Raw genomic sequence first — 144,179 nt, 5'->3', positions numbered from 1 at the left:
GCCCTCGTAGTCACCTGCTGAAAGGCTGAAGCTTGGTAGATACTTGAATGATTCTAGCCACATGTTCTTTTCTCTTCCAAATGACAGAGACAGGAAGCCCCTGCAGGTAGCTGGGTGGCTCAGTTTATTATAGATCTTGGAGCAGAGAATGTCAGTTCAGGAGAGTGACAACGTGGTGACATTTAGAGCAGTGTGTGTAATCTGAAGTTGAAGGTTGATTTAGCCTCTGAAAGCACTATAGGTGCCCCGGGTCTCAAGTCTTAGGTTTTAATGCCACACTGTCTTTTTCACTTGGTTTTGTTTGCTTGTTTTTATTAAACTGCATTTTCAAATATATCTAAAATAACATGCAATAATAGGACACACGATGATGCTATCAACCCCCCCCCACACACACACTGGGCAGCTATCTGCCAATTGTGTTCAGTCAGTCCACGTGCAGTTTCACTAATCCCTCATCTGTGAATAGTTCAGTACGGAACTACAAACACGGGCTTCAAAACGACCCACTTGGAATATTATTGCCATACCCAATAACATTCTTATTTTAAACATGGCAGTTGTCTATGTTTAGATTTCTTGATCTTATTAAACACAGCACATTCATTCCAGTTAAGACCTCCAAAAGTTGCTAATTAAGTTTGATTTATAGACCCTTTACTTTTAAAAGTATTTATTTTTACAATTAATTAAAAAAAAAAGAAAGGTTGAGTCTTGATGGTGACCTGTCTCAGGGTCTTACGAAGTCTTAGCAGTTTCTCCTCTCTCTCTCTCTTCCATTTGTCTTGGTTACTTCTGCATTGCCTCGACAGATCACCATGACTCAGGGAATTTATAATAGAAAGCATTTAGTTTGGGGCTCAAAGGTCCAGAGGGCTAGAGAGGCTGTGACTATCATGGTGGGGAGCTTGGCAGCAGCTCCATGAGGAACCCATGACCAGCATGGTGACGGAGCAGAAGCTGAGGGCTCCCATCTGATCCACAACACCAGGGGTGCTGGAAATGTGGAAACCCACAAACCATGACACACCCTCTCCAACAAGGCCACACCTCCTAATCCTTCTCAAAACATCTCCCATCAACAGTGGACTGAGCACTCAACCCCATGAGAGCCATTCTCACTCAAACCACAACACCATTTATCTGTTTGATATGATGTTTTTTCTTCTTTAATTTCCTACATCCTGAACCTGGTTTTATCCGGTGGTGTTATTTGTCTTGTTTGTATTTATAGCTTTGTGTGTGTGCGTGTGTGTGCGCGCGTGTGTGTGTGTGTGTATACATGTGTATGAGACAGGGTCTTGCTATATATTACAGCTTGGTCTTGAACTCACCATCCTCTTGCCTCAGTCTCTTCTGTGCCGGGATTATGGGAGTGCACTAACACATCCTCCCAACTTATGCTTTCTAGTTCTTATATACTGGTACTGAGTCTAGAAGCTTTATTAAATTTTGGTTTATTTTTCATAAGGGTCAAAAATATTTCACAGTCAGTATTGCATATTCAATATTGTATCATGCCATTAGGCATGATTTTTATGTATTCCCACTCTTAAAATGGCTGTTGGGTCTGATGTGATCGGGATTGTCTATTTATTTTAAGATTTGCCAGTTATGATCACTGTTAACTATTGCCATTCTTTCACGGGGAGTGGCAAGATTTTTTTTTTAAGTCAACACTTTTTCTGAATTGATTGGAATTCTTGTATAGGGAAAAATGTTCTTCACGTCTGTTTGTTTAACTTGAAGCATGACTCAAAGGAGAGAAGATAAATGCAGGATTCTAAACTATACTTACTGAATTTCAGAATGAGTCCAGAAATATCTAATTATGACCGACATGACTTTAATTTTTCAAAACACAGTTTGAATATAAAGTTTTTATATTTATTCTCTATTTTGTTCATTAAACTGTTAAATATATCCATATTTCAAGACATTTGAATATTTAATATATTTTAGTCAGTGGTTTTAAACAGAGCAATCCATTAAATTGGGTGTTCAATTTTACTCTCTCAATTTTAACTTGATTTAAGTATATGGCTGCTTTCCTTTTATACTAGATACTGTTAAAATATAATCATACTTAGAAATGAAATATGCCTATCATAGAAAATGTACGGTGTAAATGTAACACATAGTGATAAAATGGAAATCCGTTGTGCTCTTTGACCTCAGCAAATCTTATTACGTTTTCTTTCACCTCTTGCTCGTGTGTACGATACTAAGTGCTTCCTACCATGTTCTTATTGGCCGCCCCTCACGTGCTTTCCAGGGTTCTTCTCCCTCATCTCCCGCATACAAGTCTGGTGAAATTCGAGTCTCTGTTTCCTTTGTACCTACATGTCGATATGAATAGTTGGCTATACCAGAGAATAATTGAATCATTGGATGCCCTAAAGCCTTATATAGACACCCACTATGACCAGGAAACTCTTCAAAGAACACTTTCAACTGAAACATGAACGCATGCAAGTTGTGCGTGGTGGGGAAGTCCCGGGAGAGCCTTCACTCAGAGGATGGGCTCCGCCCCTTAACCTTGCTTCCTATTGGTGTTTTGGTTGCCACTGTCATTACTCCAACCAATCACAACGCAACAAGCACAGTCATCTTTTTCCATTCCATGTCTGCCTTAAGTTCCTACATAGGGTTCTGTTATTCTCGGTTCCAGATTTCTCAAAGGTTGCTAGCTATATCATTTCTACATCTTTAATGAGATTTTTCTCTAACCCACTTCCTTTTGGCCCCCCTACCCCCACCCCAGTCTCTCTGAGTGGCACGTACATTCTAGGGATCCCCAGCAGTTCACAGAGCCTTAGCAGAGTTTGCATTTCTTTCATCCTCTTCCCCGTTTAGCAGGGTTTGGTAGGGCTGCCCTTCACTTCTTGAACCTCTTGGCTGATAATTATCAGGCCACTGATCCTTAGCTCGCTGCTTTGTTTCCATTTCTCCTGAGCTCCCAGTCTTCCCCATAAGAGTTAGCATCCCTTCGCGTCCAGCATCATCTTCTATTCTCTTTATGCCTTTTTTACTCGTTATCACTGTGACTGAAGACTCCGGCACTGACCTCTAACTCAGGCAATTGTTCTGAACGACATTGTCGATTGACAGATCTGCCTCAACAAATCACTCACATCCTCATGTGATTCGTCTAAATAGGCAGCGCTATTTGTTGAAGTTGTTCAACCCAGAACCTAAGAGTCAGTCTTCATTTTCCCCTTTTTCATAAAACCTTTCTCTCTGGCCTCCAGCAACTGTGTTAGACTCTGTATCCTGACCCCACTTCTTTCTCTGCCTCTTCTGCCTGCTTATCCTGATCATAGCCCTTCCCTCACCTGGGCGGTGACAGAACCTCATGGATGTCTCCCAGTTCTCTGCTTATTGGTCAAGGTTCCACTTTCTACCCAGTGCTTATAAGCGGTCATAGTCTCTACACCATTAAGGACATCACACTTTTAAGGTGTTGGTGGCTTTTTGTTATACTTCCAATAAATCTAAATTCACAAAGGCTGGTGTGCACCTCTGCATAGCTCTCCAACCTAAGGCTATACTGATCTCCCATTGCACCAGGATCATTTTTGAAAATGCAATCAGTCAAGCCTTTCTTGAATCAAGATGTTTGTACAGCTGTTCCTGGACTTAGGATGCTTCTCTCCAGCACTGTTGTCTATGACTTCTTTGAAATCAGCTCCAAGGTTGCCATGGTGGTGTATTTTCTGACCAATATAACAAAAGGAGACCTCTGCCAGTAATTTTCTGTTTTGTCTTCCTGAGATTATGTGCACTGCCATTTCAGACTTTACAGTTATTTGTGTGCTTTTTCCTTCCTGTCTTTTTCATGACAGCAGAGGATAGCTTGTTCACCTTTGAGCCCAATGCCAGTTTTGGCACTCAGTAGTTACTGCAGTAGAGAAGGATTTCTACACTGTTCTTGACGGAATACACACGCACACGCACACACACACACACACACACACACACCACACACACACACACACGCACACACACACACACACACACACACACACACACACACACACACACACACACACACACACACACACACACACACACACACACACACACACACACACACACACACACACACACACACACACACACACTTTACCACTTTACTAGCGGCAGTTCCTAAGTTCTCAGCAAGGCTCTGGAGAGTCCACTATGGAACAGAATATCGTGTTCCTCCTTACAAGGCAGTTCCATCTATCAGAGGGCACCAGTGTGCATGTAGAACAACGTAATTTGATCTATGCTTTTGCATATATAATACAGTATGCTTAATGTTACAGAAGAAGTATAAAGACGCACCGTTGGATAAAGAGAAAGACAATTTGGAGGTTGGCAGTTATTTCTGTAAGCCTCCCGTTTGCCTGGCAGGCTGCTTCCAGTTTTCTCTCATTTTTGTACCTTCTTGTAGCTGTTCTGTGGGTGTGACATACATATGTCCAAGAGTGGGTTCTTGGAAGGGGCTTGGCTGGGCCAAGGAGCGGGTGTACTTTTAAATTTTATTGCGGAATTGCTCTTATGGAGTGGACATTCCTATTGCAGAGTGTCTTTGCGATTTCTTAGTACTATGAGATCTGAAGATTTTATAATTTGGTGTTAGAAAAAAGCGTCTCATCATTTTAATTTCGTTCATTCTTACTCAAATACATTTTTTTCCTGAATCTGTGCTTACCAGTTTTCCCTTCAAGTCCTTAACCCGCCTTTATATGGAAGTACCATGTCTTTCTTTTTTATTTATAATATTTTATATACTATTGAAATGAAGTTTCCATATACCTTTATATATTATGGGAATGAAGTTAACCTTATATATAAAATCAAAGTTTAATTTCCCAGATTATCTTTCTGATTAATCTTAGTTATCTTAATGGTTTTCATGTTTAAGTCATAAATTTAATCCTTTAAACATCAAATTAATTAAAAATTTCTTACATGTACTCATTAGGTCAAAATTATAAAATATAATCCATATTTTACTTATAGTATTTATTTTTATTTGTCTCAGTAAAATAGACTTCAGTGTGAGAAATGGAAGTGGAAATGCAGGGTAGTACGTTTCAATAGTTTATGTGGCCACAGGTTGCCAAATTAAAAGCCCAGTGTGAGGTGTGGGTACCTTGCTTCTAGGAAGACATGATGCTTTGAGCTGTGACACCCACAGTGGACAGGGCCACCATTCCTGCAGGGTGGGGCAGGGGCGGGGCTGGGGCGGGGCCTGGCACCCATTTCACGGTCACACTTCTGATTCTGAGCTATTCTCTATGGTCACATTTTCTTAGGTTCTGGGACACCTCTCCTGCTGTCCCTGAAGCCACTACACTGAAGTGTGAAGATACCTTCATTAAGCTACCCTTCCGCGTAGTTATTGAGGAAGGAGAATCATAAACATAACCATTTGTTCTTGTCTTCTGTAAACGTTACACTTAGTACACACATCTGCTTCCGGTACACTAGACTCTGTTGTTATAAAACTACTGAAACGTCCACCAATCCTCCTACAGTGGGTCTGGATTCTTAATGATAATCGTTAAGACTAAATTCACCTGTGGTATGGTTTTATGTTCTTGTGTAGTATTTATTTTCTAAAACAATTTTCTTGGGATTGTGATCTAGTTTCGTCTGCCAAAATGACAGTTACCTTTAGGTTAGTTTTTTCCAGCGAGGGTTTCTATGAGAGATAAGACCTTTGGTTTTTTTTTCCCCTGCTGTTTGCATAATAATTTCTAGGCTCCTGTATTTTCTTTTTAGAAGTCTATACTATTCACCGGGGGTGGGGTGAATCTGGGGGTGGGGGCCTGGGGTGGTGGTGGTAGTGGTGGTGGTGGTGGTGGTAATTTGGTCACCTTGTCTTTGTCCCTTCATAGTAACTCATTTGAGGTAAAATCAAATCTGTATCTAAGTATCTCTAAGTCGTAAATATATAAAATATTCTGTTTACCGTTTTACTTATGTTTATTTACTTATTCTATGGTCCATACCGGAGTGAATCCTTCTGCTTACATGCCTTTGGGTTTCTGAGCTCTCAAACATTTAAATAATTACTTTGATATTGTTTTGCGCCCCGTGCTGTAGCCTAGGCTAGCCTGCTCCTGCCTCCATGGCCCAAATGCTGAGATTTACAGGTATGAGCTGGCACAGGAGCATGCCATTTTTAGGCAGTTTTCACCACCCGGTCTGGAGACTATGCCTATCTTGCCTCGTTTGCCTTCCCACCCACTTTAAGAGTTTCTGCGATTTCACCTTCATGAGACATATTGGGGTTGTCATGGTGACACCTGTTCCCTGCAGCTCTTCCTTCTTGCTATTAATCTGCGTCTCCTCCAGCCCTTGCCGGTGCCTATCGCCTGGCTCTACACAGCAGCCATACTATTTTAAACTTCAAGTTTGAATTTTCATTTGTTTTCTAATTTCGATCTCTTCTTTGGTTCCTTTCAGCCTGTCTACCTTGCTGTCTTTGTACGAGTCAGGCACCACTGTGATATTTTGAAAGCTACCCATTTCCTGAGTCTTTCCGTAGGTAGTTTTTAGAGGTGAGCTCTATCTCTGAGTCAGTTGTTGGTACTCTCCTTTCTTTCATCCTGATGTGTTTGAAAAACCCCCAGCTCCAGTTTTATTTCCCTCACTCATCAAGGAGAAAACCACTTAGATTTGATGTCTGCTGTAGACAAGAGGAGCAGGCACCTTGCGTCTTCTGTAATACATAACTGAAGGCTGGCCTTTGGTCACCCAATTCCCCTAACCCTTCAACTTGACTTGGTGGTCTTCTGAGAGTGGGAACTGTCCCCTCTACCATTTTCAGCTACTAGAATCCCCTGTCCTGCATTTCAGTGCTTTACACATGGACTCATGGTACCAGGAAAAAAAATGTTTTTTAAATTTCTCATTCGTATGATTTCCTCTTTGGGGAACAAATACATTTTGAAAACATCTAGGAAAATGGCAGCAGAGGAGAAACATTTTGATAACATCCAGCTGTGGTACCAACTTTGTAGAGAAGTAGTAGTTTTGGGATTTACTATCTGAAAACCTGATTTTTTTTCCTGTTGATGCTACTTTTCTGTTGCTGTGGTAAAACACCATGACCAGACAACTTACAGTAGGAAGAGTGTTTTGGGCCTACAGTGGTAGGGAAGCATGGTGGTAAGCGTCAGCCACGGCAGCAGGAACAGGACTTTGAGAGCTCACATCCTGAATGACAAGCGTGAAGCAGGAAGAGCAAACTACAAGCAGGCAGGCCTGTCCGCAGTGGCATACTTCTTCGAGCAAGCCTTTACCACCCAAGCCTCCCCAGGCAATGCCACCAACTGGGACCAAATGTTCAAATGTCTGAGACGATGGGGACATTTCTTATTCAAGCCACCACATCCTTCAGACAAGAAGCTCTCCCCATGACTTCATTTCTGAGCTTACACATATACATAGATAGTTAAGCTTGCTTTTTTTTCTTTTAATTTTCAAGGTTTGTCCTGGTACTGTGTTCACTGCTTGATATATATTATCTTATTTAATCTTAGTAACGACCCTATGAAGTCAGTGTTTCCCAATCTCCATTTATGAATGACATAGTTACACTGGGGACTTGGACAGCCTGCCTAAGGTCACTGAGCAAGGAGGCCACAAGTCAGGATTCTTAAGAAAGCCTCTGGGAAGCTAGCAAGGAATTTTTAATGACCCCTGGTTGTCATTAATTTTGGGTAAATGAGTCTTTTCCTTACTGTAATTTAAAAATATGCATTCTCGGGCAGATGTTTCACTTAGACTATGCCTTTTAAAGGAAAGAAGAAAAAACTTGCTTTTATTATAATATTATGGGATAGTTTTTTCCCTCTAGACTCTACTGTAGCCTTTGACCCAAGGGAAACCATCCAAGCATAAACATCCATCTTCCCCCACATCATTTCAATTCTGTCACCTGCACGTAAGATGGAGTGAGGCGTTCCAACTCCCTCTCGAAGGTGAACTGTTTCTTTCTAATCTTATCTCCTAGGAAAACAATTTCTTTCCCTATTATAAATTCTTGTGGTCTACTCTTAGAAAAATGAAACAAAAGAATACTGAATCTGATAACAGCGTCTTAGGAGTAGATTAGGATTCGAGTTTGAATCTTAGCGCTGTTGTCCTGAGTCAGAGTTACTTCTGTATTTGTTTATTAGGAGGGAGACGGTAAACCGGAGCAAACGTTATAAAGAGGAGAAGTCGGACAGCTCAGCCTTCCTTGAATATGGAGAAGTGGAACCATGAAGGAGAGGGAAAGATATCCCTTAACTACCGGCTCTCTGTCATGTACAAGTTGAACACATTTTACCGAAATGCTTGCGACGAGAAACAGTTCAGATTCCAGAGAGTTTAAATTTGCAAAGACTTATCTAGTTGCACATCCCTTGTTGGGAAAATCTGAAATCTAAAATGTTTCGTAATATCGTACCTTCTGAATATTAGCAAGCTTTAGCTTTTATTGTATATGAATCTGCCCCATCCACTGTCCCTCTATCTCTCCTTTACAGCCAGACTTTGATGAATCTCTTCCATCACGGGAAGCTGGCCATTGTTAAGGTGATTAAGCCAGCTTTATATTTACGTGTGACAATTCTGTGTCCAGAAGCCTGCTTCTCACTCATTTTTCCATAGCTGAAGAGCTTCCTTCTAGCTAAGGACTTCTTTAGGTATAAAGATGCTTGTATCATTACTGTGCACAAAATCTTTACCATCTCCATGTCTACAGGTATACATGCTTTAATGTATGTTTTACTCCACATAAAATCCATGGTTGGAAGGTATTAGTTTGAACCATCTGAAATTGTCATTGTAATAGGTCTAATGGCTGCATATCAAACTGATTTTACAGACGGGCAACACAGCCGTGAGAATGTTATAGGCTGCGTTCTGGTTCCTAAAGAGCAGCCTGACATCTTCACGTAAGCCCTCTCACCTCTAGAGAGAGCCTACTCTGCCATTGCCTGCTGCCTCCTTGAGACGTCCACGCTCAAAGAGTCAGCCCCTTTTGTGATGCAGTGAGGTGATGCAGAGAAGGCCAACTACCTTTCGTGATGCGGCATGACAAAGTGGGAAAGAAATCGTTCATAGGTTTGCTGAACGTCTTTTTCTCTTCCACTGTTTTTTTTAATGTGTATATCCGTAAGAAGGTTATTGAACTTGATACCCAATTACTGTTTAAAGTGGGGTCATTAATGTTTAACTTGCAGTTCTTGTGTGGTGATTAAGTGAATTAGCAATGATTATTGAGCCTTGTGCCTTCGGCTCCTGGCAGAGCACAATGTGTACTCTTAGTCTCTACGTCGTCTTTATAAGCTAACTTTGTTTCTTAAGGGTCAGTGATAGTAGTAATTTTTACATAAATTCTAGCTTTTTGTATGAATAAAACTGCTATCTATCTATCTATCTATCTATCTATCTATCTATCTATCTATCTATCTATCTATCTAAACATATATAGGGATTATGCTGGTTTAAGTAAAGTGGCAGTTGTAGGTTTTCCTCCGAGACTCATGACTTCGCTAGCTCCAGATACTAGAGTAGGTCTCTCTTATTGAGTGGCCCTTAAATCCCATCATGGCGCTGTTGATTACCACCAAGGTCTGTGTGTTGTTATTGCAGCCTTAGGGATATAATGCTACGCTGGTCATCGTTTCCATTCCTAGGCGCCATAGCTAGGTTGGTTCCCTCCCTTGGTAGCTTGCATAAAGCCTCCTGGTACCACAGGAGGCTTTCAGGTCTGATCCGGCTTGGGTCCGACAGGCTCTGTGTCTGAAGTGCATGGCCTCTTCAGCAACAGGGTCTAACCCTCCAACCTCCAGGGGCATCCGAGGGGGCAACAGTGGCATTCTACAGTGTTGAGGGCTATTTGTTGTTGTCGTCGTTTGTTTCTATTTTTGGTTGTTTTAAGATGATCTATGCCTCTTGCAGGGAGCATTGCCAGCAGAGATAAGGAAGTTTCATTTAAATTATGCATGCGTATGTATAAAGACTCGTATGCTATATGTAATTTTAAGCAGCTGGACAATAGTGTGATTCCTCCCGACGTCTTCAGTCATCATTACCTTCTTCTGTGTTCACCTCCCTCTTACTAATTTAAGTCCCCCACCATTTTTCTGGCTTACTCCTTCAAAGTATGGGTACTCTGTTAAACCCTGACCCCTGCACTCCCAATCTCAGGGTTGGTTTTTTTTTTTTTTAAACTTTTCTCATTTCTGCAGTTATTCCAGGTCATGTGCTTACATCTGGGGATTTAAAGTTAGGACACATGGATGAGAGAGAACAAGCAACATTTGGTTTTCTGGGTCTGATAACCTCACTCACTATGGTCTTTCCCAGGTTTACAGGTTTATCTGAAGAGCCCATGATTCCCTTTTTCTTTATATAGGAATAGTATTCCAAAGTGTGTATCTATGTATCTATTTCTATATCTCTATGTCTGTATCTAAATGCCATATGTTATTATCCATTCCTCAGTTGAAGGACAATCTAAGTTGTCTCCATTTCCTATGTGTTGCGAATAGAACCACAAGGAACAGGACTGAGCAGGTGTCTGTTAAGTGGGATATCAAGTCCTTTGGGCATTTATCAAGGCGAGCTGTACGTGGGTCATGTGATAGATTTATTGTAGCTTTTTGAGAATTCTCCACATTGATTTCCATAGTGCCTGCACCAGTTTGAAATCTCAGACAACAGTGTATGAAGGTTTCCTGACTTCCCCATCCTCTATAAAGTTTTTTTCTTTTTGGTCAGTTGTTTTGTTGACTTTTGCATTCTGACACCAGAAAGATGAAATCTCAAAGTTGTTTTGATTTGCATTTCCCTCATTGCCAGATGTGATGTGCAGCTTTTGAGATGTCCTGTAACTTCTTCAGGACCTCAGTTGTTGAAGGCGACTAAGCCATTTTGCATCCACCAGCCACTCATTACGTTTCCAGGTCCCTCACCTCCTTACCCATCTATAACCCTAACCACCTCCCACTCGATTGTATCTAACTTCCCATGCGTAAGCACATCCTCTTGCTCCAAAGTTCCAGATGTACCCAGTGCCTTGATCCTCATGATGTCTTTAGTTTCGTATATTGTATATTTTGATCGAAGTCACCCTCAAACATGTTTGGATTTTTAAAAATATCTTTCTGCTATTGTCTTTATTCTCATTCAATGTTTTCTCAACACAGGATTTGAAATAAACCCAAGCCCCCATCCCACATCAGATAAAACTCTGAGTTCCCCACAGTGTCATCTGGCCTTCTCAATGTGACCATGTGTCCGTTCTCCAGCCTTTCTCTCTCCTGCTTTCTATCCATTTCCCAGTTCCAACCACACCCCATGCCATTCTTTGATCACATTGAGCATGCTCCTGTCTGGGGTCTCTGTATAGACTTTCCAGTGGCTTCCTTCCTTCCCAGATGTACACACATGGCTTCAGAGATGTACTTCAGTTATACTTCATGAGGCTGTGCTTGGTTGTCTCATCTGAGATTGTGCCCCACCTTATATCCCTACTCCATTTTCCTACCTTGTTTCTCAAAGTCTAGCCAACATTTGGTCAAGTGCTTGCTTGTTGACTTTCTACCATGGCTGGATGACCTGTCCAGGTATTTAGGATGAAACTGAAATACCTACTATCATGAATTGACATGAATTTTGTCAATGTATCTTGCTTTTTGGTTGTTTCTCCTCTAGGAGAATAAAAGCATCACTGGTAATGGATTTTGTCTGTTTTGTCCAGGATAATACATGGATAAGGCCTTGAGGAGGAGTGTCTGGTAAGTAACAGGCTTGTAGCAAACAACTACTGTTCGGATTTTCCTTTCTTCTTCTTTCTTCTTCTTCTTCTTTCTTCTTCTTCTTCTTCTTCTTCTTCTTCTTCTTCTTCTTCTTCTTCTTCTTCTTCTTCTTCTTCTTCTTCTTCTTCTTCTCCTCTTCTTCTTCTCCTCCTCTTCCTCCTCCTCCTCCTCTTCCTCCTCCTCCTCCTCCTCCTCCTCCCCTTAAATAAAAAGGCAGCCTCTGCTTCCAAGCTTCATCACCACGGCTAGATTCCTGCAGTGCCCTCTGTTGGTCTTGAGGTGGGCATGCAGCTTATGGAAACCAAAGGTACAATTAAACTCTAATCAGCAATTGGAGTCCATTAAATTCTATAATGCTCTACAAAAAGCATTTTTAAATCATGAAGCAAAATTAATTTAACCTTTTAGGCATTTATCAAGCAGACTCTAGACCTCCATAAACATCTTCTTTCAAGACCTGTGGGTTTGTAAGCAGCTACCTGGGTGCCAAGGGTTGATGTTGGCAGCTCCACTAATTGCCCTTTCTTTAGGATGGACATTTAACACTCCTGTCTAGGCTAGGGTTTCCCAAAGCGTGGCCTTTGACTACCACAGTAGTGCCAATGCACCGAGTCAGTCTTACACCTTCATTCTTCAGACTCCCCTAAGGGGGACTGGTTAGTAGTTGAGGTTTATGGTAACCTGCTGTACAGGATATCCACATTAGAGCCACTGGCTGCAGGAGTATTGGAGCTACATAAAGGCAGTGTTCCAGCATTCGGTGAATAAGATGTTTGAGTGGAAATTAGAAATTGGATTAAAGCCCCAACATCTTGTCAAAGTTATATTTTCTACCCTCTGAAGTATCAAGTCCTAACTCACAAGAACTCAGACTGTGACCTGATTTGCAGACAGGGGCATTTATGTAATTGGTTAAGATGAAGTCATTCTGGAAGATAGTGGTGTCTACAAAACCATCTATGTTGGGACATAGAGAGGACACTGTGGGAAGATGGGGAATTGGGGCGATGCAGCTACAAGCCAAGGTCCAAAGATTGCCAGCAGATCACCAGTAGCTGGAAAGGTACCAGGTAGGGATTTTCTACAGATTTCAGAGGGAATGTGGCTCAGCTGACACCTTGCCTTTTGACTTTAAGGCTCCAGAACTATGAGAATAAGTCTCTGTCATTTGGAGGCACCTAATTCATGGCTTACTTCAGCAGTAAGAAGCCACCAGCATCACTCTCCTTTAGACTTCTCTAACAACCAGAGTGGTAGTGTCGAGGGGAATGTAGATGAAAGAAGAATCAAGATCAGCATCCTCACGGAGATGTATAGTGGGGCTTGAAGTTTCCTGGAGAATAAATGTGCCAATGGATGGAGAGAAACTGAGGACATCATCCACACCACCAAACTGGTGTATGACAGAGTGTATGATCAGCGAGGGAGAGGTGGGGTAGGATAGGTGACAGAGAGGAGTGGGAAGCTGACTACTCATGTGAGAAGCCCTGCCTCTTGTAACATGGTGGTGGTGACAATCACATCAGTGAAGTCAGTAGGTGTCCTAAGTACCTTTGGGTCTTCTGAGTAGGACTTGCTTCTTGGCTGTGTAGGTGTTAGTGTTATTGTACCCATTTTACAGATGATTGTAAAGATGGTGTATACTATAGTAGCAAGTGATATGTTGCTAATTAATTTGGCATAAAAGCAGCATGTCATAAGAACAAACACAGACAAAGCGTGCAATCAATAGAGGATTACTATCTATCCACTCTCCACTGTAACTCTACATACCAGTGAGGAAGGGGAAAAGCAAAGAGAGTGCAGCAGAAAGAAAGAGAGCGGAATATCACAGACAGCTGTTGGGAATTCAAAAGGATGCTCAATCCCACTGGAAGTTAGGAAATGAAACCAGGAGAGTTCATATCTACCTTATTGGCAGAAATGGTGAAATCTGACAGCGTTCACTGCTGACAAGGATGTAAAACTCTGGCTGCCACTGTGTGGGACACAGGTCTGTCTACTGGCACAGCCACTTGGAGATCCATTTGCCATACTTAGTGCTGTTCCCATTGAAGATTCATTGAGTGTGCCATTTCTTAGAACACCCGCTCCTCTAAACGCTACCTGGAAGCATTTCCCGTAAACACCAGACCCAAATGGCTCATGTAGCGAAGACTTAGGAAGAACCTCTGTGCCCATCAGTAGTGAAATGGAGTAACTTAAGCTAGCGTTTCACACTGTGGCATACTGTGCAGCTGACAGTGACAGCGAGTGAAATACATTAATGAAAGAACCACAAAGATATAATACTGTTTGAGAAGGCAGCTTGTAGGAGAATATGCAATAATCAGGAACACACAAAATATGTGTAAGGATGAAAATGAAAGAATTGTACATGGGGGCTGACCATCATACAATGCAGCCATAAAGATGTTTGGGGTACGTCTGCTGCTGTTGGCTTCTGTAGAGTAGAAGTGTATGGAAATCCTTAGGAGATTTTGAGATGGGGAAAGAGGCTGGAATGTGATTGGCTAGTAATTCTTTTCAAGCCAGATGACAGGGAATGAAGAACCAGCCTGCCTCCATTTTGGGCTTAAAAGCCATCTTACGGTAAAGACGGATTGGGCCCATTCCTGACTAAACCTCTGTTTTCCAACCATGTTCCATCTGCAACCCCGACTACAAATGGTTCTGCACCACACATCCCAGGAAGTGGCAACCATGTCTTTGTTTCAAAGGATCTTAAGACCATCTTGCAACCCTACCATTTTTTCAAAAGGTTCTATGACCTCCTCTGACTACCTTGCTTTGACTATCTATTGTTATGATTCTGTTCCTGTGACCTGCCTAATTTGCCCGCCAAATCCCCCAATTGGAAACCCTTTATCTTTGAGCTATAAAAGCCTTGTCTTCTTCACATCCAGAGCTGACTCCTGAATCCCTCTTTGAGGAGGAGGCAACCCGTATACATGAATAAAAAAGCTTGCTTTAATTAATTTGGTCATTCCATCCCACAGGTAGTCACCAAACCCATTCACTATTGTGGATGCCAAGAGGTGCATGCTGACAGGAGCCTTATATAACTGTCTCCTGAGAGGCTTTTCCAGAACCTGACAAATAGAGAGGTAAATGATTGCAGTCAACCATTGGACTGAGAACTGGGTCTCCAATGGAGGAGTTAGAGAAAGGATTGAAGGAGCTGAAGGGGTTTGCTACCCCATAGGAAGAACAACAATATCAACCAACCAGAGCTCCCAGAGCTCCCAGGGACTAAACCATGAACCAAAGAATACACATGGAGGGACCCATAGCTGCATATTTAGCAGAGGATGGCCTTGTTGGACATCAGTGGAAAAGAGGCCCTTGGTCCTATGAAAGCTCGATGCCCCGGTGTAGGAGAATGCCAGGGTTGGGAGGAAGGAGAGAGTGGGAGGGGGGAGCACCCTCATGGAGGTACGGGGTGGGAAGATGGGATGGGGGGTTTCTGGAGGGGAAACCAGGAAAGGGATAACATTTGAAATATAAATAAAGAAAATATCCAATAAAAGAAAAGAAAAAAATTAACTTGGCCATGATGATTTGGGCTGGTGGTGATCTTTCTCCTCCCATCTTTGGGATTGACAGGGCATAAAAACATATGTGGGTGGTACTATTTCCTTCCTCTTTTGTGTCTCCAATACTGCAAAGTATTTTTTTTTCTTTTAGAAAGAAAAGGGACTATCTATAAGCCACAGAGTTTTGCAGAGGGAGACACAGAGTTTTGCAGAGGGAGACACACAGAGTTTTGTAGAGGGAGACACACAGAGTTTTGTAGAGGGGACACACAGAGTTTTGTAGAGTTTTGAAAGTAGAGTATTGGGCTCCAGGTTAGCAGAGGTGGGAAGGGGCCATGGTCTTTGCACCCTGTCTTCCCTCCTCTCTCTCCCTTCACTGCTCTAGAATGAATGTGGGAAATAAAGCAGCATGGGACAGTCTCTGCTCTCTGCTGAGATCAAGGGTCTTCACACCCATGGCGTCCATTCCTCCCCTCAACTGGATTGGCTACAGCATAGTCAATCAAGTGCTTTTTTCTGAGTGATCCTTCTGGTAGTCATGACAGAGGGACTGAACGCTGGAGTCTTTTGTGTTTGTTAAGCTATCTATCATCTATCTATCTATCTATCTATCTATCTATCTATCTATCTATCTATCTATCTATCTATCTATCTATCTATCTATGGCAGGGTCTCATGCAGCTCAGGCTGGCCTTAAACTTTATACGTAGCCAAAGTCCACCTTGACCTGATTATCCTGTGCTCTGGGATTATGGGTATTTCTTACCACAGCTGTGTTAGGTCTCAAAGCTGGACAAAAGGCTAACGAAGGTGCCTGTTCAACATATCAGAGCAGACCTTGCTGCCAGTCTCCTGGCCTCCCCGAGTTCCCACCTATTACAGGGTGTGGCTGGCAAACCCCACCTCCTACGTTGAACTCTCTAGCCCAGCGGCTGGGATAGGCTTCTCTCTGGGGCTCTTCCTTATGTAATTCAGACATTTTGGTTATGCAGGTCCTTTTTCTAACCCTTTATCTTCCTGGCCTCTTGGTCTTCTTGCTCTCCTGTCTCCCCAACTCCTTCTCCTCACACAACCCAGCTCAGGGTCATGTTCACTCTGGACAATCCCAGATGTTTCTACCTCTGGCTATGTTCTCCTTCATGTCTGTAATAAACTCGTCCACCAAACCTAGGGGCAGTCATGTCCTCCCTTTTGATTTCTACTCTCGTTTCTTTTTTTCTCATTCAATCTGGTTATATGCCATGCTGGGGATTGAACCCAGGGCTCTGTGCATGCTAGGCAAGCCCTCTGCCAACTGAGCTCTATACCAACCCTGCCAGGTCAGTCTTTATTCAGTGTTTCTATTATCTATTAAAATTAAAAAAGTACATGTGTGTATGTATATTTTTTTGTGTGTGTATGTATGTGTATTGTGTGTGTGAGTTTTCTGTGTGTGTGTGTGTGTGTATGTGTGTGTGTGTATGTGTGTGTGTGTGTTTCATATGTGTCTGTGGCAGGGGGCAAGGGAGAAGACATGCATACGGCCCACCTCTGGAGGTCAGAGGACAACTTGTGAAAGTGTAGGTGCCAGGGATCCAACTCAAGGTGCCTTGCTATGTTCTTAGTGCACAAGATGTTCTCACAAATAAGAAGCAATTGACTTATGATTAAAACCCCCTTCTCTGAACCCCAGGATCTGCACGATAGTTGGTAAGTACAAATGAAGGAGTGTGGCGTCTCCCCTTGGCTTTCGGCCTACAGAGGTGATCTATTCAAAGAGAACAGCTGAAAAGGGGGAAGTGCTTTCCACTCTACGTAATGAACCATCTGGGAATTGCATAGGTTCTTGCATGCATCAGTGTCAACAGAAAGTATTATTTCCATTGTGGAACTTGTCACTTGATTATTATTTTTTTGCCACCGTAAGCTTTGCCCAATATCTTAGAATGGCAGACAGAATAAATCTGTGAGCAGAATATCACTTTTTTTCTTTTAAACTCCAATGATAACTGTCTTCTTGCCAATATCCTATGACTCAGATTCGTTCATTCTCGAAGAAGAAGGATCAATGGGAGGAATGAGAAGGAGCCTGCGTGCCTCGGTTTGCACATTTAGAAAGATCCGGCATAGAAAATACCATGAGAACAGCAGCAGCAAGCTTCTTGCCTCAGAAGACCTGCATTTTATAAAAACATTAATTTTGGCCCCAGTTGCGGACAGATGCTTTCTAGGCTATTGGCTAATTTTCCTTATTGTGGCCTTTTGGGTTGTGTGGTCAATTGCTCTACCTGAATTTGGATAGTGAAAATGAAGAAAACAAAGGTTCATGGCATTTCTAAAACAGATGCTTTACACGGTAGTACGGCCGGTGTTACCTGCATGTGGTCAGGGAATCGGGGTCATAGAAAGACCCCACCATGCCCCTTGTCTTCTCCAGGGACTCTTCTTTGTGTCTCCTGTAGCACAGGCAGAGCTGCTTGTCTCTAGAGTTCTGTTTGGATTCACGAGGGCTACCTTCCTGTGGGCAGCCTTTCTGTGGCTGCCCATGGCACTTGCGGCTAGGTGATGGCTGCACTCCTAGCTCCCAGTCTTTTAAAAGGGTGCAAAACTTGCCAGCTATGAAAAAGTCACATGGGTCAAGAGTTCATCCCTCACCATCTTCGAGGCAGGATAAAGTTCTGTGGCATTACTAACCCCATAAAAGCACATTTACTTTCCAGAGTGGCTTGTCTTGCCCAAGGAAGAGTAATAAAGTCCTTATTAGAATCTCAAATGGATGCTGTAAAGATAGATGTATCCACCTTGTTCGTGCCTTGTCTGACCATGGGAAACAGTAGGTGGTGGAGAAATAGATGCTCGTTAACCATGGGAAAAGAGTTAACAGGTGCAAGACCGACATGAAGAAGTTTCACACGATTGTGTCCTTCATTTCTGTAGCTCCTAAAGTTTCAGGACATGGTTTCTCTGTTCCTGAAGTTTCCAAGCAGCCGTGATTGCCTAGAAAGCAGGGAGGGAGAAAGCAGCTGGGAAGCAGGCAGGCCAGGACCCTTAATCATCATCTGTTTTGTACCTACGAGATTAGAGATGCCCTCTGAGTTTTGATTAAGGATGCCTGTTTACAAGATTAAACGCTGGTGAGTCAGATTAGAGAAGGTTTAACTCCAATCTCAGGATTCATCAGAACTCTGTCTGTTACCCCCTCTGTCCATTAAGCTGCCTTTACAACTCAGGATTAGAGAGAAACCACGGGAGGCTTCCTGTTCCCGGAACACTGGGCTCCCTTTTCTGCTCTGCTGGCCTCATTCAGATCACAGACAATTCTCTTGTCAAGAATCAAAGCTCATTTCCCCCTCGAAGTTCCTGCTTATATCCATGTCTGAATTCATTCCGGTGCCTCTACACTTATTTATTTGGTGACCCCAGATTTTCTCTATCAGGTGCAACGCACATTCGTGTCCTATGCATCGTCACGAAAACGTTTCGTGACTTAGGACATTCATCTGTTTCAGAAACACCGCCTTAATCATTCCAGGAATTACACAAAGTCTCCCGCAGGGCTGACTATAAACATGTACTTCTCTTCTCTGGAAGCTTCTCGAAGCCTTTCCTTGGAAGCCACACTGAAGAGATGTGGGCAGAATGTGCAATTAATAACTCCACTGAGAGAGGTTAATTTGGTCATCCTGCTTCTGAGACATAAAACTGTCGTTGCTTTATTGAGGTTGTAACTCAGGCACAAGCTTGCGGTATGACAATATGGCAATTTTTAAAACATTAAAAAAAAAAGAAAGGACCAGGGGGAGAAAAATACTTAATTTTAATTCTAGATTGAATCCTGGATTCTGGAAATGTATTTTCTTTATTTCTTTTTGTGGCGTGTGTGTGGTCTGAGGGATTGAGCCTAGAGTGTCTTGTATGCCAGGCTGGTACTTTGCCAGGAAGCTCTATCCTCATACCTTTTAGGAATGTATTTTGAGAGGGGGGGGGCGGGTCTTATAGTGTAGTCTAGGCTGGCTTCAAACTCTGTGGCCGAGGCCTCGAACTTGTGTGCCACTGACCAGGTCTGTCTTATGAATATATATTTTCTTGACTGTTAATTTTTGGTTTATGACCCTGGGACAAGGAACTGAGGTGCATATCTTATATACCCAAACAGACCTTGTCTCCATGCTCTCCCAGCATCCTTCAGTCCTTACCTGGCATACCCTGCCCCCAACCCTGAACTTTCCAGTCCAGGCGCTGGGCTGCCCTTCCCCCAGAGGCTCTTCCCGGTATAATCCAGGCGTTTCTTTCCTCCTTCCTCTGCTTCTTTCTCTCTCCTCTCTCTCTGCACCCACTCCCTTTCTCTTCCCCTTCTCCTCGCTCCCTTTCCATGGTGACTTCCCTGGCCTCCTTCCTTGACGGCAGTGAACTTGCCCTAGAGCAGCTTCCCAGTAAACCTGCAGCTAATATAACCTGATCTGGCTTGAGTGCCTGTTTCTCACCAGCGGAGAAATAACTTATCAGTTAAAAAAACGAGAAAAGACCAGACATGGTAGTAAGGGCCTTAACCCTTTAACCACACACACTCCTGCACTCAGGAGGCAGCAGCAGTTGGATCTCTGAGTTCTAGGCCAGCGGAAGCTACCCAGGGAGAACCATCTCAGAACAAACAACAAAAGCAAAACAGCAACAACAAAGTGTATGACTAGTATTGGCTGCCAAATAAATATTGAAAGCAACAACAACAACAACAACAATAACAGTAACAACAACAACAACACCGAATAACCAACAACAAAGAATGAGAAAGGCTAGAGATCAGAACTGAACTGAGTGAGGAAGCTCAGATTTGGATATGGCTGAATAAAATCTCCTCCTTTCCATCCAGCTCTGAGCTTCTGCTCGCAGATGAGGCCAGACCTCGGGTCCAGGAAGGAGCTGTGTGGTCTTTTTGAATGCTATTCTTTCATTTCTGAAGAGCTCAGAGTAACTCCAGGCACTGGGCCTGCTGTCCTCATCTTACTGCTTGTTCACTGTTGGCAGTTGCAGTAAAACCACCTGGCTGTGTGAGCACCACAAAGGGTGACTTAAACAGAGGCCTTCAGAGTGGCCTTGAGCCTGTACCAACATCCTGCTATCTGCTACACCACGGGCATGAGGGAGCTAACCCTCGATTTACGAATTCCTCTATTATCCCCTGAATATCTGCTCCTGGGTTCATGCTTCCAAAGGGCACTGCTCATGTCCTCCTCATGCCCTTCCAAGGTCCTTGTGTCAGCTCCTGAGACTGACCCTAACGGATTAGAAGCATTTTCCCCATGGAGAATAAAATTGCTTTTGGTTTATTTCTGACGTCGGTGGTCTGCCCCATGACCCCAATAATTTCGTCCTTCTGTCTCCAGCTACTGGCTTTCTAGGGTTAGGGCCAGGGTAAGCAGAGGCCAGGATGTAAGAGAAGAGGCACTTTTACTTGACTGGTGTTTGTTTCTCTTGGCTGTTGACCCATATTGCAAGCTTCCAGATGCTGGCTTCCTGCGTCCGTGAGTGGGTTCTTGTGAGCAGTGGTGTGGCAGGAGATGAGATACCAGGAGATGAATATACCATCAACCTCTCCTAACTCTTATGTGCCAGCACGGTGACTGAATAGTTCACCATGTTCCTGGAAGGTAGCTCACGCCTGGGTACCGAGAACACATGGGAAATAATCCTTGACCTTTCAAACCCCGGGCTGTTTCTACAGCTCCGTTTTTCTCCCACTGAACACCCATCTTCTATATCCTGCAGTGGCAGGCTGGCAGGCAGGCAGACATCAGGCTCTAATATTCATACACATTTCTCAACTGTAGTTGCGTTAGGTCAGGCTCAGACACTCATGCTTGCACAGTGAGGATGCTTAGCCACCGACCCAGCTGCCCAGCTTTGGCATGTTAGCTCTGGAACTTGACATTCTCCAGAGAACAGTTTCTCAGCTTGGCGAACCTTCATCTGAGGAGAGAAATACTGTTATGGGCTGAGCTGAGTCTACCCCTCGCCTCTGCAATTCATGTCCTTCTCACATGAAAGTGTTTCCGCCACTTTTTTTTTTTTTTTTTTTTTTGTCACAGCAATGAGAAAAGTAACGAAGACAGCGACCTTTGTGGAGGAATACAGATAACCATGTCTGTTTGGTTCCTGAACCTCGCTCCCACCAACTGAGAAGTGCCCAATGGTTTCTGGGTTGAACTCTCAGATATTTACTGTCCTCAGCTTTGCAGCTCTACCCTGGAGTCATAGACCACAGGAGACAGGAGTTAGAGAACGGCCTCAGACCTGCTAAGTCTAAGTGAGGCACGAGGCCTTGTCAGCCCACTTGATTTCACAACGGCTGCCCCGTGTATCGTCCACCAAGCCCACGTGGGAAGTCCCTCTGAAGCGCTTTCTTCCAAGTCACAGAACTCTGTTTCGCCTTGTTTATGCGGACCCAGACTTTCAGGGGAGTGAGCGCTCTCAGAAATAACCTCTAGCACAGGAATGCTGCATGGGGAGTAATGGCAGATAACCTGGACTTCCGTTTCCTGGCCATTCTGAGCAGCGCTTCGCACGGGAGCCCCAGCCTGTGCCCACCCAGTTCACTTGCTGGTGAGTGCCCTAGTTGCACTCCTGTGGCTGGGAGAAAATACCCTGTCACACGCAGCATTAAAACAGGAAAGAGTTTATTTTGCTTACAATTCCGTCAGTACAGGGATGTCGTGGAAGACACTTGAGAGAGCTAGCTAGCCACACCCACCTTGGGAACTCAGAGAATGGATGCGTGCATTCCTACAACTGGGTTTACTTACAATTCAGGACCCAAACCTGGGGCATGGTGCTACCCACTCATGGGCTGGGTCTCCCCGTATCAATTAATAGAGTCAAGAGAATCTCCCTGAGACATGATCGCAGGCGAACCTGCCCTAGACTGTCCCTTACTGAGATTCTCTTCCAGATGATTTTAGATGGTGGCAAGTTGACAAAACCCTCGCAGGTACCATCTTTTCTCCTCTTATCTTAATTTTTTCCTTATTACTGACCTTGGAGAGACATTCCTGGCATAACTGTTTGTACGCAGACTCGTCTTAGGGCTTCTTTCTTGGACAGCCCCAGACAGGCACATTGTGCTTTGACGGGGATAACTGCTTTAGGCTGAAGCGCTATGTTTCTAAGTTTCCTTTGGGTTTGGATGGATTGACTGCTGTGCTCTTTTTACCTTTCACTCATTAAAAGATTGTGTGTGTGTGTGTGTGTGTGTGTGTGTGTGTGTGTGTGTGTGTGTGTGTTACAAACCCAGGGTGGCACCCCTACTCTTGAAGAGTTTACATGTTGAGAGGTTTGCAACCCACAGACATTCATCGTCACAGACTTCACAGTGAAGTTCTTTAAAATTCTTTTGTAGTTCTTCATGTGTTAGGAGGAAGGGCACGGGCACTGGATGGTTTCCTGTATAGCCAGACTGTGGGTAATTTCACACTGCCCTCTCTCTAGTCTTAGGCTATTTTTGAATTCCAGCATGGATCTCTGAGGCAATGCCCTCACAGTTTACAGCCCTGGCTAGAACACATCTTTGTCTTGTTTTATTCTGAGAAGTTTTCCTTCTGTGAGAGCAGACCCAGGAGGAGCACAAAGCTATTATCTCATGGATGGAGGGCAGTGTGTGGTTAAGAGGAGAGAGTTCAAGTCCTGACCCTGCTGTTCTCTGTCTTTGTGATCGTGAGCTGGCATCTCCGGATGTGGGTTTACTTTATGACAGAAACTACGTTTCCATAACTGCCAGTGGAGGCTGCTAGGATCAGGTAAGGTAGTGCACTCAGAGTTCTTAGCAGAGTTTCTGGGACATGAATTAAAACTTAAGAAATATCAGTAGTTTTGAGTCATGGATAACAATGATGCAAAGGTGTTTGGACTTTCTGTGCAGATCGTGAGGTAGCTGATATTGGCGTGAGTGGGGAGATAGCAGAGAACAAAATACTACGTTTAAAATTTATCCTTTGAAAATTCCCTATGCCTACACAGTGTGTCATGATCATGCTTCCTGTTTTTATTCTCCCCTCTAAGTTCTCCCTAGGACCTCCTATCAAATCTCTTTCCCAACTTTGCCACCTTTCCAAATTTATGTTCCTCTTATTAATGAATTGATTAAACCCCTGAGTCTAGTTCGTGCTACCCATACGTGCAAAGGAGTTCTCATCAGGCAGATCCCAGAAGAATTCCCTGCTCACTCATCCAAACCGAGGCTGAGCTAGGATATTGGAAGAAATTACAAAAAGGTCCAAGGACAAAGGCCCCTTAAGTCTTTAAGGGTGGATTGCCAGGACAGATAGAAAGTGTCAAGAGACATCCACTGAGTCCTAAAGGGAAGAATGTAGCATTGCTCTGAAGGCATTTCTGTCTTGAACTCAGTAGTGCCAGCCAGTGAATGTCAGACCTAATCAGGGTGGCCATCTGATGTCCTGAGGTTTGGAGGTTTGGACCCCATGTTCTCTGGGGGCAGGCCCAGCTTTATGTTGGTTTGTATTTTCACTCTCCCCTGCCCTGTCTATCATGTCTATATTTGTTTTATCTTCCCAACTAAGACGCCTGAGTTTGTGGTTGTTTCTATCTCAGAAGCATAGTGGACAGGATCTTCCTAAGACTGTCAGGGAGTTAAGGAGAATTTCCTCTCTTTTCATTTATGTATTTTCTCTTTATTGCTCCTGTAATTCTAGCTTAAATGGATGCAAAGAAAGGGAAATGTCGATTTGAATTTCAGCTCACTGTAGCCTTCCTTTTGATGAGGAGCCTATCTTGAAATTGCAATTTGGATGGCATTTGTCTCATGACTTAAAATAATTTAGGATTATTTCAGCTGAAAATGTGAAATCAATGCCTTTTTGGTGAATAGAAGCATTACATCTGAATGATAAATAAGCCATTCTTTGTTTTCATAAATAGCTGGAGAAAAATCATAGACCGTTGTTATCTCTTGTTATTAAACTCATCCTGGAGATGTGCAGGGGCCTCTTTTAGAAATACTTAACAAAAAATAAGTTCATAGATGCAGATTACCCAAAGGGGAAAATGAGTACAAATATAGAAAATGAATAATTTATTTGTTATATAGAAGAGCAAGGAGGCTCATGGGAAGTAAAGAATGGAACAGAGAGAGATTCACAGCAATTACCAGATAGAAGATGCTTCAGTAAAGCCCTAACTCTTCCGCTTATCTCAGGGTAATTTTCCAGTGGGCGCATGGGTGGTCCATCTCCTAGTGCCATATGGATTGTTTACATTAAGTATGATTGACACATGCTTCCCGACGCTTACCTTGGGAAGGTAAACAAACACACCCCAAGGAAATCAATCATACAGCTTCAATCAATCTAAAAATAATGTGTGTGACTTAAATGTGATGGCTACAGTATTAAGTAGACTCGTTAATAATAGGCACACGTCACTGAAGTAGAAGCTCTTGTCGCCGAAGCTGGATTCGGCCCGGTTTTAATTTTCCTGTCTTCCCTGAAGAGAGGGGACACATTGATTGTCTTGGGGGATTAATTTCATCCCAGCGGCTTCTTTCTGGATCATTAATTCTGGCATAGCCCACTTAACTTGCCATCTTCCGGTAGAGTCCTTCTGGTGAGTTACAGGGGAGCAGAACCCTGCATGCCGATTATAGAATTTTCACGTTGACATGGTAGGAGCTAGGAAAAGCATGGGAGAGAAACAGAACTCAACTTTTGCTTCAGGTGTGGGCACAAGCACACCAATAGAGGCTTCTTTATTTTAGCCATTTCCTGTATGTAACTATTTATGTTTTTTTCTGTACGTACATTCAATATGTGTCTTACGCCATGACTATTGTATTACATCATTAGATATTATTTTAATTTTCTACTCTGAAGTAATTACTGATTTACAGAAAGTAGATAGAAGTCCCATGCACCCTTCATCATTCTTAACCCCAAGGTAACATCTGAACATAGCTATAGTGTCAAGTCAGACCCAGGAAGTTAACACCAGTGTATCAGATGTGGATACAGGAAGTCAGGCCTAGGTTTGTGAATGTTCACCACTTCCAAGATGAGTAACTTGTCCTCCATCGCCACAAAGACTTTCCGAGTGCTAGCCCTTCATGCTGACACTTTGCTAACATCCCTACCCGTCTTCTCTCACCCTGGAGAGCAGACTGTATTTTTGTTCAGTTGTTTTCACGCTCACACAACTGGCATCTCGGAAGGTTTCACACCTGAGGTCGGTTGTAGTGCTTGGACTCCGGCATTGACATTTGCACTCACGCTCCTGGAGTCGTCCATGCTGCCACTCGGATCTATTACTCAGCCCCTTTCACTGCCTAGTAGCATTTCTCTGAAGGTAAAGTTTAATAATCACTCGCCTGCCGGAGGATGTATGGGAGAGTTTGAGTCCTTTTTCACCACAAGTAAAGATACTGTGGACATTATATACAGTTTCAGAGGGCTGGTTCATATTCATTGTGAGATGAAATACCACAGCAGGCAGGCTGGCATGGTGCTGGAGCATTAGCCAAGAGAGGACTACAGAGAGACAGAGAGGACGCTAACCGGAAATGGCACAGGATTTTTAAAGCCTCAAAATCCACCCTAGGCACTCACACCTCCTTCCACAAGGCCATACTTTCTAATCCTTCCCAAACAGGTCCAGCAACTGAAGACCGACCAGTCCAACATATGAGCCCGTGGGTACCCCTCTCATTCGAACTAGCACAGTGGGCCAAATGGTAAATAAGTAATTTTTTTAAACTGACAAACTTAAATGCTCAGCTTTATGCCAGAACTGCTGGATTGTTTCGAATCCCATCAGCACATCTAAGTGTTCTACTCTGCACCGCCTAAGTGCTGGTTGCTGTCCCATTTTAAAATTTATTTTTTTGGTATGCTCGGATGTCTTTGTGGTGTACCCACATAAATGTAGGAGGTGGCATGAGAGCCAATGTGCATGCAGAGGTCAGAAAGGGATAGTGAGTGTCCTGGTCTGTCACATGGTACTGTATTGCCCTGAGAAATGGTCTCTTGGTGAATTGGGAGTGAGGCAGGTGAGTAGCAAGCCCCAGTGGTCTCCACAATGGTGGCTTACAGGCACACATGCAGCCACAGCTTGATGTTTGTGAGGGTGCTGGGGATTTGAACCCAGGTCTTAATGCTTGCACAGTGAACACTCTGATAGAGATGTATTAACATCTCGGGGTGGCCTCTTAAATATTTTTTCAATATGATTTTTATATTGGCTGTGTCCCCAGCCTTTCCTGGAGACCTACACAGATGAATTTCCTTCCACATCACCGTAAGCAATGACTGACTCAGTGATTGATCTGCTTTCAAGGCCTCTCTATTCCCTGGGCTCACTTACTGAGCTTTTGACTAGTTATGGAGAACAGGCTACACACAGTCTCCTTTAGTTAAAGCAGATCGTCTGTATTTTGCTTCTGCAAAGGGGGAGGGAGGGGAGGGATAAAGGTGTGGAGGGAGAAGAGGAGGGAGGGAGGGAGGGAGGAAGGGAGACAGAGACAGAGAGAGTGTGTTGAAAGCCAGGAATTGCATCCACAAATGCGTTTTTCACTGGTGCACATAACGCATTCTCGTCATCATTCAACAGACATGAGGACGTGAGTGAGCGAGGGGTCTGCCTTTGCCCTTCAGGATGCTACCTCAGCTCAGAGGGGAGTGTTCAGGGATGCTGAACCAGGCGGCTTCCTGTCAGTGATTAATCTAGGTACATGTAAAGGCTTTCTGTATGGGAACAAAGTGCGGCTTCACAGATAGAAGACAATTGAGGATGAGTACTCCGTGTGTTTATTAAGTGAAACCAGATCGATAGATGCCTTTGCAAAGCTCCCTTCCTAGGGCGAAGCAGCTTGAACAGAACTAATGGCATGGCATTCAATTTGAAAAAGGGACACCGGAGCTGAAGGAAATGCTATGGCTACTAAATTGTAGGGGTTGCAAAAGAAAGGCAAATAATTAGAGCATAAATCTGGCTGTGACGGCACCTGGTCCTGGGGAGATGGGCTCACTGGCCTGGGCTGAACTCAACCGTAGGGCAAATAGAACAGGGCACCTCCTCCTGCCTCTACAGATCATTCTCCTGATGTATGGGACCTGAAAGTGACTTTGCAAGGGGAGACTGGAGACTTAATGATGTCATAAATTCCCGGGAGCTGGTCTTTGTAATTGACGACTTACTTAGTAAGAACATTCATTGAAGATGAGCTGTGTTATTTAGAAGTCAATTGCTAATTAGTGAAACAGACAAGAAGATGATTGGATGGTGCTGAGCAACTGTAGGAAAAGGCGTGGACGAATAGGTTCAATGCTGCTGGATAAACGAACCAATGGGAAGGCAGGTATGTCTGAATGAAAAACTAGCCAGCTATAGAAAACCTGTTTAGGTCAGAACTAGGGGCCTGGAAGGTTGTTCTGCTATCAATGTGGACTGGGAGCCAGTCTAAAAGCCTTCTCCTTCTCCAAGTCCACTCTCCCTCTCCTTCCCTTCCCCTTGTCTCCTCCACGCCCAGGCTCTCTTCCCTGACCTTCTCCATGACTACTCTCCCTTGCCTCGACTTCTCTGTGTGCAGCCCAGAAGCCCCACCTTCTTCATGCTCCGTCTAGATCCCTGTAACCTCTCCACGTCCCCTTTCTTCCCCTCACATTTCCCAAATCAGCCCAGATTCCCACACCTTCTCAACGTCCGCTCTAGCTACCGTCAGCTTCATGCTAAAACTCTCTTAAACAGAACCAAGTAGCCGAGAGGCTGTGCCGATGGGCTGAGGTCATCCACCATTTTTGTTTTAGATCAGTTTTAGGCTCACAGAAAAGTGAACACATATAGCTTCCACAGCTCCCCCTTTTCTAACCCAGTTCCCCTTATTAAACCTTGCACTGCCATATCACATCTATTACAACCGATCACCTAGTATTGGTACAAGATATCTTGATTAGGTTTTTGTCAGCTTTACATAAGCTGGAGTCATTCCCAGTGGGGGAACCTCCACTGAGTAGGTGTCCCTTTCAGATTGGCGATGACCATGTCTGTGGGGGGCATTTTCTTGATTAATAAATGGGGGAGGGTTCATCTCAGCTCATGTGGGTTGTGCCACACCAGAGAGGTGGTCCTGAGCTGTATAAGAAAGCAGGCTGAGCAATCCATGGGCAGCAAGCCCCTGCTTCAGCTCCTGCCTCTTGGCTCTTGCTTTGAGTTCTTGCATGGTCTTTTCTTGAAGATGCACTGTAACCTGTAAGACAAAACAAACCTTTTCCTCCCCAAGTTGCTTTTGGCCATGGTTTTTTATCATAGTAACAGAAATCCTAGCTAAGACCGTTGGTGCTGTGTGTGTGTGTGTGTGTGTGTGTGTGTGTGTGTGTGTGTGTGTGTATGATATATGTGTGTGTGTGTGTATAAATATATATATAGTATATGTGTAATGTATATATGTATCAATCTATTTTATTGTGTTCATTTATCTCTACTTCCCCTCCAACAGTAATCCACCCTAATTCTTTCCAATCCCCAACCTTAGGTAGGAGAGAATGAAGGTTAGAGGGGAAACAGGGCATGGTCCACTGTTTGCTATTTCCTGCTGAGTAAGGACCTAGTTCCTTGGGGCTCTTCCAATCTTCTCCAGTAAACCAGTAATAATAAAGGCCACAGCAAGATGAGCCAGGCAGCAGCAGCAGGGGACAGCAACAGGGGAAGCAGCTGCCTCTCTTCTTCAGAGCGCTCCCACCATGCCCCTCTCAGGTCTCTGACATTTCTACCCTCTCGGGCATCCTCAGAATTAAACGATCTGCAGCTGGCTGAATCAAGCCCCTGCCAGAGCACGCACGAGGCTCATACTCTGCTGCCGTGGCTAATCTGAAGCAGCCTCATAGCCCACACCCAGGATTAAACGAAATCGTGTTTACTTCCCACGACTGGGCTTTTAAAGAAATTGAAATGCTCACTTACAGTTTCCTTAGGGTCACTTTTTGTGAATGGTTTGAACGCTTTGTCCAACCCAGCGGGTCAGCAAATGTGTGGCAGTCTGCGTCCAGCAGACGACAGCACACGGAACATGTGCTCTGTCTTTATAGCGCCCCCTCTAACTAACTGCTCCTCTCCCTTTCCTTTCCCAAGGTTTCTATCATTCACTGACATTTTCCTGTCTGTCTGTCAGTCCATCCATCTCTCTAATAAAAAGACTCCTATAGCCTAAGCTGGCTTTGAACTCAGCGTGCATCTGAAGAGGACCTCGACATTTCTGAACCTTTTGCCTCTACATGCCAGGTAGTATTGCATTTCTCAGAATGTCATTTAATTGGAACCATACAGTCTATGACCTCTCTTAGTTGGCTGTGTTTGCCCGGCAAAACACTTTTATGTTTTTCTCCATGTCTTTTTGTGGCTTGGTAGTACGATTTTAGAATTAATGAATTCTATCACTAGTTGTTAGAAATTGGAAACTAGCTACTTCTGTCAGTGCCGTGAAAGGCACCTCACTGAAGGACTTTTATTTTGTTGCTTAGTGTCAGAGGCAGTTGTCCATCATGGCAGAGGAGGCCTGGTCTAGGCAGCCTCCGCCATGGTAAACAGGAAACAGAGCAAGGCAGAAAGGAGTCAACAGGGACAATACTCCCATAGTCCCACTCTCCAAGGCCCTTCTCCTCCAGGGAGATCCCATCTTCTAAAATTTCCACAGCTTCCCAAATGGAGAAACAATCATTTCATGGTGCATGCCTATGATAGGTTCTGGGAAGGCCTAGAAGTAAGAACGACTTTGTTTGCACGAAATTCTCATGAAGACCATGAATGGGGAGGATTGAACAGGGGCTGTGCTGTGCAGAGAGGAGGAAACGAGAGCAGGGGCTTCCCACAGCCCTGGACAGAAGATATGAAGAAAACTTGCATTGCTGCAGAAATTACCACAACGCAGGGGATGGTGAAAAGGAAGACGGCACAGGGAGGGGTTATTTTGGTTATAGGGAGTCTCATTGACTACCTGGTACGTTTGTTCTAAAGTTGTTTCTTCTTATACTAGAAACAAAGTTACTTCCGTACCCTTAATGACCCCAGTTTAGCTACACAATGAAGATGCTGGCATTTTGCAGTGGGAACCTTCATGATAACGGCACAATTCATTCATTGTACAGATGATAAAAACGCTTTCCCAGCACAGAAGTGGGGACTAGAAGTAGCTGTCCGAATTTTGCCCCTGATGGCCTCATTCTCACAGTCTTTCTAAAGACAAAAAGCATGAACAATAAATATTGTTCAACTGCTGTTGTAATGGTTCTGAGGAAGAGAGGGAGATAGATGAGTTCACACTTGGATCAGAGCGAGTCCAGAGTATCATGTACACGGCGGCTGGAAGGAGCCAGGAGTAAAGTGAGAACAGTTAATGTGGGAGAGAAAGAAAGGATCAGAGTGAAGAAAGGAGGAGGGGAGGGGGAGAGGAGGGTAATGGTGGGGGGAAGGGGAGGGACAGGGGAGGGGAGATGCAGAGGAGGGGCTGAGATGAGGGACAGAGGGGGGAGAGGTAGAGGGGGAGGGACAGGGGAAGGGTGGTACAGGGAAAGGGTGGCAGAGAGGAGGGGAGGGACAGGGGAGGAGAGGGGCATAAGGGGGAGGGACAAAGTGGGGAAAGACAGAGGAGGAAGGGAGGGGCAGAGAAGGGGAGGGGCAGAGGGAAAGGTCATTAGGGCACATGCTGGGTTTAGGAAACAGACAATTTGGATATTCCATACAGCCTGAGGGACACCAGCATTCTAGGAGGGATGTTGAGTTCCTGCAGTCAGCATCTAACAAAAGTTTGGGGTTATCACTCACAGATCGTTCTAGTTTGGTCTTTCTTGCCCCAGTACTCCATGCTGACCGTCCATGATCTTATACGGTGGTTAAACATTTTACTGAGAGTCTTGTAGAAAAGAGTATCTGCTTTTACTGGGCCTTGTCAGTGACCTGCAGGGCAGCTCTCCCAGGAGGCTGTACCTGACTCTACAAAAACAAAACAAAACAAAAACAAAACAAACAAACAAACAAACAAACAAAACGACACAAGGAACCCAAATCTTTCATTTCTGTCTTTTTGCATTCGGTGCTGGATTTTAAATTTTTCTCAATAAAACTCACTTTGAGTGGTGGCATAAATTACTCAGCCAAACCGTTGTGTGGACAAGGGAGGAATAACCAAAAAGCTAATATTTCCCAGTATCATCCCTGTGTGTACATGTGGTAATACTGATCTTGGTTGACGATTTGAGGGATTTAGAATCACCAGGGTTACAAGCTTCTGGGCATGTCTGTGAGGGAGTTTCTAGTTTAGGTTAATTAAGATGAGAAGACACCACCTGTGGGCGGCACCATCCCATAAGCTGGTGAGCTGGTAGACTTTTATCAGCTTAGCACAAACCAGCATCCTCTGGGAAGAGGGAACCTCAATGGAGGAACTGCCGCCATTAGACGGGCCTGTTGGCAAGTGTGTGGGGTCATTTTCTTGATTAACACATGGGAGGTCCCAGCTCACTGTGGCAGTGCTACTCGGGCAGGCAGTTCTGGGTTGTATAAGAAAGCAAACAGAGCAAGCGATAGAGAGCAAGCCCATTCAGCAGCATTCCTCCATGGTCTCTAATTTAGTTCCAATCCTCCAAGTTCTTGCTTGAATTTCTGTCCTGTGACATGAAAATGTAAACTGAACAAACCCTTTGATTTCCCAGTTGCTTTCAACAGTGGTTTCTGCTGACTGGAGCAATGGCAAGCTAAGTAGAAGATCTGGGGTCCTAGGCTGAATAAGGAGAAGGTAAGATAACACCACCATCCGTCTCTCTGCTTCCTGACTGGAAGCAATGGGACCAGCCACCTCAGCCTCCTGCTGCCGGACTCCCCATCATGACCGACTGTATGCGCCCTTGAACTGTAAGACAGAAAAACCACGTCCTTCATTAAGTTGCTGCTGTTAGGTGGTCTGTCCCCGTAACATGTAACTTGTTCTTTGTTCTAGAAAAACAGAAACTTTACCATACTTCCAAATCCATTGCTGAGTCCAGTGTGGTTCAGAGAGGAAGTCTGTGGCTTCTTTGTTGACTGAAGTTACTTCTGTGTGGAAGCCTTGTCATTTAAATACAGTGAAATAGTATCCTTACTTGACTTTCAACTTCATCTCATAAATATGTTTATCTGCATGTTCCCGATGCTACAGTCTCAGTCTTCAGCTGAGAAATGGTATTAGAGGACATTAGATTCCTCTACCAGGAGTGATCGAAATATGGATGGCTGGGCATCCTTCCTTGTCAGGGATCTTGATTTAGCAAAAAAAAAAAAAAAAAAAAAAAAGTGTATCTTTCCCAGCTGACGCTTATGCTGCTGGGGTCGGAACCACGGAGTTTATGAGGTACCATCTCAAAGAATTTTGTAGACAGGCACCGTAAGATATATTTATACTTAAATCACCATGTGCATGTGGTATAAACACCATGTAAAGCATGCGTGTGCATGCAATCATACCCACGAGAAGCAGGAAGGTAGTTCATTTGGAAATGGGCACCATGATCTCTTTGTAAGTTAGCCTCAGCGTAGCAATTTCAAGTCATCTAATTCTTTTCATTAAAAGCAAACATAATCAAGTAGAACTTAACATTCGTACCCTTAGTGGAGATTTCATATAAGTACCTACATAGAACGATAAAAAATTAAATCTATTCTTACTTTGACATCCAGTCTTTTGGCGAGAAACAACGTTTTTGTGACAGTTATGTAGAGGGGAACAGGGCAGTCCTGATCAGGGACCCTGAGAAGAATATTCCCAGTGAGTGTTTGTGTGGTGCACCAGGGGTGGACATTAGTGTTTACAGAGAGTGTGTGTCTCATTTCTTGGGCTAGGAGTAGGTGTCAGGGTTTAATTGCAGAAGAAGGAATGGCCGGAAAGGAAGACTGGACAGAGCAGGCTGCAGTTCTGGCCCACACACGGCTTTCTGCGTCCATAAACGAATTAATTGATCTTGATTTTCGAGCCAGGGCACGGAATTCATACTGTGGTTCAAGCGGCTATTTTTCTGACTCAGAATTCCCAGTGCTGACAACAGGCGTGCACCACTATGCTTATCCTGGCTTTTCTCTCTGGAGAAGCCTTGGGTAAGCTCGAGAGTCTTCCTGCTGATTTAGCCACGCCCACCCAGGCTGTCCGGATGAGCTTCCTTAATTAAAGTCAACCGAGCGAGGACTTAACTTGAATCTGCCAAATCCTTTCGAAGAGACGCTCAGATTAGTGTTTGATTGAAAAAAACTGGGGACTCTAGCTCAGCCAGGTTGACACAGCCAAGAGCCCCCGCAGAGGGCACCGGGAAGGTACAACAGTGGTTTTGAGGTTCAGCAGCCTGAATCTGCCCCAGTTTTAAATTTAAGTCCACTGTGTACTCAAGAATTGTCTCTTGATAGGCTTGGGTCAAAAAAAGAGGATAAAGTACTTAGTGGTGTTTTCTGAAAGTGTGGGAAACCGCATGTGAGTTCTTTGCAGGCACCTGGGCTTGGTTTACCTTTCGAAAGGAAGCTGCCTCTGGCAGAGTAGGAAAGGAGCCCTCAGCTGGCTGGCCATTTGCAGTAGTAAATGTATCACCAAGCTGGCAGGAGAGACATTGAAGACTAAAGCCGACTTGGATGGCAGGTCAAGGTATACAGTCTTCAAAGAAACTGCCTCCTTGTGGCGTCTGAGGACAGGATGGGAGGGGGACAGGTGGGTGGCTGTTTATTTAACATTATGGTGAAAACGATGGTGGGTCTGAAAGATCTGTGGGTTAGTGATTCAAGATCCAGCCTTCATTAAAAATTCCAGGATCTCCCAGGATTCCAGCCTACAGCCACACCAATGTACTAATAAGAATTCGGAGTACAACTGAGTCTTCTTTGCAGAATAAAAGTGTACGTGGTAACTAAGGGCACCAGAATGGATTCTTTCACCCCAGTAGTCTGCTGCGGGGGAGTGGACAACCTGGGAGGGATGGAGTAAGGGAACACAAGGCCTTGCCTTCCTTTTCCTCTGGTCCTGGACCACACAGTGCCCCTGCAAATCGGTTAGATGGACTCTGGGTTCCTGAGGGTCCTCAGGTTTTACTTCTCAAGTCTTTGGCCATTTATTTCCAGACTTCTTTGGAAAGTGCCTGGTCCTGTGATGATGCTCCTAAATCCAATTTTCAGCTCTCAGCTTGTGAGGTGAGACCCGAGAACAGCGCTCATGTAAGGCTAATACCTAGCTCTGGTTTGATAGAAAGGTTTAGCTGTACCCTCACTGCTCCATTTCTTTCCTTAGGAGTGAAGACGGGCTGTAGATTCCTCCGGGGCTGGGGAGATGACTCAGTTGGTGCCGGCCGCCCTGTGAGTGTGAGGGCCGAAGCTCAGGTCCCCAGTCAGCATTTATAAATAGCCCAATGCATCTGGGCTGGGTGTGTAGCTCCAGTGTTGGGGTGTGGGGAGCAAAGCCCCATTGTTCCCTAGAGTTTGTGGTCAGCCAGGCTAGCTGAATACATGAGCTTCAGCTTTAAATAAGAGACCTTGTTTCAAAATAAAAGACAGATACCTGGACCCATCTCTGACCTCCTGTTGCCCATGAGTAATACCTACACTGCCAGGAACACATACCACACATATATACACATGTATACCACATACAGACACATACTACACACCATCACACATACACATGAGTGAGAGAGAGGGACAGAGAGACAGAGACAGACAGACAGAAGGGAGACGGGGAGGGGAAGGGGAGGGGGAGGGGGAAGGAGAAAGAGAGAGAGAGACATGGAACAAACTAACCAAATAAATAAACAAAAATATGCTTCCCTTTCAGAGGAAGAAAAAGACATTTTTGGCTGCTTGTGATGGTGTTTCATGGCTGTCATAGAACAGTTGGTGTGTGTGTGTGTGTGTGTGTGTGTGTGTGTGTGTGTGTGTATGTGTGTGTGCGTGTGTATGTGTGTGTGTGTTTGTGTGTTTATGTGTGTGTGTTTGTGTGTGTGTGGTGTGTGTTTATGTGTGTGTGTGTGTGTTTGTGTGTGTGGTGTGTGTGTGTGTGTAGTGTGGTTTCATTCTCATTATAAGTAGGAGCTAGCTTAAAGGTCTGCTTTTGACATTTGAAGAATGATGCTAATGCTGAGGCTTATGACATTTATGCGAATTTCCCAGGATCACATAGTCCTGAGAGACTTAATCTATATTACTCAGAGGTCTACGAGTGCGAGGAAGTGAATCGTTCCCAGTAGTGAGTGCGTGACTGCTGACTGTAGCCCCCAGGGGAACCTTTCTGAAATACCTGGGGTCATGTAAACAAACAGCACCCACCCTCTCACCACGGACTTGCTCTGAGGTTACCGCACAAGAGGAAACTAGGGCGCAGCTACTCTCGCTTGCGGATTCTCTTTCGCCAGTTGACATAGAGGGGAATCCTGCTCATTTGTATCCTCTTCAGAGAATCACCTAGTTTGTAATGAGTCACAGGTAAAGAGGGTTAAATGAAAACATCTTTCAGCCCTAAGAGTCTATGATTATCTAGTTCCTGGTGGTTCAAGATAGAACACCAGGGGGCTAGAAACGTGGCTCTGTCAATAAAGAGGATGCAGAATTGTGGTGGCCTGAGTTCTATCCACACTATTCAGACAAGCTGAGTGTAGCATTCTATGTTTGTAACCCCAGTGCTGCAGAGGTAGACAGAGGTAGAGATGGGACCCCTGGGGCTTGCTGGCTGGCCAAATCAGTGAGTTCCAGGTTCACTGAGAGACCACATTAAATTTTTTTTTTTTTACAGTATGGAGCTGGAGTGATGGCTCAGTGGTTAAGTTCTGTTAGCATTTTGTCTAGGCTCTTCCCCATAGTTACCTGGCAACAGCCAGGCATACGTGATTCACTACAAAAAGGGCTGCTTCTTGTCCACTCCGTTCTTGTTCTTGCTCTTGCTCTCTCTTGCCTTCTTGCTCTGGCTCTGTCTGATTGCCCCTTCCCCCTCTCTCCCCATTCCTTCCCCCACCCTGCCCCCTGTCTCCCCATGTGCTTATGGCCAGACTCTCAACTTCAACCTCTCTCTCTCCCTCTCCCTCTCCCTCCCTCCCTCCCTCCCTTTCTCTGCCCCTACTACCCTCTCAACTCCCCTCCCCATGCCCTGAATAAGCTTTATTCTACACTATACTGTCCTGTCTCTGGTCCCTCAGGGAGAAGGGATGGCTCAGCGTGGGCCCACAGAGGCACCCCTTTCCCCCAGTCCTGACTGCACAGCCACCAAAACATATCCCTTCCCTCTCTATTTTTATAAAACACAACAAGAGCACTTAACTACGGTAGCAAGTTATCTGGATTCAATTCCTAGTATCTTCATGGTGGCTCAAAATTGTCAGTAACTCCAGTGTTTGGAATCTGACATCTGGCTGTGGCTTTACTTGGTACCATGCATCTACATTATACCCACATAAACATGCAGGCAAGATACTCAGACATATAAAAGATTTAAAAAAAATATACCACAATTGAGGAAAACACCTGACATTAACATGTGGGGTCCACCCATATGGATATACACATGTGGACATGTATGAATATACATGTATACAGAACATATAGTATCTGTGGGAAATAAGACAAGTCTTAGCTTTCCTGGGGAAGTATCAAGTCAACTATTTGTATCCCAGAAAGATTTTGTGCAAACAGGACTCTTCCACAGCTCTCAACAGTAATGGTTACCTTCTTGAATTGTGTTAATATCACCCCAGACAGAACTACAGCTATTTGTCTTTTCTGGAATATTTGGATCATTTCGATGGAGCTTGTAATTCCACATCACATCATGACTAACTGTAAAAAGTTCAGAGGATGAAGGTTTACTGTAAGAGCAGAGAAAGGTGTCTGCAGCAAATCCCCAGGATACGGCGGTGCCTGGCACAGGACGGTGAAACCCATGAAAAGCGTCACCGTGCAGGGGTCAGCCCACACTCAGAGGAGCAATGGCAGTCCAGGACATTTCTAAAGCAGAGTCACCAGCTCCCTGATTGTGGTGTGACTTCTGTTCTGGCTGTGATGGTTTATATGCCTGGGCTCAGCCATCTCCACAGGGGCTCCTCGGGCATATCTGACTTCCTGCCTCCGTCCTACTGTGTTTGAGGCAAGCCCACCAACTTCCCTTTTTTCCCTATATACCTGTATTGCTAAAGATGGTGGGAAGGGTATATGGATCAACAAAAGTAATAAGTCTCGGAGAAGGAATCTCAAAACGCAGATGTGAGCATGCCCAGAATTCTTCAAACTGTAAGCAGGTCTCAGCGTACATTCAGACAGGGCTCTTTGTAGACCCCCTGCCAATATTCCCTGCTTCTTATGTGGCAGTTTTTATTGTCTTTATGCTGTTTATGTTGAGAACTTGCTGGGAGAAAACAACACAGAAAACTAAACCAAAACAAAAAGCAAACTCCCCTGATTCACACAAAGAGACAATGGCAGACCTGCTCCAGCAGTGTGTAAAGCCATTGTGGCTATTGGGTCCTCAGGCAGAAGATTCAGGCAAGTGGCCTTCATTGTCTCTTTCTGTGTGGGGCAAGGGCTCTGTATTCTCTGTGCCTAAAGTATTGAAAGTTTTGTGTGGTTATGGTGGTGGTGGTGGTGGTGGTGGTGGTGGTGTGTGTATGTGTGTGCACTCCTGTGACTGCAGGCTATAAATATTGGTTTAGATGAGAAGAAGAATGGGACAGCAGAACTTTAAACAAAGAAACTGGAACCCCCTCTTCCAACACACACACACACACACACACACACACACACACACACACACACACTCAGACATATACACATAGACATGCAGACATATACACATACACACACAGACACAGATACACACAGAGATACATGCAGACATATACAGACACACACAGTTACATATACATGCACATACAGACATATACACAGATACACATACATGTAGACATATATGCTCCTAGACACACAGACAAGCATACATTTACACACAGACATACATGCAGACATATACACACACACACATGCAGACATGTACACCTACAGACACACACATGCAGACATATACATACAGACACACAGACACATGCAGACATACACAGACACAAACACATATACATACACACACACAGAGACACACAGACATATATGCAGATATATATACACACAGACACATGCACAGAGATACACACACAGACACAGGCACATATAGATACAGACACACATACGTACAGACACACAGACATACACACATACACATAGACACATAGACACACATTGCATCTTCATCTCTTGGCAACATGTTCTAAGCCCAAGGTTCATTCTTTTGGGGTAGAGCAGCAAGATAGCCTTCATCACTGTATCTCCTTATGACTGTTCAGTGTAGATGTGCTCCCTCCCCCTGCAACAGGACCAAAGCCATCCACATTCAGTGGGAACAGAGCTTTGAATTTGAGTCTTTTGCAAGGCTAGTGACATGCATTTGAATCCTGTCTCATGATACTGGGCAGTGCAGCTAGCTGAGGCTTTGCCAGTCTCCCAGTAATAGGAGGGAGAAGAGATCAATATTTACAGTGCCATGCATTGCTGACCCACAGTGTTCAGTAGATAAGGCATCTGTGTGTCTTTTATGTGTACGACTGAGTTAATGGAACAGGACCCGACGGTAAGTCAAGGAACACCTGTATTTTTTCACCTTGCTTTTACTCCTCTATCACTACCCATGATGCTTTTGTCTTCTCCAGTGTTTAGAGATTAGTGGTGGAGGAAAATGGGGAGTGGGAGGGAGGGAACCGTTTTCCTGTGGCAATTGATTGAACAGAAATGGTAGATGTTTCTAACTGCCTCCTCCTCTTGGAAGGGATGTTTATGGCTTCAGTGCATATTTAAACCTGAAGATTGGAGTTCCATTTTTGTAGCAGGGGGTTTCTTTACCGACTGGAACTTTGTGCCTCCTACACCCTCATCTAGATGCTGGACACAACACTTCATATATGACTTCTTTATTATTTTTTTGTCCCGCCTAACCTCCAGCTATCATGGTGTTTGTGACTCTGCCTCCCTGTAGGCCAATCTCCCTTCTCAGAAGCCATGTTCCCTTCACTGCAGTCATACCGGCAAAGTGGCAGAGTGTTTGAAGCACTTTACTGACCAGTCTCCTCAGCCTCCCTGTGTAGATCACTTAGGTCTTCCCTTTGAATTCATAATCTTGTTACAAGAAATCAATCCTACACAACCAGATCCGAACAGTGACAAAGCTTTATTCTCAGTACTCTTCTGTCCTCCTTGGAATGCCCATCAGTAGGATGGAGGGTGACAGGCAGAGGCTGAATGGCTGGCTGTGGGCACATTTGGCAGATCTTGTATAGATGTCACGCAGGAATCATGAGAGTCCTTGGCAGGGCATGATCTTTTAGGGTCTCGGCAGGGAGGGTTAGACTCCATACACCCGGATTCTAGCAGGACCTCCGTGTTAATTCTGTATCCTTATTCCATATTCTAATCACACTGGTGCATTCCTGAGACTTTTTCTGTCTCCACAGTTGTCTATAGGCAGCCTTCTATCTTCTATACCATGATGTCTGCTAATACTGTCTGAGTTCCTGGACGACCTGAAAACTCCTTTCTTTCTTTCCATTTTTAGCACATACCTGGAACTTGCCCAAATACCTTATTGGTTTATATTAGCATTGATATAAGATTTATCAATGCTAATATTAAAAATCGATCTTGGCACAATAGGCTATTACTCTACATAGTCATGGTTTTCCATAATTAATAGTAAAGGGAAAATATTTCACAAAGCTCCTTGCACAGCACATTTTCGAAATCCTGTCCATGTTAGGGATAGTCACCAGTCAGGCTCAGTTGAAACGCTTTAGAAATCATGCTTTTGACTTTATGGATTTATTTATGGGTTCAGTGTGAATGGCATTTTATATGACACATCACAAATGGCTTTGTGTGAAACACTTCCTTCATGTGGAACTTACAAATTGCAGAAGGAGCCATCATTTTTTCTGAGATACTTCATGTCTCAGGGAGAGTTGTTTCCACTTCTTTGGAAATAACTTGCTTTTGGCAAATATTAAAAAAAACAGTTCCCATGAAATAAATTAAATCATAACCTTTGGATGATATACCTATCTAGGAACTTTGGGAAACAAAGTAAAGATAGTTAAAAAGTCATTTAAGAAAGAATATTTAATAAGGGGTGACAGAATGCACCTTATGCTAGTACACAGTCAGAGGTGAGGAGACTTATTCTAGTAAGCAGCTATCTCATGTTAGTAAGCAGTCAGAGGTTAGGAGACTTAGGACAGTATAAGCATGGTATATGTCTGACAGTGGCAGCAGACAGTGTGGACATGTACACACACACACACACACACACACACACAAATACACACACATTACTAGAAGCCTTAGATAGAAAGAAAAGACATACAAGAAGAGAGGAAATAAATATCTGTTTACAATTGTATATTCTCTATGTAGAAAAATCTCAAAATTTTATGCACAAAACCCAAAAGCATACCAGAACTAATTAATCAGTAAAGCTCTAGAATTACAAAATCAACATAAAAATTCAGAAGCCTAGTCCCTTAACCCCTAAGGATATAGAAGTATTCATTAAAAATCTTCCAACTAAAAAAAGGCCCAGCTGGTCGCTGCCGCCGCGGAGAGCCCGTGGGCAGCACCCTGCGAGCGAACTTGAGCCTCGGGACCACAGGTAAGACTAACTTATCTGCTGCAAGTGACTTGCCTGGTGGAATCGGGACAAACAGAGGCAGAATTCCTCTAGGACCGGGCACGTCCTGTGTTTACCGGAAGTCCCACACCCGTGGATCCCGGCCCGCAGCAGCTCTCTGCTCCCAGAACCCGTGGGAGAGATACCTTACCGCCTGGTCAGGTGGGCACTTCTGAGGCTGCAGAGCAGAAGAGACCACCAACACTGCCACCCCTGCCCACATCCCTGGCCCAAGAGGAAACTGTACAAGGCCTCTGGGTTCCTGTGGGGGAGGGCCCAGGAGCGGCAGGACCCCTGCCTGAGACACCGCCGAACCTGAAGGAAACAGACCGGATAAACAGTTCTCTGCACCCAAATCCCGTGGGAGGGAGAGCTAAACCTTCAGAGAGGCAGACACGCCTGCGAAACCAGAAGAGACTGCTCTCTGCACACATTACTGATTCCAGAGGAAAGCACCAGAATCCATCTGGAACCCTGGTGCACGGAGGCTCCCAGAAGGGGCGGCGCAGATCCTCCTGGTCGCTGCCACCGCGGAGAGCCCGTGGGCAGCACCCCGAGAGCGAACTTGAGCCTCAGGACCACAGGTAAGACCAACTTTTCTGCTGCAAGTGACCTGCCTGGTGAACTCAAGGCACAGGTCCACAGGAACAGCTGAAGACCTGTAGAAAGGAAAAACTACACGCCCGAAAGCAGAACACTCTGTCCCCATAACTGACTGAAAGAGAGGAAAACAGGTCTACAGCACTCCTGACACACAGGCCTATAGGACAGTTTGGCCACTGTCAGAAATAGCAGAACAAAGTAACACTAGAGATAATTTGATGGCGAGAGGCAAGCGCAGGAACCCAAGCAACATAAACTAAGACTACATGGCACCATGGAGCCCAATTCTCCCATCAAAACAAACATGGAATATCCAAACACACCAGAAAAGCAAGATCTAGATTCAAAATCATATTTGACCATGATGCTGGAGGACTTCAAGAAAGACATGACGAACTCCTTAGAGAACAAGTAGAAGCCTACAGAGAGGAATCGCAAAAAATGCCTGAAAGAATTCCAGGAAAACATAAATAAACAAGTAGAAGCCCATAGGAGGAGACACAAAAATCCCTGAAAGAATTCCAGGAAAACACAATCAAACAGTTGAAGGAATTAAAATGGAAATAGAAGCAATCAAGAAAGAACACATGGAAACAACCCTGGATATAGAAAACCAAAAGAAGAGACAAGGAGCTGTAGATACAAGCTTCACCAACAGAATACAAGAGATGGAAGAGAGAATCTCAGGAGCAGAAGATTCCATAGAAATCATTGACTCAACTGTCAAAGATAATGTAAAGCGGAAAAAGCTACTGGTCCAAAACATACAGGAAATCCAGGACTCAATGAGAAGATCAAACCTAAGGATAATAGGTATAGAAGAGAGTGAAGACTCCCAGCTCAAAGGACCAGTACATATCTTCAACAAAATCATAGAAGAAAACTTCCCTAACCTAAAAAAAGAGATACCCATAGGCATACAAGAAGCCTACAGAACTCCAAATAGATTGGACCAGAAAAGAAACACCTCCCGTCACATAATAGTCAAAACACCAAACGCATAAAATAAAGAAAGAATATTAAAAGCAGTAAGGGAAAAAGGTCAAGTAACATATAAAAGGCAGACCTATCAGAATCACACCAGACTTTTCGCCAGAAACTATGAAGGCCAGAAGATCCTGGACTGATGTCATACAGACCCTAAGAGAACACAAATGCCAGCCCAGGCTACTGTATCCTGCAAAACTCTCAATTAATATAGATGGAGAAACCAAGATATTCCATGACAAAACCAAATTTACACAATATCTTTCACAAATCCAGCACTACAAAGGATAATAAATGGTAAAGCCCAACATAAGGAGGCAAGCTATACCCAAGAAGAGGCAAGAAACTAATCGTCTTGGCAACAAAACAAAGAGAAGAAAAGCACACAAACATAACACACCCAAATATGAATATAACAGGAAGCAATAATCACTATTCCTTAATATCTCTCAACATCAATGGCCTCAACTCCCCAATAAAAAGACATAGATTAACAAACTGGATATGCAACGAGGACCCTGCGTTCTGCTGCCTACAGGAAACACACCTCAGAGACAAAGACAGACACTACCTCAGAGTGAAAGGCTGGAAAACAACTTTCCAAGCAAATGGTCGGAAGAAGCAAGCTGGAGTAGCCATTCTAATATCAAATAAAGTCAATTTTCAACTAAAAGTCATCAAAAAAGATAAGGAAGGACACTTTATATTCATCAAAGGAAAAATCCACCAAGATGAACTCTCAATCCTAAATATCTATGCCCCAAATACAAGGGCACCTACATACGTAAAAGAAACCTTACTAAAGCTCAAAAAACACATTGCACCTCACACAATAATAGTAGGAGACTTCAACACCCCACTCTCATCAATGGACAGATCATGGAAACAGAAATTAAACAGAGACGTAGACAGACTAAGAGAAGTCATGAGCCAAATGGACTTAACGGATATTTATAGAACGTTCTACCCTAATGCAAAAGGATATACCTTCTTCTCAGCTCCTCATGGTACTTTCTCCAAAATTGACCATATAATTGGTCAAAAAACGGGCCTCAACAGGTACAGAAAGATAGAAATAATCCCATGCGTGCTATCAGACCACCACGGCCTAAAGCTGGCCTTCAATAACAATAAGGGAAGAATGCCCACATATACGTGGAAATTGAACAATGCTCTACTCAATGATAACCTGGTCAAGGAAGAAATAAAGAAAGAAATTAAAAACTTTTTAGAATTTAATGAAATGAAGGTACAACATACCCAAACTTATGGGACACAATGAAAGCTGTGCTAAGAGGAAAACTCATAGCGCTGAGTGCCTGCAGAAAGAAACAGGAAAGAGCATATGTCAGCAGCTTGACTGCACACCTAAAAGCTCTAGAACAAAAAGAAGCAAATACACCCAGGAGGAGTAGAAGGCAGGAAATAATCAAACTCAGAGCTGAAATCAACCAAGTAGAAACAAAAAGAACCATAGAAAGAATCAACAGAACCAAAAGTTGGTTCTTTGAGAAAATCAACAAGATAGATAAACCCTTAGCCAGACTAACGAGAGAACACAGAGAGTGTGTCCAAATTAACAAAATCAGAAATGAAAAGGGAGACATAACTACAGATTCAGAGGAAATTCAAAAAATCATCAGATCTTACTATAAAAGCCTATATTCAACAAAACTTGAAAATCTACAGGAAATGGACAATTTCCTAGACAGATACCAGGTAGTGAAGTTCAATCAGGAACAGATAAACCAGTTAAACAACCCCATAACTCCTAAGGAAATAGAAGCAGTCATTAAAGGTCTCCGAACCAAAAAGAGCCCAGGTCCAGACGGGTTTAGTGCAGAATTCTATCAGACCTTCATAGAAGACCTCATACCAATATTATCCAAACTATTCCACAAAATTGAAAGAGATGGAGCACTACCGAACTCCTTCTATGAAGCCACAATTACTCTTATACCTAAACCACACAAAGACCCAACAAAGAAAGAGAACTTCAGACCAATTTCCCTTATGAACATCGACGCAAAAAATACTCAACAAAATTCTGGCAAACCAATCCAAGAGCACATCAAAACAATCATCCACCATGATCAAGTAGGCTTCATCCCAGGCATGCAGGGATGGTTTAATATCTGGAAAACCATCAACGTGATCCATTATATAAACAAACTGAAAGAACAAAACCACATGATCATTTCATTAGATGCTGAGAAAGCATTTGACAAAATTCAACACCCCTTCATGATAAAAAGTCCTGGAAAGAATAGGAATTCAAGGCCCATACCTAAACATAGTAAAAGCCATATACAGCAAACCAGTGGCTAACATTAAACTAAATGGAGAGAAACTTGAAGCAATCCCACTAAAATCAGGGACTAGACAAGGCTGCCCACTCTCTCCTACTTATTCAATATAGTTCTTGAAGTTCTAGCCAGAGCAATCAGACAACAAAAAGGAGGTCAAGGGATACAGATCGGAAAAGAAGAAGTCAAAAATATCACTATTTGCAGATGATATGATAGTATATTTAAGTGATCCCAAAAGTTCCACCAGAGAACTACTAAAGCTGATAAACAACTTCAGCAAAGTGGCTGGGTATAAAATTAACTCAAATAAATCAGTAGCCTTCCTCTACACAAAAGAGAAACAAGCCGAGAAAGAAATTAGGAAACGACACCCTTCATAATAGACCCAAATAACATAAAAGTACCTCGTGTGACTTTAACCAAGCAAGTAAAAGATTTGTACAACAAGAACTTCAAGACTCTGAAGAAAGAAATTGAAGAAGACCTCAGAAGATGGAAAGATCTCCCATGCTCATGGATTGGCAGGATTAATATAGTAAAAATGGCCATTTTACCAAAAGCGATCTACAGATTCAATGCAATCCCCATCAAAATACCAATCCAATTCTTCAAAGAGTTAGACAGAACAATTTGCAAATTCATCTGGAATAACAAAAACCCAGGATAGCTAAAACTATCCTCAACAATAAAAAAGGACTTCAGGGGAATCAGTATCCCTGAACTCAAGCAGTATTACAGAGCAATAGTGATAAAAACTGCATGGTATTGGTACAGAGACAGACAGATAGACCAATGGAACAGAATTGAAGACCCAGAAATGAACCCACACACCTATGGTCACTTGATTTTTGACAAAGGAGCCAAATCTATCCAATGGAAAAAGATAGCATTTTCAGCAAATGGTGCTGGTTCAACTGGAGGTCAACATGTAGAAGAATGCAGATCGATCCATGCTTATCACCCTGTACAAAGCTTAAGTCCAAGTGGATCAAGGACCTCCACATCAAACCAGACACACTCAAACTAATAGAAGAAAAACTAGGGAAGCATCTGGAACACATGGGCACTGGAAAAAATTTCCTGAACAAAACACCAATGGCTTATGCTCTAAGATCAAGAATCGACAAATGGGATCTCATAAAACTACAAAGCTTCTGTAAGGCAAAGGACCCTGTGGTTAGGACAAAACGGCAACCAACAGATTGGGAAAAGATCTTTACCAATCCTACAACAGATAGAGGCCTTATATCCAAAATATACAAAGAACTCAAAAAGTTAGACCGCAGGGAGACAAATAACCCTATTAAAAAATGGGGTTCAGAGCTAAACAAAGAATTCACAGCTGAGAAATGCTGAATGGCTGAGAAACACCTAAAGAAATGTTCAACATCTTTAGTCATCAGGGAAATGCAAATCAAAACAACCCTGAGATTTCACCTCACACCAGTGAGAATGGCTAAGATCAAAAACTCAGATGACAGCAAATGCTGGCAAGGATGCGGAGAAAGAGGAACACTCCTTCATTGTTGGTGGGGTTGCAGACTGGTACAACCATTCTGGAAATCAGTCTGGAGGTTCCTCAGAAAATTGGACATTGAACTGCCTGAGGATCCAGCTATACCTCTCTTGGGCATATACCCAAAAGATGCCCCAACATATATAAAAAGACACGTGCTCCACTATGTTCATCGCAGCCTTATTTATAATAGCCAGAAGCTGGAAAGAACCCAGATGCCCTTCAACAGAGGAATGGATACAGAAAATGTGGTACATCTACACAATGGAATATTACTCAGCTATCAAAAACAACGACTTTATGAAATTAAGAGGCAAATGGTTGGAACTGGAAAATATCATCATGAGTGAGCTAACCCAATCACAGAAAGACATACATGGTATGCACTCATTGATAAGTGGCTATTAGCCCAAATGCTTGAATTACCCTAGATGCCTAGAACAAATGAAACTCAAGACGGATGATCAAAATGTCACTCCTTCTTTAAAAGGGGAACAAGAATACCCTTGGCAGGGAAGAGAGAGGCAAAGATTAAAACAGAGACTGAAGGAACACCCATTCAGAGCCTGCCCCACATGTGGCCCATACATATACAGCCACCCAATTAGACAAGATGGATGAAGCAAAGAAGTGCAGACCGACAGGAGCCGGATGTAGATCGCTCCTGAGAGACACAGCCAGAATACAGCAAATACAGAGGCGAATGCCAGCAGCAAACCACTGAACTGAGAACGGGACCCCCGTTGAAGGAATCAGAGAAAGAACTGGAAGAGCTTGAAGGGGCTTGAGACCCCATATGTACAACAATGCCAAGCAACCAGAGCTTCCAGGGACTAAGCCACTACCTAAAGACTATACATGGACTGACCCTGGACTCTGACCTCATAGGTAGCAATGAACATCCTAGTAAGAGCACCAGTGGAAGGGGAAGCCCTGGGTCCTGCTAAGAATGAACCCCCAGTGAACTAGACTGTCGGGGGGGGCGGCAATGGGGGGGGGTGGGGAGGAACACCCATAAGGAAGGGGGAGGAAGGGATGTTTGCCGGAAACCGGAAAGGAATAACACTCGAAATGTATAGAAGAAATACTCAAGTTAATAAAAAAAAATGACACACACACACACACACACACACAAATGACACACACAAAAAAAAAAAAAAAAAGGCCCAGGGCCAGATGGTTTTAGTGCAGAATTCTACCAGACCTTCAAAGAAGCACTTCTTTAAGTGCTTCTCGCCATTCCAGATTCCTCTGCTGAGAATTCTCTGTTTAGCTCTGAACCCCATTTTTAATTGAATTATTTGGGGTTTGGAGGATAACTTCCTGAGTTCTTTATATATTTTGGATATTAGCTCTTCTTTGAAGGTCTGGTAGAATTCTGCAACCTGAATATTTTTACATCAGTGTTCATAAGTGAAATTGGCTGAAGTTCTCCTTTTTTGTTGGGTCTCTGTGTGGTTTAGGTATCAGAGTGACTAGGACCTCATAGAATGAACTAGGTAGTGTTCCCTCTGTTTCTATTTTGTGGAGTAATTTGAGGAATTTCTACCTTACACCAATCAGAATGGCTAAAATCAAAACCTAAAGTGACAGCACAAGTCACTCAAGTGAATGCTGGCGAGGATGTGGAGAAAAAGAGCACTCCTTCACTGCTAGTGGGATTGCAAACTTGTATAACCACTCTGGAAACTAGTCTGGCAGCTCCTCAGAAAATTAGAAGTAGTTCTATCTGAAAACCCAGCTATACCACTCCTGCACATATACCCAAAGATGCTCCACCATACCACAAGGACCTGTGCTCCATTATGTTCATAGCAGCCTTATTTGTGATAGCCAGAAGCTGGAAACAACCCAGATGTTCAGCAACCGAAGAATGGATACAGAATATGTGGTTCATTTACACAATGGAATACTGTTCAGCTATTAAGATCGAGGACATTATGAGTCTTGCAGGCAAATGGATGGAACTAGAAGATATCATCCTGTGCGAGGTAACTCAAATCCAAAAGGACATGTATACTATGTACTTCCTGATAAGTGTATATTTGCCAAAAATACAGAATAACCAGGATACAATCCACAGAAGGTAAGAAGTTTAACAAGCAGGAAGGCCCAGGTGAGCATGCTTCAATCCCACTTAGTAGGGGAACAAAATAATCACTGGAGGCAGAGGGAGGGAGGAATCTGGGTAGGAGAGGAGCAGGGATGGGAAGAGAGGAACAGGATCAGGTATGGGGTAGAGGAACAGGAGAGAAGTCCAGAGAGCCAGGAGAATAAATGGAAATATGCAGCTTCTGGAGGTGGGAGGTGGTGGGATTCTCTAAAGTCTGAGAAACCTAGGAGGTGAGAGACTCTCAGGACTCAATGGGGGTGAACTTAGCTAAAATGCCCAACAGTGGGGAGAGGGAACTTGAGAAGTCCACCTTCAGTAGATTGACAGGGCCCCAAGTGGAGAGTCAGGGTTACAAACCCACAATCAAAATTTCTGACCCAGAACTGTTCTTGTCTAAAAGAAATGCAGGGACAAAATTGGAGAAGGAAAGGAGGTCCAGTGACCGACCCAACTTGGGATCCATCTCATGGGGGCGAGCAAGGCCTGACACTATTACTGATGCTATGATGTGTTTACAGACAAGAACCTAGCATGGCTGTCCTCTGAGACGCTCTATCAGCAGGTGACAGAGACTGATGTGTGTACTTACACCCAACCATTGGACTGAGGTTGGGGACCCCTATGGTTGAATTAGGAGAAGGATTGAAGAAGCTGACAGGGAGGGTGACCCCATAGGAAGACCAGTAGTCTCAACTAATGCAGACCTCAGGGAGCTCCCAGAGACTGAGCCACCAATCAGTAGCAAACACGGGCAGGTCTAAGGCTCCTGGCACAAATACAGTAGAGGTCTTTCTGTTCTGGCCTCAGTGGAAGATGTGCCTAACCCCTGGAGGCCCCAGGGAAGGGGGATACTGGGGGTCAGGGAGCACTCTCTCAGAGGCAAGGGGGTGGGGAAATAGGGTGAGGAACTGTGTGTGGGGGGACTGAGGGGGGGAGCGGCTGGAATGTAAATAAAATAATTAATTAAAAAAATCAGAAGCCTTTCTATATACATCTGTGACAACTGATGAGGACAAAAGCATCATGAATCAAAACTAAAACAACACATTTAGCCAAGGACATGAATTGAAAACACCAAAACACTGATGACTGAGAAGATAAAAGGGGGGAAAGGAGACTGCCCTCGTGTGGCAACTGGAAATGATACTGCAATGTCTTCATTTCCAGAGTTGTAGAGTCAATCAAATGCCCCATCAAAACGCCAATATCATTCTTTCTTAGAATAAGGCACTAACCCCTCGAATATATATATATATATATATATATATATATATATATATATATAAAAACAAACCAAAAGAGCATGAACAACCAAAGCCTTTTGGAACAAGGTCAATGTGGGAGTCTCCTCACAGTTATAGAGCCACACTAACAAGAAAAGAAGGATGCTGGCCTAAAAACAGGTACACTGCTCGCCGGGTGAAATGGGATACGGACCCTAGAAATAAACCAAAGCACCTTCAGACGATAGAACAAAAATGCCAGAAACACACGGGGGAGAAGCCCTGGTCATAAATGGCTCTGAGAAAACTGACTACCCACAATGCTAAGCTCTCCCATCACTGGTTTTGAAGTCCTACCGCCATATAAATGTGTGTGTGTGTGTGTGTGTGTGTGTGTGTGTGTGTGTGTGCGCGCGCGTGCGTGTGTGTGTGTGTGTAATAAATGAACAATGAACATCAAAGGCGTACATAACCTAATACTCTCAAACTACCTGAAGAAAACATACTATGAATCTTTCAGATACTTGTATGGAAATAATTTTTCTGGAGTGGGGCCTTAAGGGTAAAACCTGACTCCTAGATTTTCACCAAGTGAAAAATCTTCTTCATAGCAAAAGATTTGTGAACAGGGTGACCTGGAGAGCAAACAGAATAGGAGAAAGTCTTTGCCTGAGCCTGTGATTTGTAGCAGGGGGGGTGGGACTGGAGGCTGTGGTTAGGTCATGACATCCACACAGATGAACCAGCATTGTATGTTCCCTGCAACATACAGTGTAAAAGCTGCAACAGGTGACCTCAACGTAGATGATATTGGGAACAGGAAGGGGAGAAGAGTGGAGGAAAGGAGGTTACCCTTAATCAAACGCATAGAGTATTCATTGATGCAAAATGTCATACTGCATCTCACAGATATGTACACGTACATGCTAATTTTTAAAATGCAATAAGTGCAAAGACAGGTGTAGAAGAGGCCTCATTCTGACTCCCAGCTCCATGCTCCCAGAAATAAGACTCAGACTCAAAATATATTTACAAGCAAACACCTTGGCCATAGAGCTAGGCTCCACTCTGACTAGATCATAACCAAATAACCCAATTATTTTGGCCTACATTCTGCCACATGGCTGGTTACCTGTGCTCAGGCATCTGTCTTCTTACATTTTCCCTGCAAATCTCTCGTGCCTGGCTCTATCCCAGAATTCTTTCTCCTTCCGGATGTCCAACCTCCCATTTCCTGCCTAAGCCATAGGCCATGGGCTTGTTAATTGACAGCTGATGCATCCATACAGTACACAACATATTCTCTTTACAGTTCTCTTTTTTAGTCCAACAAAAGGCTCTTTTTCTTTCAAATGTAAATCGAATGCAGTTATAGCAATTACAAAAACTTCAAGGTATGATATACATTTATAATCTTCCATCCATTTATGTTTGACCACTTAGATAAATTATTCTATCTGTTATTATATCTTGGTGAGTTCAGAGTTCTTTATCTAAATAATTTTCTATCCTAACTTGTGTTTCCATCTAAAAACATCTTACACTTAGAACATCTTAAATCCTAAACATCTTCTCAGACCCAGAGCACCTTAATTCCTAAACAGCTTAAGCGTATAGTAAGATTATGACCATCCCCTTCAGTTCCTTCAGCCTTCCCCCTAACTCTTCCATTGTAGTTCCCAGGCTCAGTGCAATAGTTGGCTGTATCCGCATCTGCCTTAGTCAGGTGCTGGCAGAGCCTCTCAGAGGACTGCCTTACCGGGGTCCTGTCTGCAGGCACATCTGGCATCAGCAATAGTGTTAGGGTTTGGTGTCTGCAGTTGGAATGGATCACACAATGCGAAGGTATCTGGACGGCCTTTTCTTCTGCCTCTGCTCCATATTCTGTGGATCTCTGGGGCTATGAAGACTGTCTAGCTATATCTGAGCTATATCTGAGCTATATCTGAGTGTCAACCATGGCTTATTCTTAGCTATTGACTATTTGAATAACCTTGAAAACATTTTATGGCAGTTAAGTAAAGTTGTATCTAATATAAGCATGAGTTTGACTATGTAACTATTAACTTGCATTACTTAATTATTTTAAACAGTTTGCAATAGCAGTCATTAAAAGGTCTGGGGGTAAACCTTGTATTTTAAAATGAGTTGCATAGGCATAATACTGATACAAGAATTGAACCATACGCATATCGTGAAATAGAGAGATTTCAGTAATGTAAGAATAAAAATTTGGAGACCAGAAGAGGCATCAGATCCCCTGGAGCTAGAGTTATGGGTGGTTATGAAGCTACCTCATGTGCCAGGAGCCAAACTCACATCCTCTGGAAGAACAGCAAGCAACCATAGCTGCTGAGGTCTGTCCCCGACAGAGAAACTTGCTGCTTAGACATATTATTTCCAGTTCTTACTTTTAACATATCGTACAGTAAAGTAGCCACTTGATGAGATAAAGTTGTTTTAAAATAGTTTTCTGGAAATAAAGAGTAGAAGTAATCTTTAGGCATCCATATTCAAAGTTGTATTATATTTGTCTGTTTAGGGAGGGGGCCCTGTCTATGTGTCATGGCATGTGTATGTGGACGTCAGAGAACAACGTGAGGGAGTGCGTTCTACCACATGGGTCCTGGGTGAAATCAGCCCATCAAGCTAAGGGAGGAAGGGCTTTCACCTCCTGATCCTGTTGACCAGCTCTCATACAAATGTATAGATCTTCATATATATGAATACAGGCACACATGCACACATGCATACATGCACACATGCACACACACATGCATACATGCATACAGCACAATGCACACACATGCATTCATGCACACATGCATACATGCACATATACACATGAATACATGTGCACATGCACACAGGCATACATGCACACATGCACACACACCCCTATATACAAAAACATCACAATTTTGTAAAAAAAAAAAAAAAGTAAAAAAGAAGAAAATAAAACCCCAGATTTCATTGAGACAAAGGAAAAAGAAAATCAAATTTCTAGGTGTTGGTTAGTAGGACTATATTTTTCACCCTTTTTATTTTGTTATTTTCTATACTAAACATATATTACTTCTAAAATGGATAAAATAAGTTTTTTTTTGAAAGTAGGACGCCCACACATAATGACTCTCTTCTTCTGATTTACATAAATGTGTGATTTTAAGCGGAAACCTATTTGTGCAAAACCCGCTTCCTATTACAGTTTGTCACTCCAGGCGGTTATTAAGGAGCCGTCCTACCTTCGAGAATATAAACCTATTTCTTCAGTCCTGCAGCCCAAGTTAAAAGGTGGAGAGAGTCCTAACGTTTCTTTTCTAAGAAAGAACATCAATTTCAGTACAGACTCTCTACCCAGTACTGGAAATGTCACAGGGAAATTGTAGTCCTTAACCTAAAAGCTTAAAATCTAAATTATATGGATGAATCAGTTCAGATTCGTGAATAATATGAAAAGGTCTTTTAATCGTAAAAAGGCTGGACAATGAAATGAATCGTTTTTAAGGTTGACTAATTCAGTAGAAGATGAGATTCCCCACCCTCCTCGGAAATATTTGAAACAGTGAATGTTGCGGTTGGGAATCTTTCAGACAGGGTTGGGGGGAGGGGCTGGGGGGCGGAGCTACAGGATGAAGACACAGTGAATACTTAGGATATGGAGGCTCAACTCTGGTGACAGGAGAGGCGAAGCGTAAGCACAGTTCTGCTCACCAATCTGTGAATCATTCATGTCAAAATAGAGGGTGTTTGCAACTGGTACTGAATACTCTGGACAGTAATAATACAAAAGAAGGTTACATTTAAGGAGTTCTTCCGAAGTATTAGGTTATACAAACGAATAAACAAAACCTCATTTCCAAACCGCAAACCATCTATCTTTTTTTTAAAAATCAAAACATTTTATTTTTTCTTTTATGTTTTCTGTATTCTTTTTTTAAAAATTTTTTATTATATATTTCTTTACTTACATTTCAAAGGTTATTCCCTTCCTGGTTTTTTTCTGTCCATAAGCCCTATTCCTCCTCTCCCTCTCCCCCATATGGGTATTTCCCTATACATCCCCCTTATTGCCTCCCCCCATATTCCCCTGCACGGGGGTCCAACCTTGGCAAGACCAAGGGCTTCCCCTTCCACTGGTGCCCCAACAAGGCTATTCTCTGCTACATATGCAGTTGGAGCCCTGGGTCAGTCCATGTATAGTCTTTTGGCAAACCATCTATCTAATCATGGCTTTTTGATTCCGGAAAAGACCTTGTTCCATCCTGACCTTGAAACTAATGCTCCAGCCTAGGTGTATAGAAGAAAATATTTTTCCCCATGACAGATTTTTCCTTCCTTTACAGGACTTACCTATTGACTAGTTTGGAAAATGGTTTTAAGTGGGCAATCCAGTATAAAGCTTGGGCCAGGCTGATGTGTGGGACAAGATGTCTAAGCACTGTGATGATCACGGCATGATAATTTCAAGGGTCTTATGCAGTTCTGACCTAGGCCCTGTGCTGAGATATGGTTCAACCATCTAAGGTCTTTGTATCACTTGTCAGGGTGCTTTGGTCCAGCCCAGTCCTGGATTCTGCCCCGGATTTCCCTCTGCAGGCCTTTGAGTCTCTTTGGGCCTTTTTTTTTTTTCTTTCCAATATGGCTACCTTTGACCAAAGTGGAGAATTGACCCTCTTCAGTGGTTAAGTAGTGTTAGGAGAATGGTCCCATTTCCCTTTGTGCTGGTTGGTTCTGTGTGTCAACTTGTACAAGCTGGAGTTATCACAGAAAAAGGAGCTTCAGTTGAAATGCCTCCATGAGACCCAGCTGTAAGGCATTTTCTCAATTAGTGATCAAGAGGGGAGGGCTCAGCCCATTGTGGGTGGTGCCATCCCTGGGCTGGTGGTTCTGGGTTCTATAAGAAAGCCAGGGCGAGCTAGCCAGTAAGAAACATCCCTCCATGACCTCAGCATCAGCTCCTGCTTCCTGACCTGCTTGAGTTCCAGTTCTGACTTCCTTTGGTGGTGAACAGGAAGTGTAAGTGTAAGCTGAATAAACCCTTTCCTCCCCAACTTGCTTCTTGGTCATGATGTTTGTGCAAGAATAGAAACCCGACTACAACACCCTTTAACTCTCAGCACAAGGGAGATTCATTAAATTATTTCCTTGAACTAAATTTTCATGGGCTTACTTATGTGTGTTTGTATGTGTACATGTGTATATGTGCATTTGTGTGTGTGTGTGTGTATGTGTGTGTGTGTGTGTTGTGATAGAGGCGAGGAGAGGAAACAAGTTAATAAAAACTGTTCAGTGCCTGTTAAGCCTTTATAGACTTCATAATCATACTCAACCTTCATAAATTCCTAGTATTCATGGTTTTGGTCACTTTTTATTGTTCTTTAAAGGATTTGATTTTATTATGTTTTGTGTATATGCCTGTATATATGTCTGTGTGAGCGAATTGCCACATGCTTGTGGTGTTTATGGAGGACAAAATGGGGTGCCAGATCTCCTGGGTTGGACTCTGAGGCAGTGATGGTTGCTAGGAATCAAGCTCATGTCCTCTAGATCAGTGATCACTCTTAACCCCTGAGCCATCTCTGTAGCCCCCTTTATAACAATGTTGGCATGTGTATATGTGTGAAGGTTGTATGCGTGTTTGCATGGGTGTGGATGCACATGAGTATGCAATCCTGAGGAGTCTGGTGCTTAGTGTCTTTCTCGCTTTGCTTTATTAGGGTAGGATTCTCTCAACAAACCTGAAGCTCACACTTTGAATAATTTTATTTATTCAAGCTTTTCTTTCTATTTCCTACCCAAATTTCTTGTAAGAGTTCTATGCCGCTTCTCCATGAATGTTTTCAAATTTTGTCTTACTGAGAATGGATCTCTTTTATCATGCCTTAGCTGGCTACCTTTTACAGAATATAAGACTGCTGTAAAAATTTTGTTATTTTATTACCGCTAGTATATTTTCTTTAATGGATTCATTTGGCTCTTTTGATTATGCAATTATTCTGCTTACTTATAATAGATTTTCCAGTTCCTGATATTGTTTTTTGCATCTTATCTGAATCTTAATATTTGCTCCTACAGCCGTATTAGAAAAACAATTGTAGAAAGGGCATCGATTAATTTGCCTGTTCTGTGCAGCCTCCCTGTCTAATGATTCCTCCTAATAGCACAGTCCATGGATACTGCAGAGTGGATGAGAGCCACATGCAAATGCTCTGGCGAGCCAGAATGCCAGGAACTGACAGTTCTCAAAAGATGTAGACCAGGGTTTCCTTTTTTATGGTATGTCGGAACAGGAGCATACCATAAATTTATTTAGAATGGCATTTGGTATATATGATATATATATTGCTAGATAGCAGAATGGCCTCTTGTATGTTTTCTTCTCATAGATCTGATTCTGTCACATGGTCTCAACTTACTCTTTTGATCAAAGCTAGCCTTTTAAAAACTTCAGGCTCCATTAGAGTTAAACATCTGTACAATGACATGATGGGTGCTACTGACAGATCCTTTCTCCGGTACTCCTGATTCAATATCACTCCTGAAGCAGTAGGATTGGTTACATTCCCAGTGACACAGACAACACCACCCTGTAAATGGGCTGAACTCTCCACAAAAGAAAACGCATGGCCACCCATATTGTCTCCATCTTTGCCCTCCAGGTTTTTGATTCAAGGGATCTGTTACATATAAGAAAGTTGTGTAGATTGTACCATATATTTGACACTTAATGGCAACTCTTTGAAATGGGCTCTTTACTCTCTAGTTTTACATTTGAGTTCACCTGTGAATTGGCTACATTTTCTGTCAGTGAGACATCCATGGATGGCCTTACCCCTTAGCTTCTGTTAGAGAAAGTCCACTTGGTACATCTGGTTGACCACACCTTTCTGATGAACAAAGTTCTTTTGGAAGACTATTCTTTCCTTGGACCCACATCACCAGCATTCCTTAGTGTGGTATACAGCTAAAACCTGGATAACATTTCCTTCTTTATGTATTGGATGCCTGTACTCTGTCTTCTTAACGTTTGCTAGTTTAAGATGGCTCTCTCATGACCAATGCGTTCAGTCAAGGAATTCCCTATTACTCACACACCAGTTTATCTTTCAATTTGGGACTATATTTTTTCCTCTATTTTAACTTACTCTATATTTTCAGCTCTATTTGTTAGATTCTGTCTCAAGATGCCGAATTCCTTTGAAGATATGCTGTTTTTTTCCACCCTGTAATTGATGCCCTTGGAAATCTACAGCCATGGTCTTTCTTCTCAGTTTCTCATACTCACTGATGTTAATGCAAGCAGCAGTCGATTGTCTGAGCTACACAACTTCCCCCTTCCCCTCACCCTGCCTGCTTTATCATGTTGTATGTTTTTTGTTTTGTTTTGCCTTTCCCCCGTTAGAGCAGTGTTTTACAGACTGCAGATTTGAAGAGGAACTTCCGTCTCTCTGCACTACTTTTCTTTGTGGAATAACTGTCTTTTGATAATCTGCTTCTTAGAGTATTCTCACCCTTTTCTTCCCTACTCTTTAGCTTTGAAACCACTTTTTTTTTTGGTTTGTTTCATTTTGTTTTTATCTTCACAAATTTTAAGGAGCCTGAAAGGAAAACAGAGCAGAAATGACAGCTGAACAGGTTTTGATTTGGACACTTAGCATGTATTCTACCTTCAAGATTTTATTTCAATATATATTTAGTAATCTGTCTAGGAGGGCTGTCATATTTCCCCAGAGAGGTCAAAGGGGCCTTAAAGTTTATTTTATTTTTCAGTTACATTTCTTTGGGGTGTTGGGGAAAGACCCAGTCAGTAAAGTGCTTGCTGTGCAAGTATAAGGGTCCCAAGTTCAACCCCTGGTAGTCACCTAAGAAGCTGACTGTGATATACTTTCAATCCCAGTGCCAGGGAGGCAGAGAAGGGAACATCCCAGGGTTTGCTTAGCCTGGTGGACCCTGGTTCCAGTGAGAGGCCTTGTCTTAAAAAGCAAAGTGGACAGATTCTGGGGAGCAATTTATTTGAAATTGGAATTACATATCACATACATGTGCACCTGTGTGTGTGTGTGTGTGTGTGTGTGTGTGTGTGTGTGTGTGTGCGCACACACAGGTGCACATACACTCACTCTTTTGGAATATATACTTCATTAGAGAGAATTACTTATGTTTTCTACTTTCTCCATTTAATTTGCTTTGTCTTAGGAGTCAACACATCGCTTTTCTGTTAAATGAGGGGAAAAATGATTCAAACATACACTTAGTCTCCTCCTGTTCATGTCTGGGGGCTTGGGGAAAACTTTCCAGACCTTGTGAGCCCAGGGATTTGCCTTCTGGGATTGAGTGGCATTCAGTAGTCGTGGAGAGGGCAGGAAACTGTGCTGTGCCCCTCCCTTCCATGTTAGAATCCTCGGTCCCCTACACCCTTCTGTCAGCTGCCTTGAACAGTGCTCACCCTGACTTGTTCTTTGTTTCTTATTGTTGGTCTCTGTAACTCTTTGCTTATCTGTTCTGATACCAGGGAAAGGAATTTTGTTTTAGTAACTCAGAAACCTTTGCCAGAAAGATGCTAGAGATAGTGACATGGTGGAACAAGGCTTTAGTTCCAGAACTTGGGAGGCAGAGAGGCAGGTGGACCTCGGCCAAGTTCAAGGCCAGCCTGGTTTACAAGGTGAGATCCAGGACAGTCAAGGATCCCTGTCTCAAAAAAACTAAAACCAAATCAACAACAACAAAAAGATGCTGGAGATGTGAGAAAAAATGATGTAGCAGGGGGTCAGGGATGGGACATTGGTCAATCCCCTCCTTATTTTATAGACCACAAAACAAACTACAAGTTCTTCTCAGATCAGAAAGGAAGCTAGCCCACTGGCTGGACCTTCCCAGATCATCCCCACTCTCAGGTTCTTTAGAATCACCACCAAGCACAACATTTGTGAGCATGTGCTCCTGCATGGTCTCCAGATGACTGATTTGTGACCTTCTGTGGCTAGGACTCCACAGCTAAAGGAAGACTGGTTCCATCACACATGCCCACAGCTTCGAGTGAGTAAAACAGTGCTCCCAAGGCATGGGCAAGTTATTCATTATGTAGCTGAACTCTCAGACCAGGTAAGCCTTCTCCAGTACCATCCGTCAACATCTCTGAATTCATAAAATGTCAGGCCTCAGCTCTCCCACATTCTCATCCCTAAGACTATGCAGATATCATATTTGCTTCGTTTCTAAATATGAAACTTACACGGTGGCCTTGTGTGGTCATCTTTAAGTTTTTTTATTGTCAAGAACAAGAGCCTTTGGATGAAGGCTTCCTAGGTCACCCTGAAAAACCAAATATTAAGGCCATCTCTTTTTATTTCAGACCATTGCTTTTTATATGAGCTTCAGTGTTTGTTAGCTCATTAAATATTATTTGTTTGTTTGTTTGAAGGATGGTCTCTCTATGCAGTTCTACCTATCCCAGAGTTCTTTATGTAGACCAGGCTGGTCTCAAACTTGAGATATGTCTGCCTCTGCCTCCTGATTGCTGGGAATAAGCAACATCCTCAGATATGAACACACACACACACACACACACACACACACACACGCACACTATTGACTGTGTCAATAGTTTTGAAAACTACAAGATACAAAGTTCTTTGGAAAAGGCTATAAACATATCTCTTTGTTTTTAACAAATTCTTGGAAAGCTGTGTATAAAATCACAACTTATGGATGGGGTAGTACTTAAAATGCAGACTCATGTTTAATATTCATAAAACACACCAAATATTGACCTGGAAATAGTACGTTAATATACGGTTTTCCCCAGGTAGAAGAAAATTTTAGTAATTTAGTTTACAAAGTATATTCTCTGTGTTTGACTTTTGAGGGAAGAACACCCATGCTTGAAGTTACTCAGAGGCTATGTAAAGCTTCCTGTGGAGAGAGTTAAGCCAGAATGAAATGTCATCATGCTCTGATGGTTACAGGAAAATGGACTTGACAATACTGGTGTGTTCTGGATCTGTAAGTCCATTTGAAGGCTCATTTCTCAAGCTTTTGGAATTTCACTTTTCCATGTGGCACTGCTCCCTCTCTCCTGTATTTATTAATTTTAACCATGCAGCCTAGTTTAGAAACATGGGCTTCCAAATTCAGTGTTCTTGACAAGTTGGAACACACCTTGTGTGGATGGCATGCCCTGAGCTACACCCAGGAGTACACACTGGTGTAGTTCTTTCTTTATTGCTGATAGCCTATAGTGACCATTTGCATTACAGTTCTGCTCTGTCTTCCCCAAAGTCCAAACTTTTCTTCTATAGACATTTTGGGGGCCTGTCCCCTGTTCTCCATGTCTGCTAGATACCAGGCATTCCTTAGAGAGGCTATGACGAGGCTGAATATCTTTGTTTTTGTACTTTTTTTTTCATATCTATTGAGCTCTGTTTCTGTGTTTTTTCTTGTCCTGTATTTTGCTGCTCCTGGGTATGATATACAGTGTGGTAGTGTTAGTTCCTGAATCCCATCTATTCATTCATTATTTTCATCTTCTAGTTTCAAGATTATTGCAGCATCATCTATGAATATTGGCCAGTGACTCACCATCCTAACTTATGACTCAAATGTCCATATGTGGGACTTCGCAATCTGTGTTTTCAACCTCTCAACTAATTCTAAGGAGGGGAGCTCATTGGCTGTACTTTTAGTGTTGTCACAGTTTAAGATCACCAATGAGTTGGAATTTGATCACTAAAGGGCACATCCTAAGTCTGGATGTCAGGATGTAACTATTCTTTTCAAAAAGATGAAATATGACAAAACATGTTGCTGTGTTCCATGTGAGCAAAGGATACAGTTTTTTTTATGTAATTTGTGATGTTTGAATGGCATTGAGGTTTAGGTGTGGAATGTCACTATTGGCTCTTGTCTTTGGACAGTGATGACATTGTCTTGGAAGCTGGTGGAGCTTTCAGACGCAGCACCACACTGGAAGAAGTGAGTCACTGCGAGGCAGGCTTTGAAGTTTTATAATCCGGTTCTACTTCTTGTTCCCTCTTAGCTTCCTGTCTGTGGAAACATGGCCTTTCCACCATTATAGCCTGTATTCCCTTAAACTGTAAGCCTAAAGCAAACCCTTCCTTTCTTGGATTGTTTTTCTGGGTATTTTGGTCTAGCAACTAGTAAAGTAAATGATAAGAGTGTACATTTTATCTCATCGGCTTTTGATTTGTCCAACTCATGTGCAAAAGTATGCAGGGGTGGATATGAGAAGCTCTTTCTATTGGAAAGATCAAATTTGTTGTTTCCTGTTCTGTCTGGACTCATTGAAAATAGATGCATTTGGAGAATGCAACCACCACTGATATTCTTCATCATAATGCATTTGATATGAGACAATCGGGTGCTCTTAGAGTCATTTCAGTCACTAGCGGGACTCTTTATTTCAAGGTTGCACGAGATCTTTATTCCATGCCTGCTTTTCTTTCTCCTCCTATTGCATTCAGCATATCAGAGGCCACATGGAAGTTTTTCATCCTGACTCAGGTATTGTCAGTGTCTGTGGAGAACAGTTCCTTTCTCTGTCCTCATCAGGGAATATTCTCGGCCATCCTTCTCTGAAGCCTGCATTTATTCACAGATTATTTTCCTTTGTGGACTTTATAGAGCAGAGCCAGGTCTCTTTTCTGTAGTTACAGCTAACGGTGGTTTGGCAATTTTCTTCAACAATTCATCACTAGAAATACATCCTGGATGGAGCCCAGCTTTGTTCACTCCACTGGTTTCTGTGACCCCTGTTTACCTTCCAGAATTTGACTTATTAATACCATTCACAAGCACTAGGAAGCCACACTCTGCATATTTATCAGGGAAATACCGCCCACACATCCTCATAACCCAGCACAGAGCGTCTCTGGTTTGGATTAAGGTTCAGTGATTTTAATGATGAGTCCCCACTACCTTAGCTTCTGATTTATAGATGGATCATTATGGCTGCACGGCAGGGCGTTGGGATTCTTTTTGTTTCTGCCTCCCTTAAGTGTAAACAAACACTGAGGTGGTCCTAACAAAGAGAATGTGTGTAAGTGGACGGTTTCTAGGTCCCTTTAGATTGAGATTTAGATTGCCAAGCATTTGCCTAACTTGCATTTATTTATCTCTGGAGATATGTGGGGAACTCGGAAAGAATGAACATACAATCAATACAAGGCAATTTGGGAGCCCAGTAGATTGGATGAAATTTTATTTGTCAGGAGGGAGCTGCTATTTAATTCACAGGCACAGATGCCCACATTCATCTGTGACACCGAATTCGTTCCTAATATGTGTTGTCTTCCCTGAGGCTCTTCTCGTTAGTCTGGTCTCCTTGCTCAGATTTCTAAGTTGTCATCCTCAATTCTGGAGAAGCTGATGCTTCACGTGCCTCATCCGGTAAAGGTAGGGTGCGAGGAACATGGGCTATGGATGGGGCATCTAATGCTTTCTCAAGTATGCCTGGAAGAAAGTGTAAGGGTTTTATTTAACTTCATAGCCATCAGATACATTAAATCCCATGAGTCTTGGTAAATTATTAAACAGCTATTGATTTCGTTGTGGTGAACATAGAGATGTATTGACTTTCACCTTAGTCAATAGTTTCTAACAGCATAATAAATCTTGATGTTTACTGAAACATGCATTTTAATCCCAGTGTGTTGTATATGGGCGTTGCAATGCACAGATATTTATTTTATGCTTTCTTTGAATGTTGATGCAAAGACTCTTTCCTCCTGAGGGCTTAGAGTTCATTTGTTCATTCCTTATCCCACTTCCCCCTTGTTTTAACTGCCCAATCTCAGTTTTTTAATTTCCTTGCTTGATAATAGGAGGAGGTGCTAAGGCCTTGGAAGAAATCTATTTGTCTTTAATGAGCAAATTGGGGCTCTGTCTTCCCGATGAGCTCCTGATTCACTGCAAGGTGTGACCGCCTGTCTCCATCGGTGATAAGCTTCAGTGGAGGAAAAAACGTGAAGATGTTCACTCTCTACTCTACTCTACATGTTTATTCTAATATATACCAGACTAACACACGAAGAGGAGCCATGTCTGAGAATCTGCTTGCTTAACTATAATCCTTTCTCAGTTACGTAGTAATATAACTCAATAGAGAGTCAAGCTCATATTTGGACAAAATAAATGATAATGCACAGACTATAATATAATGGGTATGAAAAAGAAACCCTACCACTGTCCCTTTTGTCCCTTTGTCCCCAGTTTAAATTCTACTGATAATATAAGTATCTTCTTGGAAGTCTCAAATTGTTTCTTTATAACTTAGAATATCAACTGGTTCCCAGTAACTGCTCGTTGACCTTGTACTGTGTGTCTGGTTCTCCGCTGCCTTGAGTTGCCTATGTACTTGGCTCTTCTCCGTGCCCTCAGTTCTTATGTATGATTCATGTTTCATTAGGAGAGCTGATATTCCTCAGATACTGTGGACCCCGTGGCCAACTGGGCAACAGAGAGAACACCTGTTCAGTCAGTGGGATTTTTCTCTTTCAGTAGAAAACTACATTCCTTGTAGAAAGACACTTTGATGACTTGCGAGGAAAGAGGAAATAAAGGAATGAATTTAAGTACAGCATCTTATCAGATTTTACATACGTATGCACACATGTAACTCTCAATGTGTATCTGAGGCGATGCAGATACAGTGACTTACTATGAAGCAACTCGGTACGGCTGAAGTTCTCAGGGGAGCAGGGAGTCTGCTGTTGACTGAGTAACAACTTGACCTTCCAATCCCCACAGGAAAATGTGGTCAAGGAAACAGAAAGGCATTGCAACCATGCCAAAAAAAAGGATAATTACTCTTCATGGGAACAGTTGTGCTAAATGAGCAGCGTTTCTCAGTATCCCCTGTGGTAATCAGGAGGAAAGTGCTAGGCAGATAGCAAAGAAGAATGGCAGTAACCCAGAATGCTTGTCAAAGATGGAAACTGTGAAAACCACACAGAGGAGCGAGCATCCCAAGGAAGCAGCATCCAGATCCAACGGGCCCATGGGCATGTCTGTAGTGGATTGTCCTGATCACAGTAGAGCCAGCCTACAAGGGAGGCACACCAACCCTATGTGTTGAGTCCTGAACTGTGTAAGTGTGGACAAGCTGAGCAGGTCTGCTGCTCTTTCTTGACTGTGGGTGTGAATAGCTGCTTTAAGTTCCCGGCTTGTCTTTCCCACAATAATGGACCGTGACATAGAATTGTAAGCAGAATAGACCCATTCTCCTTCCGATGCTTTTGTCAGGATGTTTTATCATGGCTTCTAGAAGTGAGACTAAGCCAGTGACCTTCAAAGGCTTACCTGGTATCTATGACCTATGTGGATGAGTAACATCTCCCACCAGTTGATGAATATTTAAAGCTTACAACTTAAAAATGAGATTTATATTCACATTTTCTGTTTGTTCGTTTATGTGCTTTGGACCAGTGTGGGTCTAATAAAAAAATACATCAACATGACTTTTCAAACCCTACGTGGGAATGGAAGAAAAGTCATTCTGAACTTAAATACATAGATTTTTATGTTTTTATGTCATCAAAATGACCATCATATAAAGTTTTGATTTCTAATGTAAAGAGAATTTATGAACTCCAGGTGGAAGAATAGTATTGGTACTCAAGAATTGAGGAATAATTGGGGGAATTTGTATTGTCTTCTTTTCCTTACTATGTAAAATTTTGGGTTATAAAGTATGTATGAACATGGCACATTTTGTTGTTTCTGAATTTCTATATGAATCAGGAGAAGATGGAGCTCCAAAACGTGTTACTGGCTTTCTTACAAGAGTCCCACAAACTATTAGAGACTGAATTTGAATTAAATCTTCAAGTACATTGGGGTTTTGTAGGAGCAAGGCATTTCTCACTTTGCAAGTATCTGCTCATTGCTAAGTAAGTTACTTTTCCTTAACAACCAATCTCACAGTGGGCTTAATTGCTGTTCCTTGTCACAATGTCTCTATTGGCTCTCAGAAAACTGTGTAAGAAATAAAGTTCAAGTTTGATATCAACTATCAAATTGTATGTTCTTACTTCATTCATTTCTCAGAATCTTCTTCTCGCACATCTAAAACTTAGTCATTACATAAATATTATAACTATATGATAATTTAGTAAAAGGAAGATTTTGTTTGGGGCAATATAATTAAAAGCCATTGAGCAATTCTAGGCTTGAAACCATATTATGTGTTTTACTGTGTGCTGAGCTACTTCTGAAGCTTAGGTTAGCTTTGAACTCTCGATCTTTCTGCCTCAGTTTATTGAGTTCTGGTATTACTACCATGTGTGACTGGTATAGGAACTTTAAGTTACATGGAGGTGACTTGTTTCAGCAATCTTTTTTTTTTTTTTTTTTTGCCTAGATATTCTTGCCTTGAGACTTATAGAAAGGGTGCCACTGGACCTTCTAGTTTATAGATCTTTTCTTTCACAAGGTATCTGTATGATAAGAACTCTATGTTGCAGAAAGTACAGTGGTCTTTTATAGTATAGAACAGTGCCAGAAATAAGCTTGGTGGAAATAGCCTAGGGCTAGATGTGAGAAGATTTGGGTTCCCCTATGTGCTGAAGTCTTGTTGTATGATGCTGTGGCTTATAAACAGAAATGTTCCCCTGAGGCTTTGGGTCAAAGGCTTAGCTGGACTCTCATGGTGCTCTCAATAGACAGGTCATTATATGAAGAAGGTACAACACCATTAACGGATTAATCTGCTGACAAGTTCTAAACGCAATGGCATTGTTGGATACATTAGACACTGGGAGCTGAGCGCTAGTGGGAGGAATCGTGTCACTGAGATCATGTCTTGAAGGGTAGCCTGCCTCTAGTCTCTCCATACCTTGCATCCTGGATGCTGTGAGTCAAGTAGCTTTTCTTTGTGCCATTCCTTAGTAATGTTTATGTCTTGTCATAGACCTGAAAGAAATCAGGCCAGCTAGAGACTAAAGCATGAGACAAACAAATCCTCTTCTTTTAGATTGTTTATGCCTTGTGGGTTTTTTTAAACAATGGTGAAAAATTAACTAACTTATGTTTTGGATGAGTGATCTGTATCTGGACATAATAGTTGAATGACGACTATGGGTGTTCCTGTGGATGAAGGGTGAAGACAGAAACACACTTAGGAAGCACTTACAAAGGCCAGGTAGTGTTTCAGTGCTAAGAGCGGTGAACATCTTGCCGGAGCAGATACTGTTTTTTCTCATTTTAAATATATTGAAACTAATCCATAAAAAGTTTAATATCTTCACATCATGCAGTAGAGACGCATTGGGATCATGCGGCCTCACGTTGCTGCTCTTGCTTTTCTTACTGATAATGGCCCAGGTCCCTCTGAAGTCTAGAGCTCTATTTTAGAAGAACATTTGCGAATAAATAGAAGAAACACAGATCAGAAATGATATGTTGCAGTATGTCAGCAAACATGATCATAATTTAATAGTTTATGTATCATGCTCTGTCCACCCATTCATTACTTGTTTTAAATATATGCTTGGGGAGGGGATACCTCCCTAGGCCACTCTCCGAATTTTGTTGCCTACGTGATGACTGCTTAGAGGAATGGCAATTACAACCTATTGGAAACCACCGCCGAGAGATAGCCTACCTCATTTTCTCTTCACTTGGTGTTGGTGCCTTCCTTGAAAAGAATGGCAGGATGTACTAACTAGTTCCTTTTCTTGTTGCTACGATAAAATACCTGTCACACACGGAAACATCAAAACCCAACCGAACACTTAGGGAAAGAGGACTGACTTCCATCAAGGCAGGGGAAGCGTGGTGGTAGAATCTGAGGTGGCTGAACACACTTCCTCCCCAGTCAGAAAGTGGAGGGAGAAGATGCTGATGCTTACCTCACCTTCTGTTCTTGACGCGGTCCAGGACCATAGAGTGGTACCACCCACATTTAATGTCGGTCTTCTCACCCTGGTTAAACTAATCTAAGAAAACGCACACACACACACACACACAGACACACACACACACACACACACACACACACACACACACACACACACACAGAGAGAGAGAGAGAGAGAGAGAGAGAGAGAGAGAGAGAGAGAGAGAGAGAGATTGGTTTCCATGGTGATTACAAGTCCCATCAGGTTGACAGTAAAGATTTACCAACACATAGGATAATTTACTAAAGCTCTGCTGGTATATAATAGTACTTCCCCTTTGAACTGTTTTATCTGAGAAATACTAAGTGTGGTGCAGGCTGATCCTCTTCATTGTTATGTCATATTTATTCCTGGCATATCACATACAGGTCCAGTTCTGTTCATTCTTCCCCTGTCTCCATTGTAGGGCCCACTATTCTGTAATGTGACAATCACTTTGTGTGAACTGTCCATTCACAAAGCCTTGTATTTTGTGCCATCATATCTGTTTCTGCAGCAGCCCATGACTCACACATTTCCCTTTAAAGGGATGGTGTGTGGTTGAAATGTTCCCTCTCGGGGAATGGAGGATTCGGGTCCAGGCAGAGAGGATTGCAGTAACAGGCAGCTTTGATTACTGAGAACTTTGGCTTTTTTCTTTTTTCCATAACCATGCTGTGGTTATGGACATAGGGAAGTCACTTATGGGTGTAATCGTGCCTAGAGCCATCTGTGTGGTGGTTCTTAATCTGTGGGTCATGACCCCTTTGAGGTTGAACAATCCTTTTATAGGAGTTACATAAGACCAACAGAAAACACAGATATTTACATTAGGATTCATAACAATAGCAAAAGTACAGTTATGAAGTAGAAATATGTGGATTGATGTCTATGTGCAGGTGAGGGCAGGCACAAGATAGGGCAAGGCTTATGATTGGGCTGTGAAAAAGAAAGGCAGGGACAGACTTTTTGAAGGGTGGGAGAGGTAGGGGAAGGAGGATGACTCACCTCCATGTGGCTTTAAATAGCCACAGGTAGTTATGAATATCTTATAAGGATGAATTATTACAGGGTAATTTGTCTTATCTAGGTAGACAGTTTGTGTCAGTGTCAATTGGCTCTGAGTTTATTGTGTGGACGTTTTGTGGAGTGAGAATTTACTGATATGAATCTGGTTGATAAATTACAAGCCTTTAGAGTTTTGATTTTACTGGATTGCTGGGAATATGAACAGAGTCCACAGTAAGAGAGCCAGAGATAGGCGGCCACTGCATGGGGCTAGGCATGGAGACAGAGAGACCTCCGGGGACAGAGAGTAGTAGGTGGTAATGTGGCATGGTGCATGGTTTCTTCTTACTCTGATATTAATTACCGCAACAGAAATAAAAATAGTTCTGTGGTTGGTGGTCACCGGGGCATAAGGAACTGCACTAAAGGATCGTAGAGTTAGGAAGGTGGAGATCCACTGCATCTGTGATGGTCCTTGAAAGGGAGAGGTCTGGACCTTGATGGCTCATACTCATCCCTTCAGTGAACTGTGATACCACTGCCTCTGGAAACATCGGTTAACCACGAGAAAACAAGCTGGGAAACTTGGGACTTTTGAGCCTGTGATGAACACATGTCTAAATGTACATATTTTGATAACAGAAATTAAATGCAGAAGCTTGAGAAAGCTGTGCTAATTTGTCTAGGAAGAGAGGCCAGGACAAAAGTTCAAGTGGGCAGAGTGTCCTGAAGTTGTAGACATTTATGAAAATGGCTGGGCAGCACATCCAACTCTTGCTTTATAGAATTTTGAAACAATACCAGAGGGAAAGGTTTCCAAAATATTCTGTTTGAGTATAATTCGTGGCAATAAACCTAATGGTTTATTCTTCCCACAGGAAGCAAGGAGTAAGTGTGAGAGACTCTGACTAGAGAGGAATTCACATAGAAAGAGCTTGAGTCTTTCAAATAAGATGGACCAATGATACTTGGATAAGTGGTCCATGGTGTACTTGTTATTATGGTAACCACTTATTACCTCTAGGCTTTTACAGTTAACTAAGATAATAAATAATTGAAAAGTGCTTCTGTATGCCAGCCACAGTAGAAGTGAACAGTAGCTACACTTACTGGGTCCCATGGTGATGAAGAATGATGAAGAGCACTTGTTATTCGAGACACCTCTCTGAAGTGTATTTTTCTTGAGTTGCATCATTAATCAGTAGAAAATGAGCCATCTCTGATCGATTAGGAAATAAGGAGTCACCTGGGTTATTGATTATGACTACAAGTCAGTAAGTAGACTCTACCCATAGTAACAGTAAGGCAACTGCTATGGTTTGGACACCAAATGTCCCTTGACCCAGGCTCAGATGCTAAAGGTTTGGTTGGTCACCAGGCTGTGTTGTCTCTGGAGCTGAGGACCCTCTAGGGACAGAGGAGAAGAAAGCTAAGTCATTGGGCTATGTTATTGAAGGAGATGTTGGGACTTGAACTTCTGACTCCCTGTTTCCTCTCTGGTGTCTATAATACAGACACCTTCTAGTATAAACTTCTCCACAATGTATGGCATGGCCAGAGGCCCAAAGTGACTTGGATAGACTTAAGTCTCTGAAACCATCAGCTGAAGTCAGACTTTCCTTTTTTCTTGGGTACGTTGTCCCCACTACACAAGCTAACATAACCTGGATGAGTTCTGGGGAATTATTTCTTCTGGCATAGTTGTTAACCTCTATGGAGGGCATGACAACGGGATGGTTGGCCTCTTTGCTGTTCATCTTCACATGGAATGCTCTCTTGACTCTTATATGAAGTTTAAAGATTCGATTTCTCCCTTTGTCTTCTGTAGTTTGGTTTCAAATGCTGCAACTTCTTTTAGAGAGTCCACACATGACTGTCAGGATTGGTCTAGGACTATACAGACCTCACCAGCAACCTCAGAGGCATATGCCTTAGACTCCCTTTCTGTATAAAAGTGCCTGGGCAGATTTCCTTGTCTGCCTCTAGCTAAGTCTGGCTTTCAGGAAGGAAATCTCCCTGAGGACTTCTTTCACTGCAGACAAGGATGGCCAGAGTTGCCCTAAGGTGCGAAATGGTTGCTTTATAAATATATAAAAGAGACTTGGGAGAGATGGAAAGGGACTGCCACCAGTGTACATTTAAGTGCTCACATAAGAAGCAAAGCACACGGATGGGCTTGAATTATAGAAAAGAAGGTGTGGAATGGATTTCTGGAAACATTGAATGGCTTGTAACATTTTTTGCCTGGGGGAAGATTTTAAAAATTCTTTTTACAGTTTCATACATATGTATAATGCATTGCGATTATATTCAACTGCCTCCCTGTACCCTTCTCTCTTTCTTAACATCTCTTCTATTTCATGTCTTTTTTTGTCCGTCTGCCTGCCTGCCTCTCTCTTTGCCCTCTGCGCTGCCTCCCCTCCTCCTCCTCCCCTCCTTCTCCTCCTCCTCCTCCTCCCCCTTCCCTTCCTCCTCCTCCTCCTCCTCCTCCCCTTCCCCACTACACTGAGTTTAATTACAGTTGCCTTTGTAATTGGGTAAGGAATTTTGTATAAGGAATTACTCAAAATATTCAGACAAGAACCAGTGTTTACACCACTTAAGAAAATGGTGCCCTTTTCCCTGGCAACTCTTTCCCTGTCAAAAGCTCTTCAATGATGAGTGATGCCTCATGGGTGTCTTCCCAATTCATGATGGGGCATTAATGTTAGGTCAGAGAAATGGGATGCTTGATGAAACCTCTCATCTAGCCAGTGTTGCCATCCTTCATGTAGACTTGTGTTTAGCACTGAGCCTGGCATAGACTTGGGGCCTGGATTTCTGGCATCCAGAACTATGAGAGAACAGATTTCAGTTATTTTTAACCATTAATTTTGAGATAATTTGCTATACCAGCAACGCAAAACAAATATAGACTTCATCTGGCATGTTCTTCAAGCCATTTTAAGAATGATCAAATAGAGCATTCATGTAAACTACAAAGTGCACGTGATTTACAAGAGTCTCCAAGGGCTTCTTGAAAGAATTCTCTGGCCTCTGCCTCCGTTTGTCATATATGACCCTCTGGCATAACCAATACATTTATGAAGATGGGAATTGCTTACTTCCCGATGTACTATCTGTTCTAGTGCACAGTTTCTTTGAAGTTGCAGCTGTTACTATCTATAAAGATCCCGGAGGCGGGCCCCACCACTGTAGCTTTTGATCACAGGTGAAATCCTTGCTTGACCTCTCTTCCTCTAAGGACAGGTGAGCTGAGGCTACTATCTCATTCCCCTGCCCTCATTTGCATCCGAAACAGATACCCATTATGACGGTGTTTCCCCATCCCCATCCATTCCACAATTAAGCGACAATAAATTTAGGTGTTAGTAACAATATATTGGTATGTTTCAAAAATGCGAATGACACAAAAAGCTGTTTGCTGTGGTTTGAGCGTGGAATATCTCCTGTCATGATAAACTGTATCGCCTCAAACTCTAAGCCAAATAAACCGTCTTCCTCTCAATGGCTTCTTGTGATGGATTTTGCCATAGCAATGGCAGAAGCAGTACAATGTTCATGGAGAGAACTTGTTCCCATTCCAAATCCATTCTTTGCAGTTAGTTATCCATTTATAAAATTAAAAAATGGTTCCATTGCTCCTTTCTGAAAACATATACATTTTCTTAAAGAAGACAGCACAAGTAGACTGTGTCTAGACCTACCTATTTGCCATGTGTCACTTGGTTGCAGTCGTGAGATTATGAGCCCAGGACCCAGTTAAGCTAGGCTTACCCTCCTGACCAATTGGAACTTGAAGGTAATGGGTGCACACTCTACTTAAGAGTATTAAGCTCGTGATAGTTATTCAAGAATAGGAAATTATAACAGCAATCCATTAGATTGCTAAAATACAAATAGACAACAGTCTGTAACAGGTTTTCTTTTAAGATGTCCCTTCATAGTTATAAAATATATCTTGTTATTTTTCTTTTAAATTTCTCGATTTTCTTAAGTGAGTGTGACCCCCTTTGCCGTTGTAGGAACAACATATATTTGCTTCCCATTTTTCCTTATGGTATTTTGAGTGCAAGGTTAATGAATCTTATGTGATTTAATCCAACAATCTTTTTCTTTTTTATCAGTTTCTCATTTCTGTGTATTGCTCTTGAGCTCTCTTTTAAGTTGATGAGGGAATTCAACTATCCTATGGATTTCCTGTATATCTACATCCTGAGTCCCTTTAGAGATTTCCTTTGATATGATGTATAAGTGAAAATATATCCACCTTCACATGACTCTTCAGTTATTCCTACATTATATAATAAGATATACATTTAAACCATGTATACCCAGATGCTACCTTTATCATTTAAGTTGTAACATATTTATGGAATTTATCAAAGACTAAACTGTTTTAATTCTCAATCATTTATAAAATACATGTTGGTATATAAGATCAGTTTTAGAGATTTCCAAGTTATTATTTTTAGTAAGTTATTACTAGTTAATTTTAAAACTAGCTTAGACATTTTTAGACCAGTATTTCTGTTTCAATTTTATTATTGGGAATGGATATGAATTAATTTTATGAAGTTGCATAAGGAAAATTGGTGTCTTCACTCTACGTTTTGTAACTGGCAAACACTGTAAATCTTTTCATTTATTCAATGACTTTGAATTGTTCAGAAATATGTACTCATTTTTGTTTGTTTTGAAGACCCCTTATTAGTTTTATTTCCAGATATTTTGTCCCTTTTATTGCTATTATAAATAGGTGTTTCTATTATATTTCCATAGCAATGTTTCTTATGCATATGAGAAATAGTTTTCTCTATGTTATATATGTGCATGTCACCATCTGGAATATCATGGATGTCTACCAGAGGACGGGCTCTGAACCAGCAGTGAGGTTAGTCATAGACTTGCCCCAATTAGATAATGGCTTAGGACAGAGCCAAATAGAAGATATGGAAACTCACCCAGTAATTGTGCTTTACAATAAAGGACAGAGCCAAATGAGACATGTTTAGTAATATAGCATCATTGCTTACATGCATCTATCTGCTCAACTGTGCAGACTTTGACAGCTTGAAAATGCCATGCTTTCTTCATGTACAGGTCCCCAGAGTCAAGGAAGTGCCTGGAAGACAAAGGCCTTAAATATTTATTGAACTGAGTATCACTGGATTTTCTGTGAGCTTTGGACTAACTGTATTTTGAATTCATTTGTCACGATGGGTATACAGACCATAGATTTTATTTTTTTTTATTTTTATGTTTTGTTGTTTTGTCTGAGTAAGTCTACTGTGCATGCAGTGCCTGAAGAAGTCAGAAGAGAGCGCTGGCCCCACCAAACTTGAATTATAGAAGAGCGCAAGTTGACACATGGATACTGGAAATCAAATCAGAGTCCTCTGAAAAAGCTACAAGTTTTTCAACCGCTCAAGCCATCCTGAAGCTTCCCAAAATTTCTAATGAGCTTAAACATTGTATTTCCATTGATATAGTATCACAACACTGGTCTGTGAAGTCTCTGGAAAATGGCAGTCATAATTTTCATCAGAGCATCCTCGTATGTCTCAACCTATGAACAAGGTAGGTTCCTGTTGCTCTGTAGCAGCCCTGTGTGTGCAGGTGAAATCACGTAATGGCCCTTTTGTAAAATTTTGACTGAAGTGTTAAAGGTTAAGCTTAGGTTATTAAGCCTACTTCAGCTCGTGTTCTGCTGCTTGGGGCAGATGTTAAGATTTGCCTCTTTAATAGCACCAGGAAAGCCGGAAGACACTATAATGGAGAATTTTGTGTATAGTATCTTCAGCAAAGGCTAAATGAAGAATTGAGGGGTTATTCTATCTGTCTGTCTGTTTATCTATCTATCTATTATCTATCTATCTATCTATCTATCTATCTATCTATCTATCTATCTATCTATCTATCTATCTATCTCCTATATACCTCTGGGGAGCATTTATGTCCATTTAGGGATATGGAGCAGAGTCATAGACCACAGAAGAGGATGGCAAGAAACAGAGACAGAGCAGAGCTGGTCAGTGGCAGACTACCTGTGAGAAGGATCAGGTTTAGTCTCTCCTCTGTCATAAAACATATTGAGAATTATTATACTTTACAGTACTAGAGTTTTTAAAAGTTCTAACAATGGCACATATATATTTCATGCCCCTTCTGTTGCAGGAATCTGCTTAAGCTTTAATTTAATCCTTGTAACAACCTGATAAGATGAGTAGTGGCGATGTTCAGTTTCATAGAACAGCTCTTGCTAATGTCGAGACAGGAAGACAAATTATCCAGAGGATTCTTTTAAAGACAATGCTGTGCCACATGTCTAAGAGCCTTCTTGGGATTCTGCAATGGATTTCATACGTCTTGTCTTTCACATCATCTATGGATCTGATGGCTCCATGCCAAACTCAGACGATTCTGCGAGGTCAATACCACAAACACACAAAATACTCTGGCATAGCATTGTATGGGGTTGACTTTAGAAGAGAATGTAAAATTTGAAAACTTTTAGAAAATTAAAACAGACAAACAAACATGTTATGTCTTCTAATAGCAACTGGTGTCTCCTTGATAATTTCTAACTTTGAATTAGAAGTATGGCCAAGGTGCTGGTTCTAAGCTTTTGACACACTAGAATAACCACTAACTTCCTTATCTTGAAATGATGGCCTGAGATGGATGAACTGAGGTATGTCAGTCAGGTTACTGTGCTCTGGAAGCAAGTAGGTCTCTGCGCTGTATTGACTTTGCATCTTGCCCAGATGCTTTTCACCTTCATCTAAAGGCTGGCATTTCTGAGAGATCTTCCCCATTATATGGTCATGGCCTGGGGCAAGAGACTTCCAAGGTCAGTAGCCAGGAGAAGAATAATGTTGGTGGTAGAAACCTACTCTTGTATCTCTCAGATGGGACATGTTCCTGCTTTGTGTTCTGTCATATAGAAATCAATCACATAAATACTTACCAAGCTGTCTTAGTTAGGATTTTACTGCTGTGAACAGACATCATGACCAATGCAACTTTTATAAGGACAACATTTAATTGGGAGTGGCTTACAGGTTCAGAGGTTCAGTCTATTATCATTGAGGTGGGAACATGGCAGTATCCAGGCAGGCATGGTACAGGAGGAGCTGGGAGTTCTACATCTTCATCTGAAGGCCACTAGGAGAAGACTGGCTTCCAGTCAGCTAGGATGAGGGTCTTAAAGCCCACACCCACAGTGACACACCTATTCCGACAAGGCCACACCCACTCCAACAAGGCCACACCTTCAAATACTGCCACTTACTGGGGCAAGCATATAAAAACCATCACACAAGCCCTGACCATCTATGCTCTGAGAGACTGTTTTGTTTCTACTTGAAATTTTTCTCTTTCTACTTTTCTCTTTTCTTTTTATTCCTTTAGACCTTTTATCTCCCCAAACTCTGTCTTCCTGGCACCGTGTTACCCACGTGCTGGCAGCTCAGTCTTCTTCACAGGGAGTCTTCTCCAGGAGGCAGTGGTGGGCTGGGACGGAGGGAAAGCACAGGCAAGGCACATCCTCTTGATCATCACTCCACACTTATCTGCTGGTAGCTTCCCCTCTGCCTCTCACAGCCCAGACATGGCTAGAAGCTGCAAATGAGAAAGAGACTAAAGGGTAGAGAAACAATCTGTTTTACTGCTCCTCTAGGATGTCTGCATTTTCTTGTACCTCGTGACACTAATTCTGATCCTATTCTTCACAGCCTTCTCCTTGCTTTCTTCCTTTTTAAAAATTGTGTTTTTTTTTTTTTTTTTTTTTTTTTTTTTTTTTTATTAACTTGAGTATTTCTTATATACATTTGAATGTTATTCCTTTCCGGTTTCGGCAAACATCCCCTCCCCTCCCCTTCCTTATGGGTGTTCCTCCCCACCCCCTCCCCCATTGCTGCCCTCTCCCCAACAGTCTAGTTCACTAGGGGTTCAGTCTTAGCAGGACCCAGGGCTTCCCCTTCCACTGGTGCTCTTACTAGGATATTCATTGCAACCTACGAGGTCAGAGTCCAGGGTCAGTCCATGTATAGTCTTTGGGTAGTGGCTTAGTCCCTGGAAACTCTGGTTGGTTGGCATTGCTGTACATATGGGGTCTCGAGCTCCTTCAAGCTCTTCCAGTTCTTTCTCTGATTGTTCAACAGGGGTCCTGTTCTCAGTTCAGTGGTTTCCTGCTGGCATACGCCTCTGTATTTGCTGTATTCTGGCTGTGTCTCTCATGAGCGATCTGCATTCACATTTTGATCATCCGTCTTGAGTTTCATTTGTTCTAGGCATCTAGGGTAATTCAAGCATTTGGGCTAATAGCCACTTATCAATGAGTACATACCATGTATGTCTTTCTGTGATTGGGTTAGCTCACTCAGGATGATAGTTTCCAGTTCCAACCATTTGCCTACGAATTTTCACAAAGTCATTGTTTTTGATAGCTGAGTAATATTCCATTGTGTAGATGTACCACATTTTCTGTATCCATTCCTCTGTTGAAGGGCATCTGGGTTCTTTCCAGCTTCTGGCTATTATAAATAAGGCTGCGATGAACATAGTGGAGCACGTGTCTTTTTTATATGTTGGGGCATCTTTTGGGTATATGCCCAGGAGAGGTATAGCTGGATCCTCAGGCAGTTCAATGTCCAATTTTCTGAGGAACCTCCAGACTGATTTCCAGAATGGTTGCAGCAGTCTGCAACCCCACCAACAATGGAGGAGTGTTCCCCTTTCTCCACATCCTCGCCAGCATTTGCTGTCACCTGAGTTTTTGATCTTAGCCATTCTCACTGGTGTGAGGTGAAATCTCAGGGTTGTTTTGATTTGCATTTCCCTTATGACTAACGATGTTGAACATTTCTTTAGGTGTTTCTCAGCCATTCGGCATTCCTCAGCTGTGAATTCTCTGTTTAGCTCTGAACCCCATTTTTAATAGGTTATTTGCCTCCCCCTGCTGTCTAACTTCTTCAGTTCTTTGTATATTTTGGATATAAGCCCTCTATCTGTTGTAGGATTGGTAAAGATCTTTTCCCAATCTGTTGGTTGCCGCTTTTGTCCTAACCACAGTGTCCTTTGCCTTACAGAAGCTTTGCAGTAAAAATTGTGTTTATTTTACATCCCAATTGCTGTTTTCCCTCCCTCTTCTCCTCCCAGTCCCTCTTTCACCCACTCCTTCTCTACTTCTCTTCAGAAAGGGCCAGCTTTGATCAATCAGCCATGGCATATCAAGTTGCAGTAAGATTAGGCAACCTCTCCTTCTATTAAGGTGAGACAAGGCAACCCAGTATTGGAAAACGGTCCCAAAGGCAGAATACAGTCATAGACAGCTCTTGTTCCCAGTGTTCAGATTCCCACAAGAAGATCCAGTGACACAACTGAAACATATGTGTGAGGACTTAGGTCAGTCCCATACAGGCTCCCTGGTTGGTGCTTCCGTCTCTGTAAGCTCCTATGGCCTTAGGTTGACTGAGTCTGTGGGTTTTCTTATAGTGTCTTTGATGCCCAGAATATCATTAGGAATTATTTCATTGGCCTTTCTCTCCTCTCCTCTCCTCTCCTCTCCTCTCCTCTCCTCTCCTTTCCTCTCCTCTCCTCTCCTCTCCTCTCCTCTCCTCTTCTCCCCTTCCCCCTCCCCCTCCCCTCCTTTCCTCTCTTCTTCTTCTTCTTCTTCTTCTTCTTCTTCTTCTTCTTCTTCTTCTTCTTCTTCTTCTTCTTCTTCTTCTTCTTCTTCTTCTTCTTCTTCTTCTTCTCTCTCTCTCTCTCTCTCTCTCTCTCTCTCTCTCTCGTTCTCTCTTTCTCTCTTTCTTCAGTCCTGTTTGGTTCTATCCTAGGTCTCCAGGCTTCACAGCCTTTCTTAACTTCTTCCTTTAGCCCTCTGGTGGCAGCACATGGAGCAAAGTGAAAGATGTTCCCAGTTGGGGTCTGCAGCTGCAGGAGGGTATGTCTGTGTAGCTGGCGCCCCAAATTGGCATGAGCTCATAGTTCCATGTTTTTATAAAAACATAATAGAGTCAGAGAATGCTGTGCTTTCATGTGCTCAGTACATGGTAGAGGCATCACATGTTAACACAATTTTGTCATTTGCTCTGCAGGCTTAATCCTCTGCTAACATTATTTACATGAAAGGGATGAGTCAAGGCATGATTAAATCTCAGATCAGCTGTTGACCTAAATGATCATGGAGACTCTTTCCAACCCAGAGCTTTTATGATCCTGCTGGAATATTTGCTCTAAATTTTAAACAGATGACTCCAAAATGATATCTTTAAGCAAGGAGTTGCCTGTGATGTGGCAGGCACTGACACCTTTCATCTCTCTTCATTCTGAGAATTTCACCTCTAATTTAGTCTATCATCATCCCCACTGTTACTGCATATTAACACAGACGTCTCCTGTAATACCGCATCGCTGATCCACCCCCGCCCCCATTATAAGTAACTAATGAGTCTTCATTCCTTATTTCATGAGGCTAAATAAATACAGATAACTCCAACAGGGCAGAATGGGCTTCTCAATGGTTGACAAGGGGATGTTTTATTAATTTGCTCCTAAATCATTGCAATCATGCCCATTCAAATGCCCGATTCTTTTCTCCCAATAAAATGAGAAATGATTGTTAAATTTTTTTATATCTCCTGTAAATAACTGCAACATGCTAATGGATGTTCTAATTCTGTACAGCCAGAATTAATCTCAAACAGAAATCACTGTGACACACAAAGGGGATTATGCAAGTTTCCCACAGCCTCTTGTCAAGAAGTACATTTCATGAGGACAGTTTACATTTGCATTCAATTGCTTTTGTGCTCCCTGCCACACATTTTGATTCTGAGAGAGAGAGAGAGAGAGAGAGAGAGAGAGAGAGAGAGAGAGAGAGAAAGAGAGAGAGAGGAGAGAAAGCCAACTTGTATTTCACTTGGGCATAACAGTATCAGATAGGACCAGGCTTGTTGAAGCCATTAAAGTCACCCCTTGCTTCCTCCCAGGCACATAAGAATTCATTCCACAGTTTCATCCACTCAAGGGCATGAGCTTCCAAGTCTCCTTGAGTAACTAATTTTAATACCTGACAACACTTTCTATCATGATGTTTTCGCTTACAAACAATGCAACTGAGCTGTCTCTTGTCTCTTGTTTCTCTTGTTTTTTTTTTTTTTTCTTCTTCTTCAAACCTTAAAGAACAGGGCGAACAATTGGTTTCAGTTCGTCATAAAATCATCAGACCTCATCATCAGCCTTTTCCAAAACGCATCCAAGCTAAGGGTGCCCTCTGTTCGTTTTGTTTGGAGTGACTGCCTTTGAAAGGATGCCCTTCTTTCTTCATCATATTTTTCAACCGGGGCCAAATTTATTGCTCCACATATTTAGAAAAATGCAAAATAACATATTTAGAGATGCATGCAAAATAACATGCCCTTTAGAGTTAGGATCTACAAGGGGATTTCTAGGCAGTGGGCTGAGGAAAGAGACCACTCAAGGAGAATACTAATGGCTGTGAATACAAAGAGGGCGGGTAATTGGTTCAAGACACAAGCAAATAAAGAGGAAAAGGGACCAGAGGGGCTAACTGAGCAGTCAAATGTGTCTCAAGATTAAGTTCAGAGGGGATGTATATTAAAAGTGGATTTTGCATGAAAATGAAAGCCACTTTGACTCTGTGAGCAAAGAGAAGCGTGCAGGGGTTAAAGGCCACACTTCCTGCAGTCTGTGGATTAATGACCTATCGCTTTGATTAGTTCAAAGAGGGGCAGGTGCAAGTGGGCTCGCAAGAATTTTGTAATGAGCTGGATTTATGGTACTGTGCAAGGGTAGGCCAGTTATTAGTAAGTAACAGGGACGGTGGAGTAATGATCTGGTCGCTGGTCTATAATCCATCAGCGGCTGATTTCTGTGTATGATTCCTCTGGGAGATAGTTAGAAGGAATGCACAACTACGGCCTGCCATTGGCTCATCGGGGGCCCATTAGTGCTTTTCAGGGGTGCAAGTATTCCTGGGCCTAGAGAAATTCTGTTTACTGGAAAAACAAAGAGAAATGATAGAAAGATCCAAGTCCTTTTCCTGTGCTCTGCTTTCTAAACCCAATACATCTCCGAGGCAGACTCATTGAACTGCAAACAACTGGAGAGAAACTAATAGATGGTGTAGGATTCATTTATCAAAGGGTCTGAGGGTAATACATGTCACCAAATGCATAAGTAGGCTCCTATTTATGTACTAAATATATTTTCAGAAAGACTCAAAACTTGGAGAACTCTGGCTTCAGTGTTACATGCAGGTGTGTATTGCCCGTATATAAACTATTTAAAATGTAGTTTTTTTTTTCTCCCTGGCCCTGCATCCTCAGGATTTAATATATCTTACTGTCTCATACGTGTGATTTCAGAGCTATGTTTTCATGCAAAATTAAAGTATTTTGTCTTAGTTAGGGATTCTATTGCTCTGAAGAGGCACCATGACCACGGCAACTCTTATGAAAGAAAACACACAGTTGGGGTTGGTTCAGTCCATTATCATCATGTTGGGAAAGCATGGGAGTGTCTGGTAGACATGGAGGTGGAGAGTAGCCGAGTGTTCTACATCTGGATCAGCAGGCAACAGGAACAGTAAATGGTGACACTGGGTCTGGCTGGAATGCTTGAAAACCCAAAGCCAACCCTCAGTGATAAACTTCTGCATCCAGTAGGAGGGTAACTGTGACTAATTGAAAAATGTATTTTATATATATTTTATTTAAGTGTGTGTGTGTGTGTGTGTGTGTGTGTGTGTGTATGTGTGTGTCTATGTGCATACCTGGAGAGGCCAGTAGAGCATGTCAGATCCTCTGGAGCTGGGTTATAGATGATTGTGAACTACTGAATAGGGGTGCAGGGGAATGAACTTAGGTCCTCTGCAAAAGCAACAAGTACTCTTAAAATTTGAGACCTCTTTCTACCGTGAGGTTAAATTTATGAATGTTGCTTTCTTTGGATGAAGTAAGTCTATTTTGTTTCATGATAGTCAGTTGAAGTAGCCCAGGTGTTTTTAGTGTGGGAGTTCCTATAGCTCCTGCTCACTTTATGTTGTTGCACCTGCAATAATAACGGATGCTTTAATCAGCCCAGCAACGTGGATCAACCTGCCAGTGAGAGTGCACAATGAACTGTGGAGGCAGGAGAGGACCAGTTTGTCATATGAAAGCTGATTTAGTGGTTGGTATATATAAACAAAACAAAGCTTAAGGTGAAGTCCCCGAGTAAGGGACTGAGTCCTTGCCCCTAGGGAAACAAGGTTAGTCAGGGCTCACTGTGCAAACAAAACAAACCAAATACAAGCAACTGAAAACAACAGCAGCAGGAACAATAACTGACAATAACAGCTATAACAACAACAATAGCAGTAAAAACAATAACTACAACAGCAGTAAAAACAACAGCAGGAACAACAACAACAACAGCAGGAACAACAACAACAGCAGCAGGAACAACAACAACAACAGCAGGAATAATAACTAACAATAACAGCAACAACAACAGTAGTAAAAACAACAACAGCAGTAAAAACAATAACAACAACAGCAAGAACAACAACAGCAGGAACAATAAAAACAACAGCAGCAGGAACAATAACTGACAATAACAGCTATAACAACAACAACAGCAGTAAAAACAACAGCAGTAAAAACAACTACAACAGCAGTAAAAACGACAGCAGGAACAACAACAACAACAGCAGGAATAATAACTAACAATAACAGCAACAGCAACAGTAGTAAAAACAACAACAGCAGTAAAACAATAACAACAACAGCAGGAACAATAGCTAACAACAGCAGGAACAACAACAGCAGGAACAATAACTAATAACAACAAGAACAGCAGTAGCAGTAACAGCAACAACGACAACAGCAGGGACAATAACTAGGAATAACAACAACAACAACAGCATCAGTAGTAACAACAGCAGCAGCAGCAACAATAACTAACAGTAGCAATAACAACAATAGCACCAGGAACAATAACTAAGAAGCATAACAGCAGCAGCAGTAACAACAGCAGCAGTGGAAACAATAACTAACAGCAACAACAATAACAACAACGGCAAGAACAATAACAACAGCAGCAGCAACAACAATATCATCATCATCATCAACATCCCAGGCCACTAGAAAGTTCCCCTTTCTCCTCCTTATTTGGGAATTTTATAACTCAGAAGTATTAGTATATTCTTAATTCCTATGTTATCTGGCATGTGGCCACACCTCTCTCCTCTTCCTTTCCCACTCTTAAATATCAGCAGGTGTGTGAAGATATAGACATGACAGCCCTGCATCCCCTTTGTCAGATGACAGCATCTACACACTTAAGGTTATTTATAAGAGAAGTCTACCTTGTCTTTGCAGCAGGGTTCCAGGCAGAACGGAGATGTGTGAAGAATGGCCAGACTTAGAGCAATGCTCTGGGCCAAGGGTTTCATTTGCTTAGGTTTATGCATGATGGGGCTTGGACCTATTTCCATGCGTACATAATCCTTGTTTAAATTTTTATGTTTTCCCCACATCTCCTCACGGTTCCTTTTCACAGTATAAATGTAATCTTACCACGCACACGAGCACAAACAAAACCCCCCCAAAAAACAAAAAAACTCACCAACCCAGTTTTGAGGTGATGCATGGCTAGTGAGTCACATTCAGTCATCTATCAGTATTTTACAGATTACATTGTATCTGATGAAATTGTACAATGTTAATTTAAAAAGCGGTAGACCAGAAGGATTAAGGCAGGCTGTCTCCGCTGATGTAGCTGAGCTGGCATTGCATCTGGAGGCTTGTGTCTGGGACAGGATACCCTCCTTCGTCAGAATTGTAGCTACTTTCCAGGAATGCACACACATTGACTAGGACAATGAGCTGCTCTGAGCGCAGTGTGGTAAGGCAGCTATAACTAATGATGACCCATTACGTTTTTCAGTAATGTGAAGAGAGAGACAAACCTACGTAGAGGCTCTCAAGCTCTGCATACCCTTTGTTGTGCAATGATGCTGTTGTGCTGTGGTAGTCTAGGTGTCAAGATGGTACTCAAGTGTGAGAAATGGGAGAGGAGGAGAAAGAGCCCTTCACCTGTGCCAAGAGAGTATTCAAGGGAAGAGGAAAATTATAGGAGATCCCTACCCCATGAGTCTGCTTTCATCAAGGAAAAGACTCCTCTCCTAAGCCACTTCTAGATGTGGCAGTGATGAGACTCGACCTGTCTGCAAACATCACAACAGAGACTGAACAAGAAGTACGTGGACAGAATGAGAGGATTGTTAATTCCCACGAGAGTTGATCACTCTGAGGTGGACACCTGCATCAAGGCACCATCTTGTGCCCTGTCTATGTATAGTTCGTCCCTGCCTTTGATAATTGACTTCTAATTGATGTCTGAAAATAATACCCTGGTAGGAGAAACTACGTAGATCTTCAAACTTTGAATTCTGAGCTTTTCCTGCCAATGTGCAGTTGTCAAACTTGGTAGCTGAACTTTGACCTCCTCTATCCCCTCAGGCCAGAGTGTTACAGAATTTTTAAGCCTGAAGACCACAAACATCTGTGCTAAGCTGCAGTTACATTTTTCTACCAGTCAGTCAGGGACTTCACTAGGGACATTTCTCTATATGGTACATTTATCCTGTTCTTATTGGTTGGTTTATTCAACTGTGGTGGGGTGACTTGCCTAGCATTCACGTCTCTGCCAAGCAGGATGTCAGTTACCCAGGGAGGTCTTGGGAACTTACATTTTATTTGACCCCTATTCAAAATGGAAGTTTTATTTAAAATGGCTTCAGCTTGGTTCCTTTTTACACAGTATCACACCGTGTAAGGTGGGTAGGAAGGGTTTGCTTCTGCTCCTAGTATACCAGTCATGCGACCACAGGCAAACGAAGTGGACTCTGTAGAGAGGCGGCTTCAGTCTTGAGGTGGTTTCACTACTTTTCAATTATCTGATGGTGTGAAGGTATGTGCTGTGTTTTAACCTACAATAACGGTATGCTAATGGTGATCACAGAGACTTATTAAATAAAAACCTTTTATGTAGTATTCAATAATGTATATGTAATGAGGTAGTCAACATTTTTATATTGTAAAATAGCCTTTGTGTTAGCTGCTTTGGCCAACCTCAGGCTTGTTTAAGTTGTGTGCCCATGAGCTTAGGTATGTTAAACATACCTTTAATTTAAGAAGCGTTCAGCTTGTGGTGGATGTTTTGGAACATAACTATTGTGCCTAAGTTGTGAGACAGGTGTACACAACTGCTGTTTGCCAATTAAATAAAACAAAAACAAAACCTTAAATATGAAGTTGTGTCCCATTGAATGTAGCTAATTTAAAATCAATCAATCATCAATCAATCAGTCAGTCAGTCAATCAACCAGTCAGTCAGTCATTCAAACAAACAAACAAACAAACAAACAAACAAACAAACAAACAAACAAACAAACGTACTGTGGCCGGCCTGATCAATTGCACCTCTCTGCAGACTTCACAAGGGAGCAGAGCCAGAAATATGTGAAAAGAAGGGGGAATTTCTAGTTATGTGACTTGATCAGTTTGCAGTGGACACTTTCATCATGCCCTGCCAATATACAGCATGTCTCTGACACTTGATGGCTGAACTTCTGCTAGTTCACAGCAGGAGACCGTGAGCATTGCATACCTACCCTCTCCCTTTTGGATGGCGTCCATTCTACGGCAGTGTGACTACAGCGCCATGGCACCAGGCTATGTCCTCGGAGACTGAGCCTGCTGCCACCTTCAGAAGTCCTCGGCATTCATTCAGTGAAGGCAGGGTGGGAGGGGCAGAAACAGCCTCACTAAATACATTTTAAGAGTCAGTGAGAATGAATTGTAAAGTGAAACTGTATAAGATGTGCTCATCCGATCTAACCATTAGATCTATTTTTCTGTCTAATCCAGTATTAAGGGGGCAGTTTAATTTTTCCAGAGTGTTGTTTGATGAGTAAATGAACGAGAGATCCCAGGACTCAGTCTAGATTTGAGAGTTTTCATGGCTGGTTTTCTCTGGGCGACTAAATGTTAAAATGTTGGAGGATGCTGTAATGCCTAAAAAGGCCGCTTGGTGGCAGCCGGCCATGAGCGCTGAGGAGAACTTGCCTGGAGGCCCAGAGGCTTTGTGTGAAGAGCAGTTTTATTCAACTTCCCAGAGCAGTGCTTATTTCTGTTACAGTGGGAGATCTGTTTTCTCCAACAATGTATGCTTTGTGGCTGAGCCTTTGTTTGTTCTGTGAGGTTAACATTCATGCTGCTTTCCCAATACCATATACCCCAGCCCTCTTTGTGGTAAAGCAGTTAGGATTCTGGTAGTGTGGACGGTCTACCTTCCCTCCGTGGTCCCTCCTTCTGGTCCCTCTTTCCTTTTTTCCCTTTCTTTTATTGGATATTTTATGTATTTACATTTCAAATGTTACCCCCTTTCCCGGTTTCCCCTCAGGAAGCCCCTTACCCATAGCCCCTCCCCCTGCTTCTATGAGGATCCTCCCCCTCCCACCCACCCACTCCCACCTCACCGCCCTGGCATTCCCTGCCCTGGGGAAATCGAGCCTTCACACCTGGTCCCTATTTTCATTCCTTCATTTCTTATTTCCTTCCTTCCCTCTCTTGTTTTTTTCAAGTATTGACATATGGGGGGGAGGGGATGAACAGCTGTCCTTACTTTTTCCTGGTTAAGTTTTTTCAATAAAGCAGATTTCCTAAAAATTCTTACACCTATCAGGGTAAGGCTACGTCTTCTCCCCTCGAGTATTTCTAGACCTCATTATTCATGTCTACATATGTCATGAGTTGGGCAAGCTCTCTCTCAATTGTTATCAGGTTGTGATTTTGGTTTTTCTGTATTTGAACGAGTGTAAAAGATTGTTTCTTTAAAATCTGCCCCTAATGAATCTCTTGTACTGGGTCCTTTTCTTTAAAATTTCATTTGTGAGGGCCCAATAACATGTAGTACAAATTACGATCTTGTTATGCTATAGTTCTATGTGGTTCTTACACTTATAGTGTGTGTGTGTGCGCGCGTGCCAGTGCTACAACAGACCTATGTAGGTAAGAGGACAACTTATGGGAATTGGGTTTTTCCTTCCTCCATATAGGTCCTGGTGGTCGAACTGAGGACCTCAGGTGTGGCAGCAAGCATCTTAACTCTGTCTCTGCTTCGTTAGTGGATAAACATTAGCGATCACGTGGGTAGACAGTGAGCTGTGCAAGCCGTGGTGCTGGCAGGAGCAGGACCTGTCCACTGTGGGACGACTTGATTTGTATCCTCAGGCCCAGCAACAGTTAGATTCATTGCGAGTCTTAGAAGAGTTGTTTCCTCTGGCTCTGAATCTTGTATACACGAGACACTGTGCTGACTAATGGAGCAATGGGATGAGTGCCACCAAAGGTGCTTCCTGCGTTTGCATCATGTTCAGACTCACCGCGTAAGTGTCACCTCAAACAAAACATCAAAAGACGCACATGCAGACTGTCAGGGAGGCTCGCCGGGGAGACACCGCCTAGGGATGGAATAATTAAAGGCATCTAATGCAGGATGCCTTGAAAGCTGTTTGCATTACGAATGCGAATCACGCTCCCCCAAAATTGTTCAAGAGCACCTGCATGTAACTTGTGGGATCCAGCACCGAGTTGTTTCTGGTTGATAAATAAAGATGCCGGCAGCCAATGACTGGGCAGAGCTGACAGAGGTGGGACTTTTAGGATTCCTGGGCTTGGAACAGAGAGGAAGGAGGAAGAAGGAGGTCCTCCATTGGAAAGAAGGAAAAGAAAAGGAGAGACACCAAGCCTGAGAATAGTGGAGGACAGGAAGGCAGAGCCAGCATGTGAAGGAGCCAGGAGGGGGCCGCCCAGTGGGTCCAGGGCAGCCAAGGTAGAGTATAGCATTTAGTGAGTGATAACTCAGGCGGAAGGCAGATTAATGGCATGGAGGGTAGGAAGTGGTCGAGCTATTGCACTTATTAAAGCATATCAGAATATTAAGGCTGTGTTTGTGTCTTTCATTAGGTAATGTAAACCACAGGGGTTGATAGCAGGAATGTGCTAGTGGCATTTATATATAAAAAAATATTGTTACAAGGCCTGGCTAGGTCACACGAAGACTGCACACATAGGAGAATTCTGAAGGATGAGCAGGTGTTCACCAGGATAAGAGCAGAAGGGTAGCAGGCATGTTTTCTGTTACCACGGCATAATAACCAAGACCAGGTAATATGTTGCAGTGGTTAGTTTTAAGTGTCAACTCGACAAAGCTACAATCACTTAGGAAGACAGCCTCAGTGAGGGTTTGCCTAGATCATGTTAGCCTACAGGGGATTGTTTTGATTATATTAACAATGCAGAAATACCCCGCCTAGAATTGAGTGGCACCCTTCCTTGGGTTGAGAGTAGAGAGCTAGAGCAGACTGGGCTGAGCTTGTGGGCCACAGCAGGGTGCAGAACTGTCAGTAATGCTTGTCTGTGATGGTGTGAACATACATCTCTGTGGAACTAGCAATGAAGCAGAGAAGGGAAGGAGTGTCCAGGATTCTAAAGGACCACAGAGCAGCACCACCAAGCTCTGGCCTGAGAGTGGGAGTAGTGCTGATAGGAATCTTTGGAGAAGTGGCCAAACTTTTAAAAGACAGGGAAGCACTAACAACTGTCATCTTCAAGAGAATTAGCTTTGTCTATTAACAAAAGTTCATCCAAGATCCAACTGGGGAGGGTCACTGAACCCTTACTTGAGTATCTAGTCATTCCGCCCAGCCAGTTGTATGCAGTTCTGCCCTAATTGTGCATGGCCTTTGGGTCAGAGAGAGGGGCTGGAGTACACGGGTTGGGGAAGCATAGAGGAAGTGGGGTTCAGCTATGCAGCTATGGAGAAGGCATTCTCCAGACCTCATGGGGACCTCCCAGTGTCTTTCAGGTCACTCTGGCTTCTGTCAATAACTCCTCACCCGTGCTCTCTAAGGAAGCCCATTAAAGTCATTGGTTCCCTAGGGGGAGCTTCAGTGGAATTGAACTTTGGTTTGTTCCTGGGACCTGAGAAGAATGGGGGAAGTTGTACAATCTCCCCAACACTTCCACTGGAAGGAAATTCTCACAGTAGACTTTAAATGGGTTGAACCTGGAGATTGAGCACAAGGGATGATGATTCAGGGATGGGAACATCTTGGATCATCCCCCTTCCCCCCCATGTGAGTACATGTTTGTATGTGTAAACATGTGTGTGCATGCATGTGGAGGTCAGAGGCCAATAATAGGGTGTCTTCTTCAATGGTTTCTCTACTTCATTTATTAATTATAAGCAAAAGATCTGTAAGAATGAAGAAAATGCCTGAATGATGCATCATGAGAGCAAAGGCATCATCTCTGGTGATACCTAAGCAAGACTGATCTATGAGGTAGCAGAATGCTGTTAGAAGCCAATTTATTGTTAAATTCCTTTATCAGGACAGTAGCATAGGTTCAGTGTCATGGAGTGGGCCATGATTCCAGTTAGATAATGAATGATTGGTTGCTTCCATAACTTTCGTGCTACTATTGAACCAGTGTATCTGAGAAGCAGGTCACCACTGTAGCTCACAGGGTTTGTAGCTGGGTTGGTGCTTACCTTTCTCCTCTGATCGTGTACAGAGTGGCTTCCAGTAGCATGGGTGCTAGACAGTAGGGGTGAAGGCTCTAGGTGGGTATCAGTTAGACTTCTGTATATTCAGTGGGTGATGTGGGTGTTTTCCAGCAATAGGTCCCTACCATTAGTCTGTCCACATTGAATTCTTTGAGGCAGAGTCTCGGATCTCTTTGTCTCTGCTATACTTTCTCCCAGCAAGGCTCTGGGCAATCCACCTGTCCTCTCCCCAGTGATGAAAGTGCAGGGACATGTCACCACCCCTAGCTTTTTATGTGGGTGCTAGGATTCAGAACCTAGTCTTCATGCTTGTGCAGCAAACACTTTACCCAGGGAACCATCTCTCGGGCCCATGAGCCACTCTAACTTTATGTGTTTGTTTGTTTTAACTATTAATAAGAGAACTCCACGAGAGCTTCAACTTTCAGAATTTGTATTGGTTTTGCATTATGTAGGTTTGATTGATTGGTGGACTACATGGTTGATATTAATATCCAAGTAAAATGAGACTATGTGACTCAAAGCCTGTACCCCCAAATCATATAGGTGCTTGTATTAGGGTTCTCGAGAGGACCAAAAGGGATGAATGAATATATATTATAAAAGATTGGCTTACATAATAGGGGATTAGTAGTCCAACGTTAGCTATCAGCATGCTCAAGAGACTGAGAACTTGGGAGCTGTTCAGTCTGATACTTAGCCATTCCAGTCTGGTCATGAAAGCACGACCTGAGATTGGTATGATCCCTGGAATGCTGCTGGTCTTCAGACTATGTTGAAAGGCTGAGACCACAGAGAAGTCACATCAGCCAAGCTGCCTGAGAAAAGGAGACTGTAGTCCCTGTCAAACCACATGCAGGTCTTTCAGACAGTTCTAGTATACCTGCTTTCATGAGTTGTCACCCATGATAGGGTGTCTCTATGTGGTACAGTGGCCTTTGAATCATCCCTGGTCCTATAAGTGACCTTCAAAAAGTCACTGGTTCACCCACTTGGACTTTTGTGGCGTTGTTACTTTGGTCTGTTGTTGGTTTCCTGTCTGACTGGGTAAACGTTTGTTCAAGGCTTCTCATCAATAGTGTCACGAATCACTAAACCACCTGATGGAAGGTGCTTCTCATGAGGGAGGAGAGTCTCAGTTAATCTTTCTGGCAAACTGCACAGACCCATCAAGATTCACGTTTCTTAGGTGACTCTAGATCTAATTAAGTTGGTAATCAAGATTAACCATCACAATCCCATACTTAGTCAGCTTGGTACCCACCCCTGTCCTTATATCATGCTTAATATCCAAATGGAGAAAACTAAGGTCACGATCTCACCTACCATGATGTAACTGTCCTATGTCTAACTGAAAATGCACAACCATTCCTTGAAAATAGATGACACGGTCCCTTGAGGGATGCTTAGAATTTTAATATTGCATGATTTAAATATAATCATATATTCAACAACATTCAACTGCTGATGTTATCTCAATTTTCATTATAGTACAAGAAATAGAGAACATAAAATACACATAGGGATCTCTTCACTGGGTGCAGGAACACAGGTTGAAAACAGATGAAGCCATAACCTTACTTTCTAAATGCAGCATTGGAGAGAGATTGAAGTTTTGCCCAGTGAGAGCAATGTGAAGCACAAGACCAAAGACTTTAGGACTCCAGTAAGTCATGCACAGGAAATGCTCCGGGATGGTGCTTTGCCCTCAGCAAGAAGTTTGTTGATGGATATTCCTGTTTCTTCTCCACTTTCTCTGTTTTTCCTATCTCTCCTTTCCCAATTATTACTCTCCCCTTGCCTCACTCTCCTCTATCCTTGTCTCCTTTGCAATATTTCCTTTAAGTTCACTTTTTGTGGTTTGGATCCAGCTCTATAGCCTACAAATTTTTGTGCTGGTATTGAGTGAGGAAGCCTAGCAGAGAAGAACTCTTAGAAAAGAGAGATAGTCTACTGAGAGACACATTCAGAGCACGTCCTATACAGAGGTCAATGCTAGCAGCAAACCACAGAACTGAGAACAGGATCCCCTTGGGGGGAATCAGAGGAAGGATTGAAAGAGTTGAAGGAGCTTGCAACCCCATAAAAACAACAACGCCAACCAACCAGAGCTTCCAGGGGCTAAACCACTACCGAAAGACTATACATGGACTGACCCAGGGCTCCTACTGCATAGGTAGCAGAGAATAGCCTTGTTGGGGCACCAGGGGAAGGGGAAGCCCTTGGTCCTGCCAAGTTTGGACCCCCAGTGCAGGGGAATATGGGGGGGCAGTAAGGGTGAATGTATGGGGGAATACCTGTATGGGGGAGGGGAAGGGGAAGGGGAGGTAATGGGGGTTTATGGACAGGAAACCAGGAAGGGGAATAACATTTGAAATGTAAGTAAAGAGACTATATGTGGACTGTCCCTGGGCTCCAACTGCCTAGGTAGCAATGAATAGCCTAATAAGAGCACCAGTGGAAGGGGAAGGCCTTGGTCCTGCCAAGACGGAACCCCCAGTGAACGTGATTGTTGCAGGGAGGGCAGTAATTGGGGGAGGATGGGGAGGGGAACACCCATATAGAAGGGGAGGGGGAGGGGTTGGGGGATGTTGGCCCAGAAACTCGGGAAAGGGAATAACAATAGAAATGTGAATAAGAAATACTCAAGTTAATAAAGATGAAACAAATTGATCAAAAAAAATAGTATCAGGGGCAGAGGGAATTAAAAAAATAGTATCAATAAAAAAAAAAGAAAAGAGAGAGAGTTGAAGGGGGCTCTGAATGGGGCAGATGTGGTAGGGGAACACGATTTCCCTTGAAACAATCCCTCTGGTGTGTGACGGGCTCCCCTGCTTGCTTCCTTCCCTCCGTGCTGTGCTGTCGCTAAGGGCCACTTGCCTAGGATGCTGATGTCCTGCTATTTGAACCTTGCAGTCATCAGGCTGTGAGCCAAACAGACAGCTCCAGTCTCTGCTACCCATGACCTTCCCCAGACATCTCACAAGGGTCTGACACACCTGGTGACAGAGTCCACCTGGAGTGGTTGATAAACTCCTATGGTTGGAACTATTTTTGTTTTCTTTTGTTTCATGCTCCCGTGTTTTTAACATTATACAATTCATGGTGCCACTTTGGGTGATGTGGCTTAACTGTCCACTGCTCTCTCATTTGAAAAAAATATAATTTTATGTATAATAATGGGTTACTCTGTAGAGGAAGTAAGTTCAAAGCTTGTAAAGTGAATCATAAGCAATTTGTAAATCCTAGTATTATTCAAACTATTATTATGGTATGGACATGAATTTAGACAGAGAGACCCACCATAGAGCTAGAACTTAGGCAGTCGAGGGTATAATTATACTCAAGCTACTCACTGGATGAAGCCAGTGTTTCCTAGGATTTATGGTAGAGTTTGCTCTGTATACGGGGTGTCTTTGTGGAGCAGTAGGTGAAAAGGAAGGACTGGGTGTTTATGTTTGTACATTGAGGTGAAGGAATATTGCAGCCACTTTGTCTCTTTGGATGGTCTTTCCCTGAGTGACATGAGGCATGTTTATATAACTTAATAGCAGTAATAAAGACTGATATCAAATGCTGCCACAGCCCTTAGTAGGTGGGAGCTAGCCATTACAGGCCTTTCACACATGTTAATCTCCCAAACTCTATATTGGTCTGATACTAGGTATTGTCTGCTTCTACCTCTATCTGAGTCACATAAAGACCGAGATTGTGACCTGACACGCTGAGTTCCAGTGATCACGAAGCTGCAGTAGGAATCTGGCATTCTACCCTCCAGCTTCAAATAAATTTGATTTTCAACTCACACAGGCACTTTCAGAATCCCTCCCGATGTTTGCTTCTGTACTGCAATATTATTAAGAAAGCAACCAGGAAGACTTTTGCTTCCTCTCTCTTTGAAAAGGAGATGCTAAGCAGTGACACTGCATGGGGCGGGGGGACCCACGAGGACACGCCTAACCCTGAGTGTCCATAATTTTATGAGTGAAGAAATAGATGAATTTGAAGACAGCGATATCCGTAGAGATAATACTCACAGGCACGCACGGAGGCCACTGCCTCCCAGCGTCTCTCCAATAGGACTAGGAAGGATAGAGACAGAGAAGTCAGACTTTGGCCTTTCATAGTTTCAGACTCCCTCAATGCAAACTTGTTAAGCACCCGCGGCATCTGGGCATTGTGTTGTTACCGCTTGAGCATCGTGGTCCTTTGGATCTTAAAGCTTCATGGAGGTGAGATGTTGGAAGAAGATTAGGCACACGGATGACGGAGATTTTACAGAAATGCGTGGACGCGTGGAAGTGTTGTGGGGACGAATAATTCAGGCACGGAGAAGTCTGGTTAGTGCGAGATGAACGGGCCAACAGTGCAGAGGGTAGGGAAGGGGCAGGCGGGTTTGGCAGCGAATATGACTACGTAGGATCCACACTGAGGACAAACATGGCAGAGGTAGAGGGGAGCTGAGTGAGTATCTTTACTAGGTTGGATTGGCGTGCGGAGCTAGGATTCCTCTCTCTCAGAACTTCCAAGACTCAGGAGTTGTGGGATCATGGCAGACACGCTGAAGAGGAAGATTTATTGTACTGCCAAGCAGAAGTCCTGGCTAAGTGAAAGGTGAACACAGGGTGTTAGAGGGTGGCCCACTTCTTCAGTGACGTTTCCTAACTCCGACTTGGTCTGGACAGCAGCAATATCCCTTTTCATGGGTCACTGCACTGCTCCTCGTGGGGAGGGGCCATACACATGCAAGGCTGCGGTTAGGCATACAGTGCTAGGCTTACACCTCTCTCCGCAGGAGGAAACTTAGATAAGGTTCATGCTCAAATACAAGAAGGGAAATGGTGGTGAAGCCGAGCGTGGCCTTCATGAAGGTTTTCTTTATTTTGCTCTTTCAGCCGCGGGGGTTTATGCTTGACTGTTGTCTCCATTAAAACCCATGACTCTGTCTTCCATCCCTCAAAATTTTTTTTTTTTTTTAAAGATGGTGCCGTGTTGAGCAGAGCCTAGGTGTGTATGCTCTGGCTTGCCTTCTGAGGTAGGTCTTTGGAGTCAGCTGCTGTAGGACATGTTAGAGGAGCTTGGTTGATAATGAGATGGAAATCCTAATTAGCTCAACCTGCAGTAGTAATTGTCTCAGTCCAGGGAGCTGGTGACCTTTGCCCTTATTGGAAGGACCTGGCAGATGGTAGGTTTTGGAAGGGTCCAGAGTGATTGACTTTGGAGCTTCAAGTTTGTTGTAAGTGAAGAGTTACTTTCCGTGTATTGGTTTCAGTGTTGAATGGCTGGTGACCTTCAGGGGTCATGTGGAGAAGTGGTAGGAGAAGGTGGGATGTATGAGGGCTCTCACTGCCTTCTTCATAGGCTCGTGTGGTGATTGATGCTCTCCCGTTCAAAGTCCCACCGCTTTGTCCTCAGAGGACAGAACGTTTTCCTTAAGTGTTGCTCCCTAGCTTCCTATGTTTTCTTGCCACTCCTGGGATCTGTGCCTATTTGTCTCTCTCTCCCAGATGTCCTTTCCTTTGGTCATTGTTTGATCTGATTATTTTGTGAGACACAGAGGAAAAGACGCTATACAAAATGCCAGGTCTGAGCCTCCGGACACCGAGGGGCTTTTCCGCCTCATTAGTATTCCAGCAACATTTTTTAAAAACACCACCGACAAAGCAAAACAAAAAGGCAAACATATATGTTGACAGTCCTTTGAACCTGCCCGGCGTCTGGCTCATGCAAAAGTACATAAACAGATAAAACGAACCAGCTTCCCTTTCAGGCGGGAGTTTGGTACGTCGTCAAATAAATAAAATCAAATAGCTTTAATAATCTCCTGAAATAAATTGATTTTCTTCCCCTGTAGCAAGCGACTGTGTATACAGCTGCCTAAATATGGAATAACCGTGTGATAGGCCACTGGCTGTAGGCACCGGCATTATTGCCTACTTAAAGTCCTTTGTTGAACTGACATAGGCGAAAGAAAATGTAATAGAAACTTCAAAGCTAGTCTAATGAGGGTGACCTAGTTGGAAAAAAAAACCCCACTAAGTATCTCCAGCGTAAAACCGTTTTAATTCTCCCCAGCGCTAAGACGAGTCATCTGGAGTCTGAGCACTTCCAATTAGCGAGAGAGAGACTCTGATTAAAAAGTCAGACCCGCTGCCTAGCCGAATGTGCTTTGGCCTTTTATTTTGATAAGTGGTTTTAAGTATTTATTATAATAACCCAGTCTGTAGACTAATGGGCTGCCGTGTGTCTTTTAACTGCGTTAAAGTCTCTGGGAAACGAGACCTCGTCACAAGCACTTGCCGTTACATCTTGGTTGGGAGGTAAAACGAAGGCGCTTTCTGATCGCAGCGATCATGTCTTCTGATTAATGAAGTGAAAAATTGATCATTTCACTCTATGGAAATTACAATAGCCCACGCACCATACGACGCGCAAGGGCATTAATTGCTATTAATGTCTGCGGTCGCTTTCCCGAAGCGTCACATTGAACTTGTTTTGCCGCTTGCCTCATCAAGTTTTTTTTTGGATTTTTCTCTCATTATGGGAGAACAATTTCCTACATTTTTACAGCGAGGTCTCCTAGCATCAGAACTGGAGTGTGGTGTTCAGCACAGCTTCTCTGTCTTCCCTATTCTGTGATCTTGCAGAATCGCCTGCTCCATATTTTTTAATGTTCAATGTTGCTTTCTTCCTAACTCATAGATAGCTAAATGCTTGTTGGCATGGCCTACTAGTGTCTTCATAATTTTGTCCCAATAATTTGTGTGTGTGTGTGTGGTGTGTGTGTGTGTGTGTGTGTGTGTGTGTGTACAGTGAATGCACATGTGAACGGATGTGTGTGCATGCCCACACGCACACATGCAGAATGTAGAGGAGTACATTGGGTGCTGTCTTAGTTTGGGTTTCATTGCTATGAAGAGACAACATGACTGGGGCAACCCTTGCAAAGGAAAACATTTCATTGGGGCTGGCTTACAGTTTCAAGATTTAGTATTGTCACAGCATCCAGGCAGACATGGTGCTGGAGTAGCCTTGAGTTCTCCATTTTGAGTCACGTGCAGCAGCAGGGTACTGTGCCACTGGGCATGGCTTGAGCGAATATGAGACCTCAAAGACCCTTCTTCCAACAAGGCTACACAGTCTAATAGTGCTATTCCTTATGGGGTTATGGGGACCAATTACAGTCCAACTATCACAGAGGCCCTGCTGTACCATTCTCTGTACAATTCACTTGAAACAAGATCTCCTACTAAACATGAACCTCACTGGAGAGGCTAGCTCAACAGCAAGCTCCCAGGATCCTATCCTTGCTCCTTGGCTATTATTGGCTTTTACCTGGGTAGTGGGGAATCTCAACTGAGGTCCTCGTGTTTGCACTGGAAGCCATCTGAGTTGTCTCCTCAGCCCCCAGTAGTGTGGCTTCAGCCAGATTTGTTTTATCTGTCACCTTGGCACTCATGACAGTTTGTGGATGACAGGTGCTGCAGAAATCCTCAGTGGATGGCAACAATCTGCTAATGACTTACTTAATTTGTAGACACCAGCAGAACAAACAGAGGCAGATCTCCTGGCCTTCATGTGTCTGCCCGGACTGTGTAAGAGCCTTTGTAATTGATGTTATTAGTCTCTTGTCTAGAACAATAAAACAGTTAAGTGTCTCTGCCTCTCTGAAGTTCACCTTCAAGTGTGTAAGGCCATTTTTGGATGCAGAAAGCTCTTCAATGACATTTTGCTATTCATCTAGGCTATGAATGTCCTTACCAGATGTGTGTGTGTGTGTGTGTGTGTGTGTGTGTATGTGTGTGTGTGTGTGTGTGTGTGTCTTCATAAATTCCCATGATCTTTGCAAGATCTGGAGGCTGGTTTTATTAAGGGACCTTTGTTGAGAGCTGCCCAGAATAGTAATATTGTCATTAGGCACACTCAGGCTTTGAATACAAACTGTCTCCTTGGCTTCAGTCTGTCTGTACCCTGAATACTCTTCTTGATTTGGTGGGTTTCTGGAACAACTGCCCTGCCAACTCCGGCTACTGTGCTTACCTCTCCTATTTCTGTAACCAGCCATCTTTGCAGTGGCCTGTGATCCTTTGAGTATTCCAGGGGAAGGCTCATATCTATCCACACATTCACAGAGATACTCTTTGTGGCATCTTGTCAAACACAGCCAGCTTTCCCCCTGCTTCATGCTCAACCGCTACATTATCCCTAAGCTCTTCTAGGATTCTAGGAATTTGAACATTATCCCTAAGCTCCTTTAGGCTTCTAGGAATTGGATCTAAGAGACAGTCTTTGTTGCCATCGTGGCTTTATTTTTATTCTCATTTTTGATCCAGTGAGTCATTTTGTCTGTCACCTTGGTATTGACAATACAGCTGGTAGATGAAAATATTATTCTGGTATTAGGGATGGAAGCACTCCTAAGTGAATTCTAATAATCTGATAATGACATATTTAATATTTAGAACCAAATAAAGTGTATTTCTTCCCTGGGTCTCCATTATCATTCATACAGAGGACCACACCATGGACAAACAGAAGTAGCCCCTCTGTGACTTCCTCATAACACAGAAAGCGTGCAGCCCAAGACTTTTCTCCACCTGTGCCTCTGAACCTTCTGGAATAAGAACTTTGTGTTCATAATCTATCTATACTACACTGTAAAACTCCTGCTTGGTTCAGGAAAGACCTTAGAAAACGATCTATTCTTTAAGACTCCTATGACACTTACCTACGGTCAGTTAACAATGCTGCAGGTCGGTGGGTGAAGTTTTACTACATGTCTTGAGTGTTTTCTGTCCAAGAGAACTTTCTAACAAAAAGGCCGCTGGTCTTGTGACTTGACCTTGTTTCTGCCTGTCATACAGATGGTTGTATCTTTGATCGTCTCTACTCATTCTTGGGACTCACAATCTGCTTTTAAAACCCTGGCCCACTGGAAGTTAGATTTCCGTGTCCGACCAGGAAACTGGGTTGTAGAAGGCTTGACCTTGGTCACATTAAAATAGGACTCATCAGTTGACCTGCTCAATATATATGCTATAAAAATACCCACATGAATCTGTATGCACATGTATATACCTACCTGAGTACGGTGAAGTTTACAAAGAACTGGAAGAGAAAGGCAAAGACATTCGATGGACAATGAAATCAGGACTCTGACTACTTCTCAATTCGTATTTGTTGACATCCTTTCTTGACATCCAGCTTTCCTTTCTAGAAAGTGGGGGAAACCCCAAGGCAGGAAAGAAGTATGAGTGATTACATTTCTTCTGATCTATATAGCTGAAGGATTCTAAAGCTGTACCTTCGTCATTCTCACATGCAAATGCTCCATTATGACCAACCTAGCCTGTGTACTCAGTAACAGCTCCTGTAGGTCAAGGATCTCGTCACACTTCCCAGTCCACCTAAAAAATCTCATGTTCTGAGAGTACATGGTATCCGTCATGGAATCTTGTGGAAAGATTTATTTCAATTTCAATAGTAAGATATTTTAAATTTCTTTGCTGTTCCTTTCTGGAGCTTCGGAGGTTTCAAATTCACTGTCTGGGTCAGTGGTAACAAATACGGATTTATGGATTATGATATAGGCATGTTTTCAGCGCTACAGGGTTAACCTTTACTTATCATATTTTTAGTAAAAGTGTTTTGAGCAACCCTTTGCATTGCTTTTGGTAGAACGTTACTAATTGTTACAGGGCCTTATTTTCCAAATACAAACAATGAGAAGCAAATATTTTAATATATTTTCTTATCATTAGACTGTATTATTCTTCCCACCAATAACCACCGGCTGGAACCTTATCTAGCTCATTCAATGACATTTCCTCGTGTTAGCTTTCTGTTACAAGACAACGTGCAGACACACTAATAGACAATTTGCTTTGTGCTTACAAAATGATTCAGCTGCCCAATGTAAGAAGACTGTGCTATGGCTCTGGTGATTAGCAGGCAGGGTGGATGAAGCTTAGAACATTATTCAATGCCTAAATCAAGGTCACATTCTCAGAGCTGGTTTAAGTGTGCATGCAAATGACAGCCAGTGCCTTAGCCTTTCACTTTCGTACAGAAAAAGGCTTTGTTAAATATGGTAATCAGACAGCTGAGAAGGTAACATTTCCTGCAAGTAATACTGAAATCTTTTAAAAATTTGTTAAGGAAGAAGTCCACCATTACCCAGTTAACCAGTGTTATCTGCAACAATGTGAAATATCCTATCAATAAATATAAAGAAATCAGGCAAAATTATACTTTTATTAATAATAATGAAGGCTCCACTTATTGAATCCCCCAGGTTAACCCAGGAATAGCTTTGAGGCTTCAACAGCAAAATGAAAGAATTAGAATTTTTTTCACGGAAATATATTTATTTCTGTGGAAGAATGATCTAGCAGCAGTGGGTTGTGATGTGGGAGAACTGGCTGGGATTTTGCCACGAGAGTACGTGTTTAGACACAATGAGGAGTCCTTTTCTTTGTCAACATATGGGCAGTCATTCCCAAGTCACCTTGATGGCATTGTACACAGTGTGAACTTGCCACTCTATACTTGAAAATTAAAATCAGTCAAGCATTCAAAGTGGAGTTCATGCCATTAATGACAGAGAGACAGCATCTTACAGGGAACTGGGTGGTTTTTAATCATTCAAGAAGCTGACATGATGTTTTCTGTTTGTATGGCTTATATGGGCACTCGCTTAGAAAGTTTAATCAACTGACTTGTATTTAAGGTAATCTCCTGGGGTACTTTTCTGTTTATTCTTTATTAAAAATGTAAGGACTTCTGGAAGTTATTTATTCTATATTTATGTACCAAATAGGGTGAATTAAATCTTTGCACAATACCTCATACCTCCTTCAAGTAAAGCCACAGACACCTCAGAACTATTAACCAAAGGCCAATGAAATAAAATCAAGCCTGAAATATCCCATAGATTGCATAGCATTGCGATCACCCAAAGAGATGAAGGTTTAAGAGATATGTGGTGGGTAGTCAACATAACGGCAGAACCGGGCTATTAAAACCATCTGGAAAAAATTACTTTACTCTCCTATTCCATGTTTGACACTCTAGCAGAGTCCATTTCGTAAGTCAGATGTGTTAAAAGAATAAGCGTGCATACTATAAGCTTCCTAAACAATGGAGATCCAGGTGGAATCTAAAGGGAGAGGAGGCTATGTCTCAGAGTATCTCAAATGCTTGCCAAATGACCACTGTAAAATTGAGCCAACAGCATCTCAGAGCGCTCTGATGAAAACATATAGAGGTCTTGTATGTATTCCTGATACTTGGTAAAGGCTATGGACGTGTCGCTTCTTATCATTACCGTGTTTGAGGACTTGAACAAGGATGTTCCTGAAAAGCTCATATATTTGAATAGTTGGTTCCCAGTTGATAGGACTGTTTGAAAAGAACTTGGTGGCTCTTATCGGAGGAGATATGTCCCATGGGCCAGTTTTGGGATTTCAAAATACTCCACACCATTTCCACTGAGTTCTCACTACCTTCTGCTTAGGGTGCTTCGAGACCTGAGCTCTCAGGTGTTCCTGCAACCGTGCCTTCATTCTACCACCAGGGACCTGTCGTGGATTTGGTGTAATTCTTGTCTTATGTTATTTGGGCTCTCAAAATTGCATGATGTAATGATGATGTAAGATGCTGAGGGTCCCTGCCCCCAGCTGGTTCTGATTGGTAAATAAAGTTGCCTGTGGCCAATGGCTGAGCAGGGAGACAGAAGTGGGACTTTAGGATTGGTGGGTGAGGAGAGCGTGGAGGGGGCAGAATCATCATGTCACAAAGAGAATCAGATCCAGGCTTGAGAGTGGCAGGAGGAGAAATGAACTAATGATGTAAGAGCAAGGGAGGAGCGGCCTCAGGCTTCCCCTCACCTCTGTTGGGGTCTAGGGCAGTAAAGGTGAAATGAAGATTTTAGTAAGTAGTAATTCAGGAACATTGGAGGGGAAACGTTAGCAATAGGGAAGTTTAGGAGAGGCCCAGTCTCCGAGCTGTTTAAGGCATATTAAATATAAGGCTGTCTGCATGCATGAATGTGTGCATGTGTGTGTGTGTGTGTGTGTGTGTGCGTGTGTGTGTGTGTGTGTGTGTGCATGCATGTGCATGTGCGCGTATGCGTACGCGTGCACCTTTCATTTGAGAATCCAGAACACTGGGGCAGGTTGCGTCGCTGCCCGGGAGAATAGAACGGATTGGATTAATCAACTACAACAACAGGGACCCAACCCTCTGGAACCATAAGACCATTAAATATTTTATTTTATAAGTTGCCTTGGTTATGGTGTTTTATCACAGCACTAGGAAAGTAATACAGCATTTTAACGAGAAAAGTTAACCCAACCTGAAGGCTTAGAAAGGATAGCGTGTGGTTCTTATCATTATATCAATAACATAGTATCTGCCAAAATTGGAATTTTCTGGCTCTTGACAGATACTTTTTGTCATGGAAAATTCTCTAACTCTATAAAAATAAGTGAATAAATGTATTTTTAATGATTATATTGGTATAAAGATATTTATATTTATAATATTTAGACTACTTTTATTTCTATGAATATATTGTTCTTATATTCATACTTTTGATTTAAAACAAATAAAAATTGAAGCATTTGTCTGGGCCCCTAGAAGTTTCATGACCTATAGGTTCCATATAGTGTCCCTAATGGGTAATTGGGCCTTGGGAATCCTGAGTGGAATTTGGATTATGGGTTCAGGAGAGAGAGGTGGAACAAGATATTCCCCCTGGTGAAATAGTAGTACGAATGTTATAGTAGTAACTGACCACTTTCTCACTGGGTTTAAGGCCTTTTCCACATGGGAAATCATGTCTGCTACTGCATGCTGTAGAAGAATCTGTAACTGGGAAGCATATAGGCCCTGTGGGAGCATCTGCTTTTATTATTTTGCTGAATTTCCTTTGAAATTCTTTTCTTGACTCCCATAGGTTTGTGCAACTGTCAATCTTCATCTGTAGTACAGAGACACACAATTGTTAAAGAAAAAGTGACTGTGTAGGTCCCAGTTCAGAGACATCTAATCGCACCCCTTCCCACTGCAAGGCTCAGGGATCAGAGTGGAAGATGAAGCGAATCGATCATCAGAGGCAGAGGCTGAGAAGGACTGGCGTAAACCTGTGTTTTTCAGACACCACAGGCTGTCACTCCCACGAACCCATTAGTGCCGTTACTGCTTCGACAAGACTTGCATACGTTCAAGCTATTAGAAATTTTATCATGGACTGAGAAGGGGCTCCCAGGTTCTCCACATGTTATCCTAGGAATTATTGTTGGTTTATTGCTGCTTGGGAAGGGATGCTCGATTTTCTTCAGGGATGTAGTCCGTCCATGGCGGATGGTACTACAGTCATGTACATACCAGTATCACCAACTGGACTCTGTGGGTTAAGGGAAAAGGACATGAAGTTGGGAGGAAGAAGTGATGGGAAGTCTGGAAGGAGTTGGTTGGGGGTAAATGTGATGAAAATATGAGGCACATGTACAAAACTCTCAGGAAGGAAGAAAGGAGATCTTAAAAGAAAGATTTTTAATAGGATAGTTTTTAAATTTAATTTTTTTCCTTATTCATTCTACATCCTGCTCATTGCCCCCCCATCACCCCCTCCCATGATCTTTCCCCTCCCCCATTTTCTCCTCTGCGTAAGTGGGGCCGCCAAGGTATCTGCTTACCCTGGCACTTCAAGTCTCTGTGAGGCTAGGCACATCCTCTCCCACTGAGGCCAGACAAGGCAGTCCAGCTAGAAGACCATATCCCACAGACAGGGAACAACTTTGGGGATAGCCCCTGCTCCAGTTGTTCAGGACCCACATGAAGACCAAGCTTCATACCTGCTACATATGTGTGGGGAGGCCTAGGTCCAGCCTATGTATGTTCTTTGGTTGGTGGTTCAGACTCTGAGAGTTCCAAGGGTCCAGTTTAGTTGACTCCTTTGGTCTTCCTGTGGAGTTCCTATCCCCTGTGGGGCCTTCAATATTTGATAAGTTTTGTTCATTGCAGATGCTTAGTATCTAGCTTTAGCTTCCATTCTACCAAGCATCCCCTGGATTTAATCTCAGGGTAGAATTCTGTGGATGACAGATTATATGCAAAACTGAAGCGGACTTTATCTTACTAACTTTGAGACTTTGAGTTTAATCTCTAAGGTTTAATTTCTTCATGTATATGAAGGCTATGTAAGATGTTTATATATGGTCAGATTGGCTTACCCAGTTAGAAAGCGATTGATATCTAAAGAATGTAGTAAGCCCTGACATTTTCAGTTTCCACCAACTAGTTCATGTACTTCTTCCAGAGATAACCTTTAGTTTTCTGTAGACTCAGAGACTCATTGCTACACTTTAGCAATGGTTCTAAAGTTCTTTTAAGCCATTATTGTACAGGTTTTGAAGGTTGATTTTGAGGATTCAAAGAAGTTAGTAGCTTTGATTCAGGATCTCAGAGTGTTTAAGCATCTTTCTGGAGGTTTTCCACCCCTTCGTCTTTGCATATCATCTAACATCCACGGAATTCCACCCCGAGATTACATCCTGAGGATGCTCCATCGATGTGTGCTGATTTGAAGAGAGTTGGGTAAAAGAACCTTTCACCAATATAGAAAGAACACAGTATTAGGCAGTAGTGGTGGCTTCCTCCTGCCATCTGAGCACTAGGGAGGCTAGAGCTTGAGAAGCACCATGAATTTGAAGCCAGCCTGGCCTTCAAAGTGAATTCTCGTTCTGTCTAGGGTAGTATGGTTGTTTCAGAGAACAAAAATTTGGGACTGGAGAGGTGGCTTAGTATTTAGAGGAAGTACATTTCTCAAGAAAACTCAGGCTCGGTTCCCAGCACCTACCTTGCATCTTACAACCATTTGTAACTCCTGTTCTAGTAGAGCTGACATTCTTTTCTGGATTCTATGGCTATGAGGCATGCATGTGGTAGTCCAAGTACATACACCCAGGCAGGCACTTATATTCATACAGTAAATACATAGAGAACAGAAGGTAACAAACAAAGAGAATATAATTTTGCCTCCCGAAGTTCAATGTCAAATGTAGGGCCGCATTCTTTTTTTTTTTTTTTTTTTTTTTTTTATTAACTTGAGTATTTCTTATTTACATTTCAAGTGTTATTCCCTTTCCCGGTTTCCGGGCCAACATCCCCCTAGCCCCTCCCCCTCCCCTTCTTTATGGGTGTTCCCCTCCCCCCCCTCCCCCCATTGCCGCCCTCCCCCCAAAATCACATTCACTGGGAGTTCAGTCTTAGCAGGACCAAGGGCTTCCCCTTCCACTGGTGATCTTACTAGGATATTCATTGCTACCTATGAGGTCAGAGTCCAGGGTCAGTCCATGTATAGTCTTTAGGTAGTGGCTTAGTCCCTGGAAGCTCTAGTTGCTTGGCATTGTTGTTCATAAGGGGTCTCGAGCCCCTTCAAGCTCTTCCAGTTCTTTCTCTGATTCCTTCAACGGGGGTCCTATTCTCAGTTCAGTGGTTTGCTGCTGGCATTCGCCTCTGTATTTGCTGTATTCTGGCTGTGTCTCTCAGGAGCGATCTACATCCGGCTCCTGTCGGCCTGCACTTCTTTGCTTCATCCATCTTGTCTAATTGGGTGGCTATATATGTATGGGCCACATGTGGGGCAGGTCCTGAATGGGTGTTCCTTCTGTCTCTGTTTTAATCTTTGCCTCTCTATTCCCTGCCAAGGGTATTCTTGTTCCCTCTTTTAAAGAAGGAGTGAAGCATTCACATTTTGATCATCCGTCTTGAGTTTCATTTGTTCTAGGCATCTAGGGTAATTCAAGCATTTGGGCTAATATCCACTTATCAATGAGTGCATACCATGTGTGTTTTTCTGTGATTGGGTTACCTTACTCAGGATGATATTTTCCAGTTCCAACCATTTGTCTATGAATTTCATAAAGGCATTGTTTTTGGTAGCTGGTAGGTCAATGTCCAATTTTCTGAGGAACCTCCAGACTGATTTCCAGAATGGTTTTACCAGTCTGCAATCCCACCAACAATGGAGGAGTGTTCCTCTTTCTCCACATCCTCGCCAGCATTTGTTGTCACCTGAGTTTTTGATCTTAGCCATTCTCACTGGTGTGAGGTGAAATCTCAGGGTTGTTTTGATTTGTAGGGCAGCATTCTTGATTACTCCAGGAAGATACTTTCCAGAAATACTATTTGGCCTTAGGGTCTCATATGTCCATGGTGGTCTTAAACTTGTTATATAGCCCATGATAATAGTGAACTTTAGATTTTCCCGTCCCTACTTCTTATGTGATGGGATTACAAATGTGTAGACCACGCCCACTTTATGGGATTCTAGTGGTCAGATCCAAGGTAGTGAACACTCTGTCAACTGAACTATGTCCCTGGCCCATAGTTTGGCATTCTGTATTAAACTGTTATTGAAACAGAACAGGACTACAGGAATGGAATCTTCACAGGTCCTGGTTTTGGGTGACAGGCTCCTCTGTCAACAGGTAGAAACGTAGAAAGTGTGACAATGAGTTCAAAGCTCCTCCCATTCCCTCTTCATTCAGATTCTACACACCTGACCTTATGTTGAGGTCTTTGATCCATTTGGAGTTAATTTTGTGTAGGGTGAAAAGTATGGGTTTATTTGGGTTCTTCTGTGTTCATCCATCTGGTTTGACCTGCACCATTTATTTTTTAAAATGCATGTCTTTTTTCCCCACAGTGTGAGTTTCTATCTTTTTTTTTTAGATCTAAGATCAGATGTCTATAGGTGTGTTGATTTGTGTGTGGGTCTCGCATTTAATCCTTGATCAGGATGTATGTTTGGGAGTCAATACAATGGTTTTACTACACAGTATGGCTTCTTGCTCTGTAGTGTAGTTTTAGATAAGAACCGGGAGTACTAACAACAATTATTTTTTCATTCAGCAATGCTCTAACTATCCTAGGTTCTTTGTGTTTCCATATGGAGCTGGAAATTGACCTTTCAAGTTATGGAAAAAATTGGGTTGGGATTTTGATGGGAATTGCATTGAATCTGTAGATTGCTTTTGGCCGGATGGCCATTTTTACTATATTAAATCCTGCTAACCCATGAGCATGGGAAATCTTTCCATCTTCTTATATCTTCTTCAATTTCTTTCTTTGGTTTATTAAAGGTTTTACTTATCCAAGTCTTTCAATATTTTGATTAGAGTTACCCCAAGATATTTTTTTTCAGGCTATTATGAAGGGTGTTGTTTACCTGATCTCTCTCAGTTCATTCATCATTTGTTTATAGCAAGGTTATTGATTTTGTGATTTAATTTTGTTTCCCACTACTGTGCTGAAAGCTATCAGTTGGAGGAGTTTCCCTGTGGAATTTTTAGGGTCACTGATACATAGTATCATATCAATAAAGATACTTTGACTTTTTTCTTTCTAATTCATATATTATTGAACTCCTTCAGTTGTTTTAGCTAAGACTTGAAACACTATGCTGAATAGGTACGGAAAGAGTGGACAGCCTTGTCTTGTTCCTGACTTTAGAGGAATTGCTTTGAGTTTCTTTTCATTTAAGTTGATGTTGGCTGTGGGCTTGCTGTGAACTGTCCGTGATCTCTCCAGAACTTTTCACAAAAGAGTACTAGATTTTTTTGCAAAGGCCTTTTCTGCATCTGATGAGATGATCATGTGCTTTTTGTCTTTCAGTCTGTTTGTATGGTGGATTACATTTATCGATTCATATGTTGAAATATCCGTGCATCTCTAGACGAAGAATACTTGATCATAGTGGATTACCTTTTTGGTGTATTCTTGGATTTGGTTTGCAAGTATTTTATTGAGAAACATTGTTCACAAAGGAACTTGGTCTTTAATAGATTTATTCATTTCCTTTTAAAGGAGCTCTAATATACTTATAAAGACCACTGTGAGGTCCTGGTCTTTTGCTTCAGCCATGTTGCAATTATCAGGCCTACTGTAGAAGACTTGCTTGACTCTAGTGGAGAGATATTTTACCTGGTAGTTATTTATTTATTTATTTATTTATTTATTTATTTATTTATTTATTTTTGGTTGTTTTTTTTTCGGAGCTGGGGACCGAACCCAGGGCCTTGGGCTTCCTAGGCAAGCGCTCTACCACTGAGCTAAATCCCCAACCCCTTACTTGGTAGTTATTGATAGTATTTCTACACTGGCATTCAGGCATCTAAGTTTGGGGGGGTGATTGTAATTGTAGGTGCTAATATCTGGCCTTTTCTTTGTTGGGTGGACATTTTGTTCCTTGGTTTCTGTTGCTCTCTCTGGGTCTTAGCAGAGTATGGTGGATGTGCCTGGTGGATGTTTCTGGGGTCCTGCCAGGTGTGGCCATTGGGTTCAATGTGCTTCTAGGTCTTGGTAGCTGACACTTAGTTATCTGAATGGCCTGGAGGGTGACTGGGGAGTGGAACACTGAATGGAGGAAACCAGAGTATTCCCTTAGTCTCCGTTTAGTCCCTTAGAAATGGGGACAGAGGTAGAGAAAGAGAGGGAGAGGGGGAGAGGGAGGGAAGGGTTAAGCCACAGCAGGTAGGGGATGAGATTTGGGATTGTATTTCAAAGAGAAGAGGCAAAGTAAAGGTCTGAAACTGATTGCTTTCCAAGAGACTGGGGAGAGGTGACCTGGGGAGAAGTGACCTGTGAGTTCCCAGGGAATGGCCATTTTTATCTTTAGAACTTAAAATAAATCCTGTTATGAAGCAATAACTCAGTAAATGTATGATCTCAGTGGAAGGTTAACAGGAGTGTATAATCGAGAGGCATTTGAAGTGAGTGTTAGGTCAAGCAGTGGAAACCTGAGGACGAGCCTACCTGTGTGTTAACATAATGCTGACATATACTTTTTCCTGTATGATCAAGCCAAAATACTTATTTTCATTTGGGGCAAAGAAATAAGGAAATAAAAAATTGCAAGCAAGTAATACATAGTGGAATGAATGCTTGGCCCTCTGTTGGGAGACCTGGGGCCCAATGCCTCTGACTAGTGATGATCTTGGTTAATTTATACAATTCCTTCTTACACCTTTTGGTTGTAAGCAGTGATAAAAATTGAAACTTTAGTATCTGAAGTAAAATAATAGCCATGACAACACCTTAAAATATAAAGATAATATATGTTAAATTTATCACAGAGCGAGCAAATCTCAGCTGACAGTGTGCCTTTATGTTCCAGGCTATAAAGGAGAATGAAGGTGCCTGTCTTTCCTAGGCCGGTGTTGTTCTGACTGTAGATTTGTGATCCTCTTTGTCTTTTAAGCGTGCAAGAGATAGCTGGTTGTAAACTTAGATTTCTGGAGGGCTTCCAAAGTTCTAAATTGGAATCTCTCACAGCAAGTTTAAGTCAAGTAAATCTTAGTCTCCCCCACTCCTTCTTTTCCACTTCCTCTTCTTTCTCACCTTTCCCCTCCCCAACATCTCCCCTTTCTCCCTTTCTATTGATTTCTCTTTCCTCCTCATTTTCTCCCCACCTTTCACTTTCTCTTTCTCTCTGTTCCTTTCTATTCCCATTCTCTCACTAGTCTCCCTTCCCCCTCTGTCTTTCCTCCCCTTCCTTTCCTCTCCCCACCACAGGATAATGTGACAGCCACTGTCTGCCTTCCTTTGTGTTGTCCCTCTGTCAAGGGAGCCCCCCATACATCCCTGACTCCTTGAAGCTGGAACAGGTTAATCCAGAAATTCCCATTGAACTTCCTTTTGATGGTATTGTAAGGCACTTGAAATCCATGAGAGTTATCCCTCCACTATAGGCAGTGGTAGGCTTTGAGACGTGTATCCCATGCTAGCCTTCCTCTCCAAATAGATTTTCCCCTGAAGTGCAGAAATCTGGCTCGTTTCATTGAATGTGGCAAACGTTGAGCTCAGAGTAGATGAATGGAAATCGAGGAGAGAGATCTGGGAGGGGCAGACATTCCGGAAGACAAGGCATCTGTAGAGTGGTTCTTGCTCCTTCAGCTCCTGGAGCTTGCCCTTGCTTTCATTGACATTTATTTAATCAGGCTTCGCCATTAAGTCGGAGATTCTCCACGTAGCTCTTGTAAATCCAGTGAAATGCTCAACAGCACATGAATGTGGCTGCTGGTGGAGGGTCGCAGATTGATGGGGCATAGGATGCCTTTCAGGAGCTTCAGCAGAAGGTAGCACATGGTGAGCATCAGATTTGGAAACTGACTGTAAATGCTGTTTTCAGGCTGTGATTTCATGATCTTTTCAGTGCAAATGTGGTCATTTCTGACAGACTGGCTGTGGTAGAACAGTCACAGCCTGGTGTCATTCTTTGTCAATCCTGAACTATTTTTTTTTTATTAATTAAGTAATTTATTTACATCTCAACTTTAGCTTCTCCTCTTTCCTCTCCTCCCAGTCCCTCCCTCTCTCCTCTCCTATGCCTCCATCCACCAGTCCTCCTTCTCCATGGTTCATATTATCCAAAGAACAGATAAAAGTATATCTTCAAACGTTCATTCGTAAAGGGTTGTGATAAGAAGACAGAGGCCCGGGAGATTTATCAGTGGCCAAAGTACTTCTTGCTGTTCATACCCCAAACCCATGAGAAAAGCAGGACAAGGCAGTTTGCCCTGTAATCCCGGCACCATGGGACAATGGATGGAGGGTTCTGAGGACTTGCTGGTTACAAAGACCAACTAAATCAAATTGTCAAGATCCAGACTCCATGAGAGACTCTGTTTCAAAAATAATGTGGAGACTGAAGGAAGAGGAAGATAGGGGTATATTGATCTTTTTGGTTTCTGCACACACACACACACACACACACACACACACACACACACACACACACACATACACACACACACACACCCCTCCCCTACCCCGCAACATGGTGTGTCCATCCATCCACTACCGCATACAATCTTAATAATAAATAAAGATTCCCCTTTTCTACAGCAAAGATACATTGTTTAGGGCCGATGTAGTCAAACATGACTATCTAGGGACACATGTAGAGTTTGCGTGTGACTGTTGAAAACAGGGAGTAGAGACGCTCAGCACCCTTTTACTTCTCTTCAGCCAATTCGTGGAAGAAGTGGCCTATGTCTTCCAAAGCCATGTCATCTCCATCACAGTAGAAGCCCAGAGAGGGGGGAGGGCGTAATGGGGGGAGGATGGGGAGGGGAACACCCATAGAGAAGGGGAGGGGGAGGGGTTAGGGGGATGTTGGCCCGGAAACCGGGAAAGGGAATAACAATCGAAATGTAAATAAGAAATACCCAAGTTAATAAAGATAAAAAAAAGAAACCAAATATGAATCAACCAATGCTAGAAAAGAGAGAGCAAAAAGAATTTGAAGGAAAAAAAACTAGTCATATTTTGTCAACTGTGACATTTACTTGAAAACAAAAATTCTAAACTATAGAGCAATCTGACAAAAGGAAATAGGCAGTTCCCCATGAATTCAAAATATTTCCCTCCTGTCAAACTGAAAATTTTCACTGACATTAATAAGGGAATATCAATATAAAGAAAACAAACAAACAAACAGAAGCCCAGAGAGAAAGGACTGCAGGTCCAAGTTGACCAGGCGATCATGGCAGATTCCACTTGGGTGGAACAATTTTAACGAATCTGAGAGGTCATGCCTGATCCGGAGTATGGGGCTAACTGCGAAGAGGGTGCTGGTTAGTCCTAGAAGCCGAAGGCAGCGAAGAGATGGTCCCGAAGGCTGCAACTGGAGAGATTTGTAAGGCAGCTGGAAGTTAATAAAGTGGGAGTCCCCGGATCTGTTCCGTTCAAACACTGTTGAAGCAAGACACAGATTGACGGGACCTCCAAGGTGCTGCAGAATGCCAAGTTGCAGAATGATCCTGGGGCCATGCACTCTTCCAGGCTATGCATGAAGCCATCTCAAGGTGAATGGGTAAACAGTCACAGAAGCTGCCTTGGCCCTGGACAAGACCTGAATCAGGCCCTCTTGAATCTGCATGCCTTGGACTCTGCTCACACAGATCCTCATCTCTGTGACTTTTTGGAAAACCACTTCCTGGATGAGGAAGTGGAGTTCATCAAGAAGATGGGCAACCACCTGACCAACCTCCATAGGCTGGCAGGGCCACAACCAGCACGGCCTGGCACACCCAGGCATCTCTGGGCGAGTATCTCTTTGAGGGGCTCACTCTCAAGCATGACTAGGAGGCCTTTGCGCCTTCCAAGGGGCTCCCTCTTCTGCACCGCACGCCTCAGCACCTCCACCTGATTGAACCTCTAAAACCACTAGGCAGCTTTGTAACTGCCCTGGAGCCTCCCCAAGTCTTGGACCAAGTAAAAATAGGGCTTTCTGAAACAGCAAAAACAAATGAACAAACAAGTAAGAAGAAAAATAGGAAGCAGAGACTGGAACCAGGAAAACCGGGAATCAGCAACAGCCACCTGCAACAGTCACATGTAATTTGGCTGTTGAGAAATCCCTTACCTGTAAAAGGTGGTATTAAAATTTTAATTAGAAATTTTCTGTGCACCTGAGGGGCCAGTCAGAGTTTGCAGCCCAAGTCCATAGTTCTCATAAAAATGGTTTTGAATTGGAGATGTCTTATTTTCAATTTCTGAGACCTTGATCATGATTTTCTTTCTTTCTCCCCACCCCATCTCATTTTGCTTTAATTCCCATCACAACTCCATAAAGCACACAGGCAAATGCCGGTAACCTCAGGAACCGTACCGCACTCTATCAAAGACTCCCGTGTGCTTCACCTCAGAGTATGTCATCAGGACCAATCCCTCTTTCCTATGCCTTCCCGGAAATACTGGGAATATATATGAAGTTTCACTTCTTCATAACAACACTGTGCTGTATTTTAAAGTTCAATCACTGGAAAAGAATGTAACTTACATACATTAAGTTTAGTTTGAGGTCTCAGCAGTTTTGGCAGAAATTTGTTCTAATGTAGCCTGTCACTCATTCATCTAGGAAACCCAAAGGAAACTCAGTCATTCTTTACAGAACGATTCAAGGTGACCTTCTGTACCTGTCCATATAAGAGATGCTAGAAATGCTTTTTGGTACAGAGGGGGAGGCACTAATTTCATGCAGAATACCCAATTATAGCAGTGTAATGACTCTGTGTGGACAATGATGATTCTCAGGGAATCCTTGTTTGTATACCCACTCATTCCTGTCCAGAAAGTGCTGGGATGGTGATGCTCTATGGAACATTGTTCTGTTGTTACCGAATGTTCTGAACCAGGCTCCTTGGTTTGGATGGTTGGTGTAGTGGTATTGAATAGTCGACTGATAATCTCTGCCAAGTCAGAGTAATAAGTCCTTCAAAATTCTGTTTTACAAAGGTCTGTCAGATGATCCTGGTTCAGAAGGCTGAAGAGTGATGCTCTTTTATGTGTTGCTAACAGGGGATTTTATAGGTAGGCAATTGTCTCTACAACTTGTCTCAGTTCTGGAAACCCTGTTAGGCTTCTTATATTTTCAGATAGCATTGGTTGTTCTCAGATTTCTAAGGGGGTTGAAACTAATTGTAGTCTCATAGCCTACCCAGGCTATTCAACATTGAGAATACCTATTTAATTAGATAGTTTTCAGGTAGTATACAAGCTAGCCAAGACATAACATGTAGATTTTAAGCCTTTCTTAAGTTAGGATAGATAACAGAGTATTCTATTTAATTGACAAAATATATGAACTGGGTGTTAGGTATATCTCATACTTTACAAGTTACAGAATGGTGTGATGAGCTTACGCTTGAGAGTTCTTTTTTAAAATTAGACCGAAAGGGTGAAATGTGGATTGTTGTCTATATGCAGGTGAGAGCAGGCACAAGATAAGGCAAGGCCTGTGATTGGGCAGTGACAAAGTAAGGCAGACACAGAGTTTTGGAGAGAGGAGAGAAGAGAAAGGAAGAAGAATCAAGATGTAGGCAGAGAAGGATGAACTAGATCTGTGGCTTTAAAGGACCACAGATAACAATAAATATCTTATAAGGGGTGGATAATTACAGGACAGTTTGTCTTATGTAGGTGGGCAGTTTATATTAATATTAATTGGCTCTGAGTTTATTGTGTGGATGCTTTGTGGAGTGAGAATTTACTGATGTAAATTTAATGGAACAAATTACAAGCTTATCGAGTTTTGATTGTAATGGGTTATGGAAAGTTGTGACTGTAACCACAGTGGGCGGATGCTGGGAATGTGAGTAGAGTCCTCAGCTAGAGAGCCTTGAGATAGGCAGTCCCAGGGGGCGGCAGTGTGGAATGGAAATTGGAAATTTAGTGAGTCAGGTTGAGATGCTTTGCTGATTAAGATGAAAATACCCTGCAGATGCCTTGTGGCCCACTGGTGCTGGCACTAGAGTGGGTTGGTGCCTGAACTTTTTAATATTTACTGCGACAGGTTGGTCTCTCAAATACAGTCTGAGCACCTGCCCGGCCCTCAGAGGCTGTGTGTACTGCTTCCTAGATCTTTGGAGTAAGCATTATCTCCAGCTTGGGTGCTGAATCGTTGGGCTGAGCTATGAGAATGTTAAAGAAACTAAGGGAGCCTGCAGCCACGTCTGCTTAGTCACATTTCTTGATTTTAATTTAGAGGATTCTCTCATCATCCCTTTTCTGGGCCATGTCCTGTCCTCTTTCACCCTCTTCAGTCCACATTTAGACTTGCTAGCTCAGTTCAGTGTGTTCTTGTGCTGTATTTGTGACCTCACCTAATGAGTGAATAAGAAAGAAGCCCATTGAATTATGCAGCTTGAGCTTTATGTATGTCCACAAAAAGCCACATTTATGCTTTTAGAATATAGCCTCAAAAGCAAACTTCTGTTTTAAGGAGATTGTCTTATAGGTATGGGGCAAAGCATTCTGGCTGGAGGAAGAATGTGGTAAAAGGGGAGAATGCTGTTTGGAATAACTCAAATCTATTTTTTTCTTCAGAGCAGGGTCTAGGGACAGAGGCTTGGTACCAAATGGAATGCCAAGCAAGGTGGTATGGGAAGACCTAGGATTCTTCATGGTGGTCATTTAGACATAAACCAGAAGCATGGGTCTTACTGCTCTTCACTCAGGAGATTCATTTGCTAAGTTGACAGATAGGGAGAGTGAGTGTGCTATATGTGGGACAGAGAAAAAGTCACTTAATTTTAAATAAAATTATGTTATTTGTAATTATGGTCTATAAGTTTAGCAGAAAGTAACCCAGGAAATACAGTGTTTGAGCTCAATAAATGCCATCAATTCGGCTCTCAGTAAACATTAGCTCTTTCCTGACTCAATTGTTAGTATTCATTCTATTGAGGAGTTAGGAAAATTCTTGTTCTCCTAATTTCTATCTTCTATCCTACTGGTAGGATCAATGGAGAAAAGGGTTGTAGATTCTGGATTAGGATGAGGCTTCATTAGTTTCCCAGAACTGCCAAAGGTTACCACAAGTTTGATGGTTTAAGAAAACAGAAGCATGTTTCCTCACTGTTCTAGAGACCAGAAGTTCTAAACCAAGGTCTCTTCAGTAACACAACCCTCCATGGATGAGAGGGAAGAGTCCTTGTCTGGGTTTTGGTGTTTCTTACTTATGGCAAGATCTAATGCCTACCATTGCCTTCATAAAGCCTTCTCCCTCTCATATGCAAAGTTATTCCCTATCCATCTTCTTTTAAAATAACAACATTCATGGTGTTTAGAATTTACTATGAATCCAAGATATTTTCCTTCTAAGATCCTAAGCCCAATTAGATTTTTAGAGAGCTACAGAAGAGTTATTTCCAAATAAGATCACTGTCTTAGTTAGCGTTTCATTGCTATGAAGAGACACCATGACCATGGCAACTCTTCGAGTTTCACTGCTGTGAAGAGATACCATGACATTTTATAAAGGACAGCATTTAATTGGGGCTAGTTAACAGTTTCAGAGGTTTAGACTATTATCATCATGGCAGGAAGCAGTGCCATGTGCTGGAGAAACTGAGATTTTTACATCTTGATATAAAGACAGCCAGGAGGAGAGAGATTCTTTTCCACATTGGGCGGAGAGGTTGACCGCAAGGAGCCCCCAAAGAATGACACACTTTCTCCAAGGTCATACCTTCTAATACTGTAACTTTTTCATGAGTCAAACATATTCAAACCACCATAGTCACTTTAAGCAGTTCTAAAGGTTACAACTTGGGGTGCACCTCTTTATAGGATACAAGTCATTGTAGTTTCATTCCTGTTGCTGTGATTAAAATATCTAGACAAAAGCAACTTTGAGGAGAAAGAGTTTATTTTAGCTCACAGTTTCAGATTATTGCAGAGAAGCCAAGGAGGCAAGAACTTGAAGCAGCTAGTCATATTACTTCATAGTCAGGAACACAGAGAATACATGACAATCCATGCATGGATGCCGAGCTTAGTGCTGTCAGCTTTCTTTACACTTAAGTAATCTAGGGACCAAACTCAGGGAAGGTACCGCCCACATCCAGAGTAGGTATTTCTAGTTTAATTAATATAATTAAGAAAATCTCTCACAGGCATACTCATAGATCTACCTGATCTAGACACTCCTTCATCAACACTCTCTTCTGAGGAGATTCTAAGTTGTGGCAAGTTGACACTATGCTAACTATTATACCATTAATTCCACTATAATGGCAAACATGTTTGGAAAATAAACAAAGAATATAAGTGTATGCAAGATATGGGTGACATATATGTCCCATCCCTTTTCTAAGACTGTGACAGAGGCAATTACCCACCATAAAAAGTGACTAGAGTAGGTTAACTAAGAATCTCAAGGCTTATCCTGCTTGATTCTTGTTGCCAATTGATTTAACCAAGTCACTTGGGAAGAGGGAATCTTTAGTTGAAGAATTTCCAGATTAGATTGGACTCTGCTTATGTCTGTGGTCATTGCCTTGCTTGATAATAGGCCTTCCTTGTTATAGGAGGGCCTCACCCACTGCTGGCAGCACTAACCCTAGGCAAATAGTCTGAAAGCTAGATATGCATGAGCTAACCAGTGAACTAGCCAGTAGGCAGTGTTCATCCATGGTTTTTGCTTTAAGTCTTACCTGAGTTCTTGCCTGACTTCCCTCAGTGATGGATTGAAACAAAGAAGTGTAAGCCAAATGAAACCTTTCTTCTCCCAAGTTGCTTTTGGTCATGTTCTTTATCATATTAGAACAAGGCCTTTTTCTGTGAACTTGAGAACAAGCAGAAAAACTGCAGGGTGACATGAACTAGGATAGGATTATTTAGGCAATATGGTGCCTCAGAATGGTTACTAGGTAAGATATATATTAACAAGATTTGAAGCAGACTAGACCTATGGTTTCTGCTCTTTCAATACGTCTAGAATCCAGGGTGTCAAGCTATTTTCAAGACACTTTTATCTATACTTGTAGTTAATAACATGCATATTAGACTGAAAGAAAAATCAAGTGCAGACATCATCTCAGTTACATAAGAAATGCCAAAAATAGCCAAAAGAGATTTGTATAGTGATGTTTCCATTAAACTGATGGAAACTAAGAAATATTATAATTTTGCTGTTGACATTAGTAAATCTTCCATACTGCAGGAACCTAGGAAGGTCTACTCTTAAACTTCTAAGAAAGTTTGAAGATTTGTCTCCATAAAGTGTGGAGAAACCAGTATGAATATTGATCACTTGAAGCCTGAAGCTACACATTGCCTCATTTAGAAAACAACCTCTAGGAACTGTTGTGAATTGGTGTGGGATATGAGAAGGAAAACTTCAGGTTACTGCGCACCGTGGACTGATGGTCAATAAAAGCAAGTACTAGGAGTTTATGGCTCACTAGCAAGCTTTGCCACGGTGGGATGCTTCTCAAGGCCATGGGGAGGAGACAGTGCCCGTGGAGAAACCTTCTGCAGTAGGCATAAGTACCCACTGTGGGCACTCAGTCCTGACTTGGGCTATTGTGCTCTGCCCCATTTTTATGTTTTAAGCATCCTCTCTTCTGAAGGATCCGCTCCCCTATCCCTGCTGTGAGCTGTGACACTTAAGCTTCTGGTTTTATTCCCTCCTCCCCCTTTCAAGCAGGAAGGAGACAAAGGAGTCATTGGCTCATTCAACTGAAAAAAAAAAGTAGAAAATACCAGCACAGCGTTCTTATTTTCCCCCTGCTGTCACTTTATAGGAGACATGAACAGAAGGTCAGTGGGTCCTAAGAGAGGTTGTTGGTGGGGTTCAGAAAGACATTTTCCCCTGGGGACTTGAGAAATTGGCTTGGTGGCATGTCAATGACCCCTGCTCACAGAGAAGGAGAGGAGGTCAGGCGGCGGCATGCACCTATGGCTAGTTGTCCAAGCCAGATGGGCTTCCCACAGATACGGTCTCTGCTCTACTCCTAAGTGGTTTAGTTAGTTGTGTTTAGGAATTACGTTTGAAGTAATAGAAAGTGAAGAGTCCTTTACAGGTCAAAAGAAAAGTTCTTGGGAATAAATGATGCCTGGGAACCACATAGGGGACAGTAGGCAACACACAGGGCTTTCATGGGGATCTCTGGACAACAGTAATAAGCCAATTCTAACCATTTTGTATGTCGCAGTTTTACTTTTGAAGGTAGGAGGCTGAACCCAATTAGAAAGGGAAAGTAGAGGGTAGAGCAGAAGGGTAACTATAACCAGGGAGGTTTGGGTACACGCAGTCTCTCTCTCTCTTTACGGTTGCCTTTGGCATCTTTTGCAAGCTTTGAAAGTGATGCCCAGAAACCCCATCTCCAGTATGTAGGTTGTTACTGTAGTACCTTATGTACAGGATGTCTCCTTCACTTGATATTGAGTCACCCCAGGGCAAGAGTGCATTCCTTAACTTTGTATTTCCAGGCTCAAACAATTATAGGCACAAATATGTAGCTCAAACGTATTTATGGTGTGACAAACAAAAAGACAGGTCAATGGACAGCAATTCGAGTTCCACAGTAGGTCCCCAGCATTTATGGTTAGACATTACTTCAACTGTCAAGGGACAGATAGTGTAGGTAAATTGGAGGAGGAATAAAAATGTCCACACCAAGATGTCATGAAAAGGGAGTATGGTAACCCTGTGTTTTCAGGCTGAACAGCCAGCCCGATACTATATTCTGGCTCTTGTACTACTGACCAGAGGTGAATCTGGGAAATGGACAGAAGAGACAACAGTAATAAGCCAATTCTAACCATTTTGTGTGTGACTTATCTGACATAACCATGCCATAAAAGGTTGCCCGCCAGGCTACCAATTTTACCTCTTGCTCTAGAGAGGAGTGAGATGCTGTCCTAAGGGATGGAGTACTCCTGGCTCACTATGTAACAGGAGAGTCTACATAGACTACAATGGGGACGTTTCCAAGAAGGCCTTTGCTAAAAGACAGAACTAAAACAAATATACTATGAAAAAACTTTATGGGTTTAATTGCAGTCCTAGAATCCAGCTCCAGTCTGCACCTAAAATGATTCAGAAAGCTCCATTGACCCACGTGGGCCAGTTATAAGTTTACTTAGAGGCAAGGGAATGATATACAAAAATAGGAAATAGGGGAGAGCTAATCCAGTTGCTTAAAGTTGTGTCTGTCTTATGTGAATGTAAACAGCTGGTGCTTGCAATTAGATGGGGCTTAGCCATTCTTTTTTCAAGAGTAGAGTACATTTTCTATACACACACAAATTAGACTATAGTCCACTACATATATAAAAGTGAGCCAATCTATGTAGGAAAGTGGCTTTAGGACAAATTTAACTTTGGGGAAAATGAGTAAGAAATTAGCTACAGGACTATTTAGTTTACTTTGGTACCACCAAATACAAAACCAGGACTAACTGTGTGTTCCTGAGACCCCTGGCTGGTGGCTTAAGATACTCAGTGTGTCCAGCATTTAAATGAAACCCTATGTTCTCCACAGAATTCATTTTTCTTTTCATATTTCATCATAGAATCAAAATTTCCAGTATGGATGTATGTGTTCTTCGAGTCTTAATTGTTGACAAATACACATGGCTCTCAGTTCAAAATTTTCCTTGCTTTTTCCCCTTTTGTTTGCTTGTCTGTGAAATTTCTGTTGGCACAGGATAGGAGTTTATCTCTGCTGCATTAAATCATGTTTCTGAGGGCTCAGCTTGATAGCCTCTCATACACCCTTTCTGTTAAATACCAATTCATCTTTCTCTTGTCTTTCTATTTGTTTAACCTGGAGTCATATTTAGTAACATAGAGATGCTATGTGCAGAAATCATATTCAAAGTCACAGATAAGTAGCTCTTTATGTGAGGGGCGAAGTAGACATTCCCTTGACTTGATGTTTTCAAAGTAGAAAAATAGTGGATAGTAGTTAAATAATGTGACCATTTTATTAAGCAAATGGCAACAGTAAAATTAGACTTAATGTTCATAATAGCTTTTCCAGCATGCTAAAAAGGAGCGGTTTGGGCATTTCCCAAGTCCCTGACATATCTCCCATTTAGGCTTTCTTTGTTAGTCATTTGGTATGTCTATTTATATAAGTCTTTATTTTTACTTTGCAATCTGACAGCCAGCACCACCAAAGAGTATTTTCTTCAGGACACCAGCTGGTTCCTTTTCTCCTAAATGGGCACAGTGTTCCAGAAGGCGAGGCGTCTAGCATGGACGTGTGCCCTCTTTCTTTGTGAGGACTGTCTAAAATTGAAAATAACTTTTTTTTTCATGTAGCAATTTGTCCTAGCAGGAGCCATGGCGCACCAACACTTACTGGGGATTGGGAATAGGAAAAAAGTGTGAGGTATTATTTTCTGAAGAGACCAGAAGATGGGAAAATGTTTAGAGATTGGCTGTACTCTTTCTGTCATTTTCAAAGGGAAAAGGCAATCTTATTAAGTGGTTAAATAACCACGGTGCCGTAATGTTTGGGTCCTGTATGTGTCATAGAACCTTCATGTGACTTTGTAGCCAATGCTTTTCAGCTTCACAGAGCTACTTTAAGGGTAGAGTTGTCCCCTTTAGAAGCAGACCCACGTTGACAATATTCTACATGTGAGACAGACTTACTGAACAAGAGAATAATATGATTAATATGTAGCTCAAAGACAAAATGACTCTTCAGTGATCTAGGAAGAAAGAATTTTATTTTATAATTGACTCTGAAACTGTACACACCATAGTGGGGTAGCCAAAGGGGAAAGGAGTCTTCCTGATTCTTTAGACACAAAACCATCCTTTTAGGGTAGACATTGCTAGTAATTTTAGTTCACGGAGGTAAAAATCCACAACTCATGGAGGCGATCACCTTCTTTGAGGAAATCTGGGAATGAATGATTTACCTCTTCAAACAAAGAACTATGCTTCCTGTAAATCATGGAGAAAATTCTCAGGTTTGGACTTGTAGAATTCAGATGCTGATGTTTGTTCCTGTAAGTGGATATTTCTTTATGGCCTCTATATGAAAGAGGATTTTTAATAGTTACCTTACCCCAGTAAACTTATTTATTTACTTCCTTCAGGGGGTGGCAGTGTTGGTTTAGTAGTAGAACTGAAGTAGTAGAATTGCAGTGAAGAAAGCATATTCAGAAGTGGTTGAATAATGTGGGCGAGATCAAGCATTCGCCTTAAGGAGGTAATGCCCTGGAGTTTCCAAGGCTGCTTTTCTGAACCTTGTTGTGTCCCTCAGGAACATTACGAGGAACTATATACAAGCTTAAAGAAACTTACTAGGGAAGTAAGCTTCATTAAGTAAGTGATTTTCAGCTCAACATTGTTGTAAATCCTCTCCCTGTTATGACCTACAAACAGAGTGAACAGTTATTAATTTGGAAATGTACATTTTGGTTTATATATGGGGTTTGTGTGTATGTATGTGTAAATGTTTAATATATGTCTATATAACTATGTATATTTGTTCAAATGTGTGTATGTATATGTATCTGTCATAGGTATATGTCTACATATATAAATGTATTGAGTATATGCAAATGTATATCTATATACATAAGTGTAAGTATTAATGCATATATGCATATATATGTATCTATTCATATAGGTAAGTAGGATGGTGGATGGTGTGTGAGTGTGTGAGTGTGTGTGTGTGTGTTTGTGTGTGTGTAAGTTTGTGTAAGTGTGTGTGTGTTTGTGTGTGTGTGTGTGTGTGTGTGTGTGTGTGTGTGTGTTTGTAGGGTATGGAATGGGTCATCGTGGGAAATTGATCCTACATTTTGGCACTATCAACTAAAAGCACATGTTAGATTATGTCAGCCAGAATCAATATTCCTTAGAAATAGCTGGGAAGGAGCAACTTTCCAGATTTAACTGAGGTTTTGGACTGGGCTGTGATCAGGTTGCATGAATATTTACATTCAAAAGAAGGGAATTAAAATGTATAGGTGATTTTGGGTCCAGAAGTAAGCTGTGATGACCTGAAACTGACAAGCTTTCTGTGGACCCAAGTCCCTGGCAGATGAGTGTATTAAGGGAAATATTTGGGGACAGAATATCGGTTTCTTAGTTTATTTTTTCCCCTTATTTCATTTTTCCCACTACTGCCTGTAATTCAATCACATCCTTGGACCCAGCGTATTGCCTAAGGGGAGAGCACGAGTAAGTGTTTCAAAAGTCTAAACCTTAGGGAAATGCAGGGAAGTGAGGCGACAATGTTAGGAGAAAACACTTGGAGTTAGCCTTTGCCACATGACAGACTTCTCCAGAATTTCCTGGCTAACACAAACATCATTTACTGTTGCCTGAACTCTGCTGATCAGAATCAGACTGGATGGCTGCGGCTACAGATTCTGGGTTGGAAGACAACTTATAGAGGGCTGCATGGCCTGTGTCCGTGTCCATGCACTGGAGATGAAGATGATGAGGATTTCCTTTACTCTCCATCATTGTGCATCATCTGGCTTTGATTTCTTCACACCTCAGCAGTGGGCCTCCCCCTATCTGTCAATTACCTGTCCCCTCAGGCCTGTTCCAGAGCTGCCACAGCATCCCTTTCATTGGTCAAAGAAAGATACAATAGCATCCTGGATTCAAGGAGTGGAGAGACAGCTTCTACTGTGATAGGAGGAACCAATAAGATAACCTTGTAAGGAGGACGCTCCTGGGAAGGGAAGGAGAATTACAGGCTGCTGTCCAGTCAGCTACATGTATCCTGAAAGACTGGGGTGACTTGGTATTGAGACCTGGATGGAGCCCTCGTCTGCTGCTGCTAGCAGGAAAAATAAATATATGTGTTCCCTTTTCCATTTGTGGGGAAGGTGAGAGGCCAGATGTTGGATGATGGTAATAGTGTATGAAATGATACTTTTGGGAAAGAGTTGTGAAAAATATGCAGAATCTTACTTGCATTTGTGGAATCAGAGAGAGAAAGACACCCACGGGGCCCAGATGCTCCTAGAGAAAGGGTGACAAAATTTGCGGGAGGACAAATGGACCACTGTGACCATCACAGAGCTCCTCTCTCCCAGCCAGCCATGGGAAGTTTTAGATAGTCTGAGCTGCTGAAGCTGAAACAGGGCATGTGTGACCGGTCCCAGATACCGTCAAAAAAGCCCTTGAGGGGCTGGGAAGATGGTTCAGTGGGCAAACATTTGTTATGCAAACAGGGGGACCTTATTTTAATTCCAGGATCTCATATAAAATGCCAGTGTGGTGGCAAGTGATTGGAGTCTTAGTACTGTCGAGGGAGACCAGGTCAATCCCTAGGGCACCCTGGCCATCTAGCCTAGCTGAGCTGTGAGCCCCAGGTCCCAGTTAGAGAGCTGAGGTTGAACTCTGGTCTCCACATGCACATACACATGGTCTTGCGTAAACTTAGACACTCACAGTCTGAATATGCACTGCATCCCCACAACGTAAACTGATTGGCTACTAGAGACCGAGACCTCTTGTGTTCTTGTTTTCCTAATATATCAGCACAAGAAAGCCATGCATACAGCAAAGAAACACCCATAGGTACGGGCTGTTGAGGAGAAAAGACATTCTGAAATTATATTTTTGCCATTCCACCTGAGTAAGACTTGAAAAATGGTAGCTGAGATTCAGCATATCGTCTGTGGGAGGTAAGAGAACACACATAAGAATTCCCAAGTGATTTTATAAATCAACTATTATCATTTTCTTCAAGGTATTATGAAGGGGAATATATAGAAAGCATCTCCCATGGGGCTTTGGGCAGTTGCAGTGGACAGTTCTATAGGACAATTCCTATGGCTTCAGGCTTCAGGTCTGACCATATTCTTACAGGTCATCGTTACGACTCCGTAGAAGGCAGTTCTTCCAATCTTAGAGAGAGCCAATGCTCAGAATGTGGCACTGTTGCTCTAGCCCCGGAAGGAAATCTCTGAAGCGTATCTAGAGCCGACTGTGGTCATGGAAAGGAGTCACGAGTGCCAAGTGGGACTGGAGAAGTCTGGGAGAGTCACAGAAGTACCACCCTAGAGGTTATTTTTATTCAAGATGAGCTCAGCTTCTGACACCAGGGCCATGCATTTGCAGAATGTGAAATGACCACTGGGAATGTCGGAATTTCTAGTTATTTTTCATTATGCAGGTGCCAAAGTGTCTGTGATTATGTTAAATTTGAAGGCACCTTTGCTGGCAATGGGAAGAAATCAAACAGGACATTGAACAAACACTGGCTGCACCTGAAAAAGGCGAAGGGTAGGGGAACACTCAAAGAATGCAACTCACGGAGCCCAGGCTTTTAGATTCCTGCGGTTCTTAGTCTGGGAAGGCAGGGGCTGGGGTGACAAGTTGAATGACTGAGAAGAGTTACTGGGCTGATTCTTTGGGAAAATGTAAAGCTTTGTTGTACAATAAAGGTCCCCAGCGGACCCCCACAAGAATGGAAAGAGCAAGGTCGTTGGGCAAGAGACTGACTGAGGCAAAGATCAAAAGAGCATTCTCCTAGGAAGGGGCAAGCTATCCTGTGGGAAGGGTTTGTAGGCACAATGGAAACCAGCTCCAAGGTCTCATTTGGCCATTGAATTTCTTTAACTTCTGCATCTTATTCCCTTAACAGCATTTTCATCTTGTGTAAAACAGAGGCAAATAACAGTGCAAACAAATTGTGAAGGGGCCAAAGTGTCTGTGCTACATTAGATCTAGAGGCACTGTTGCTGGAAATGGGGAGAAATAAAACAGTACAGTATTCATTGTTTGTCTCGGTGGTCAGTCTGGAAGGTTGCTCTTCCTAGAGAGGAAGACAGGAGCAGAGAGGAGAGTGCTGAAACAGTATGTGTGGCCTGTCCTGTTACATGCATAGTATTTCCTGGGGGCTGTCACCAGGGGAATGAAGTATTTGCTTTAGGTCCAACATGAAAGGGGTGTCCAAAACTCAGTCTTCAAGGCAAGTATTATTTTAATGTAAATTTTTTAACAGGAAAAAATCAGTACAAAAAGCAGCAGGGTAAGCAAATTGCCCAAGTTTTAAAAGTTTTGATCATGAAAAGTACCCCGTTGAGCTGTGTTGGAGCCTGAGGCAGAAAAAAGACAGCAACGCTGACTTCTCTTTATTTAAAATTTTGTTATTTTCTCCATACGGACCTTTTTTTTAATGATAGTACATTATTTACTTCAGTTACTGAGCTTGGGCATCTGTTTAAATAGAAAGCCCTCATTTGGTTTCCTTTGGGTTTGCTGTTGTTGTTGTTGTTGTTTGCTTATTTTAAATCACTCTCAAGTTTACCTTGGCAGGTCTTAGTCTAATCTATATTTTTATATCTGAAAATATCCAAGTCAAGAGAGAATATGTGTTTGTTTTTTATGGACATTATATCAAATTGTCACAAACTTGGAGTTTAAAAACAGCTCATATTTATCCTCTCTGCAAGAAATGCAGGGATGGGAGATGGAGTAGAGACTGAGGGAATGGCCAGCCAATAACCAACCCAACTTGAGTCTCATCCTATGGACAGGCACTAATTGCTGACACTATTAATGATACTCTTATGCTTGAAGACAGGGGTCTAGCATGACTGTCCTCTGAGAGGCTCCACCCAGCAGTTGATTCAGACAGATGCACAGTGGATGGAGGTTGGGGACTTTTATGGAAGAATAGGAGGAAGGATTGTGGTCCTAGAGGGGATAGGAACTTCACAGGAAGACCAAAAGAGTCAACTAACCTGGACCCTTGGGTCTCTCAGGAAATGAACCACCAACCAAAGAATATACACAGTTGGACCAAGACCTCCTCACACACACGTAGCAGATGAACAGCTTAGTCTTCATGTGGGTCCGAAACAACTGGAACAGGGGTTGTCCCATAAGCTGTTGCCAGTACGTGGGATATGTTCTATTAGCTGAGGTACCTTGTCTGGTCTCTGTGGGAGAGGAAGCACCTAGCCTCCAGAGAATTGATGTGCCAGGGTGGGTGCATAACTGGGAGGCCATCTACTTAGAGAAAAAGGGAAGGGGGTGGGGGAAGGATTGCCAGAGGAGGTGATTGGGAAGAGGATAGTGAGTGGGAGTAAAGTGATTAAGTAAAAAAAAAATTAAAAAGTATCTGGCATTTTTGATTGTTTTGATTGGTTTCTTTGTAGTTAGCTTCTTGAGTTCTTTATATATTTTGGATATTAGTCGTCTATCAGAAGTGGGGTTAGTGATGATTTTCTTCTCAATCAGTAGGTTGCCAATTTGTCCCATTGGCTATGTCCTTTGCCTTACAGAAGCATTCCAATTTCACGAGGTTCCATTTATCAATTCTTGATCTTAGAGTATGAGCCATTGGAATTCTGTTTAGGAAAGTTTTCCCTGTGCCAATGAGTTCAAGGCTCTTTCCCACTTTGTCTCCTATTAGATTGAGTGTATCTGGTGTTATGTTGAGGTCTTTTATCCACTTGGACTTGAGCTTTGTGCAAGGTGACAAATATGAATCTATTTTCACTTTTTACATACAGACTGCCAGTTAGACAAGCATCATTTATTGAAGATGCTTTCTTTTTTCCATTGTATATTTTTGGCTTCTGTGTCAATGATCAAGTGTCTGTAAGTGTGTGGTTTTATTTCTGGGCCTTCAATTGATTCCACTGATCAATGTGTCTGTCTCTGTACCAATGCCCTACAGTTCTTTTTATCACTATTGCTCTGTAGTATAGCTTGAGGTCAGGGATGGTGATTCCCTCAGAAGTTCTATTATTGTTAAGAATTGTTTTTCCTATTCTGGATCTTTTGCTTTTCCAGATGAATTTGAGAATTATTTCTATGTCTTTGAAGAATTGTGTTGGGATTTTGATGGGGATTGCATTGAATCTGTAGATTACTTTTGGTAGGATGGTCATTTTTACTATGCTAATTTTTCCAATCCATGAGCATGGGAGATTTCTAAATGGGGTATAGAATTAAACAGAATTCACATCAGAGGAATCTTGAATGGCTGAGAAGCACTTAAAGAAATGTTCAAAGTCCTTAGTCATCAGGGAAATGCAAATCAGAACAACTCTGAGATTCCACTTCATACCAATCAGAATGGATAAGATCAACAAGTCAGGTGACAGCACATGTTTGTAAGGATGCGAAGAAAGAGGAACACTTATCCATTGCTGGTAGGATTGAAAACTGGTACAACCACTCTGGAAATCAATCTGGAGGTTTCTCAGAAAATTGGAAATAGATCTATCTGAAGACCCAGCTATACCACTCTTGGATGTATACCCAAAAGATGCCCTACTATGCCACAGGGGCACATGTTCTATTATGTTCATAGCAGCCTTATTTGTAATAGCCAAAAGCTGGAAACAACCCAGATGCCCCATAACAGAAGAATGGATACAGAAAATGTGGTTCATTTACACAATGGAATACTACTCAGCTATGAAGAACAAGAACATACTGAGTTTTGCAGGCAAATGGATGGAACTAGAAAAATATTATCCTGAGTGAGGTAACTCAGACCCAAAAGGACATGCATGCTCTGTACTCACTAATAAGTGAATATTTCCCAAAAAGTACAGAATACCCAGAATATAATCCATAGAACTCAAGAAGGTTAACAAGCTGAAGAGCCCAAGTAAAGATGCCTAAATACCACTTGGGAGGGAGAAGAAAGCAATCACAGGAGTGTGAGGAGGGAAGGAAGCTCCTGGGTGGGAAATGGAACAGGGAGGGGAAGAGTGGAACATGCTCAGGTATTGGGGGTGGGGGGTCTGAAGCCCTGAGACCCAGGAGAAAGAATGGAAACAGGCAATCTCGGGAGGTAGGAGATGGGGAGACCCTCTAGAATGTACCAGAGACCTGGGAGGTGAGAGACACTAGACTAAAGGGAGGGAACTTAGATGAAATGTCCTACAGTGGGCAGAGGGAACTTGTAGAATCCACTTCCAGTAGAAAGGCAGCACAACAACTGGAGGGGTGGGGTTGCTATCCCACAGTCAAAAAACTCTGACCCATATTTGTTTCTGTCTGAAAGAACTGCAGGGATGGAAATGGAGAGAGGAGCCTGAGGAAAAGAAGGTCCAGCAACAGACCCAAAGTGAGATCCATATCAAGGGGAGGCCCCAAGGCCTGGCACTTACTGAGGCTATGGAGTGCTCACAAAAAAGGGACCTATCATGGCTGCCCTCTGAAAGACCCAACAAGCAGTTGAAAGAGTCAGATGCAGATATTTGCACCCAACCAATGGATAGAAGCTGCTGACTCATGTGGTTGAATTTGGGAAAAGCTGGAGGAAGCTGAGGAAGAGGGTGACCCTGTAGAAGGTCTCAGTTAACCTGGACTTCTGGGATCTCTCAGACACCGATCCACCAACCAGGCAGCATACACCAGCTAATATGAGATACCCAACACATATACAGTGGAGAATTTCCTGGTTTTGACTCAGTCAGAGAAGATGTATTTAACCCTTGGGTACTTGGGTACTTGCAGTCCCAGGGAGTTGAGGGGTCTGTTGGAGTGGAGTTGGAGGGTGTGAAACATCCTCTTGGAGATGTGTGGAGGAGGAATGGGATGTGGAACAGTCAGAGGGTGGAGCTGGAGGGGGATAAAGTCCAGACTGTAAAAACAGATTAAAAAGTAATTTTAAAAAAGTATATGACGATATGTAAGCTAGGACAAAATAATATGCTTGATCGTGCATAGACAAACTTAAAACAATGGCCTCTGCAAAGGAAACAGGCTGGAGTTTGAGTTGAAGTTAAAGTCTTGTTATTCTTTTCCTTTTAAATTAGAAGTAAAACTCAGTTCATAAGAAAAGGAAACCTAGCTCATATATACTCGTACAGTTGTGGAAGTCATGAGTCCTAAGCCAGTTTCCCTGAGCTGGAATTCAGGTGTTGGCGGGATGGTGCTCACTGTGGAGGATGCTCACTGTGGAGGGTGCTCACTTTGGAACTGTTGTGAGTTCCACTTTCTGCTGGTCTAGGTCTACAACTGTATCCAATCATTCCTTGGCTTTGGACTCCTTTCATGACAAAACCTTTGTGGTCATATTGTCTTCTGTGGTCATCATTGCTCCCTTTGTATTTCTTCAACAGGAACAAGAATAATTTTATTTAGGATTCACCCAGCTAGTCTGGAATACTCTTCCCAACCCAACACATGCCCCTTAACTGTGTCAGTAAACCTCCTTTGCCATGTATAGTGCAGGCTGTGGTTACTGTGACTGGATGGCCTTGAGGACTCTTGATCAGCTTCTATCAACTGGGCAGGACAGGTTGGTTACATTGATGTTGACCTGCTTCTGGCCCTGTTGCTGGAGACTACTGATGTCTTTGTAACAGCAGCAGGTAGGAGAGGAGGAAGTGACAAGAAACATAAATTTCTACTTTCTTTATGGGCTTGTCTAGTACTGTGGTTGGTATCAGGGGCAAAGTAGGAAAGAGGGGTGGTAATTGCAATTTTTGTCCTTTATGCAGAGCCCTGCTTGAAAGATAAATCAGAATAAAGCCTCCTTGCAGAATTTGGAGACATACATACCTGACTTTTCTGAACTGGAGTTCCCAGGACAATAGCTATACACATGGGAAAGATGCTACAAGGATGACTGACAGATTAGAAATTTGTGATTGCAAAGAATTAGAATAAGAATTAGAATTAGGTGTTGCAGAAGTAGAGCCAAGTTATTTTGGGCTATCTTTAGTCCTTTCAACCATTCATTGCTGACTTCTGTACCTGATCTAACATCATTGTGACTATTGAGTAAAACCTATTGGAGTGTTTTAATAGACCATTTGCGCAACAAATCCCAAAGCTGAGAATTCCACCAGATAAGATATGAGACATACAGTGGGCAATTTTCCTTCTTTTCTGTAGTATACTTATGTGTTATTCTCACCAATGCCTTTGAAAAGTGTCTTGATTTATACTTTATTTTGCCATGTAACTATAAAAACTATTTCCACATTAGAATGTACTATTTGGGGGCACACTTACCAGATATGACCCCTTCAGAGTAGATTAATAACTGTCCTGGCACAATATGCCCACCAGTGCAATAATGACATGTATATTACAGGAATAACCAACCACTTTCTTTTTTTTTTTTTTTTTTTTTTTTTTTTTTTTTGGAGCTGGGGACCGAACCCAGGGCCTTGCGCTTGCTAGGTAAGCGCTCTACCACTGAGCCAAATCCCCAACCCCAACCAACCACTTTCTGATTAGATTTATGGCCTGCTCTGCAAGAGAGAACTCATGGCTAGCACCATTGTTAGGGACAACCTGTGGCCCTCAGTGAGATCATCATACTACTATTCTGCTAAGCAACATAGTATTAAACCAAGTTATAGTGACAACACTATACCTGTAGATTGGGTCATCTGTCAACTCTTAGCAAAGAAGCTGCTTTCTTGCAGAAGGTGGTGTTTATGGTACATACATACCCATAACTGGTCAACTTTAGAGAACCAGAGACTTCAGTCTTAAATGGTCTATCTTTATCATTTCTCCTCCAAAGGCTCGGAGAAAAATGTGGAAGAGGGAGCAAAAATATTGTAAGAGCCAAAAGGTGTTGCAAGAGTACATTTTCAGGACAGGTGCACGTAGGAACTCATGTTGGTTGTGAGAACATGCACAAGACTTGTGCGAGATTGAGCCAGTCAAAAATTCTAGTGTTTGGAAGGGAGGTGATCATGAATCTCTGCCTCTAACTCAGAAACTATTGGCAACTGATGATGGCTGCTAGGGGAGAGGCACATTTCTCAGATAGGCAGATCCCCAAGAGGCTGTGCCTCCTCCATAGTTAAGCACATAATGGCAGGGCTGAGTGGATGGAGTGGACTAAGAAAAACAAACAAAACCAAAGTAAAAAAAAAAAAAGAACACATGGTGTTGGGAGAGAATGGAGTGGGGATGACGATGGGAAAATTTGAAAGGAAGGACAAGAGACTGGATTTGGTCAAAACATGGTTTATGTGTGCACAACATTCTCAAAGAAAGACCATGCTGGTTTCTGGGAAAGACAAATGTTTTTGCTGTTAGCCCTTGATCCATCTATCTATCTATCTATCTATCTATCTATCTATCTATCTATCTATCTATCTATCTATCTATGATGAGAATTATCTTTCTAATTTTTTTATTATTTTCATTTTTTTCCTTTTTCAGGGTTGTACTACTTAGGGCGAGGTTCAGTCTGTAGAGGGAGAGATGATATTTCGGGCTTTGCAGGTTACACAATTTTTATTTGCAACATGTACCTGCTCTGCTGTTGTATCACACAGTTATGAATAATATGTAAAGAAGTGAATCTATCTATACTCTAACAAAACTTTATGGACATGGGACTTCTCATTTTTATATATTTTGCATGTGTAATGAAATATTTTTAATATTTCTAATAATTTGTGAATGCTAGCATGTAGAGTATATCAACTGTTTTTAGCACATCAAAAACATATGGACAAGTGGTCTGTGTCTTCTGGTCCCTTACCAGAATTCTAAAGTCACTGTTATAGCTTATTTTGGGATGGGATCTTGAGGAGAGAATGAGGTAATATGGCACAATGTTACTCAATTTGTAGGTCTATTTTATAAATAATAGTATCTTACCCTTAATTTCATCTAATCTATCCTAATGTCTATAAATGACTGAAAGAAAAATTGCTGACATTGGATTTTAACATAGCAAGGTGGCCCATAACTCCTAAGGAAATAGAAGCAGTCATTAAAGGTCTCTCAACCAAAAAGAGCCCAGGTCCAGACGGGTTTAGTGCAGAATTCTATCAGACCTTCATAGAAGACCTCATACCAATACTATCCAAACTATTCCACAAAATTGAAATAGATGGAGCACTACCGAATTCCTTCTATGAAGGCACAATTACTCTAATACCTAAACCACACAAAGATCCAACAAAGAAAGAGAACTTCAGACCAATTTCCCTTATGAATATCGACGCAAAAATACTCAATAAAATTCTGGCAAACCAAATCCAAGAGCACATCAAAACAATCATCCAACATGATCAAGTAGGCTTCATCCCAGGCATGCAGGGATGGTTTAATATACGGAAAACCATCAATGTGATCCATTATATAAACAAACTGAAAGAACAAAACCACATGATCATTTCATTAGATGCTGAGAAAGCATTTGACAAAATTCAACACCCCTTCATGATAAAAGTCCTGGAAAGAATAGGAACTCAAGGCCCATACCTAAACGCAGAAAAAGCCATATAGAGCAAACCAGTAGCTAACATTAAACTAAATGGAGAGAAACTTGAAGCAATCCTACTAAAATCAGTGACTAGACAAGGCTGCCCACTCTCACCCTACTTATTCAATATAGTTCTTGAAGTTCTAGCCAGAGCAATCAGACAACAAAACGAGATCAAGGGGATACAGATTGAAAAAGAAGAAGTCAAAATATCACTATTTGCAGATGATATGATAGTATATTTAAGTGATCCCAAAAGTTCCACCAGAGAACTACTAAAGCTGATAAACAACTTCAGCAAAGTGGCTGGGTATAAAATTAACTCAAATAAATCAGTAGCCTTCCTCTACACAAAAGAGAACAAATTAGGGAAATGACACCCTTCATAATAGTCCCAAATAATATAAAATACCTCAGTGTGACTTTAACCAAGCAAGTAAAAGATCTGTATGATAAGAACTTCAGGACTCTGAAGAAAGAAATTGAAGAAGACCTCAGAAGATGGAAAGATCTCCCATGCTCATGGATTGGCAGGATTAATATAGTAAAAATGGCCATTTTTACCAAAAGCGATCTACAGATTCAATGCAATCACCATCAAAATACCAATTCAATTCTTCAGAGAGTTAGACAGAACAATTTGCAAATTCATCTGGAATAACAAAAACCCAGGATAGCTAAAACTATCCTCAACAATAAAAAGACTTCTGGGTGAATCACTATCCCTGAACTCAAGCAGTATTACAGAGCAATAGTGATAAAAACTGCATGGTATTGGTACAGAGACAGACAGATAGACCAGTGGAATAGAATAGAAGACAAAGAAATGAACCCACACACCTGTGGTCACTTGATTTTTGACAAAGGGGCCAAAACCATTCAATGGAAAAAAGATAGCATTTTCAGCAAATGGTGCTGGTCCAACTGGAGGTCAGTATGTAGAAGAATGTATATCGATCCATACTTATCACCCTGTACAAAGCTTAAGTCCAAGTGGATCAAGGACCTCCACATCAAACCAGACACACTCAAACTAATAGAAGAAAAAATGGGGAAGCATCTTAATACATGGGCATTGGAGAAAATTTCCTGAACAAAACACCAATGGCTTATGCTCTAAGATCAAGAATCGACAAATGGGATCTCAAAAAACTGCAAAGCTTCTGTAAGGCAAAGGACACTGTGGTTAGGACAAAATGGCAACCAACAGATTGGGAAAAGATCTTTACCAATCCTACAACAGATAGAGGCCTTATATCCAAAATATACAAAGAACTCAAGAAGGGGAGACAAGGAGGGAGACAAATAACCCTATTAAAAAATGGGGTTCAGAGCTAAACAAAGAATTTACAGCTGAGGAATGCCAAATGGCTGAGAAACACCTAAAGAAATGTTCAACATCTTTAGTCATAAGGGAAATGCAAATCAAAACAACCCTGAGATTCCACCTCACACCAGTGACAATGGCTAAGATCAAAAACTCAGGTGACAGCAAATGCTGGCGAGGATGTGGAGAAAGAGGAACACGCCTCCATTGTTGGTGGGATTGCAGACTGGTACAACCGTTCTGGAAATCAGTCTGGAGGTTCCTCAGAAAATTGGACATTGAACTACCTGAGGACCCAGCTATACCTCTCTTGGGCATATACCCAAAAGATGCCACAACATATAACATATAACAACATATAACAAAGACACATGCTCCGCTATGTTCATAGCAGCCTTTTTTATAATAGCCAGAAGCTGGAAAGAACCCAGATGCCCTTCAACAGAGGAATGGATACAGAAAATGTGGTACATCTACACAATGGAATATTACTCAGCTATCAAAAACAACGACTTTATGAAATTCATAGGCAAATTCATAGGCATAGGAACTGGAAAATATCATCCTGAGTGAGGTAACCCAATCACAGGAAAACACACATGGTATGCACTCATTGATAAGTGGCTATTAGCCCAAATGCTTGAATTACCCTAGATGCACAGAACACATGAAACTCAAGAAGAATGACCAAAATGTGAATGCTTCACTCCTCCTTTAAAAGGGGAACAAGAATACCCTTGGTAGGAATAGGGAGGCAAAGTTTAGGACAGAGGTAGAAGGAACACCCATTCAGAGCCTGCCCCACATATGGCCCATACATATACAGCCACCAAACTAGATAAGATGGATGAAGCAAAGAAGTGCAGGCTGACAGGAACTGGATATAGATCTCTCCTGAGAGACACATCCAGAATGCAGCAAATACATAGGCGAATGCCATCATTAAACCACTGAACTGAGAACGGGACCCCTGTTGAAGGAATCAGAGAAAGGACTGGAAGAGCTTGAAGGGGCTCGAGACCCCATATGAACAACAATGCCAAGCAACCAGAGCTTCCAGGGATTAAGCCACTACCCAAAGACTATACATGGACTGACCCTGGGCTCCAACCTCATAGGTAGCAATGAATAGCCTAGTAAGAGCACCAGTGGAAGGGGAAGCCCTTGGTACTGCCAAGACTGAACCCCCAGTGAACGTGATTGTTGGGGGGAGGGTGGTAATGGGGGGAGGATGGGGAGGGGAAGCCTATATAGAAGGGGAGGGGTAGGGGTTAGGTGGATGTTTGGCCCGGAAACCGGGAAGGGGACTAACAATCGTAATGTAAATAAGAAATACTCAAGTTAATAAAGATCCAATTAAGCAGCCAGAATGGCCACATTGGAAGATACTGCATCTGGGAATAGGTCTTTCCTCTCCCTTCCATTATGTTGGCTCTGAACTCTGCTAATCAGAAAATAAAGCAAAACAAAACATCATGGCCTGGAGACAAAACAGCGTGAGGGAATCGGTGAGCCCTCGGGCTGAGTCACACATCTTTGCCTTCTGAATGCAAAGTGCAACTTCCAAAGAGACTCTTCTTGAGAAGGCAACCCCAGTTCACTGAAGAGGAAAGGAGATCTCAGGATATTTAAAACGACCTTCTTATTGTATAAAGAATATTCTTTTTCTGGATTGCTGATCCCTAACATTAGCAAAAGAAAGAATACATTCAGAAGCAGGAAAGGATTTAGAATTTTCCAGCACCCCTTCCACTATGGATAAGGTGGGGGCCCCGTATCTAAAGAATCTCTTTCTATCTGATACTATCATGGGAGAAGTTAATAGAATTTAAGTGCAGTGGCTACAGCTTTGAGAGACCCAGATGTCATCAGCATTTGGTTTGGGCAATTGTGGCAGTGGGATGTGTACACAAAATACTGTGTTGATGTTAGGCCAAAGATGTCAATGAACAACTGAGCGACTTGGCTTCTGTGTCAAGGGGATGCTCTCCTGCCATGCAAGCAGTTGTGCACAAAGGCTGGGAAATTAAAAGCCCTAACCACAGGTCCACAACCATTCAAGCTACTTTAGTTTTCAAGTGAAGTGAAGCCCAACGCAAATAGCCAGGAGGGCGAAATTTAAATTAAACTTCAGAATCGTTTTGTGTCGGAACCAGCTATAGTGTTTCTAAGCCTGCTGATAATGCTGCTCTTCTTGGGAGCCTAGAAAAATAACCCTATACAAGAATCTCCCTTGACACTGTAGTCTCAGTTTACATTCTGTGCACACAGTCACTTGGAAACGCAAGCTTGTGATGTAACCTTCTAGAAGGGATTTCTAAGCTGGGATAGCCACGTATGGTGCTCTAGTACAAAACAGGATCTCAGGCATTGGTAATTCGGGATTTCTTATTATGTAGCTGTCCTTAGAAATGCCACAGTAAACAACAATGGCAGCAGTGACAACAATGAAAAACAACCATGGGGAGCTTGCTTGTAATTGTACTGCTGGTGAGGTAGAGACAGGCAGGTCCTGGGTACAGCTGGTCAGCCAGCCTGGCCTACCTGGGGAGTTCCACGCTCATGAGAGACCTTTTCTCAAACAAGAACAAACAAAGGAACACATGGACAGAACAAAGTGACAGGAGGGATGCCATCTTAGTGATGGGTAGGCGTGATTTTGGCTGCATCCTGCTTTATGTGTTGTGTTAGCATCCCTAGACTGTAGGCTGTCTTTTTTTCTTCCACTTAGTTCTGACAGGAGATGGTCTTGAAAGGGAAGGGTGTATCTTGGAACAACACAGATGAAAGTCTTTGAGAATTTCAGATTCTTTGAGTCACAGACCTGCAGAAATCTGACTCCTGGGGAGGTTGGAGGCTACCTTGGCACCATGCAAGTAAGAGTCTTGCTGCTTGGATAGTTATCATTTGATGCCAAGTATCTTTCTGTCTGGGTTGGGAGCCATCCCAACCAGAATGATCTAATACATAACAGTCTAAATTTAAGGTAAGAAACTAAAGGTAAAATATTGTGCAAAATATGTTCAAAAATTAACTTCTCCTAGGAGGAAGTAGCAAGGCTACCAGTTTTAAAAGGTGCAAAGTAAGAACCTCGAGTTTCTTGTCCCCTTTGGTCTATGTAGAAATATATTTTTGTTTCAAAAAAGTCTATCTGGTTTGCTACATGGATGTATTTCATTTCTTTAAAAAGGTTTAAGAAAGTTATTCATAGTTATTTAAGGGTGCTTGAAATAGGACAAAGGAAGGAAGTGGAAATGTATGGTCTTTATTCCTTCAGGCAATGTAGGGACAGGACTGCTCAGGCCCCTTAGGAAAAAACACATTCACCAAATGTTTCACCAACAGCAGACAGCAGTTCCAAGTCCCTTAAAACTTCTGCTCCAGCCAATGGAGATTTCCAAGTTTGAACCTAAACGTTTGAATTTTTGCCTTAAAGAAAATATTTCCTGTGTTCATTTAGTTTGACAAATTGTTTTCTCCTTAGACAGAAGCGAAGTGTGAAAAAATTCTTATTTTCCATCAGGAGAGACAGGAAGAATGTTTTAGATATCACTCATCACCTATGATAACTTTAAACCTTTCTGTAAACATTTATGTGTCCCTCCCCCATTGTGAAATGGTTTCCCAAATATAAGCATGAGAAGAATTTATATTTGATTAATGGATAGTCAGGACCAGTTTACTGTTGAGTGACTTCCAAGCCTTGGTCAAGCAGTACTCCCTATGGGAGTTATTAAGGGAGTCTTTGGCCACAGTGTTGGAAATCTGTCTACCCTTAATTAATATGCCTAGACATTAGGTCTAAGCTGCTGAAAATCTATGTCTTCCAAAAGAAAAGTTTGGATTATCTTTAGCTCTGTACAGGGAACCTTTGGATTCTTGAAATATTGTCTGCTAAGTATGTCTTCATTTACTGGAAGCCCTGAGTTCTGTCAGATAGTTAATGTATCAATATGGTTTTTAGTAAGACTTTGAACTGTGATACCAGTAGAGAGCTAAGGTCAGGCATATGGGTGATCTACCCTGTTTATGTGACTATCAGTAGAAATGCTGGATTTCAGGGTTCGGGTGAGTATCCTTTGTTGGAAATAATTGATGTATATTTCAAAATGTTGTTGCTAGCAGAATTAATCACTAATCACAAAAGTGAGGCTACACCACTGGGAGAGGTCAAGGAGAAACATTTACTTGGTAGCTCCTGGACTCTTTTCTGTATACATTTTTCATTGCTCACTTAAACTTTTATTTGACACTGCACATGCCATGAATGTGGGTGTCAGACCTTGTCCCACCTCTGTGAGAACTGAACCTCAGGATGAGTTTGGACATCAATAAACAAAACCAGAAAGGAGAGGAGAAGGGATAGAGAAAGGGGGAGAAAGGGTAGTATCCAACCTTTTGTCTTTGGCAACTTGTAGTGTTCCTGCTTTTGTTTGAGTCTTAACTATTCAGTTTCAGAACCGTGGGTGAAGATACCTCCAAGAGGAGCTGAGGCTCAGCCACTGTTTAGTATCAAGCACATGAAGGATTCTGAGGGACTGCTGTCTGGTTCAGTCCAACCATTCCCAGATTTATGAGTAAGATAAATGATTGTCATTTTGGTTCATTGCTTAGGCATAATTCGTCAATCTGCAATAGATATTTAATCTCACCTCTGGACAGATGATTTGAGGAAGCTTGATAGTCCTTGAGGTCATGTTTACCGATGACACAAAGGACAATGAGAAAAAAAGTTGTTGTATGCCGGAGGAAAGGAGGCACTTGCTATGCAGTGAAGTTTGAAAACACATTTGTCTTGAGAACATAGTGACCTCACAGATTTGAATAATTAGATTTCTAGGTGGAGTATTGAAACTGTCAACTTTTGGCTGAATATAAGATAAGGATAAAGAGAAATGAGTCACAAGTGTATATGTTCAATTTTCACTCAAAATTTAGAGATCTAGCCAAGGGGTCAGGACTTTCATATTTGAAAATAAAACTGTTTCTGTTCTCCACCAGAGGGCAAAGGATTCTAAAATTAAGATACAGACCCAGACTAGGGATTATTTGTAGAATGAATCTTTAAATTCTTTGTATGGCTATACAACAGAAAAAGCTTCATGCTAACAAAAGATTTCTAAAGTTTCTAAGGCTGCCCCTATTAGATCTTTTCTATTAAAAAAAAACTTTGAAGAATCTTATTGTCTCACAGTGGGCTCATAGGTGACCTAGGATAGAGAAGGGCTAATATGAGGGAAGATAATGTGTTTAGTGACTTTCATCTAAAAGTATGAATGCCAATAAGATTATAAGAAACACACAGAATTTCAGAGAGTTTTACTAATAGGAATACTGTCAGCTAAAAGAGAAAAAAGGAAAGAGAGAGAGAGAGAGAGAGAGCGCAAAATATCAGTACATGTTTTCTTTTACTCTTTTGCAGCTATTACAGTGCATGAGATCAAACCCAGAACCCAAGATTGCAGTAAGCAAGTTCTCTGCCCTTTAAATAGTCTAAAATGAAAAGGAAGCTTGCCAGTGCAATTTCTCAATTGGAAAGACCAGTGATTTTTATTTTTATGAAAAAGGAAAAGAGCAGTCAACACAAAGAACCAAGAGGAAGCAGCAGGTAGTGTTTGGCAGAGTACAGCAAGCCTGCATTCCAGCCTCGAGACTGACAGTGGTACCCATATGGATGTTAGAACTGCCGTGGGCTACTGCCTGCTGTGTACAGTACAATTTCATCTTCTAACTGTATCTGTTGGGACCTCTGTCCTGACTATGGACCAGTGTTTTATATTGAGAATGGGGTAAAGAATTTGAGGTTTTTCTTCTGCACTTCACAGATGTTGGGAGAAATAGTAGCCAGTATACTGTTCCAAGACCACATATCCCTCAGTAGTCAACTTACATGTGCATGTGGACTCTGGGATCCTAAACCTCAAGACTGGATGTAAAGGGTATAGGTAAGGTTAGGGGGATGTTGGCCTGGAAACTGGGAAAGGGAATAACATTTGAAATGTAAATAAATACCCAATTTAATAAAGATGAAAGAAAAAAAGAGTGCTGCAGAGGACTGAGGAGGTGAGTGAATTTTGAACAGGCAGAGTGTACCCTAAGTTTTTCTTAGTTGAGTTTTTAAAGATGGAGATGAAGATAGATGAATGAAAAGTATTGATTATATTTTGTGTGTGTGTGTGGGGGCAGTTCTATAACCCAGGCTAACCTTGAGCATTCTATGTAGCTGAGGATAGCCTTCAACTTCTGATCTGCTTCCACCTCCAAGTCCAGAGTTACAGGCATTTTCTGTCATGCTGCCTTACTATATTATTGGGAATCTAACCCAGGGGCTTTTGAAATCAGGCCAACAGCCTGGACCAACTGAGGTATATCCACAGTCCGCAAGGAGATAATTTTCAAATTGATAAATAAAAATTATCTATAGTATGTAACATGATGTTTTAAAATTTGAATGCACTGGACTGTGTGAATAGATTAATTGATATAATTAGCATATGAATTGCCTCACCCAGAGATTGTGCTTCGTGGTGGGAACAAGGAAAACCCATGTTCCCAGTCTTTTTCCAAATACATTGACCATAGTTGTCATATTTGTAGATCCCTTAGACTTGTTCTCTCCTCTAAGTGGGGTTTTGTCTTTGACTAATGGACATCTTGTCAACCCGGCACTCCTATTTTTCTCGCTTCCTTTGTCTTCTCTCTCACAACTTGTTTCTGCTCTGTGAGATTAGATACTGCTAGCACACAGATATTCTTTAACTTAGGTTTTCTTCCCTGGTGGTCAGTCTAAGAGTGAGTATTTGTTCACAGCTGAGGTAAAGAGTGAGTATTTGTACACAGCTGAGATATCTGGTGGTAAAGATGGACCTCTGATAGACCTGTCCCATCCCCCAACCCCTCCATCTCCTACACCAGCTCTCATGCTTCATCTGTAGAAGCTTATGGGTCTGCCTCAGGATACTATGGAATACACCCAGAGCAACACTGGTTGGTTAGTACTTGGGAAGAGGTTTGCTTGTAGTGGTTGGGATTTTGGAGACATGGACACTGACGTCTGAATCTCCTGATGTCAGAAAGTGAGAGGCGTGTGTGGAACAAGGGATGGGGAAAAGAGATCGAAACCCCCCACTGTTAGGTGGCTCCCGTTGCAGGTTAGGTGTCCTAGGAAAATGACAATAAGGACCAGCATGTAGTTATCTGGGAGCATTCCTGGGTTCTGCTATGCCAGGACAGAAAAGAGATGAGAGGCTGTAGGACCATTATAACGTTAAGCTGCCGTGTGTTATTTGAACTCACTGAAAAGATGTCTCTGGATATGTGGTTGATCTCCACATTCAGACCCAAGAGTTTTTGTCTCAAATATCCTTGAAGGCTCCTTGTCTGGTTCTGTGATGGACCCCCAATACCAATTCTGAGACAGAGAAGGAGAAGAGCTAATCAGCCTAAGAGCAAAAAACATGTCCTTAAGGAGAGTCAGAAGGCAAACCATTTCCCATAGTCGTTACTATATTCATCCTGTGATATAAAGGTGCCGGCAGTTAGGAAGAGGGGAGAAAGTTCACCCATGGGAACGAGCTTCAGCTGATGCCTCAGCTTCCCATAGTTTCTGATGGGTGTTGTGAGTATTCAATTTGCTGATGTCATTTCTATCTGTTGCTATTTGCTGTTGTTACTGGTTTGTTTTCTGTTTTTTTGTTTGTTTTTAACTTGGAAGATTCAACTGAGGGGACACTCTGCTTTGCCCAGGACTTCTCTTGAGAATTTCAATTGGCTGCTTCAACGGGACTTCCTCAGTCAACTTATGCTATATGCTTTGAGTACCTGATTTGATTTGATGTTTTGTTTTCTCTCTCTCTCTCTCTCTCTCTCTCTCTCTCTCTCTCTCTCTCTCTCTCTCTCTCTCTGTCTCTCTGTCCTCTTTTACTTTGATTTGTAATATACTTAATAATAAACTCACACAAATAAAAAGCACATGACTCTCGTAGATGATTGTCTGGACTATATAGAATACAAGGAGAGAAACTGACTGTAGCCCAGGATGGCTATGCATGCAGTAAAGCCTCTATCTGGTAAGTGGAATAGGAAGACCCAGCCTACTCTGGGTAGTATCACCTCTGGGCAGCTGACCTTGGGCTGTATAAGAACCATTGTCTCTGGAAGCAAGCAAGCCACGTTCCTGTATTGCTTTTGCATTGGTTTCATTCTTGGCTTCCCTCGGTGATGTCTGTAACCTGCATGAAGAAATAAAACCCGTTCACTCCAAGTTGCTTTTGGTCAGTGTGTCACAGCAAGAGAGAACAAGCTAGAAGGGTAGCAGCCTCTGTGTCCCATTCACTTTTACTATTCCTTTTTCAATGTTCCTCTGGATCTGTCTGTCAAGGGATGGCCAGCTGTATCAAACAGTTCCTGAGGAACAGCTTAAACTCCAGCAGGAACAATTCACATTATCTCTAAGAGACTTAGAACTGCTTTGGCACATAAGTACCTGTGTTTGTCAGTGAATAGGAGAGGTTTGTTGTTGGAGAGATGAATGCATGGGGAAACATTTCATAGACTGACAATTTCCTCAACTCCTCTTTCCTCTTTCTATAAAATATAAAGCTTCCCATATAAATTAGGAGTCTAATCAGAATGGTACACTCCACTCAACTGGGACAGGTTTAATTGGGAAATCCGCTTAATCAGGACATCTCCCAGGGAACTGATTTAAGCCAGATGATACATAATGGCTATGATTGCAGCTTTAAAGGGGGTGGTAATTCTCTTTAATAGAGCACTTTTGGGTAATTTAATGCTAGCTGTATGCAAGTGTGTATGCACATGTAGCCGCTATGGTTTGGCTTCTTTTTTTTTGTTTTTTGTTTTTTGTTTTTTGTTTTTTCTTTTAGTGTATATACATTGATTCCTGGTACTGGTTTACATTTCCAAGACAAAGGGACTTAGTCCGTGGGAAAGGCCCACTTGTTCCTTTCATCAATCTGGGATTTGGCTGTACCAACCCATTTCAGAGTACAGTCTGGACTGCTTAGCATTGTTTTAGAGAAATGCTTTTAGGTGACAGAAAAGATCTCATTTCTGATATTTGATTCTTGGCCTTCCTTGACTTCTCCTGGAACCTGATATGAAATATTATAGGTTGACTTAGTTTCTAGGAGTTGGGCAGCATCTGAGAAGGACCAATTACAGTGCAATGACAGATATGTCATGTTTTTGAGATATCCATTTGTCAGAGAAAGACGTTCACATAAGGAAACAGATAAATTGATGTCAACATTGACCGGAGTGGTCTCCGTTTTCTCCCGTGCTTTTAGGATGTAACAATTTTATGCTTTTATAGGCATACAATTGAGTATAGCTCTCATTTCATATTACACTGTACTGTTGATCAAGACCTTCCACTCTACAAATTATTTCTTACTTTTCCAGTGACAGGTTTATTTTCTCTTATCCCATAGCAACTGGCATCTTTTTTCTGCCATCATAGTCAACATGTTTAATACATGTTATGATAAGCATTTATTGTCTACCCAATGTGTGCAGTATTTGGTGGATCAATAGACACTTCATGAGGGTGTTGGGAAATGAAGCCAGGTCCTTTGCAAGAAAACAGCCAGAAAAGCACTGTTTTCTGACATCTTACAAAGTCTACAGATGCCTCTCTTTATATGTCTTAAGGCAATGAGCCATCCGTGATCAACTTCAAGTCATATTATCTCCAATGCCTTAGTAGAGGACACAAGAGACATGAAGCCTAGTTTTGAGTGTTTTGAAATATCTACTAACGGTGAAATATTGTGGATACCACTCTGCTCTTTGATCCAACAGCTCAGAGAGTTCTTTTAAAACACCATCTCTCTCTCTCTCTCTCTCTCTCTCTCTCTCTCTCTCTCTCCCTCTGTTTCTGTTTTTCTCTTTCCCTGTATCTTCATCCCTCCTCCCCTCCCCACTTTTTTGAGACAGGATCTCAGTATGTAGTATTGGCTGACTTGGAAATCCCTATGTAGACCAGGCTGGCCTTGAACTCACAGAACTCTGCCCGCTTTTGCCTTTGAGTGCTGGGATTAATGCCTTGTGTCCTGCAGAGTCTGCATCTCTTGAGATCAGATTGTAATTCTCTGGGTTTGAATGTCCGACATTATTTTCTTTAGAAGAACTATGTAGTGGGAGGAGGATTCTAGTTTTAATTTGATTCTCTAGAGTTTTCTCTATTTCTCCATAACTTCTCCAGGTGTAGTCTATGCACCTTCTCATTCTTTTTGTCTACTAGAAAGAGGTGGCTTCTTTTCCTGTACCACTTCCCCAGGATTCCTAAACCTGAGTCTTCTGGGTGGCTTTGTTCAATGGGAAGCCACATTGAATAGTGGTGATAGCAGAGGATGTATTCCTCTACCTGCAGTCACAGGTTCCAGTTAGTGTTTTCTTTCCTATGATATAATCCCTCCTTTTGTTTTGGTGATTTTTTCCTTCCTGCTCTTCCTTTTGGAGGATAGATGACAACGCCAGCTGTTTGGGCTTTCACCCACTCTTTTTCCCACCTCTGGAACACTCTTTTCAGTAAACCCTTTTGAATTTCTTGGATGTGGCACCTATTTCATGTTAAGACCCTGACTGATAAACTTGCTACATGGTCCAGCTAGGTCCTCCAAACTGGCATGTTTTGGAACTTTGGAGACTCAATAAGCCGGAAGCAGCATCTTACTACTATTTGGAGTCTGGTTATGGAGTATCTGACTTTGGCTCATCTCAGACATGAGTGTAACAGGTTAAAGAGGACAGCGGACAATTCGAGGGATCCCAGTGAGAGCTGGTAGATGGCAGTTCTGCTTTATGATTCCAGGGTTGTGTAGATCCTTTGGTCATGAACACTTCAGTCAAACCGAACCACAACTGAATCTCACAGGTGCCATGTATTTTTCGAGGATTTGTTTGGAAACCTGGTGAAGGTTCTCTGGTGGAATTTCATTCTCCTTAACTTCAGACTTAAAACTCATAAGAACGACATGTCTTCTATCAGTAAAATATATGACTTTGTGTTAAAGTATTTGTACTGTTGATAGTCTCATTGCTGATGTTAGAAAACCAAAGCCTCAAGAGACACTAGAAAGGCTCTCAGACTCCACCCTGGATCTACCTAACTCCAAACCCTGAACTTGCACATACTTCCTTTTTCTTGAATTTTAGAACTACTTGAGTTTATATCATTTTTTCTTCCTAGAAGCAATTTATAACATCAGGGACTCCATATGTGCTAAATTAGATTTCAGATGACACATTGACTTTACTTTCATGATATGCTAGCTTTGAGTGATACTGCCTATTTATCCACACACATTCTAATACAGAAGAAAAAGCATTGTTAGATGTTATGTAAGATATGCTATCTTTACCTCCACATCTCTTTTTTTCTTATATTCTAGGAGAGTGTCCTTGAGAGTAGTGATCACTACTGAGACAGTGGACAAACACAACTCTGATTGTTTGAGCCAGTGTCAAGCACATGCACAGATTGGAGAGTTGGAAAAAAATAAGATCTGTATCCCTATTATATTTATCCCATCTTCATTTATTCATGCATCCAGTGAATATGTTTACACTCTTAGGGCTCATGCTCCTTAGAAGGCCTCTTTACAAGAGCCCGAGGATCTTGGTAACTGTTTCTTGCTCCTCTTCCTTCAAGTCTAGAGGGCAATTACCTTGCTGTATTACTTGATCCTACTCACTACTCAAGGACTAATCCATGGTATATCTCTCTCCTACTCTGTTTGCCTGTGATGTTTGCCTGACCCTACCCTTAGGTTAGAAGATTTTATGATTTACTTGGATTTGAGCAATGAACATATGAGAAAATAAAATTTATACTAAAAATATTTTTGGCATTCTAAGAAGGAAGCCTGGAGAGCTGTATCCAACCTGAAAGAAAGAAGTTCATTGAGAAGAATAAAGGCAAAATCTCACCTGTGTTGCTCTAGTCAGCTTCCAGAATACCTGC

Source organism: Rattus rattus, chromosome 4, assembly GCF_011064425.1.
Source record: "Rattus rattus isolate New Zealand chromosome 4, Rrattus_CSIRO_v1, whole genome shotgun sequence".
NCBI classification, from domain to species: Eukaryota; Metazoa; Chordata; class Mammalia; order Rodentia; family Muridae; genus Rattus; species Rattus rattus.
This window is presented reverse-complemented; position numbering follows the sequence as displayed.